At 50.1% G+C, this 126,000-nt stretch overlaps 1 long non-coding RNA gene and 1 pseudogene across 8 annotated transcripts; one reads left to right on the top strand and one right to left on the bottom strand.

Annotated features, from left to right (window-relative positions):
• Positions 1–5,824: 5,824 nt before the first annotated feature.
• LOC309797899 lies at positions 5,825–68,290 on the bottom strand. Of its 7 annotated transcripts, none has more exons than XR_014292853.1 (5): positions 66,764–66,855; positions 21,933–22,009; positions 15,465–15,541; positions 14,813–15,052; positions 5,825–5,955 (listed from the first exon to the last, which is right to left on the bottom strand). It is a non-coding gene; the product is annotated as an uncharacterized lncRNA (long non-coding RNA). The 7 variants fall into 7 exon arrangements; XR_014292854.1 differs by having other exon boundaries at positions 5,830–5,952; XR_014292855.1 differs by lacking the exons at positions 5,825–5,955; positions 66,764–66,855 and adding exons at positions 13,027–14,090; positions 68,009–68,290.
• Positions 24,007–30,712, top strand: LOC309797898 (putative ATP-dependent RNA helicase DDX28; annotated as a pseudogene). The gene is made up of 2 exons: positions 24,007–25,793; positions 29,752–30,712. The product of its transcript is annotated as a putative ATP-dependent RNA helicase DDX28 (transcript).
• Positions 68,291–126,000: the final 57,710 nt, after the last annotated feature.

Raw genomic sequence — 126,000 nt, forward strand, 5'->3', positions numbered from 1 at the left:
CCCAACCTGGCTCCACCCCCAGGGCCTGGATTCAGAGGCCCAGGAACCCCCAACCTGGCTCCACCCCCAGGGCCTGGATTCTGGGACAGCTTAAGGGTAAGCAAGACCCTCATGCTCCTTTATCTGCCTGGGGGTGAGAATGTCTTAAATGCTGCAATTGACTGATTAGGGAGGGCTGAGTGTTTCCAGCAGGTATGGGTGGAAAGATGGGGCGTGAAGTTCCTAGGTCTGCAGGGTCTTCCCAGCGTGAAGATGTGTTTCCCCCGGCCAGTCAGCATCCTCCCAGGAAGCCCAGATCCAGGATTATGAGGGCAGAGGCTCTCCCCTTGCTTATCTGTAACTTCCCACGCCCACAGCAAGGAGCCTGGCTGCCACCATCTCCCATTTATCTGTGCATTGCTCCTTTCCAGGTTACATGTGCAGAGGTTTCAGAATTGTTAGCTACTACACCCTGGAAGGAACTTCGTAAAATAAAGCCCACTGTTTATATATGGGCCATTTTGCCTTTAGTCTACAGGTTCCAATCATTTCCAAAGGTAACTTAGGTCAGCAGCTTTTACCCCATCCCCTACAGTGAGTTGTTTCCATATATTTCTAACACAGTTAGACTCTGTGACATTATGTATTCCATCCTGCAACACTCCTACATCCTAAATAACTAAATCTGAATAGATTATGATTGGCCCCTTGGGCTATGCACATCTTTGCGCTTAGACAAATGTATAGTGACAGGTATCCATCCTAGAGTATCACGTGGACTACTTCAAAACCCCCACCCCATGATCTGCTATCATCTATGTAGGTTTGTCTTTCCCAGAATGTCATCAATTGGGTCATACTGTGTGCAGCCTGCTCAGACTGGATTCTTTCACTTAGCAGTATATACTGAAGATTTATCCATGTCTTTCCATAGGTTGATGGTGCATTCCTTTCTGCTGAGTAGTATTCCACTGCATGTGTATGGGAGGAAAAACAATTTTCCCTCTACTTTTCTACGTTCTTGGTTGAGGGCCCCCCTGCCCCTGTAATAAAAGACAGATTACCAGGAGACAAGCAGAAGTTTAATAACATGTATACCTTCTGAATCCAGGGGGGATACCACGGAAACTGAGTCACTCCCTGAAATGACCAAAACCATCCCCTAAAATACTGTTTTCAGCTAAAAACAGAAGAAAGATACTAGGTAAGGGGGGAAGGCCCGTTATGGCAGGTTATCATGCAAAGCACAGTAAACAATAGTATGATTGTTTGCACATTAAAGTCAGGACCTCTCCATTGAAAAGAGTTACTTAAGATTTACTTATCCTTCTATTTTTGATGCAAAGAGGGGCATACACTTATAAATGGAGATTTCTCTATTGTAAATGTCCTTCATAAAACGGCAATCTCAGTTTTCTGAGATTTTTTTAAAAATAAATTTATTATTTTATTTTTGGCTGCATTGGGTCTTCGTTGCTGCGTGCAGGCTTTTCTCTGGTTGTGGTGAGCAGAGGCTACTCTTCATTGCAGTGTGTGGGCTTCTCATTGTGGTGGCTTTTCTTGTCGGGGAGCACAGGCTCTAGGTGTGCGGGCTTCAGTAGTTGTTGCTTGCGGGCTCTAGAGTGCAGGCTCAGTAGTTGTGGCACACCGGCTTAGTTGCTCTGTGGCATGTGGGATCTTCCCGGACCAGGGCTCAAACCCATGTTCCCTGCATTGGCAGGTGGACTCTTAACCACTGAGCCACCAGGGAAGCCTTTTTTTTTTTTTTTTTAAAGCAGACAAATAATCCTTATGCCAGGGAGACATATTTTGGGGTGGCATATTCTACTCGCCTTGACATGGATGTACCCCAATTTGCTTATGCATTCATCTTTTGAAGGATATCCTGATTTCTTCAAGTTTTTAGCCATTATGGAAGTGCTGCTGTGCATAATTGCATCCTTGTTTGCATTTGGACATAGATTTTCAAACCAGTTGCTTAAATACTGGAAGCATGATTGTTGGATCCCAACGTGAGACTTGTTTAGCTTTGGAAAAAACTGCCAACTTGTCTTACAAAGTGGCTGCACATGCATCCCCCCAGCTATGAGGGAGAGTTCCTCTTGTTCCTCACCCTCTAGCAATTGGTAGAGTCCTATTTTTGGAGCTTAGCAGTCCTAATAGGTGTGCTGTCTTATCTCATGATTTTAATTTGTAATTCCCTAATGGTATATGATGTTGAGCTTGTTTCTGTATGACTTTTACTATCTGTGTATCTTTTTCGGTGGGATGTCTGTTCAGATCATGCTGTCATGTTCATGCTGAGAGGAGCCCTGTCTCCTCAGGACCCGCTGGGGCTTTGGCTTCTGGGACATGCGGGGCTGAGTCCACGCTGATGGCCGGGCTTTGGGACAAGCCGGGGTCAAGTCCACACTCACAGAAGCTGGTTCTCCTCAGGATCCGCTGGGGCTTCAGCTTTGGGACACTGGGGGGTCCAGTTCATGCTGACAGGAGCCTGGTCTCCTCAGGACCTGCCGGGAGGTGATGTCACTGAGGGAAAAGGTGAGGAAAAGTGGGGAGAATGTTCCTGTGCGTTTTTGACCACTGAGGGTGTCTGTCTTCAGAGGACCCAGGAGAGGAGGGGCTTGGTGTGGAAAACTGGGGTTTTGGCCCCTTTTAGACAAAGTGCAGTAGACAGAGTGCAGTGTTGTTCTTTGGCGTGTGGTGTCTAGTTTTCCCAGCACCGCTTACTGAGGCGACTGTCCTTTCCCTGGTGTATGTTCTTGGCTCCTTTCTTGTGAATTAACTGACCACATACCTGTGGGTTTATTCCTGGGCTCCCTGCTCTGTTCCTCTGGTCTGTGGGCCTGTTTTTGTGCCAATTCCACACGTTTTGGGGACTGTAGTTTCGTAATGAAGTGTGAAGTCGGGGAGCGAGATGCCTCCAGCCCATTCTCCTGCCGCAGGGTCGCTTTGGCTCTTCTGGGTTCTTTGTGGCTCCACACACAACTTACGATTGTTTGTTCTGTTTCTATGGAAAATGTCATTGGACTTTTGGTAGGGATTGCGTTGAATGTGTACGTTAATTTGGCTAGGATGTATATATATTTTTTAATTAAAAATATTTGGGGCCACACCATGTGGCATGCAGGATGTGGGATCTTAATTTCCCAACCAGGAATGGAACCCGCGCCCCCTGCAGTGGGAGAGCAGAGTCCCAACCCCTGGACGGCCAGGGAAGTCCCACCTTAGAATTCATATTTTCACAGTATTCTTTTCACTCATGAGCACGGGGTATCTTCCCATTTATTTTTGTCTGTTCAGTTTCCTTTATCAGTGTCTCCCAGTTTTCAGTGTGCAGGTCCTTTATGTCCTTGGTGAAATTTACTCCTAGTTATCTTTTTGGATGCAATTGTAAGTGGGATTTTTAAAAAAAAATCTTTTTCTGATGGTTCATTATCAGTGTATAAAATCACAAATGATTTTTGTGCATTGATTTTTCTTTTTTTTGTATCCTGCAGCTTTACTGAATTCATTTTTTAGTTGTAACAGTTTTTTGGTGGTTGAACGTGGAAAACTAGAATTCAGAAATCCCACTGTTTCAGCTACATCCAGGTCATCCACAGCACCCAAGACATAGTGACTCCCAATATAATCTTCCCATGGTGCCTCTTGTAGTATGTGGACTCCTACAAGGGTGATTAGCATCACCACTGTGGGTGAACTGGATCTGGGTAGGGGTTGGCCTCTATAACAGAGTTTGATGTCTGCATTTCTGGCGTGGTATGACATGGTTGTTTTGATAAGTATTTTATTTTCTAATAAATTTCAAGTGTTTAAAAACTTTAAATAGCAGTATAAAGTTTTCCACATTCATAAAATACTCCAGTTTGTTTTTACTCAACTTTCACCAGCTGCCCCAGCTTTGTGGAAATGTATTTTTCCATTCGAATCCACTTTTCTTTTCTTGGAACCATCACTGGGGCTTTTCCTCACTTTAAAAACCTTGCTGGATTTAAAGTGTACAAGATGAGCATGATCTGGGTGGTTTTTCTCTATGGCTTCTTTCACTTAGGATGTTTTCAGTATTTATCCACATTGTAACATTGATCATTATTTCATTCACTTTTTCCATTGTGATTAAAAACACATAACATTTACCATTTAAGCCATTTTTTTTAAGTTTTTTTTTTTTTTTTTTTTTTGTGGTACGCGGGCCTCTCACTGTTGTGGCCTCTCCCGGTGCAGAGCACAGGCTCCGGACGCACAGGCTCAGCGGCCATGGCTCATGGGCCCAGCCGCCCCACGGCATGTGGGACCTTCCCGGACCGGGGCACGAACCCGTGTCCCCTGCATCGGCAGGTGGACTCTCAACCACTGCGCCTCCAGTGAAGCCCAGCCTGTGTCTTTTTGATTCTCATCCTCTCAGGCGATAGGCCCAGCAGTGGGTTTGCTTGATTGAATGGTATAGCTCAGTATTTACCTTTTCAAGGCACCTCCTTTGTGTTTTCCTTACTGGCTCTTACCATGTCTCACGTTGAACCAAGGGTAGGCATTTCTCGACAACCCCTTCAGCATTTATTGTTTGCAGAATTTTTGCTGATGGCCATTCTGACTGGTGTGAGCTGATAGGATTTTTGTAATTTGGATTTGCATGTCTTTAATTACTCCTAATGTTCGGCATTTGTCCCCACCTTTTTTTTTTAACATCTTTATTGCAGTATAATTGCTTTACAATGGTGTGTTAGTTTCTGCTTTATAACAAAGTGAATCAGCTGTACATATACATATATCCCCATATCTCCTCCCTCTTGCATCTCCCTCCCTCCCACCCTCCCTATCCCAACACTCTGGGTGGTCACAAAGCACCGAGCTGATCTCCCTGTGCTACGTGGATGCTTCCCACTAGCTATCTGTTTTACATATGGTTAAGGACACGGGTAGGGGGAAGGGCAAGCTGGGACAAAGTGAGAGAGTGGCATGGACTTATATATACTACCATATGTCCACACCTTTTACAATTTCTGTTAAAAAGTGAAAAAAAAACGGAGAGTACAATTAACCACCTGAAATTGTCTTCTTGAAAGGTTGCCATCAAAATTGAATTTTTTGGTCAATTTTCGACCCCAGGATTGTTTTTTAGGGCAGGTGTCATTCACAGGCCTGTAATGAGTGTGAATATTTAGTGACCGTTAGCACTGGGTTTAAAGCGGCTGTTGTGGGAAACGGCCACAAGGCGGCAGCATTTTTCCATTCCCAAATCTGGTTACTAGGGCAGCAGAGCCTTTCTGGAAGTCCTGTGCCTAGGTTGTAAATTAAAATGGAATGTGCCAGGAGAAACCCCCATAAGTTTATCTTACATTAATTCTTGTTCGTTGTTTTAGTTTTTTAATCAGGGTAATGATTAGAATATTGTTTGTCCTAGGTGTACACAATCTGGTTCATTTGTGCATTATATATATATATATATATATATATATATATATATATTCCTGTACAGAGCCAATTCCCATGTAAATTATTGCAGTGTTCCATAGACCTCCCTCTTTTTAATATATGTATTTAATAGGTATTTGTACACGTATGGTAACCCTAATCTTAATTTTTCCATTCACCCCACCATTCCTTTTAGATAAGCATAGTTTGTTTTCTAAGTCTGTGAGTGTCTTTCTCTGTGGAAATATGTTCATTTGTGTCAGTTGTTAGGTAACGCCTATAAGTGATATCATAGGATATATCTTTTGCTTTCCGACTTACCTCATGTTCTGTGATTATCTCCAGGATCAACTATGGTGCCTCAAAGAGCAGTGTTTCATTGTTTTCCATGGCGAATATTCCATTTTGTACATGGACCGCTCCTTTTTCCACTCATCTGGTGATGGACATTTTGGTTACTTCCATGTCTTGGTTATTGTGAAAATTCCTGTAGTGCAGCTGTTGAAACCTGTGCCTTCTCGACTCTGGACTTCTCAGGTGAGAGGCTCAGCAGTGGGCCTGCTGGATGGAATGGTGGCTCAATTTTTACGTTTAAACACAGCTCCTTTCTGTTCTCATTATTTGCTGTTACCACTTTACATCTCACCAGAAGCTAGAGGGTACAGAGTTCTCTAAAACCCCTTCAGCATTTATTGCTTGTACACTTTTTGCTGATGGTAGTTGACATGTGTGAGTTGAAAATTTTTGGAGGTTAGACTTGCATGAGTCTAATAATTCCTGATGTTGAGCTTTTATCCATTTTCCTCTTTTTTGAAAATGAGTGAGTAAAACTTACCCCTCCATACTATCTCCTTGAAAATTTGCCAGTTTTGAATTTTTTTGGCCATTCCCTACCTCCACACAATTGTTTAGGGCAGGTGTCCTTTACAGCCCTGAGTCCTTGGGAATGTTAAGTGACCATTAGCTGTGGGTTTAAAGTTGCTCTTGTGGGAAACAGCCACAAGGCGGCAGCATTTCTACATTTCCAACTCGGTTTTTGGGCAACAGAGCTTTCCTGGAAATCGTGTTAGTAAGCTGCAAATTAGAGTGGAATGTGCCAGCGAAAAGCCCTAAGAGTTTATATCTCCTAAATTATTGTTTGTTTTTTAAATTTAATTTTTATTAGCAGAGCAAATTTGATAAAAATATAGATTCTCCTAAGTGTACAGTCTCTGGTTCATCCTATCAATGTATCTGTCTATTCCTCTTTGGATCCTTTCCCGTGTATGTTATAGAGTGTTGAGTAGACCTCTCTTCGTATTCCATAGGTATTGTGTGATTATATATTTCATATGTATTAGTACATGTCTGTTAACCCCCATATCCTAATTCATACATTCCTTACACCTTTCCATTTGGTTAAACATAATTTGGTTTTCTGAATCTATGTGTGTTCTTCTCTTGGAAATTATTTCATGGGTATCAATTTTTAGGTAACACCTATAAGTGATGTCATAGGATGTCTGTCTTTCGGTTTCTTTCTTACTTCAAGTTGGGTGATTATCTGTAGATCCTTCTATGGTGGTGCCAACGGCACTGTTCCATGCTTTTTCATGGCTAATATTCCACTGTGTACATGGACGACTTCTTCTTGGTGCATTTTTCTGTTGATGGATATTTTGGTTTCTTCCAGGTCTTGGGATGGTACATGTTGCTGCAGTGCAGGATTGCCAGCCTGTGTCTTTTTGATTCTGGTCTAATCAGGTGATAACCCCATGAGTGGGCCTACCAGATCACATGGTAGCTCCATTTTTACCCTTAAACGCACCTCCAATCTGGTCTCACTACTGGCTGTTACCAGGTTTCATCCCACCGGCAGCTAAAGGGTACACAGTTCTCTAAAACCCCTTCAGCATTTATTCTTTTAGACTTTTTTTGCTGATAATCATTCTGACGGCTGTGAGGTGAACGTTTTCGTACACTGGACTTGCATGGCTTTATTAATTCCTGATGTTCAGCCTTTTTCCGTTCCCATTTTTTTAACAAAAAAAGAAAGGAAAAGAAATAGAAGCCAAATGTGCATAAATTATGCCTCTTGAAACTGTCGGTTTGAAATATGGACGTCTTTTTAATTTTTTGGTCGATATATGACCCCAGGATTTGTTTTCAGGGCAGGTGTCGTTTACAGGCCTGAAATTATTTTGAATATCAACTGACCATTAGCGCTGGGATTAAAGCTGCTGTTGTGTGAAACGGCCACAAGGTGGCAGCAGTTCTCCTTTACCAAATCTTGTTACTAGGGCAACAGAGCCTCAATGGAAGTCGTGTTCTAGGTTATAACTGAGAATGGAATGTGCCAGGAAAAAGCCCCTTAACTTTATGTCTCACTACTTCTTGTTCGTTGTTTTTATTTAATTTTTATTTTTTATCACAGCAAGTTTGATTACAGGGTTTGGCTTGTTCTAGGTGTGCAAGATGTGGTTCTTTTACACATAAACATATGTCTATTCTTCCTGGGATCCTTATCCCACGTACGTTATGACAGAATGTTGAATAGTCTTCTCTTGGTATTCTGTAGGTGTTTGGTGATTATATATTTCACCTGTGTTTGTATACGTCTGTTAACCCCAATATCCTAATGTATCCAATCCTCACACCTTTCCATTGGTGAACCATAAATTTGTTTAATGAATCTCTGATAGCCCTTCTCTGTGGGAATATCTTCACTGGTATCAATTTTTAGGTAACACCTATAAGTGATATCATGCGATATGTGTCTTTCTCTTTCTGACTTACTCCAGGTTGTGTGATTACATCTAGAATCATCTATGGTGCTGCACAGGGCAATGTGTCCTTTTTTTCCTTGGGTAATATTTTGTCTGTACTTGTACCAGTTCTTCTTTGTCCACTCATCTGTTGCTGGACACTTTGGTTACTTCCATATCTTGGCTATTGTAATACTGTGCAGTGCACATTTGCCTTCCTGTGCCTTTCCAATTCTATCTTCTTTGGTTATAGGTCCAGGAATGGGCCTGCTGAATGATATTGTAGCTCAATGTGTACCTTTTAAAGGCATCTCCATTCTGTTCTCATTAGTGGATCTTTCCAGGGTACGTCCAACTGAAAGTTGAGGTTATGCATTTCTCCACAAACACTTCAGCATTTATTGTTTATAGGTTTCTTGCTGATGGTTATTCTGAGGTGTACCAGCTGAAACCTCTTTGTAGCTGAATTTGCGTGTGTCTCATAATCCGTTGAAATTAAGCTTTAAGGCATGTCCATTTTATTTTTCAAACTGTGATTACAGCTTAGCTCTTCAAAGTGTTTTCTTAAAGTATGTGTCACATTTTGAAATTTATTGGCCATTACCTCCCTCAAGGCATTTTGTGGGCAGGTCTCATTTACAGCCATGCAGTACTTGTTCACATGAAGTGACCATTAGCACAGGTTTTAAGCTGCTTTTGCAGGTAACGGCCAGAGGGTGGCAGCCTTTCTACGTTCCCCATGCTGGTACTAGGGAAACAGACCTTCCTGCTACTGGTGTTCCTCGGTTATAAATTAGAGAGGAATGTGCCCGGATAAACCCCCAATTGCTTCTGTCTCCTTACTTATATTTCATTTTAAATTTAAATTATACTTTTTATTGGAGTAATATTCCGTTGTGTACATGGACCACTGCTTCTCGGTGCACTCCTCTGTTGATGGACATTTTCGTTGCTTCCAGGTGTTGGCTATGGTAAGTATTGCCGGAGTGCAGAATTGCCAGTCTGTGAGGTTTTGATTCTCATTTTCTCAGGTGACAGGTCCAGCAGTGGGTATGATTGATTGCCTGGTAGCGCAATGTTTCCCTTTTCAAAGCACCTCCATTGTGTTTTCATGAGTGGCTCTTACCACGTCCCCCTTAGAACGGAGGGTACGCACTTCTCCACAATCGCTTCAGCATTTATTGCTTGCAGCATTTTGTTAATGGCCATTCTGACTGCTGTGAGCTGATAGGTTTTTGTAATTTGGGTTTGCATGTCTTTATAAATTCCTAAAACTCATCATTTTTCCAAGCTTTTTTTGTTTGTGTTTTTTAAAAAAGGAGAAAAAAGTATGCATACAATAAACCTTTTCAAATTGTCCTCTTGGAAGGTTGCCCTCTTTCCAATTTCTTATTCAATTTTCGACCCCAGGGTTATTTTGGTGGACAGGTGTCATTACAGAACTGCAAGATTGGTGAATAGTTAGTGACCATTAGCAGTGGGTTTAAAGCTGCTGTTGTGTGAAACGGCCACTAGGAGGCAGCATTTCTCCATTCCCCAATCTGGGTAGTAGGGCAGCAGAGCCCTTCTGGAAGTCGTGTTCCTAGGTTGTAAATTAGAATGGAATGTGCCAAGAGAAACCCCCATAAGTTTATGTCTCATTACTTCTTGTTGGTTGTCTTAATTTTTGTAATCGGTGTAGTGATTAGAATATTGTTTGTCCTAGGTGTACACAATCTGGTTCATTTGTACATTTTATATGTCTGTTCATATACAGATCCTCTTTCCATGCAAAATATTACACAGCGTTCCGTAGACCTCCCTTGCTATATGGTTGGTCTTTTTGACACATGTATATAATACGTATTGGTATACATAACACTGATCTTCATTTATCCATTCCCCCCACCTTTCTTTTTAGATAAGTATATTTTTTTCTACATTTGTTATTGTCTTTCTCTGTGGAAATATGTAAATTTGGGTCAGCTATTAGATAACGCCTATAAGTAATATCATAGGATATAGGTCTTTTGCTTTGCAAATTACCTCATGTTCCATGATTATCTCTAAGCTCATTTGTGGTGCCTCAAAGAGCAGTGTTTCATTGTTTTAAATGGGGAACGTTCCACTGTGTACATGGACCACTACTTCATTATCCATTCACCTGTTGATGGACATTTTGGTTGCTTCACCATCTTGGCTATTGTGAATAAGGCTGCAGTGCAGCTGTTGCAGCCTCTGTCTTCCCGATTCGGCACTTCACAGGTGAGAGGCCTGCTGGTGGGTCTGCTGCATCGAATGGTAGTTCAATTTTTGTTTTTCTAACGCAGCTCCTTTCTGTTCTCATGATTCACTCTTACCATTTTACATCTCACCAGCAGCTAGAGGGTACACAGTCCTCTAAATGTCCTTCAGTATTTATTGTTTGTAGAATTTTTGCTGATCGTCAGTTGACAGATGTGAGTTGTAAACTTTCTGTAAATTAGAGTTGCATGAATCTAATAATTCCTAAGGTTAAGTTTTTATTCATTTTCCATTTTTTTAAAGAGAGTGAGTCAAACGTACCTCTTCATACTCTCTTCTTGAAACATTTGCGTGCTCTGAAATTTTTTGTCGGTTCCCTTCTGCAGCACAATTTTTTTAGGGCAGGTGTCCTTTACAGCGCTGAGTCCTTGTGAATGTTAAGTGACCATTAGCTGTGGGCTTAAAGCTGCACTTGTGGGAAACGTCCACAGGCCGGCAGCATTTGTACATTTCCCACTCCATTTTTGGGCAGTACAGCCTACCAGGAAATCGTGTTAGTAGGCTGCAAATTAGAGTAGAATGTGCCAGGGAAAACCCCCAAGAGCTTATATCTCCTTTCTTCTTGATTGTTTTTAAATTTAGTTTTTATTAATTATGAGAGCAAATTCGATAAAAAAAAATATTTTGTTTCTCCTAGGTTTACAGAATCTGGTTCATTATATCAATGTATCTGTCTACTCATCTTTGGAGCCCTTCCCGTGTAGGTTATTACAGAGTGTCGAGTAGACCTTTCTTGGTATTCCATAGATATTTTGTGATTAAATATTTCATATGTATTAGTACATGTCTCTTAACCCCCATATCCTAATTCATCCATTCCTTTCAACTTTCCATCAGGTTAAACGTACTTTTATTTTCTTAATCCATGCTTTTCCTTCTCTTGGAAATAAGTTCGTGGGTATCAATTTTTAGCTAACACCTAAAAGTGATGTCATAGGATGTCTGTCTTTCAATTTTTTTCATACTTCAAGTTGGGTGATGATCTTTAGGTCCTTCTATGGTGGTGCAAACGGCACACTTTTATTCTATTCCATGGCTAATATTCCATTGTGTACATGGACCACTTCTTCCTTGTACATTTTTCTGTTGATGGACCTTTTGGGTTCTTCCAAGTCTTGGCGATGGTAAACATTCCTGCAGTGCAGGATTGCCAGCCGGTATCATTTTCATTCTGGTCTGCTCAGGTGGTAGGCGCATGAAAGGACCTACCAGATCACAAGGCAGCTCAATTTTTACCTTTAAACGCACCGCCACTCTCTTCTCCCTACTGTCTCTTACCAGTTTATCTACCCGCAGCGGCTAGAGGGTACATAGTACTCTAAAACCTTTTCAGCATTTATACCTTTGTACACTATCCTCCTGGTGATCATTCTGATGGCTGTGTGGTAAAGGTTTCTGTAGATTGGATTTGCAATCTTTATTAATTGCTGACGTTGAGCATTCCCATTCCCTTTTTCTTAAAGAAAAAAAAAGCAAGAAAAGACAAAATGTGCGTAAAATATGGCTCTTGACTGTGTTTTTGAAACGTTGACGTCTTTTGAATTTTCTGATTGATTTACGACCCCAGGATTTTTTTCTTTGATGGTAGCTGTCCATTACAGGCCTGCAATTATTTTGAATATTAAATGACCACTAGCGCTGGGTTCAAAGCTGCTGTTGTGTGAAACGGCCAGAAGACAGAAGCATTTCTCCTTACCAAATCTGGTTACTAGGGCAAGACAGCCAAAATGGAAGTTGTGCTGTAGGTTGTAAATTGGAACGGAAAGTGCCAGGAAAATTCCCTTAAGATTATGTCTCATTCTGTCCTGTTCGTTTTTTAATTTAATTACTATTTTTGATCACAGCCAATTTGATTACAATGTTTTCTTTGTTCTAGGTGTGCAAGATGGGGATGTTTTACACATATACGTATATCTAGTCTTCTTCAGATCCTTTTCCCATGTAGGTTATGACACAATGTTGAGTAGTCTTCTCTTGGTATGTCGTAGGTCTTTGGTGATTATATATTTCACATGCGTTTGTATATCTCTGAAAACCCAATAATGTAATGTATCCAATCCTCACACCTTTCCTTATGGTGGACCCTACGTTGGTTTAATGGATCTGTAATTGCCTTTCTCTGTGGAAATATCTTCATTGGTATCAACTTTTAGCTCACACCTATAAGTGACATGATAGGATATGTGTCTTTCACTTTCTCACTTACAACAACTCGGGTGATTACTTCTAGACTCATCGATGGTGCTGCAAATGGCATTGTTTCATTTTTTCCCCAGCTAATATTCCATCTCTACGTGTAGCAGTTCTTCTTTGTCCACCCACCTGTTGCCGGACTTTTTGGTTACTTCCATATCTTGGCTATTGTAATACTGTGCAGTGCACATTTGCCTTCCTGTGCCTTTCCAATTCTGTCTTCTTTGGTTATAGGTCCAGGAATGGGCCTGCTGGTTTATATTGTAGCTCAATGTTTACCTTTTAAAGGCATCTCCATTCTGTTCTCATTAGTGGCTCTTTCCAGGGTACGTCCCACTGAAAGTTGAGGGTATGCATTTCTCCACAACACCTTCAGCATTTATTTATTTGTTTATTTATTTATGTTTCTTTGTTTTGCGGTACGCAGACCTCTCACTGTTGTGGCCTCTCCCGTTGCGGAGCACAGGCACCCGCGGCATGTGGGATCTTCCCAAAACGGAGTACGAACCCGCGTCCCCTGCATCGCAGGTGGACTCTCAACCACTGCGCCACCAGGGAAGCCCCAGCATTTATTGATTATGGGTTTCGTGCTGAAGGTTATTCTGAGGGGTGTGAACTGATACCTCTTTGTGGTTGAATTTTCGTGTGTCTCATAATCCCTTGACATTAAGATTTAAGGCATGTCCTTCTTATTTTTCAAACTGTGATTACAGCTTAGCTCTTCAAAGTGTTTTCTCAAAGTATGAGTCACATTTTGAAATTTTTTGGCCATTACCTCCCTCAAGACATTTTGAGGGCAGGTTTCATTTACAGCCCTGCAGTACTTGTTCACATGAAGTGACCATTAGCACAGGCTTTAAAGCTGCTTTTGCAGGTAACGGCCAGAGGGTGGCAGCCTTTCTACGTTCCCCACGCTGGTACTAGGGAAACAGACCTTCCTGCCACTGGTGTTCCTCGGTTATAAATTAGAGAAGAATGTGCCCAGATAAACCCCCAAATGCTTACGTCTCCTTACTTATGTTTGTTTTTAAATTTAATTTATACTTTTTATTGGAGTAATATTCCATTGTGTACATGGACCACTGCTTCTTGGTGCACTCCTCTGTTGATGGACATTTTCGTTGCTTCCAAGTGTTGGCTATGGTAAGTATTGCCGGAGTGCAGAATTGCCAGTCTGTGAGGTTTTGATTCTCATTTTCTCAGGTGACAGGTCCAGCAGTGGGTATGATTGATTGCCTGGTAGTGCAATGTTTCCCTTTTCAAAGCACCTCCATTGTGTTTTCATGAGTGGCTCTTACCACGTCCCCCTTAGAACGGAGGGTACGCACTTCTCCACAATCGCTTCAGCATTTATTGCTTGCAGCGTTTTTGCTAATGACCATTCTGACTGCTGTGAGCTGATAGGTTTTTGTAATTTGGGTTTGCATGTCTTTACAAATACCTAAAATTCATCATTTTTCCAAGCCGTTTTTGTTTCTGTTTAAAAAAAAGGAGAACAAAGTGTGCATAAAATATACCTCTTGAAATTGTCTTCTTGGAAGGTTGCCCTCTTTTGAATTTCTTATTCGGTTTTCGACCCCAGGAATTTTTTGGTGGACAAGTGCCATTACAGAACTGCACGTTTGGTGAATAGTTAGTGACCATTAGCAGTGGGTTTAAAGCTGCTGTTGTGTGAAACGGCCACTGGGAGGCAGCATTTCTCCATTCCCCAATCTGGGTAGTAGGGCAGTAGAGCCTTTCTGGAAGTCCTGTTCCTAAGTTGTAAATTAGAATGGAATGTGCCAGGAGAAACCCCCATACGTTTATGTTTCATTACTTCTTGTTGGTTGCCTTAATTTTTGTAATCGGGGTAATGATTAGAATATTGTTAGTCCTAGCTGTACACAATCTGGCTCATTTGTACATTATATATGTCTATTCATATACAGATCTTCTTCCCATGCAAAATATTACACAGTGTTCCGTAGACCTCCCTTGCTATATGGTCGCTCTTTGTGACACATGTATATAATATGTATTGGTATATGTAACACTGATCTTAATTTATCCATTCCTCCCACCTTTCCTTTTAGATAAGTATAGTTTTTTCCTACATCTGTGAGTGTCTTTCTCTGTGGAAATATTTTCCTGTGGGTCAGTTATTAGATAACGCCTATAAGTAATATCATAGGATATAGGTCTTTTGATTTCCAACTTACCTCATGTTCCATGATTATCTCTAGGCTCATCTGTGGTGCCTCAAAGAGCAGTAATTCATTGTTCTCCATGGTGAATATTCCATTGTGTACATGGACCTCTTCTTCTTTATCCATTCACCTGTTGATGGACATTTTGGTTGCTTCACCATCTTGGCTATTGTGAATAAGGCCGCAGTGCAACTGATACAGCCTGTGTCTTCCCGATTCTGGACTTCTCAGGTGAGAGGCCTAGCGGTGGGACTGTTGCGTCGAATGGAAAACGTAGGGAGTAACCAGGCAACGTCAGTTACCATGGCAGCCCTGGGAAAAACATTACCAAGTGACACGAACACTCCCAGGAGCCTACATTTGTTTCCACAATAAGTAAACCTTTCTCATTTCTAAAGTACTATACTGTGAAATATGCATCTCAGTCACAACTAGAGGTTACTCAGTGTCTGCTGTGAGCGGGAGGAAAAGAGAAGGGCCTTACACAGTACCTAAAGCAAAGACAAGAAGAAACTAGGGGCCACGGGCAGAGACAGGATCAGACAGGCTCCTATCCCTATGACATTCTGAGGAGATCACGTTGTAAGGGCTTGAGCAAGAGAAAGCAGCCACTAACCAGCTACCCTGTCTCAAATATTTGGAGAAAGTCAATGCAAATACATACCTATGTATTATTCTTTTCTGATCATTCTTTCAGTGTAGCCCTTCTGGCTTTGTGCAAAGCGATTCTTTGTTTTGTACCTGAAAAATGAGTGGCACATGTAAATGGATGAAACATGTCAGAGCAGACATCCAACGAGCACTTCAGGTAATGAACGAGGAGCTCCGAGTTCTGGGAAAGAATTGTAAAAGTAGTGTAGAATCACAATATCTTAGAGCATCCTTTATATCAACTCCCCTCTATCATATCACCAATCAGTGGTTATCAGCCTATACATGAACTTTGCAGTGACAGAAAACACAGCACTCTCTAGACAGATCTAGGCATTTCTAGTTGCTACAGCAGTCTATATCAAATTCAGAATCTGATTCCCTGTCACGCATCAGTCCCAGTCTGCCTTCTGCAATGGTACACCCCATGGCACACCTCATCTCTTTTCCATCTGGCACATTTCCCAAACACATGAGGACAATTTTGTTCTTCCTAAAGCTCTCTTCTCCCACGTCACCCTCCTAAATCACTCCTTCCTGTGTTTATGACTTTGAGGAGCCCCCAAGGTTTTCTCATCCCAAGGCCATGACAAGCAATGGCATCAGTGTGCCTGCTACAGATTCTAGGAAAGGGGCAGGGCCACACAAGGGTCTGGCAAATGTGACTGACTACCTGAAGTGAGAGTACATGTGAAAACCTCAGCCTCTCTTCAGTCCTCAGCCTCTATCCAAGGTTTCTCCATAGCATGCTATTGACATTTTGGGCCAGATAATTCTTTTGGGGTGGTGGGGAGGGCTGTCCTATGCCTTGTACGATAGGTAGTAGCATCCTGACCTCTACCCACTAGATGCCTGCAGCACCACCACCCCCACACCCTGGGTGTGACAAAGAAAATTGTCTCCAGCCATTGTCAAACGTTCTGGAGGAAGGGTGAGGGCAAAATCACCCTCACTCAGGAGCCACTGCTCTATCCAATGACTCTGTTCACCCATGAGTACTCAAAACTCTCTCCTTCGCTGGCTTAACAGGTAACTCTCCAGAAAGTTTATCGGGTATCAAAATGCTATTTGAAATTTAATAGTATTTATCTCTATAACAGTATCTGATGAAAGTAAAACTCTTTCGCCAGATGTTAAGAACCTCCCAGGTGGTTAATCCACGTTTACCTTATCTCCTACCCCAGGCCCTGGAAATTACAGAAATGATCGGACACCCATTTTCGGGTTCCGTTCAATAAGTACCAGTAGCGTAAGGCTTTCTGGCAACCTGAACACTGAATTCAAGTAAACTATTCTGCCTGACCGTGGCTTTGTGGGACAGGCCACAAACCTGTAGCAGGACCCTCCTCGCTGCTATTTACGGAATTGAGGTATCTGACTGGAAAGCCAGTGGAGGTGAACTACCCAAGAAAGCAGTGGGTTCAGGATTAGAAGATGTAAAGGGTGACGAGGGGAGAATGAACCTCAGCTGAAAAGAAAGGGGAAAAGTATCAAGAGATGAGTTCTCTTGACTGAAGAGAAGATACGCTGAAAGCCATCAGCTTGCCCTCGGGGCCCTCAGCTCTCTGGGGAGCTCTAAGGGAAGGGTGAGCCTGGACCTACGACTCCGGACTCCTGGTCTCGGCCCCCAGGCCTGACCATTCACTCAGACTCTCAATAAATACTTGTATTCAGAGACCTTACACGGGGACCACATCTGGGAAAACATCGCCGCACCCTCATCATAAGTCACAGGGGGAGACCCGAACTGGCCAAGCCATGACAGGAGCTGTGAGGGCGACAAAAGAGCACGGCAGGGATCGGACATCGGATCGCCAGAAGCCCTCCGCCCTCCTGGTTCGTAATGCCAGGGCCCCACCGCCGCGTATCGCTGGACCCCGGTCCTGCCTCCCTTGCGCACCCTTCCCCAAGGTTGGCGGGGGTCTGGAGTCACCATCCCCGGTTCGGACCTACAGACCTCGCCGCTGCTGAGCTCTACAGATCCCGCTCCTTCCACACAGTTCGCCGAGTCCGCGGGCCTTACTGAGCCGTGCCAGCCACCGTCCGCGAGGCCTTGGCGCGCCTGTGACGTCACTGTCGTGTGCCTCTCCCGCAACGAGGGGTGTATGGCTCTCGCACGGCGGCTGCGGCTGTTGTCGCTCGCGGCTCGGTTGCTTCTGGCGCCTCGCCGGGACCTGACGGTCCGCGGTCCCAACGAGCCGCTGCCCGTGGTGCGCATCCTGTGGGCTCTACAGCAGCGGCAGGAAGAGCGGCAGAGTGGGCAGCGGAGCCCCCCGCGGCCGGTGCTGGCGCCACCTGGGCCGCTGCCACAACGACTGAGCTCACGTGCCGCAACTACTGAAGCCCACGCGCCTAGAGCCAGTGGTCCCCAACAAGAGAAGCCACCACAATGAGAAGCCGGTGCACCGCAACAAAGAGGAGCCCCCACTCACCTCAACTAGAGAAAGCCCACGTGCAGCAACGAAGACCCAACACAGCCAAAAGTAAACAAATAAATAAAATGAAAAAAGATACAATACAGTATTGTTAACCATAGTTGCCATGCTGCACATTACATCCCAGAACGTATTTGTCTCGTAACTGGAAGTTTGTATCCTCTGACCACCCGCACCCATTCCCCCCCCGCCTCATCCCCATAGGTTAAACTTTTAAATACAGGAGCCCAGATAAACTTCAATGAGAAGGTGACATCTGAGCAGAGATTTGAGTTAGCCAAGTTCGTATCTAATGGAAGAGCGCACAGGAGAGGTAAGGGCCGGTGCAAAGACCCTGGGGCAGGAGCTTGTCTGGTGTGTTGGAAGAACAGGAAGGAGGCCACTGTGGTTGCAGCACAGAAAGGAGAAGAGGGTAACGGAAGTCAGATACACAATGGATGGAGAGCAGTGAGCAGGTAGGACACAGGGGTCGGACCCCGAATGGCCTTGTCGGATGCTCTGCCGGCTGTGTTAGCGCTTCACGATAGGAGCCAGTGAAGGCTTTTAAGGAGAGGAGTGGCATGACTGATCACATTCCCCATGATCACGCTGACTGCTGTATGAAAAACAGACTGTGGGGACCACGGTAGACACTGGCAGATCATCAGAAGGCTCTTCTGTCACCGATGTCAGAGATGATGGTGGCTCAGGACGGAGAGATAGTAGGGGAGGTGGTGAGACGTGGTCACAGTCTAAAAATATTTTGAAGGTAGAGCAACAGGAGTAAAACGAAGAAAATCCAAATCCCGTGGCCCAGAGATAACTGTTAATTTATTTATTCTAAGCAAACGCGGTCCCTCCTAAAAACCACAAAGCTTGCCAAGGATGCTCTTCTCAGAGGTACTACCTTTTTACTACTCAGCCCGCTCCGGCATGCCCTCCCCCTCTGCCACTCTCCCAAAACTGCTCTGATTAAAGTCACCAATTACCTCGAAGTGGCTCAATCTATGAGACACTGACCTGTCCTCAATCTTGTTCTGCTAGCAGCACATGGCATGGTGAAGCCTCCCCTCTTGCTTGATCTCTCTCCTCCCTGGGTTCGTCGACCGCACACACTCCCAGTTTTTCTCTCTACCCCTGCTTTGCAGTCTCTTTTCCTGGTTTCACCTCCTGCCCTCACATGTTGAGGTTGCTCCTCAGTCGTGGGCCCTCTTCCCTGCTAATTTCACACATCCTCCCCCACAAATGTATTCACTCCCATGGTATAAAATATTGGCCACGATCATCTCCAAAGGCATCCCAACCTCACACCAACTGCTCAAAACACATCCCCACTCGGATGTGTTAAGGGCATCTCCTACTCCACGTGTAGAAAACAAAGCCTTGATCAACCTTCCTAAGCCTCGTACTCTGTCTCCAATTATTTATTCAACGGACACTTACTGAGCCCCTAAGATATGCCAAGCACCGCTAGGCACTAGAGACAAAAAGATGAGGCAGGAGGGTAAGGTTCAATAGAACAGAGGGTTATAGAAAGGGAACTTACAAATATGTGTGAAAATAAAAGTGTGCATGGTGCTATGATGGAGCACTTACATAAGGCTGTAGGAGTCTAGCTCAGCAGCGAAGAGACTGATGGGGGTTGAGGAGGGCCTCCCTCAAAAAATAATCTCTGTGGGCTTCCCTGGTGGCGCAGCGGCTCAGAATCCACCAGCCAGCACTATTTACAATAGCCAGGACATGGAAGCAACCCAAGTGTCCATCGACAGACGAATAGATAAGAAGATGTGGCACATATATACAATGGAATATTACTCAGCCTTAAAAAGAAACGAAATTGAGTTACTTGTACTGAGGTGGATAGACCTAGAGTCTGTCATACAGAGTGAATGAAGTAAGTCAGAAAGAAAAACAAACACCGTACGCTAACACATATGTATGGAATCTAAAAAAATAAAATAGTTCTGATGAAGGTAGGGGCAGGACAGGAATAAAGACGCAGATGTAGGGAATGGACTTGAGGACACGGGGAGGGGGAAGGGTAAGCTGCGGTGAAGTAATAGAGTCGCACTGACATACATACAATACCAAATGTAAAATAGCTAGGTAGTGGGAAGCAGCGGCATCGCAAAGGGAGATCAGTTCAGTGCCTTGCCACCACCTAGAGGGGTGGGATCAGGAGGGTGGAGGCAGACTCGAGAGGGAGGGGATATGGGGATATACGTATGCATAGAGCTGATTCACTTTGTTATACAGCAAAAACTAACACACCATTGTAAAGCAATTATACTCCAATAAATATGTTTAAAACAAAACAAAACAAAAACAAAAACAAGAATCCGCCTGCCAACGCAGGGGACACGGGTTTGCTCCCTGCTCCAGGAAGATTCCGCATGCCTCGGAGCAACTAAGCCCACGAGCCACCGCTACTGAGCCCATGCGCCACAACTTCTGAAGCCCGCGCACATAGAGCCCGTGCTCCGCAACAAGAGAAGCCCCTGCAGTGAGAAGCCCGTGCCCCACGACGAAGGGTAGCCCCTCGCCGCAACGACAGAAAGCCCACGCGCGGCAACGAAGACCCAACGCGACCAAAAATTAATTAATTAAAGCTTATATTGAAAAAAAAAAATCTCTGCTGGGAATTCCCTGGTGGTCCTCTGGTTAGGACCCTGTGCCTCCAGTTCAGGGGGCCTGGGTTCAGTCCCTGGTTGGGGAACTAAGATCCTGAAAGCCGGCACCGCAGCCCAAATAAAAATGAAATAAAATAAAATATATTAAAATAAAAAAAGAAAGGATCTCTGATTCAAGGTCTAAAGGGTGAGAAGGTGTTTATCAGGCCAATATGTGGGGAGAAAATTTTTCCCATTTCAGTAAGTAGCACCTCCATTTACCCAATTACACACCATTAACCCACATTCCCCACATCCAATTCATCGCTTACTCCTATTCGCCTCCAAGCCATTACTAACCTTCCAAATATGACTCTAACCTGCCTGCTTTACTCCACCTCCAAGGCCACCACTGTGCACAAAGCCAGTCTCCTAATGAGTCTCCCCAAATCTTCTCCTGCCCCCTCCTATCCATTCTCTTACAATAGCCAGTATGGTGTCTGAAAAAGGCATCTCTGCTAACACCACTTCCCTGTTTATACCCTGCAATGGCTTCCCACCAAGTTTAGGATAAATCCCAAACAGATGATGGACTGGAGGTTGGAAGACCAGAAGGAGGTAGGGTGTTAGGTTAGAAAGAGGGATAAAGGGTCTAGGCAAACAGCGAAGAGGGCTGAAAAGAAAATGATCGGCACTTGTACAACAGTCCGGATGCAGGCAGGAGAATGCAGGAATAGCGAAGGAATACGAATAGCCAGCCACTTTTTATTTCTGCAATGCCCTTGCAATTCCCAAAGTGCTTCACTTATAACTGTGATTCTCAAACCTAGCTGTACATTAGAATCATCTGGAGAGATTTTTAAAACTACCAATGGCCAGGCCTCACCCCATTTTAATCAGAATATACACTTCACTAGGGCAGGAATTTTGTCTGTTTCATTCACTGTCCATATGAAAAGTACCTGGGACATACATGGTGCTCAGAAAATATACACTGAATGAATAAATGAAGGAAGGAATGTACCACTATCACCTGAGATCCAAGGAGACATTCTTTTCAAAACTTAGGGAGTAACCAGGCAACGTCAGTTACCACGGCAGCCCTGGGAAAAACATTACCATGTGACACTAACATTCCCAGGAGCCTACATTTGTTTCCACAATAGGTAAACCTCTCTCATTTCAAAGTACTATAATGTGAAATATGCATCTCAGTCAGAACTAGAGGTTACTCAATGTCTGCTGTGATCGGAGGAAAAGAGAAGGGCCTTACGCAGTATCTAAAGCAATGACACGAAGAAACTAGGGGCCACGGGCAGAGACACACAGGCTTAGATAGGCTCCAATCTCTATGACATTCTGAGGAGATTCACTTTGTAAGGGCTCGAGCACGAGAAAACAGCCACTAACCAGCTACCCTGTCTCAAATATGTGGCGAAAGTCAATGTAAATGCTTACCTATGTATTATTCTTTTCTGATCATTCTTTCAGTGTATCCCTTCTGGCTTTGTGCAAAGCGATTCTTTGTTTTGTACCTGAAAAATGAGTGGCACATGTAAATGGATGAAACCTGTCAGAGCAGACATCCAAGGAGCTCTTCAGCTAACGAACGAGGAGCTCCGAGTTCTGGGAAAGAATCATAAAAGTAGTGTAGAATCACAATATCTTAGAGCATCCTTTATATGAAATCCCCTCTTGCATATCACCAGTCACTGGTCATCAGGCTATACATGAACTTTGCAGTGACAGAAAACCCAGCACTCTCTAGACGGATCTAGGCATTTCTAGTTGCTACAGCAGTCTATATCAAGTTCAGAATCTGACTCCCTGTCGCGCATCAGTCCCAGTCTGCCTTCTGCAATGGTACACCCCATGGCACACCTCATCTCTTTTCCATCTGGCACATTTCCCAAACACATGAGGACAATTTTGTTCTTCCTAAAGCTCTCTTCTCCCACGTCACCCTCCTAAATCACTCCTTCCTTCCTGTGTTTAGGACTTTGAGGAGCCCCCAAGGTTTTCTCATCCCAAGGCCATGACAAGCAATGGCATCAGTGTGCCTGCTACAGATTCTGGGAAAGGGGCAGGGCCACACAAGGGTCTGGCAAATGTGACTGACTACCTGAAGTGAGAGTACATGGGACAACCTCAGGCTCTCTTCAGTCCTCAGCCTCTATCCAAGGTTTCTCCATAGCACACTATTGACATTTTGGGCCAGGTAATTCTTTTGGGGTGGTGGGGAGGGCTGTCCTATGCCTTGTACGGTATGTAGTAGCATCCTGGCCACTACCCACTAGATGTCTGCAGCACCGTCCCCCCACACCCCGGATGTGACAAAGAAAAATGTCTCCAGCCATTGTCAAACGTTCTGGAGGACGGGTGAGGGCAAAATCACCCTCACTCAAGAGCCACTGCTCTATCCAATGACTCTGTTCACCCATGAGGACTCAAAACCCTCTCCTCTGCTGGCTTAGCATTCAACTCTCCAGAACGTCTATCGTGTATCAAAATGCTATTTGAAATTTGATAGTATTTATCTCTATAACGGTATCTGATGAAAGTAAAACTCTTTCGCCAGATGTTAAGAACCTCCCAGGTGATTAATCCACGTTTACCTTATCTCCTACCCAAGACACTGGAAATTACAGAAATGATCGGACACCCATTTTCGGTATCCGTTCAGGAAGTACCTGTTGTCTAAGGCTTTTTGGCAACCTGAACAACTGAATTCAAGTAAACTATTCTGCCTGACCGTGGCTTTGTGGGACAGGCCACAAACCTGTAGCAGGACCCTCCTCGCTGCTATTTACGGAATTGAGGTATCTGACTGGAAAGCCAGTGGAGGTGAACTACCCAAGAAAGCAGTGGGTTCAGGATGAGAATTTGGAAAGGGTGACAAGGGACGGGAGAATGAACCTCAGCTGAAAAGAAAGGGAAAAAGTACCAAGAGATGAGTTCTCTTGACTGAAGAGAAGATACGCTGAAAGCCATCAGCTTGCCCTCGGGGCCCTCAGCTCTCTGGGGAGCTCTAAGGGAAGGGTGAGCCTGGACCTACGACTCCGGACTCCTGGTCTCGGCCCCCAGGCCTGACCATTCACTCAGACTCTCAATAAATACTTGTATTCAGAGACCTTACACGGGGACCACATCTGGGAAAACATCGCCGCACCCTCATCATAAGTCACAGGGGGAGACCCGAACTGGCCAAGCCATGACAGGAGCTGTGAGGGCGACAAAAGAGCACGGCAGGGATCGGACATCGGATCGCCAGAAGCCCTCCGCCCTCCTGGTTCGTAATGCCAGGGCCCCATCGCCGCGTATCGCCGGATCCCGGTCCTGCCTCCGTCGCGCACCTTTCCCCAAGGTTGGCCGGGGTCTGGAGTCACCATCCCCGGTTCGGACCTACAGACCTCGCCGCTGCTAAGCTCTACAGATCCCGCTCCTTCCACACAGTTCGCCGAGTCCGCGGGCCTTACTGAGCCGCGCCAGCCACCGTCCGCGAGGCCTTGGCGCGCCCGTGACGTCACTGTCGTGCGCCTCTCCCGCAGCAAGGGGTGTATGGCTCTCGCACGGCGGCTGCGGCTGTTGTCGCTCGCGGCTCGGTTGCTTCTGGCGCCTCGCCGGGACCTGACGGTCCGCGGTCCCAACGAGCCGCTGCCCGTGGTGCGCATCCCGCGGGCTCTACAGCGGCAGCAGGAAGAGCGGCATAGCGGCCAGCGTAGCCCCCCCGCGGCCGACGCTGGCGCGTCCTGGGCTGCCGCTGATGTCAGCGTGGCCACCCGAGTTGAACCAGCCGGCTCACCTCACGCTGGGCTCTTGGAACCCGCGCCACTCTCTTCGCGCGGCTGGAGGAATCGGCGCACCCACGCGGGCCATTTCTCCATCGAGTGCGCGCAACATGAGGCTCCAGCGCTGCGGAACCTTTCGCCCAAGGGCAGCTGCACTGAAGTGTGTCTGGAGCTCCCCGTTCTGAGCGCGCTACAGGAGGCTGCTCCCGAAGTTGTTCGGCCCACAAACGTGCAGTCGAGTACCGTTCCCCCACTTCTTCGCGGCCGCCACATTCTCTGCGCCGCAGAAACCGGCAGTGGCAAAACTCTCAGCTACATGCTACCTCTCCTTCAACGGCTGTTGGGCCAGCCAAGCCTGGACCCCTGTCGTATCCCTGCTCCTCGAGGCCTGGTTCTTGTGCCTTCTCGAGAATTAGCCGAACTGGTGCGTGCCGTGGCCCAGGCCTTGGGCAGCTCCTTGGACCTCCAGGTGCGGGAGTTAGGGGGAGGCCATGGCATGAGGAGGATCTGGCTGCAACTGTCCAAACAACCTCCAGCAGATGTTCTGGTGGCCACTCCGGGGGCTCTGTGGAAGGCCCTGAAAACTCAACTGATCAGCCTGGAGCCGCTCTCCTTCTTGGTGTTGGATGATGCAGACATGCTTTTGGATGAAATCTTCCTGGAACTGGTGGATTACATCTTGGAGGGGAGCCATACAGCAGAAGGCTCAGCTGACATAAAAGACCCCTTCAATCCCAAAGCTCAGTTAGTGCTGGTGGGGGCCACTTTTCCCGAAGGTGGAGGCCAGCTGCTGAGTAAAGTTGCCAGCTTAGACTCTCTAACCCCCGTTACCAGTGACAAGCTCCACTGCATCATGCCTCATGTCAGACAGACATTCATGAGGCCGAAGGGAACAGAGAAGGTGACTGGGTTGGTACAGATCCTTAGGCAGCATGACAGAGCATATAGGACTGGCCCCGCAGGAACTGTTCTGGTGTTCTGTAATTGCTACAGCGCTGTGAACTGGCTGGGGTATATATTCTGGATGACCACAAAATCCAACACTTAAGACTGCAGGGACAAATGCCAGCCTCAATGAGAGCAGGCATCTTCCAGTCCTTCCAGAAGGGCTCCCGAGACATTCTTCTCTGCACAGACATCGCCTCTCAGGGCCTGGACAGCACCCAGGTGGAGCTAGTCATCAATTATGATTTCCCTCCTACCCAGCAAGACTACATCCACAGAGCAGGGAGGGTGGGCCGGGTGGGGATCGAGGTGCCAGTCACTGTCATCAGCTTTGTGACCCATCCCTGGGACGTGAGCCTGGCTCAGAAGATTGAACTGGCAGCTCGCCGGAGGAGAAGCCTTCCAGGACTGGGGTCCTCAGTGAGAGAGCCTTTGCACCAGCAAACCTTATTGCAGCAGGCTTATATATGATGCCGTAACAGGGACCTTTCCCTCTGTGCTGGACGGGTGAGCACACTTGTCAGTGGGGTGCTCTGGGCTGCCTAGTCACCTTCTGAAGACCCGGGCTGCTGTCTGGCTTCAAAAGGTAAGTTGTTGCTGGCCAACACTGGAGGGTGATCTACTGAGCTCGGCTCTCTGTAGTCTTTCACGTGAAGAATAATGTCGATCTTGGCTCTGTATTATGTCATGGTTTCTAACAATAAGCGATGTTTCTATGGGTGCCCCTTAATAACAGTTTCCACTGCGGCAGAATTCAGTAGACCCTGAGAAGATTCACACTCCAAACTACCACACTTAGGACGAAGGCTCTTTCAATTGATGTTTTAGTTTAGATTTTGTTTCCGGCCCCCAAACATCCATTAAGCCTCCAGGAGAAGGAAAAGGGGATGTGACTAGCAATAAAGAGAAATTTTCTTCACAACAATGGCCATGGCAAGCTTAGGCACTTTTGGTGAAATCTCTCTGGGAAGTACTGGCAGAGGAATAAAAGGCAAACTGACACAGAAATATTGCTTGGTGTGCATTTCCAGGCTCTGCCTTCTTTCTCATCTCTTGGTGGCAGGTGGAGGAAGAGAAGAAAAGGTTAAACTTTTTTATAAACCAGCAGAATAAGCTTATAACATCCTCTCACTATCTCTGCATAGGTTCTAGTCTCTGCAGCATTATATAAGCTTTGCCCAAAGTAATGAACTGTTGAAAGTCAAATGTAATACTTCACCAAACAACTTAAAAATGCTTGCGCACTGGAAAGGGTTAAGTTGCAGAGAACACAAATGGACCCAGAGCAACCTTTGCCGAAAGAGAATATTGTGCTAAATGTACAGTCATAGCTCTTTTCCATATAAAGAAACAGTCAGAAGGATAAAAGAACTTGGTCAAAATCACACAAGTCAGTAGGAAAGAATCTGGTTTGTCTGTCCTCAGGGCTGTGTTCTTTAACCACCAGGCTAGCTTTTCTCAAATCTGATTCATGCATAGAATAACTATACACCTTTGCTTGCCTTGAATATTCCCTGTTTATACATATGCCTGCTGCAGTTTTTAATATTGCCCACTTTGACTCCCAAAAGCAACCGAGAATACACAATAATTTGGTCTCTCTATCCATGGACCACTGTGGTGGGACTGCCCAGGAAGCTTATGAAAAGTGCAGCTTCCTGAGCCCTACTCCAGATCTAGATAAGTTTTCTGAGGGTTGGCTCAAGAATCCAGGTACAAGGCCTTTTAGGTGGTTTGGTGGAACCCCCCAGGTGATTCTCTCACTCTCTTAAGTTAATAAACCGTTTATTCTGCCTCCCCCAGATGCCCAGCCAGGTCCTGTTAAGGTAGGAGTCCCCACACCATATTAGAGGGATGCTCCCAGCCAAGTAATCTCCGGAGCCTTGGATAGTCTGAATGGTCTCATGCTGGCCCACCTGCCATGACAAACCTCCGCCAGAGCATTCCCCTTCACATTTACCTTCTACCACTCCAAAAGGCAGTCTGCTCCAATGAGGCCTGACTTCGTCTGTCCTAACGGGCACCCACTGATTCAAGCAGTTTAGGGATAGAAGGTGCTGTGGTTCTCAACCAGGGTGGCCCAACCTCTAAAAGGGTAGCCCAAGCAGTCTCTACCTCCTGGCCACATCCCCTCTGCAACAGCCCCGGTAAACGAAGGTCCCATCTTTGCTTTTTCAAGGTCGGCAACAGGGAGTCCCCTCCTAAAGAAGGTTCTCTCTCATTGCCACACTATCAAAAGCTGCCCCAAATGTGGTTCCTTCCTGTGGGCCTGATCAGGCTAAGGGCAGAGTTGTCTCTTTCCTTCTCTGAGTCGGACCAAGTTGTCTTACTAAGCCCTCTTCACAGTGTTGACCATGATTTTCACGGGGGCTGCTGCTGAGCCTTTATCTCATCCTTTCATGGTGGAGAGAGAGAGGATTATAATGATTTTTACTTCTAGGGGAGAGGGGAGTGTAATGATTATGTTGTCATTTTGTATTATGTCCTTTTGTCATGAATTTGTTTTGAATTTCATATTAAAATGGGCCCACCATTCCCACTTTGTGAGGTCATTCAGCACCCTCATTTTGCACCTTTAACATCTCTCTCAGTATCACTTGGAAATGTTTGAAACGGCATGAGCTTGTCCTTACATTCCTATCAGCTGTAAATCCGGTGCTCCAACATGAACGTAACCATTGAGCAGAACCCCTCTCCACTACCTGTGTAACAATGGGTAGGCCCCTTAACATCTTGGTTTTTCTAAGCCCTCAGGTGTAAAAATGTGAGGGTTCTATGAATTTATATTTGGGGCAGGACAAGGTCGAGAAGAGTGTGTCTTTGCTTGTATTCTTCCAAACTGGAATGTCTTCCCTCTCCTCCCCATGGGTCCAAATCTCACTTGTCCTTCAGGCCCACTGCCAAGGAGCCTTCCCTGATCCCCCAGTCCACACAATTCTCTGCCTCTTAGGGTCAGTGCCATAAAACCTAGCTGTCTCTTAACGTTAATCTTGCCTCTCAAGCCAATTTCAGAATGTGGGTCTCTCTTGCCCTCCTGGGGCCCCTGGGGCTGTACCAGCCCACCTGCACGCCCCACGTGGGGTGTCTACTAGACTAGGGCATGGGTGGGGAGGCCCAGGTGTGAGGGACCAGGCAGAGTACCTCTGCCTCTACCCTGCTCTCCTCCACAAAACTGCCCCTCCTCCTGAAGCCTGACCGCAAGTCACAGGTTCCTTCTTATGACCTCACTGGGTAGTGATGACCTCACAGGCCTTCTCACAGTTTCCATGGCAGCGTAACTATGGAAACGTGCTGCCCTCAGAGAAACTTCCCTACCAGTTCTCCACCAGATACCAATCTCTTTGGTTGTCTGAGAGAGAATGTCTGACCGGATCGTCTATATTTACTCAAACCTGTGCTCTGTTCCCTGGCTGGGCAGTGCAGCAGGTACACCGAGACCGGGCACCTGTAGAAGAGGCATGGTGTACACACAACCTCACCTGGCTGCCACATGTTCCTATGGGGCTTGCCCACTACGTAAACCTCAGCACTTTCCCAGCTGTAAGTAATACCAGTGACCTGGGACACCTTCAGGGTCCCACAGTGCTCACTGCTGAGGACAAGTGAATCCCTGAACTAGTGTTCAGGAAGCTTCTGATCTTTATAAATGTTGCCTTCCGCTTTGGGCTACAGGATGCTTCCATTCAGACCCTTTCCTGATTGGCCTCTTAGCAAAAGGCAAGTGCATTTTTGTTGGCAGATGGTAAATGGAGCAGTTTGAGGAAGAGGGCCACTCTTGAACCGCACCTTCTAACCCAGGCACCTCTGTGCTGTCATGTACACATCAATATCGGTCCCCTCAGACACATCCCATACTGAGCTGCTGAGTACTAGGGGAGAGGGTGGTGCCATATTCATGGGAAGACCGGAAGAACCAAGGGGGGTGATGAAGCGCTAGTGAGGCTGGAGGGCTGAGCAGATGGTGTCCCAGGAGGCTGGGTGGATGTGAGCCTACACTTGGTACCCAGAACCCAGTTCTGAGTCTCCTGATCACTCTGCCTCAGTATTTGGCCTTGTTCTAATCTAGATAAAAGTATCAGAGGGCTAGAGTTCAGTGTGGTTGTAACAGGCAGTATAAATGGGGCCCAAGAGGGGTTGCCAAGGTGGGAGGGGTCCTTAACCAATTTATATTAGATTATCTTTTTCCAAAACTTGAAAGACGTTTCCATTAAAGCCTCAGAAGTGACACACTGCAAGAAATGTTTTCCCTGTTGTGGAAGGGAGAGATGGAGAGGATGATTGCAATTTCTTTCGGGTTCTACTGTTTTCCCTGGCAACGGTGAAGAGACTACCTCACCTGATGCAGCCGTAGGCTCTAGGAATTGCTTTTGCAGCCAGTGTCCCTTCTCTAGGGACTCATAGAGGTGATGGGCCAAGTCTGTGTTTTGGATGTCAAGTAGATTAAAGGTCTTCAGCCAGAAACTGGGAGAGACATGAGAGAGGGAAATTCTGGCAGGAGACTGTGTACAGCAGAAGTGACTGATCAGTTCTGATTTTCTTTGCAGCAGCTGTGGCTCCCATTTCTCCTCCTAAACCTGGTCACTACCATGTCCTCAACCGAGGGTGTGGAGAAACGCAGTTGGGCCGGCATGGGGAGACATACTGCCTAGTTGGTGGCTACCGGGCCTACGGGGATGCTCCTTTGGCCATGCCAGCAAAGGCGGAAGCCGAGAAGCCAGTCCCCAGATGGGCTCCCGAGAGAAAGCACGCTCCGGAAGAGTCGGACGAAGATCTCGGTTGCTCCAGACCCCAAATCCGGCGATTGTAGCATGGTGCCAGGAGGCGGACTCCACAGAATCTTGCTGGCTGAACCATTCTGAAGACAGGGCAATGGTTTAACTGCCTAAGACAGCGAATGCCTCTTCCTGCAGTGACCCCTCCCCCCCCACTGCCCACTACCACAGATTAGAACCTGCGTCGTTCTGTCTGAGCCTTCCTCAGCCAGGAACCTCCCTGCACACTAAATGGCCATAAGCCAGGAGCCTCAGAAAGTGAGGTTTGAAATGAGAGTCTGCCCTGAACATCCCAGGGCGGAAGCTGGCCTGGAAGAAAACCTGGCATTCCTCTGCTCAATCCTCACGGGCCCCTTTGTGAGCTGGAGAAAGTGAAGTCTGCACTCTGCGAGCCGAGGAGGATGCAGGAGCAGAGACAGGGTGCAGAGAAGCCTTAGCAGTCTACCACATGGGCTCCTGCCCTGAGCCATTGTCAGCGGCCACCACCACAAACCAGTGGGGAGCTGGGCTTTTTGAAACTGAAAGCAGCAATCTGTGGCTTCCCAAAGAGCCTCCTGCCTGGGGTCTCAGGAGGCAGAATAGAGAGGCCCAGGAAGTCCTGCTCCCTGAAGCAAGAACAGGATGGAGAGTCAAGCAGCACGCACCCTGTCCCGAGGTTCACAAGCTCCTTTATTGCCAGGCCTTTCCGTCCCCAGTGGCGTCCCTTACTGCTCAATAAAATGTTTTTCTGTAACAGATTTGTAGGGTCGCCAGTGCTCAGACTTAGGTCACTACCCCTGTGCTAGGCACTCCTGCCACCTGGGAAAGATTCCAAAGGTGGAACAGCTCTGGGGGTGCCAGGGATCAGAGCAAAAACTTGAGAGGCTGGCGATGCAGGAGTTTGGGCACAGTCCCTAAATCATCTCAGTGGTTGAGCTGCTGTGAGAAGGCACACCCCCAGTGTGCGTGTGTGTGTTTGTGTGTGTATGTGTGTTGGGGGGAGGGGGACCCTAGAGGAGGCAGCTAGCGGGAGGGCCTGAGGCTGGAAATGGGGAATGGCGTGCGGCCTCTGAGCAAGCACAGGCACTTAGCCCTTGAGGTTTCTGGGAAAGCTAGAGCCACAAGGGCCACGAGATAAGGCAAGTGTAGCAGCAGAGCCCAGGTGCCAGGTCTTTCTTCAGAACCTACACTTCTCCACGAGGCCAGGTCTTCCACGCTGAGGTAGGAGGGATCCTGGCCAGAAGGTCAGCCAGCAGCTCTGGGACGAAGGTTGCTGTGGCGGGGGCTCGTCTGCCATGGAAGCGACTTCATTTCCTTCCACACAAATAGCCTACTGACTGAGTTCCTGCTCTGTTGAGTAAAAGGGTCGTTGACTCTCCCCAGAAGGTTGTTCAGTTCACGTCCCAAAAGTCCCTCTATTCAGGCCCTGGGGAGGTGTAGCAGCTCCTGAGGGCGCTCTCCTGAGGCTGGCTGACAGAAGTGGGGGAGGTTCCTGATAGTTCCCAGGTGCTGGTTCAAGTCCCCAGAGAATGGTCATGCAGGTTGGGGAGTCAAGTAGGAGGAGAGAGAAGGTTGGCGGCAGAGGGCCCCCTCCTGAATCCAGAGCTCACAAGGTTACCTCCTCCATTTCCAGAAACTCTCTCTTCCCCCACACCAGCCCCCATGGCCCAGTACCGGGAAACCGGGAGCCCAGAGCACTTGTGGCCACAGAGACCCTCGCACGCAGCCCTCGGGGTGGGCGGGGCCGGCTGCAGGCAGATGGGGACGAGGTGTGCTCCCGGGAGGCCACGGGCTGCAGGTGGCCCTCTGAGAGAAGCACCCCATTTTGGACAGGAAGGTTAGAGGCGGGGGAGAGCAACCTAGGGCGCCCCCTCGGAGCAGTGGGTGTGGGAAGAGGGGCGGGGGCGGAGGGAACCTGCGATGGGAGGCGAGTGGGCTCTCAGCAGAGGCCAGCTTAGCCCGCGGGAGCTGCCTCTGAGCAGGGGGCGGGAGGGCAGTGCCGCCCTGTGGCTGCCGGGCTTCCCGGATCACGGCTCTCGGCACACGGCTCGCAGGGTCCTGTGACTCTGTATCCCCTCCCTCACCCCGCCCCCCTCGCGAGGCCGCGCCGCTGGGTGGCCTGTGTCGACGGGCAGAACCCCATCGCCCGCCCCTCTCAGACCCCCCTCTGCCCGCCTGCCTTGCCCTGCGCAGCTTGCGGCCCGGGGGCCTCGAAGGTCCCCGTGCACGCAGCCAGCGGCCTCTGCTGTGCCTGCTGCTCCTGCTGGGTCTGCTGCTGTGATTGGTAACCCTCGTGCAGACCACGCTGGGCACCTCCAGCACCCCAAGTCTGCGGGAGCGCACGCGGGCCCTGATGCGGGACTTCCCGCTTGTGGAAGGGTGGCTGCAGTGTGTGCGGGCTGCTGGGGGCCGGTGGGGGCCTAGCCTGGCCCTGGGCAGGGGAGGAGGTCCGGAGCATGTCGCGCTAGTGGGGAGGCTCCCTCACACCACCCCTGGATGTCCTCTCCATCATCTATGGATGCCCTTCCCCTTCTCTGTCATCCCCTCCCTGGTGGGAAACCCTCAGCCCAGGCCTCAGCTGCTCCTAGTATAGTCTGTGTGACAGTGTGAGGTGGGGGACCCCCAGGCTGGCCCAGGCCAGGCAATGTGTCCTGCCCGATCCCAAGACCTAAGGAGCCCACTCATTTGCCTTGACCTCCCTCCGGCCACAACAACATGCCCCTGGTCCTGAGGCAGTTTTACCACAATGGGCTATAGCATGTTAATCTGCGCAATTTCAGCCATGGCTAGACCAGCTTGGACAGGCTGAAAGATGGTCTCGTGGGTGGCCAGGTACCAAAGGGACACACAAGGTGCCACCATGGCTGCTGGGGAATGTGGGGCAGTTTGGGGGCCACAGAGACCACAGGTTAGTCACATTGGAACGAAGTTACCATAGTGACCTAGAAAGTGCCATGCCATGGATGCTGGGGGCTACAGGGGTCACAGTGAGCCCACCTGACAGGCTTCCAAGTACCACAGAAAAAGCAACGCATTACATGTGACTTCTGGGCACAGTAAGTGCTGTGCCAGCTGAGGAGGCTATGAGAAGCCCAAGGAGTTCCAAAGCCCAAACTAAGCCCTGGCCTTCCCTCAGTTCTGGTCAGCCTACCTCCCATGCCAGACCCACGAACGGGATGCTGTGCGCCTCACCCTGGAACAAATTGACCTCATCCGCCTCATGTGTGCCTCCTATTCTGAGCTGGAGCTTGTGACCTCAGTTAAAGGTAGACGGGGGACTTCCCTGGTAGTCTAGAGGTTAAGACTCCACGCTTCCACTGCAGGGGGGTCGGGTTTGATCCCCGGTGGGGGAACTAAGAGCCCTCATGCTGCGTGGCACGGCCAAAAAAAAAGGTAAACAGACGGGTGGTAGTGGGTGTTAGGGACTTCAGTAAGCTACCCCTGCCTCTGAAAATGATCATCTGACCTATGTGCCCCCAGCTCTCAACAATACCCGGAAGTTTGCTTGCCTTACTGGTGTGGAGGGCGGGCACTCACTGGACAGTAGCCTCTCCATCCTGCGTACCTTCTATGCGCTGGGTGTGCGCTACGTGACACTCACCCACACCTGCTACATGCCCTGGTGAGCACCTGAATATATTCAGGAAAAAACGCATTCGCCCTTTTTGGCCAACCAAACAAGCGGGCAATGCAAATCAACACTGCAAAGAAGTCTCACTAGGCATTGGTCAAAAGGGCCATGCTGAAAAAGTGTAAAAACCAGAAATGCAGGGCAACTCAAGGAGAAAAGGGAGCTTTTTTACGCTGATGGGCGTGATATAAATTGCCAACGGCCACTCTCGAAAATTGTATGGTGTTTCCTAAAACATCTAAAAAACAGAGCTACAGAGCACAGGGCACTTCCACTCATGGGCTTATATCTTGAGAAAACCAAAAATCGACAGGACACAGGAACCCCAAATTTTAGGGCTGCTGTGTTCACAAAATCCTCGACTCGGGTACACCTTAAGTATCTCATTAAAGAGAAAAATGGATAAACAAGTTGTAGTACTTATGTACAATGGAATATCACTCAGCCATGAAATCAATGTCCTAAGGCTAGTAGCAGCATAATGAGTGGATTTAGGTACGATGATTCTAAGAGAAATACGTCACACAGATAAAGAAACTTATCATAGATATCAGTTATAGACGGAATGTAAAAATTACTACATGAACTAAATTACAAAACAGAACAGAGTCACACATTTAGAAAACACACTTATGGCTGCTTAAGGGGAAAGGTGAGGTGGGGTGATGCATAAAACAATAGTTTGAAAGTAGCACAGATACCGTTCCATCAACCAAATATGTAATAGAGAAGACCTACTCATTGCTCAGTGAACTGGACTCAACACACCTTATTCACCACAGAAGAATATATCCGCATAGTAAGAATCTTAAAAAGTATTTATTGATATTTCTCGGTAAGTGAATATAGTGGGTGTAAAGGGGCACAAACACAGCATTGAAAATCAGCTAAATCCCATCATAAATACAAATTACAAAAAAAAGCAAAGATAGTGAAAGAGAGAGAAATTCTTACAAAATTCATTCAGTGGCTGTGATGCAACCTGGATTGACCACATCTAGACCCACAGCTGGAAGAGACATAAGGTTGGACACTCTTGGGGGCGACCGGATTGGTGAGGTTGCGTGAGCAAATGCAGACCCTTTAAAGTAATACTGCGTGCTACCCATTCTATGGGTCAGAAATCTCCAGGTTCAAGGGAATCTTCCTACAGCTAAAACATGCATGGGAAACCCAGAGGATGGTACACCATATGATCGGGAAACGTTTCTAAAACGCACCTCATTTTTCATCTCGTGGTGCTCGGGTTCGCCATTCCAGCTGCTTTACCAACAATCTCCCCACTTGGAGAATCAGCACCTTTAACCTCCTGTTTCATACAGTTTGCAATTTGTCCAGAGGTTGAACGGGTAGAGGGGGAACCAATGAGAGATCAGCTCTAGGTGTTTGGACAGACACATGTCACTCTAATTTCCAATCAGGAAGAAGAATTAACCAAAGGCTCTGCCTGCCCCCTGGAACCAGAATAGGACCTGAAGCAATCCTGCGGTTTGGAGGCCAGCTCCCAAAAAGGCGAGTTGAAAAATGGATCTCAGAGGCACTAAAATTCACAAACCTGCAGGATAATAAATGATAACTTTCGTACCTTATTGAGGTAAGGCAACGAAGAGGATTTGAAAACAAGGCAGAATTGCAGGAAACCGTTTTCAAGAGGTAGATCGGAATCGCCTTTAAAGCACATGAAAAGCGGCAGAACTTCGACAATGATGCAGTTGGCCAAAAAGGGCGTACGTTTTTTTTCCCTGAATATATTCAGGAAAAAACGCGTAGGCCCTTTTTGGCCAACCAAGCAAGTGGGCAATGCAAATCAGCACTACAAAGAAGTCTCACTTCGCATCATTCAAAAGGGGTTTTACCATGTTTGAAATTCCAATATTTTAGCCTGACATGTTTTTGGATTTTAGAAAAAAAAAATATTTTAAATGAGACAAAAAATCTTTTTTATGACCCAAAAAGACAGCAATAGTTTTATATTTTTATCTATTTCACTTGCACACAAAAGTCTCATGGGGTTATGTAAAGCAGTCCTGTAGGATGCTGTGCATGGTGCAAATATGGATTAAAGCTTTGGAATCTTAAGCTTCACTCACCTGAAACTTTTAAATTAGGATGCAAGCAATCCTTTCCAACATGTGAACAGAGAAAGACACTGTCTTTATTTTATTTGTCAGGTAATTAATCTGTCTTTTGCCCCAAGGAGAGAAACACCTGGCACTTCTATCAATGTGTTGTACAAACATCTTTGAACACAGAGTGCAAGCAGAGGCTGATACAAGATGTGAAAGAAAAAAAAAAAGAGAGAGAGACCCCTGTGGCATTTTCTCCTAACTTATTGCAATCTCCCATTTAAAATGTGGGAATAATCAATCTTCTGAGGAAAAAGGCCCAAGGAAGCTTTTTGCTTTTGTGGAATAATGCAATGCCTAAAGATTTCATGAGGCAAGAAGAATTAATGAGAATGACCATGAGAAATCAAGAAAAGTCAGATCCATGGATGAAGTGATGTTTACCTCTGTGAATCAATGAGAAGTAGGAGCAAATGAAAAGAAAGCTGACTACAACATTTTCTGAATAAATGTAACCTTTCAGCTGTCATAGACAAATTAATGCTCACTATGATACAACATATTTAGTTCAGAAAGTTAACTTAAATTTAAAGCTTATCAATTAGATTTATTGAAGAAACGAAAACATATTTGTGGTTTAGAATATATAATGTGTTCTGCAACAGATAAGAAGATTACATAAATAAATAGAAATAAGACTAAATAGAGGAAAATAACAAATTAGATGTTATTAACATTAAAAACTGACACTCATCTAAACAAAGAGGAGAGACAGAAAGAGAGAAGAACTTATATCAAGTATATATTTAAAACTCCTAAATAAGAAGTCTTCAGATGTTAAAAAAAAAAAGTCTTCAATAAGAAGATAATGTAAGGGCCTCCCTGGTGGCGCAGTGGTTGAGAGTCCGCCTGCCGATGCAGGGGATACGGGTTCGTGCCCCGGTCTGGGAGGATCCCATATGCCGCGGAGCGGCTGGGCCCGTGAGCCATGGCCGCTGAGCCTGTGCGTCCGGAGCCTGTGCTCCGCAACGGGAGAGGCCACAACAGTGAGAGGCCCGCGTACTGAAAAAAAAAAAAAAAAAAAAAAAAAGAAGATAATGTAAGAGCAAAGATGGGAAAAATATACCAAAAGATATTTCAAGAAAGAGAGTACAGAACGTTAAGTAAACATATCAAAAGATGCTTGGCTTCTTAGTAGTCAATTAAATGCAAAAAAGTCATACCTGGAATTATCACTCACCAACCAGAAAGTTCAAATGAAAATGACAGGTATTATCAAGGTTGACAAGAATGTGTGTAATCCTTGAATCTCATTCACTGCTGCTGAGGATGAAAAATCATACAAATGTTTTGAAAATATTTAGAAATATCTAAAAAGATAAACAGATGAAAGCTATGAGTCAAAAATTTTACTACTACATGTATATTGAACAATAATTTATACACATACCACCAAAGCTCAAGTTCTAGTATGTATATACCAGTGCAATTCTCAATAGACCCAAACTGAAAATCACTCATAATACATTTTGGAAAAAATTAATTAATAGTTAAGTATTTACACTATGGAATCCTATGCAACAGTGTCAGTGCATGACAACAACAACAGGCAACCATATAGGCGTATTCATAAACAACATAAAATAAAAAAGCCCAATCCAAAAGTGATTTTACTGTGCCATTACATTTATATAAAATACAAAATACAGGTAAAGTGATCTTTTTGTTAGATACCAGAACAATATTAAACCTTAAGGGGAGTCACTAGAATTGGACAAGGGGGGCTCTGAGTATCTGGCAATTTTCTGTGTCTGTATCTAGAAGCTATGTATAGAGTGTATGCAGATTCTGAATTTTCTGAAATTTGTCATTTCCTTACAAACCATGCATATTTTTAGTTGTTTTTTATACATAACAAAAAGTAAAAATGATAGACTAGGGAAGGTAATTATATTAGCACTTTAATATCCATGCTTTTCAAGGTGGAAGTGAAAGGTATTATATACTTGACACTGTGATTACTTCTTAAAAGTAAGGTGAAAATTTCAGATTAATAAATAAGACATATTTCTTCATATATCATCCTCAAAGAGGAGGGGTAGAAAGGAGTATTATTATTTTTTATTTAATATAGAACAGTTAAGATAGAAAATAATGAAAACAGACTAGGTTTAAAAAAGAGCACACTGGACTTCCCTGGTAGCTCAGTGGGTAAGAATTTGCCTGCCAATGCAGGGGACAGGGGTTCAATCCCTGGTCTGGGAAGATCCCACAGGCTGTAGAGCAACTAAGCCCGTGTGCCACGACTACTTGGCCTGCGTTCTAGAGCCTGCAAGCAACAACTACTGAGCCTGCGTGACACAACTACTGAAGTCCATGCACCTAGAGCCCATACTCCACAAGAAGAGAAACCACAGCAAGGAGAAACCCATGCACCACAATGATGAGTAGCCCCTGCTCGACACAACTAGAGAAACCCTGTGCAGCATCGAAGACCCAACACAACCATAAATAAATAAAATTAAGTATTGTGACTTGTGAGATGACTCACTCATGTGGCTGTAAGTAAGAGGCCTCAGCTCCTTGCCACATGAATCTCTCCTTAGGGCTGCTTGAGTGTCCTCATGACATGGCAGCTGGCTTACCACAGGAAGAGTGATCTAGCAGAAACCAAAGCAGAAGTTCCAATATCTTTTATACCTTTGGAAGCTGCACTTTGTCATTTCTGCAATGTCTTATTAGTTAAAACATCAGCCCTTTTCAACTGTGAGGAGGCACACAGGTGCATGATGACTGGGAGATAATTAGGGTATGATTAGGGCCTTCTTGGAGGCTGGCTACCAAGGTGGCTGACTCACCGAACACTGAATTTTGTTTTCTTCACTGATGGAGAGAAAATGGTGAGTGAATCTCATTGGTGTTCTTTGAGATGTACCAAAGCTAGCTCTTGCTCTCACCCCCAGCTGTGTGGCTGAGAGGGTCTTGGTGCTCCAGCCGGGTGTCAGGCCTGTGCCTCTGAGTTGGGAGAGCAGAGTTCAGAATATTGGTCTACCAGAGACCTTGGGCACCTTGTAATATCAAAACGGCAAAAGCCTCCCAGAGATATCCGTCTCAATGCTAAGACCCAGCTCCACTCAAAGACCAGTAAGATCCCGTGCTGGACATCCAATGCCAAACAACTAGCAAGACAGGAATGCAGGCCCACCAATTATCAGAGAGGCTGCCTAAAATCATAATAGGTCACAGACACCCCAAAACACAACACCGGATGTGGACCTGCCCAACAGAAAGACAAGATCCAGACAAACCCACCAGAACACAGGCACCAGTCCTCTCCACCAGAAAGCATACACAACCCACTGAACCAACCTTAGCCACTGGGGGCAGACACCAAAAACAACGGGAACTACGAATCTTCAGCCTGCGTAAAGGAGACCCCAAACACCGTCCACAAAGCCAAATGAGAAGACAGAGAAACACAGAGCAGATGAAGGAACAAGGTAAAAACCCACCAGACCAAACAAATGTAGAGGAAATAGGCAGTCTACCTGAAAGAGAATTCAGAGTAATGATACTAAATATGATCCCAAATCTTGGAACTGGAATGGAGAATATACAAGACATGTTTAACAAGGACCTAGAAGAACTAAAGAGCAAACAAACAATGATGAACAACACAGTAAATGGAATTAAAAATTTTCTAGAAGGAAACAATAGCAGAATAACTGAGGCAGAAGAATGGATAAATGACCTGGAAGATAAAATAGTGGAAATAACTACCACAGAGCAGAATAAAGAAAAAAGAATGAAAAGAATTGAGGACAATCTGAGACACCTCTGGGACAATGTTAAACACACCAACATTCGAATATAGGGGTCACAGAAGTAGAAGAGAAAAAGAAAGAGACAGAGAAAATATTTGAAGAGATTATAGTTGAAAACTTCCCTAATATGTGAAAGGAAATCGTTAATCAAGTCCAGGAAGTGCAGAGAGTCCCATACAAGATACACCCAAGGAGAAACATGCCAAAACATATATTAATCAAACTATCAAAAATTAAATGCAAAGAAATAGTATTAAAAGCAGCAAGGGAAAAACAACAAAAAACATACAAGGGAATCCCCATAAGGTTAACAGCTGATCTTTCAGCAGAAACTCTGCAAGCCAGAAGGGACAGGCAGTACATATTTAAAGTGAAGAAAGGGGAGAAGCTACAACCAAGATTACTCTACCCAGCAAGGATCTCATTCAGATTCGACAGAGAAATTAAAACCTTTACAGACAAGCAAAATCTAAGAGAATGCAGCACCACCAAACCAGCTTTACAACAAATGCTAAAGGAACTTCTCTAGGCAGGAAACACAAGAGAAGAAAAAGACGTACAATAACAAACCCACAACAATTAAGAAAATGGTAATAAGAACATACATATCAATAATTACCTTAAATGTAAATGGATTAAATGCTCCAACCAAAAGACATACACTGGCTGAATGGATCTGAAAACACGACCGGTATATATGCGGTCTACAAGAGACCCACTTCAGACCTAGGGACACATACAGACTGAAAGTGAGGGGATGGAATAAAATATTCCATGCAAATGGAAATCAGAAGAAAGCTAGAGTAGCAATTTTCATATCAGAAAAAAGAGACTTTAAAATAAAGACTATTACAGGAGACAAAGAAGGACACTACATAATCATCAAGGGATCAACCTAAGAAGAAGACATAACAATTGTACATATTTATGCACCCAATATAGGAGCACCTCCATACATAAGGAAAAGGCTAACAGCCATAAAAGGGGAAATCGAAGGTAACACAATCATAGTAGGGGACTTTAACACCCCTCTTTCACCAATGAACAGATCATCCAAAATGAAAATAAATAAGGAAACACAAACTTTAAATGATACATTAAACAAGATGGACTTAATTGATATTTATAGGACATTCCATCCAAACACAACAGAATACACTCTTTCTCAAGTGTTTGAGGAACATTCTTCAGGATAGATCATATCTTGGGTCACAAATCAAGCATTGGTAAATTTAAGAAAATTGAAATTGTATCATGTATCTTTTCTGACAACACTATCAGAATAGATATCAATTACAGGAAAAAATCTGTAAAAGAATACAACCACATGGACGCTAAACAATACACTACTTTATAACCAAGAGATCACTGAAGAAATCAAAGAGGAAATTAAAAAATACCTAGAAACAAATGGCAATGAAAACATGATGACCCCAAACCTATGGGATGCAGCAAAAGCAGTTCTAAGAGGGAAGGTAATAGCAATACAATCCTGCCTCAAGAAACAAGAAACATCTCAAATAAACAAGCTAAACTTACACCTAAAGCAATTAGAGAAAGAAAGAAAAAAAAAAAAACCCAAAGTCAGCAGAGGAAAGAAATCATAACAGTCAGATCAGAAATAAATGAAAAAGAAATGAAGGAAACAATAGCAAAGATCAAAAAAACTGAAAGCTGATTCTTTGAGAAGATAAACAAAAGTGATAAAACCATTAGCCAGAGTCATCAAGAAAAAAAGGGAGAAGACTCAAATCAATAAAATTACAAATGAAAAAGGAGAAGTAACAACTGACACTGCAGAAATACAAAGGATTATGAGAGGTTACTGCAAGCAACTATATGCCAGTAAAATGGACAACCTGGAAGAAATGGACAAATTCTTAGAAAAGCACAAACTTCCAAGACTGAACCAGGAAGAAATAGAAACTATAAACAAACCAATCCAAAGCACTGAAATTGAGACTGTCATTAAAATCTTCCAACAAACAAAAGCCCAGGACCAGATGGCTTCAAAGGCAAATTCTATCAAATAGTTAGAGAAGAGTTAACACCTAGCCTTCTCAAACTCTTCCAAAATATAGCAGAGGGAGGAACACTCCCAAACTTATTCTATGAGACCACCATCTCCCTGATACCAAAACCAGACAAAGATGTCACAAATAATGAAAACTACAGGCCAATATTACTGATGAACATACATGCAAAAATTCTCAGCAAAATACTAGCAAAAAGAATCCAACAGCACATTAAAAGGATCATACATCATAATCAAGCTGGGTTTATCCCAGTGATGCAAGGATTCTTCAATACATGCAAATCAATGTGATACACCATATTAAAAAACCTGAAGGATAAAAACCATATGATTATCTCAATACATGCAGAAAATGCTTTCGACAATATTAAACAGCCATTTATGATAAACCTCTAGAAACTAGGCATAGAGGGAACTTTCCTCAACATAGTAAAGGCCATATATGACAAACCCACAGTCATCATTGTTCTCAATGGTGAAAAAGTGAAACCATTTCCACTAAGATCAGGAACAAGACAACGTTGCCTACTCTCACCACTATTATTCAACACACTTTTGGAATTTTTACCTACAACAATCAGATAAGAAAAAGAAATAAAAGGAATCCAACTCGGAAAAGAAGAAGTTAAGCTGTCACTGTTTGCCACTAGATGACATGATACTATATATAGAGAATCCTAAAGGTGCTACCAGAAACCTACTAGAGTTAATCAATGAAGTTTGTAAGGCTGCAGGATACAAAATTAATGTACAGATATCCCTTTCATTCCCATACACTAAAGATGAAAAGTCTGAAAGAGAAATTAAGGAAACACTCCCATTTACCCATGCAACAAAAGGAATAAAATACCTAGGAATAAACCTACCTAAGGAGACAAAAGACTTTTACTCAGAAAACTATAAGACACTGATGAAATAAATCAAAGATGACACAAACAGGTGGAGAGATATACCATGTTCTTGGATTGGAAGAATCAACACTGTGAAATGACTATACTACACAAAGCAATCTACAGATTCAATGCAATCCCTATCAAAATACCAATGGCATTTTTCAGAAAACTACAACAAAATATTTCCCAATTTGTATGGAAACACAAAAGACCCCGAACAGACAAAGCAATCTTGAGAAGAAAAACAGAGCTGGAGTAATCAGAATCCCTGACTTCAGACTATACTACAAAGCTACAGTAATCAACACAGTATGGTACTGGCACAAAGACAGAAATATATATCAATGGAACAGGAGAGGAAGCCCAGAGATAAACCCAGACACATATGGTCACCTTATTTTTGATAAAGGAGGCAAGAATATAGAATGGAGAAATCACGGCCTCTTCAATAAGTGGTGCTGGGAAAACTGGACAGCTACAGGTAAAAGAATTAAATTAAAAGACTCCCTAACACCATACACAAAAATAAACTCAAAATGGATAAAAGACTTAATGTAAAGCCAGACACTATAAAATTCTTAAGGAAAACATAGGCAGAACACTCTATGACATCAATCACAGCAAGATCCTTTTTGACCCACCTCCTAGAGAAATGGAAATAAAAATAAAAATAAAAACATGGGACCTAATGAGACTTAAAAGCTTTTGCACAGCAAAGGAAAACGTAAACAAGATGAAAAGACAACCTCCAAAATGGGAGAAAATCTTTGCCAATGAAGCAACTGACAAAGGATTAATCTCCAAACTTTACAAGCACCCCCTGCAGCTCAATATCGAAGAAACAAACAAGCCAGTCCATAAATGGGCAGAAGACCTATTAGACATTTCTCCAAAGAAGATATACAGATTGCCAGGAAACACATGAAAGAACGCTCAACATCACTGATCATTAGAGAATTGCAAATCAAAATTACAATGAGGTATCATCCTACACAGGTAAGAATGGCCATCAATCAAAAAATCTACAAACAATAAATGCTGCAGAGGTGTGGAGAAAAGGTAACCCTCTTGCACCGTTGGTGGGAATGTAAATTGATACACAGACACTATGGAGAACAGTATGGAGGTTCCTTAAAAAACTAAAAATAGAGCTACCATATGACACAGCAATCCCACTACTGGGCATATACCTGGAGAAAACCATAATTCAAAAAGAATCATGTTCCACAATGTTCATTGCAACTCTATTTGCAATAGCCAGGACATGGAAGCAACCTAAGTGTCCATCAACTGATGAATGGATAAAAAAGATTTTGCACATCTTCAATATAAAATGGAATATTATCAGCCATAAAAATAAATGAAATTGAGTTATTTATAGTGAGGCGGATGGACCTAGAGTCTGTCATACAGAGTGAAGTAAGTCAGAAAGACAAAAACAAATACTGTATGCTAACACATATATATGGAATCTAAAAAAAGAAAAAAATGGTTGGGAAGAAACTACGGGCAGGACAGGAATACAGACGCAGACGTAGAGAATGGACTTGAGGACATGGGGAGGGGGAAGGGTAAGCCGGGACGAAGTGAGAGAGTGGCATTAACTTATATATACTACCAAATGTAAAATAGATAGCTAGTAGGAAACAGCTGCATAGCATGGGGAGATCAGCTCAGTGCTTTGTGACCACTTAGAGGGGTGGGAAACGGAGGGTGGGAGGGAGATGCAAGAGGGAGGAGAAATCGGGATATATTTATATGTATAGCTGATTCACTTTGTTATACAGCAGAAACTAACACACCATTGTAAAGCAATTATAGTCCAATAAAGATGCTAAAAATAAATAAATAAATAAATAATTTGTACCTCCCCCAAATTAAGTCTTTTTAAAAATAAATAAATAGGGCTTCCCTGGTGGCGCAGTGGTTGAGAGTCCGCCTGCCGATGCAGGGGATGCGGGTTCGTGCCCCGGTCTGGAGCCTGTGCTCCGCAACGGGAGAGGCCACAACAGTGAGAAGCCCGCGTACCGCAATAAATAAATAAATAAATAAATAAATAAATAAATAAATAAATAAATAAATAAGGGTACTCAATAACATGGTAACTCTATACCTAAGTATTTTCAATACTACAGCAAAGGTAAATGGATTAATGTCTCCTATTAAACTGTAATTTTTTATATTATGTGCAACTAAAATTTTTTCCCAATATACAGGTAAAATAAAATAATTACTTTAGAAAGGTGAAAACATTCCATGTATTTAAAAACAGTAAAACGATAAGCATATGATATGCATCTTAGATAAAGTAGTGTTTAATTTCAGAACAATTTGTCATTATTGTAACTAGTACTATTATCCCAATTTCTTAAAAATATTTCAATACTTTTTCTATTTGAAAAAATACTTTAATATTTTTTTCTTTGCTCTTTTGTGGTCTAATACATGGTAAGTATTTAGCTGCTAACATAACTTAAAAATATATGTTGTTTTTTACAGCCAAACAAAACGGAATCAAGAAGAAATAGATAACTTGAACAGACTGATCACTACAAGCAAAATAGGAACTGTAATTTACAAAAACTCCCTACCAACAAAAATCCAGGATCAGGTGGTTTCACAGGCAAATTCTACCAAATATACAAAGCAAAACTTACACTGATTCTTCTCAAGCTCTTCGAAAAGATTGAAGATTAAGGAATACATCCAATGACATTCTATGAAGCCACCATCACCCTGATATCAAAACCAGATGGGGGGGGACTTCCCTGCTGGCACAGTGGTTAAGAATCCATCTGCCAATGCAGGGGACATAGTTTCAAGCCCTGGTCCGGGAAGATCTCACATGCCGTGGAGCAACTAAGCCTGTGTGCCACAACTACTGAGCCTGTGATCTACAGCCCACGAGCCATAACTACTGAGCCTGATAGCCACAACTACTGAAGCCCACGCACCTAGAGCCCATGCTCTGCAAAAAAGCCAGTGCAGTGAATAGCCCGCACACCACAACGAAGAGTAACCCATACTTGCCACAACTAGAGAGAGCCCGTTCACAGCAACAAACACCCAATGCATCCAAAAATAAATAAAGAAAGAAATTTACTGAAAAATAAAAAAACACAGATGGGGACTTTTCTGGTGGTCCTGCAGTTAAGATTTTGCCTTCCAGTGCAGGGGGTGTGGGTTCAATGCCTAGTGGTGGAGCTAAGATCCCACATGCCTCACAAATAAGAAACCAAAACATAAAACAGAAGCAATACTGTAACAAATTCAATAAAGACTTAAAAAAAAAAAAAAAAACACAGAGAAAGACACTAGCAAAAAAGAAAATTGCAGGGCCTCCCTGGTGGCGCAGTGGTTGAGAGTCCGCCTGCCGATGCAGGGGATACGGGTTCGTGCCCCGGTCTGGGAGGATCCCATATGCCGCGGAGCGGCTGGGCCCGTGAGCCATGGCCGCTGGGCCTGCGCGTCCGGAGCCTGTGCTCCGCAACGGGGGAGGCCACAACAGTGAGAGGCCCGCATACCGCAAAAAAAAAAAAAAAAAAAAAAAAGAAAATTGCAGGCCAATATCTCTGATAAATATGGATGCAAAAATTCTCAACTGAATATTAGAAAACCGAATCTGACAGCACATAAGAGGATCATACACCATGATCGTATTTGATTCACCCCTGTGTCACAAAGTTGTTTCAACATATGCCAATCAATCAACATGATACACTCCATCAACAAAGGAAAAACACAAAAAAATGATCATCTCAATAGATGCCGAAAAAGCATTTGAGAAACTTCAACATCCATTCATGATAAAAACGCTTACCAAAATGGGTATAAAGGAAACATATCTCAACATAATAAAAGCTATTTATGACAAACCCACAGCCAATATAATATTCAATGCTCATGACAAAATATCAAAGGAGCACGGAAAAGTGATGGAGGAGATGGAGAAACTTCTCAGTGTGCAGGTGCAGGCTCAACATCAGCGCTAAATCCTGCTCACCTTATGGTGATTCAAGAAAAAGCTAAAAGCCTTTATGAAGACTTGAAGAAGAAACACAGGAAAGAATCAGAGGGCATATTTTTTAATGCCAGCCATGGCTGGTTTCATCGGTTCAAGAGTAGAGCCAACCTCAACAAGGTAAAAGTAAGTGGAGAGGCAGCAGGTGCAGATAGGGTAGCTGTCCAGGAACTTCCTGAAACACTTTGAGAAATTATTGATAATGGTGTGCATTTACCCAACCAGGTGTTTAATGTGGATGAGACACAACTGTACTGGAAGAGGATGCCAGACCGAAGTTACATCAGTAAGAAGGAAAAGTTGATGCCGGGCTGTAAAGCAGCAACAGATAGGCTAACCGTTGTTTGGTGGCAATTCTTCCAGTGATATGAAGCTGAAGCCTCTCTTAGTTTATCATTCAGAGAACCCAAGAACCCTTAAAAACATAGCCAATGACTCTCTTCCTATTGTGTGGAAGTGTAACCCCAAATCCTGGATTACACAGGCCACGTTCCAGGACTGGTTTTGCCAACACTTTATCCCAGATGTAGAGAAATATTGCTCGGAGAAGGACGTCCCAGAAAAACATTCTTTTGCTGCTTGACAATGCTCTGGGCCACGCCCCTTTCATGGATGACTTTTCCCAACGTCAAAGTAGTGCATCTGTCACCGAATACTGCATTGCTCATCCATCCTATGGACCAGGAAGTTATAGCGACTTTCAAGAAATATTATTTATGTCACACTTTTTGTCAGGCAGTAAAGGTAAGTGAGAAATCAGGAAGAACCTAGGGACAATTTTGGAAGGACTATAACATCTACAAGGCCATAAAAAACATTGACTTTGCATGGTGTGAGTGTATGTTGGTCACCATGAATGGGGTTTGGAAGAAACTTTGCCCACAGTTTGTTCATGATGTTTGTGGATTTGAGAAGGCAGATCAGAAGTCTGAAGAGGTCTTCAGCAACGTAGTGACCCTCAGCGAGAAGCTGGAGCTAGATCTGCAAGAGGACAATTTCACTGAACTCCTTGTTGTGCAACATGAGGAGCTTACTGATGGAATTGGAGGCGCAGAGAAAGGATGAAGAGGGACAGGAGGAAGAAGTAACTGAAGAACTGAAGAGATTCACGACACAGAAAATGCCAAGGGCATCTTCTAAATTTGAGGAGGCACTGTTAGTTTTTGAGGCACAGGGCTCGAACCTACAATGGTACCCAAAGGTGGCAGCAGCCATTCAGAATGCAAACCAGTGCTACCATGTCATCATCTATGATGAGAAGAAACGAGCTACAACCCAGACATCAATGGATCATTTTTTCAAGAGGGTAGATAGAATTAAGTCCAGCAAGGAACCAGAACCTGTGTCATCAATGTCAGGTATGAGTGAAATTGGAGCTTGCCCCGTCTCCCACTGCTGATAATCCTTCACCTCTATCATCTCCCACCTCCTCTCCCTCCTCCAATCAGTAACTCTTCTCGCCTGTTCCCTCGATGCCAGCCCCAGTATCCCAGCTGTTGTACTGTATTACTGTACTTTTCAAGTTACTGTACTGTAAGACTAAAAATGTCTTTGTTTTTGTGTTTGTTTCTTATATACTATTTGTGTGAAAAGTATTATAAACCTATTATGGTACAATACCATATAGCCGACTGTGTAACCTGGGTACCTCGGCTAACTTTGTTGGACTTACAAACAAATTGGACTTACAAACGCACTCTTGGAACAGAACTTGTTCATACGTAGCGGACTTACAGTAAAAGCAAAAAAGAAACAGGGACTAATCAAACTTATAAGCTTTTGCACAGCAAAGGAAACCATAATCAAAATGAAAATACAACCTATGGGCTGGGAGAAAATATTAGCAAATGATGAGACTGACAACGGCTTAATTTACAAACTATACAAACAGCTCCTACAACTCAATAACAATATAACAAATAACTCAATGGAAAAATGGGTAAAGACCTAAATAAACATTTCTCTAAAGAAGACATACAGATAGCCAATAGGCACATGAAAAGATGCTAATCATCACTAATTATTAGAGAAATGCAAATCCAAATTACAATGAGGTATCACTTCACACAGATCAGAATGGCCATCATTAAAAAAAATCTACAATTAACAAATGCTGGATGGGGTATGGAGAAAAGGGAACCCTTCAGCACTGTTGGTGGCCATGTAAGTTGGTGCAGCCACTATGGAAAACAGTATGGAGGTTCCGCAAAAAAACTATAAAGAGAGTTGCCATATGATCTAGCAATCCCACTTCTGGACATATATCTAGACAAAATTATAATTCAAAAAAATATATAAAACCCTATGTTCATAGACGCACTATTTATAATAGCCAAGACATGGAAACAACCTAAATGTTCATTAAAAAATGAATGTATAAAGAAAGTGTGGTATACGTATACAATAGATATTACTCAGACATAAAAAAGAATGAAATAATGCCATTTGCAGCAACATGGATGGACATAGAGATAATGATACTAACTGAGGTAAGTCATAAAGGGAAAGACAAATACCATATAATATCACTTACATGTGGAATCGAAAACAGGACACAAATGAACATGTCAGCAAAACAGAAACAAACACACAGACATAGAAAACAGAGTTGTGGTTGCCAAGGAGAGAGTGATGGAAAGATTGGGAGTTTTGGAATAGCAGAAGCAAACTATTCTACATAGGATGGACAAGCCACAAAGACCTACTGTACAGCAGGGGAAACTATATTCAGTATCCTGTGATAAATCATAATGGAAAAGAATATATACATATATATATATATATATATATATATATATATATATATATATATGACTGAATCACTTTGCTGCACAGCAGAAATTAATACAATAATGTATAAAGGCTGCAGAGGGTGTGGAGAAAAGGGAACCCTCCTGCACTGTTGGTGGGAATGTAAACTGATACAGCCACTATGGAGAACAATATGGAGGTTCCTTAAAAGCTAAAAATAGAACTACCATATGACCCAGCAATCCCACTACTGAGCATATACCCGGAGAAAACCATAATTCAAAAAGATACATGTATCACAATATTCACTGTAGCACTATTTACAAGAGCCAGGACATAGAACCAACCTAAATGTCCATCAACAGATGAATATAGAAAGAAGATATGGCCTATATATATAATGGAGTATTACTCAGCCATAAAAAGGAATAAAATTGAGTTATTTGTAGTGAGGTGGTTGGACCTAGAGTCTGTCATACAGAGTGAAGTACGTCAGAAAGAGAAAAACAAATACTGTATGTGAACACATATATATGGAATTCAGAAAAATGGTACTGACGAACCTAGTGACAGGGCAGGAATAAAGACACAGATGTAGAGAACAGACTTCAGGACACAGGGCTGAAGGGGACACAGGGACTTAGTGAGAGAGTAGCACTGACATATATACACGACCAAATGTAAAAGAGCTAGTGGTAAGCTGCCGCATAGCACAGGGAGATCAGCTCGGTGCTTTATGTCCCCCACAGGGGTGGGATAGGGAGTCTGGGAGGGAGCCTCAAGACGGAGGGATATGGGGATATATGTATACATATAGGTGATTCACTTTGTTGTAAAGCAGAAACTAATACAGTGTTATAAAGCAATTATACTCTAATAAACATGTATTTTAAAATACCACAACGTTGTAAATCAACTACACTAGAAAATATTTATTAAGTGAAAAAGATTTTTTTTTTTTTTTGGTACGCGGGCCACTCACTGTTGTGGCCTCTCCCGTTGCGGAGCACAGGCTCCGGCCGCGCAGGCTCAGTGGCCATGGCTCACGGGCCCAGCTGCTCCGCGGCATGTGGGATCTTCCCGGACCGGGGCACGAACCCACGTCCCCTGCATCGGCAGGCGGACTCTCAACCACTGCGCCACCAGGGAAGCCCGAAAAAGATTTTTTGAATGTATGTTTTATTGTGTGTGTGTACCACAGGTTCAATATATATGAATTATGTCAAATTGATTACATTGTTTTTCAAAATAAAGAATTTTTGATATTCTACATCAGCTGCATAATATAAATGCAGAAAAACTATATTTTTTTTCTAAAGTTCAGAAATACCCATTTTGCTCATTCAGTATACTATAAACCACTAACTGTTAAAAAGGGATTCATGACCTCTTTCTTCCAAAGAAATATTTCTGCACTCACACAAGTTTAATAGAATGTTCCACCATGAACTGGCTTCCCACCTTAGAGACACGAGATTTACATCCTGAAATCTCTTTCTTGCAAAAATGTCCAATTAGCATCCTAGCATTACAGAAAAGAAATGCTTTTTGCCAGATCTCAAATTACATACAACTTTATCACGACATCATGTATGTTTTTTTTCCACACACACAGACTGCATTTTATTTTTACAAGAGAAAAATCAACTGACACCAAACATTGTAAATGGACGACCACAGCAAAAGCAACAATGATTGTAATTACCAAACATGAAACACACTAGTACTATTGTCATAATATTGACATTCATTCCAGGAATCCTCCACAGCTCCTTTATTTTGCAGTGAAAGACACCATGTTTTGTTTTTTTTTTGCGGTACGCGGGCCTCTCACTGTTGTGGCCTCTCCCATTGTGGAGCATAGGCTCCGGACGTGCAGGCTCAGCGGCCATGGCTCACGGGCCTAGCCGCTTCGTGGCATGTGGGATCCTCCCGGACCGGGGCACGAACCCGTGTCCCCTGCATCGGCAGGCGGACTCTCAACCACTGCACCACCAGGGAAGCCTGACATCATATATATTTAAATTATCAGCACTCACCTGAGATCTTCAAAAATCAACAAAAACATAATTTTGTGCTCTCTTTCATTTATTCTGGTTCTAAGTGGTCATTTCTAAACGAAAGTATTTAAGTATGTTAACGTCATCTTATAACATCATATTTCAAATGACTACCGTCTCTCCAAAGATGCAATATGAGGAACTCATAATTAGGCTCTCCAAAGTTTTACTCTTTGAATCTGTATTACACTTCTGCTGAACTTCACACTGTTCATTATTCTCTGAGAATATTCTTTTTCTTGTATGCCCATCTCACATGCTCTTTCATTTCATGAAGTTTTTTCCTACAATTTTATGCCTAGTTTATTTCTGAGAAAATGCATTATTCCAGATTGATAATTATAGACACAAAGACTTCTATATAATTCCCTGAGTTTCAAAAACTCCTTCTTCTTTTTTTTTTAAATACCTAGATTCTGAAGCTCTCCACAAAGCATTACTAAAATTGCACTTACATAGTATCTACATATTAATCACACATTAATGCATTTACAATTGTATTATGCTTTATTGCTAATTTTGGAGCATAAACGTAGCTGTCTTATTTACCACCCTCTTGGAAATCACTTTAATATTTGCACTTAGGACTTGAAAGAGAATGGATAAATAAAAACCTGAAGAATATGCAAATACAATTTATATATTTCTCATAAAATTAGGTGATTATCTAACCTTTATCCAGAAAAAAGAAGAGCCCACATACTCTGCAGTCATGATACTCGAGAATGTGTGGTCTTCCAGCAGGAAAACATGCAGTAATCCACGTGGCAGAGTTTACCTGTGACCAGCTGGGGTTAGTGTCCTATGCATTCCTTACATGCAACATATCAGGAGTGGCCAAAGTGAATTTGTCAGTTGTGGCAATAAGTATAATGAAGATTTGTAGCAGGTCATGCTCATATATGCAGCACAGGTACAATCAACATTTTGCTCAATTCTGGTAGATCTAAATCTATATCTGTTACCTTGTCTTTAACGAGGAAATGTCAGAACTGACTTACCAAAAAAAAGTGTTTTGTTTGTTTGTTTGTTTTAATTACAGTCACAGTGAGTAAGACATAGCTCAGAACAACTAATGTGACTTAGTGATTCTCTCATCAGGAAATGCAGTTTCTACCTCCCTGTTTATTCTCCACATCTTGTAGTAAGTTAAGTTTCAGTGAAAGATAAATCTACAGGGTGAAAAGAAAAGAAAACTTACATGTGTTGATAAGATCATTCTGACAGGTTTTACCACGTATGTCAGTGCTTCTGGTGATGGACACAAGCTAGAGCTCCCTACTCTGACATTTTCACTGATGTCATTCCCCTTGACCCTCAATTTGAAAGTGGATAAAAATGTTTTCTATGTTTTCTTCTTTAAGAAATTAAATAAAGAATGCTGTCTAGACATGATCCTCTAAATGACTTTCAGTCAGTGGTCATCAAGAGAAGAAAAGCACAGAATCTCATCCCCACAGAAGGGTGACATTCAGTCAGGTAAGAAAATTCTCCCCAAAATCAGAGCTTCATCTTTAACATTCAATCAAAGGCTTTCACAGGTTCTTCATACTCTGCACTCAGCTTTACCATACGGGATTGGCTCTGAGAATCTCACACCAGATGACTGACAAACATGTCATAGTACACTGATCTGGGACCAGATCCTGCCTCTCTTAATGATCTCCCGCAGGGACATTGTAATATTCTAGGATATTTCCTGGAGCCCTCTACTCTATACAGGTACACTTCCAAGTAGAAACAGAAGCTTTGATTCTCACTGGGACCCCTGCTCTGTCCCACCAACCTCTCTAGAAATATGATGTTTCTAATCTCTCCTGATTAGAACATTGCACGGTCTCTCACTGTGCTAATGTAGTAAAGGTAAAAGAGAAACAAGAAAGAGCAAACTATGCAGGGAGCAATATATAAGATTCCTTTACTTAATGTATTTATCTGATATACACAAATATTGAGAAATATAGATTCATTTCATAACGGTCAAGAAAAGAGGAGGAGGAACCTCCATGCCAACAGTATATATAAATTGGAATCAATCCTGCATAAGCTCCAGCTAAAGCTTAGCTACGAGGTACTAACTCTTCTCATAAAGCAGCAATAGTTCTCCATCATTTGAAGCACACTGAGGACTCAGACAGCTGGACACTGAGGGTGTAGTCTCCTCACTTGAATTCTGTACCTGCATCACAGAGCAATGAAATATTCCCAAAGAATTATTAAGGATGAGGTGGGGAGCCGAAATAAAAAAGGTGAATCCATAGTCTGCCCTACCATTCGTTCTGCTGGATGTTACCACCATCTTGGCCCAGTATGACCTTCCCACTTTTCTCTGGGCCTCCCTACTTCCCACCTCCATCCTCTCATTATATCTTACCTACACTTGGAAACGACTCTAGTTTTTCCACTGATCTTCATCAACAAGCAATCCAAATAGCAACTGTGTATATAACTCCTTAGAAACCTCAGGTATGACTCAGTAATACGTGACCTTCGAAGTCAAAAGTTTTCCTAATTCCCTTTATTATTATTTTTTCCAATTTCCATGTACTTACACTCTCAGGACCTCCACTGTCCTCAGGTTCGTCTTCCCTGCAAAATCTGTCAACTTAGACATAGACTTAAGTACCACCTTCTAATTATCTCCTAGGGAATCCAGTTTTTAAAAAAGCCTCAGCAAGCCTTATGGACTTTATTAAAGACTCTTAAAGATAACCCATGGGAGATAGCAGTACACCCACAGATATCTATTTAATACACCCTCAGAGTAATTTTTTTTCTTTTTTATAAAGTCTCTTCTGTCCAATGAAGACTCTCAGCTCTTCTTCTTCAACATATGCAGTGTCTCACCCTTCTGATTACTCTCTGCTGTATCCCAGGGCCACTCCCTTTCCTGATATTACATTCTTTCCCAATTTTGTATGTTAGTAACATCAAATAACATAAAGTATAACATGTTAATTATTATAAAGTGCACCGTTCAGTGATATTAAATACATTCATCTTATTGGGCGATCAACATCGCCATTTATCTAATTCTTTTCTACATTTTAAAACTGTAACTCTATATCCTTTAAACATAACTTTCCTTTTTGTTCCATAACCACCTGAAAAGCATCATTACCCTCCCAATTTCTATGGTTTTGACTACACTAAATACCCCATATAATTGAAATAAGTAGTTGCATTGTTATGACTCACTAAAAGTCACAAAAATGGCATATTTGGTAGCTAAATTTCCTCAGGATTCATCCATGTTGTAGCATATTCCTAGATCTTTTCCTTCTTAACACTGAATAATATTGTATTATATGGGTATACCACACTTTGCTTATCCAGGAACTAGTGGATGAACATTTAGGTTGCTTTCATATTTTAGCTACTGTGATTATTACTGCTCTATACACTGCAGTACAAATATTACTTTAAGACCCCGATTTCAATTCCTTTGGGTATACCTCATAGTAAAAATTTCCTGGATCATGTAGTAATTCTATTTTTCAATATCTGAAAAATTGCCATACTCTTTTGCAAAGCAGCTATATCATTCTACACTCGCACTGACAGAGCACAATGCTTCCAACTCCCTCACATCCTCACCAATACTTGTTTTCTGCTTGTGTATGTGTGTGTGTGCTTGTGTGTGTATGCATGCACACAAATATATAAACATGCATTTAATGATATGGAGCATCTATTCAAGTGCTTAGTCATTTGTACATCTTTTTGAAGAACCATCTATTCAAGTCTTTTATCCATTTTTGAATCAGGGTGTTTGCTTCTTGTTGAGTTGTAGGAGTTCTCTGTATATTCTGAATAGAAATCTCTTGTCAGATAGATGGCTTTCAAATATTTTCTCCCATCTTGTGGGTTGCCATTTTATTCTGCTTACATTCCTTTGATACACATTTTTTTAAATATGTACTGCAAATTGTTTATTTTTTTGTTAGCTGTACCTTTGTTGTTCCTTCGTTTCATATTGAGGAAATCACTGCCAAATACAATGTCATGAAGCTCTTCTGCTGTGTCTTCTTCTAAGACTTTTTATTTTATTAGGTCTTATATTTAGTTTTTTGATATGTTTTCATTAATTTTTGCATATGATGTTAGGTAAGAGTCCGTCTTCCTTCTTTTGCATGTTGACAACAAGACTTCTCAGCATCATTTGTTGAAAATACTATCCTTTCTACTTTGAAAAGACTTGGCAACTTGTCAAAACCCATTTGGCCATATATCAGGGTTTATTTCTGGGTGTTCTATTCTATTCTATTGGTCTTGAATAAGGGAAAAAATAGTATAACCTATCCAGGTTGATGAAGAACATAAAGAAAGACCAGGACTGAGAATTAGGAGGGCAATATAAAAAAGCAGGGAGTAAAAGACAGTGTGAGAGAAGATCTTGTACTTGCAAGTTCATGGAAATATGATCATGTTAAATCACTAAACGCCTGACTTTGAACAATACCGTAAATGTGCTAGCAAGAAACGTAACACTTACCCATCTCTGGGAAATACAGTATGGGCAAAAAGATAAACTACACACAAATATATTAAAAAGGGAAGGGTTTTCATGGTGTGAGAATATTGTGGGATTTGAAATACAATTTACTTCTGTTCTACCATTGTCTCTAAAATTTATCAAAGTGTATATACAAGCAATTCCAATTCTGGTAATGTGCTTGACAGGTTTAATATGAACTTCAGCAGACCAGTAAATGTACATTGATAGTAGGACTGTTCCCTAATCCAAAAAACAAAACACAAAAACTGGAAAGACTAGAGTTCACTTTGTCAACACACATACAGATGCAGCGATGGTTAACGGTCCAAAAAAAGAAGGTGAGCATGGGTGCAAGAGGTTAATCCCCAGTCTGGTGTGGGGTGCAGAGTTTGAGGGTAAAACCGGTAGAAAATGCTTTTGTTCTACCCTTGATTTTTGAGGTATGGAAATTCACAGGTCACTACCTTCATTTCAAAATGAATGAATGCACTATTCAATTTTTTTTAAAACAGGAGAAGTAAACATGAGTGATAATAAATTTTAAACTGTCGCTAGTCAAATAAGATACTAAGAAAAATTAAATCATATGATTTAAGAATGAAGTGGAGAGATTGTCTAAGATGGTAGCATTCAAAGACCCAGAGCTTGATGCCTCTCATGGGCACACCAAAGTCACAACTGTTTACAGAACAGCAATTGATGAAAAAGGCCGGGACCTACCATAAAAGATGTTTTAGAGCTAAAGATATAAGGAAGGCACCTCGGCAAGACAGGAAGGAAGGGCAAAATCTCAACAGAGTCAAGACCCATCCCCCCAGGTGGGTGGCCCACAGATGGGAGAATAATTACAATTTCTGAGGTGCACCCAGGTGGCAAGGGGTATGAACCCAACATCAGGCTCCCAAGCCCAGGGACCCTGTGCTGGAAAGAAGGGTTCCTAGAAAGTTGGGCTTTGAAGACCAGTGGTGCTTATTTTCCAGAGAGCCAGAGGGTTGTGGGAAATAGAGATTCCACACTTAAAAGATGCTCACAGGGCTTCCCTGGTGGCTCAGTGGTTGAGAGTCCACCTGCTGATGCAGGGGACACGGGTTCGTGCCTCGTTCCGGGAGGATCCCACATGCCGTGGGGCGGCTGGGCCCGTGAGCCATGGCCGCTGAGCCTGCACGTCCGGAGCCTGTGCTCCGCAACGGGAGAGGCCACAGCAGTGAGAGGCCCGCATACTGCAAAAAAAAAAAAAAAAAAAAAAAAATGCTCACAAAATCCCACATGACCCGAGAATCAGAACAGAAGCAGTCATTTGAACGGATCCTGGGTCACACCTACCTCCTGATCTTGGAGAGTCTCCCAGAGAGTCCAGAGGCAACTACAGCACAGCCTCAGGGACATAGACACTGGCAGCAGCCACTTGGGGGAGCTCCTTCTACCTCGTGGCCACTGGTACCAGCAAGCATAATTTCAGAGTCCTCCCTCTATCTTTTTAGCCTCAGGGTCTAGCCCTACCCATTTCCACCAGACTATAGACACAAGTACTAGGATGCTGCAGGCCAAGCAACTGATTGAGCAGGGGCATAGCCCCATCCACCAGCAAACAGGCTGCTTTCAGACCCTCTCAATGCACAGCTGCCGCTGGACATGGGCCCAGCAACCAAAAGCCCCAGGACCAGCCTCCACACCTAAGTGGAGAGGCACCAGCCCCAGAGTCCTTGGCTCCTCTGACAAGTGAGCCTGCTCTGGCCTTGGAATCAGTCTCACCGTCGGCAGGTGATTACTGCACAGGGACTGGATGGAGCTTGGACCTACCCAACAGCAAATCTGCTCTAGCAGTGGGATCAGCCTCATACACCAGCTCCAGGAATACCACAGCCCAGCAGCCTGTGTGACCAGAACACTCACTTGCAGGCCAGAAGCAGCCATGGACTCACTTGGGTCTTGACCCTGCCCATCAGAATGACAGCACAAGATTAGGGATACCCCAGACCCTGCAGATAGCTGTGTCAGGAACAGTGATCCAACACCAACTCTGAGACTCCTGGGCCCTGCAGCCAGAACTCAGGACCTGTGTCTTCCTCCCAGTAGCCAGCATCACCCCAGTGACTGGGCACTAGCCCTGATATCACCTGGACTGCAATTCTACCCATAAGTGAACCAGCACTAGATTTGGTGTCCCACAGAGTCGTGCAGCCAACTGCCTTATGATTTAGCCTCACCAAGCAGCACAGACAGCCTCCATACAAGGCAGAGTCTGTCAAACAAGCAGTCTGGGGGCAGCCAAGCCTACCAGACCACCCACAGTAGTCAGCCCACCACAATAGAAGAGCCCAAGTAGCCAACATAGGGGGTACACCTAGAACATATAGTTCTAGTGACCAGGGGACAGTGGGCTTCTGGGACACATAGGACCTCTCCTACAAAAGGCCACTTCTAGAAGGTCAGGAAATGTAACGAACCTACTACATACATAGCAATAAAAACAGCAAGTTAAGAAAAATGAGGTGACACTGAAACACGATCCAAATGAAGGAACAAGATAAGAACTCAGAAGAAGATCTAAGTGAAGTGGAGGTAGCCAATCTCCTCAAAAAATAGTTCAAGGTAATGACTATAAAGATGATCAAAGAACTCAGGATAAGAATGGACGACCAGAGCAAGAAGGTAGAATTTTTTTAAAAAGAGTTAGAGCACTAAAGAACAACAAAACAGAGATGAGGAATACAATAACTGAAATGAAAAATACACTAAAAGGAAACTACTGTAGACTAAATGACACAGAGGAATGAATCAGAAAACTGAAGGACAGAGTACTGGCAATCACTGAAGATGAACTGTAAAACAATAGATTAAAATGAAATGAAGAAAGTTGAACAGACATGTGAAACATCAAGTGTACTAATATTTGCATTATACTGGTCCCAGAAGCAAAAAGGAAAGAGAAAGCAGTGTAGAGCATACCTGAAGACATAAGAGCTGAAAACTTCCATAACCTGGGAAAGAAAACAGACATCCAAGTCCAGTAAACACAGTAAGGCCAAAACAGGGTCAACCCAAAGAGGACCACACCAAGACTCATTGTAATTAAAATGGCAAAAAAATAAAGATAAAAAGACACTATTAAAAGGAGCAAAGGAAAAGCAACAAGTTACAAACGTGCGAACTTGCATTAAGTTATCAGCTGACTTTTCAGGATAACCTCTGCATGCCAGAAGGGAGTGGCATGGTATATTTAAAGTCATGAAAGGGAAAAGCTTATAACCAAAAATACTCTACCCAGCAAGGCTCTCCTTCAGATTTGATGGTGAGATCTAAAGTTTTACAGAGAAGCAAAACTAAAAGAGCACAGTATCGCCAAACCAGCTTTATGAGAAATCTTAAAGGGGCTTTTCTCAGTGAAAAAGAAAAGGCCATGACTGAAACATAAAAATTAGAAAAGGAAACTTACTAACGGAAAAACCTCATTGGATAAGGCAAATATTCAACAAAGGCAGTAAATCAACCATGTACACAGCTAATAGGAAGGATGAAAGAAAACAGTAATAAAATCATCTATATTCACAATAAGAAGTTAAGGGACACACAAAACAAGTAGATGTAAAATATAAGGTCAAATTCAGTAACTGTTGGGGAGCAGGGTAACAATGCAGAGTTGTTAGTGTCCATGTAAAATTAAGAGCTCAGCAACTTAAATAATCACACACACACACACACACACACACACAACTGAAAGAAATCCAAACATAATATTAAAGATAGTCCTCACATCACAGATGAATAAAAGGGGAAGAAAGGAACAGTGAAGAAATTAAAGAGGGATTCTAAAAATACCAAAGAGAAATGAAAATGAACACACAGTGATCCAAAATCTATGGGACACAGCCAACGCAGTTCACAGGGGGAAGTTATAGTGATACAAGCTTATTCTTAGGAAACAAGAAAAATATCAAATAAACAACCTAACATTACACCTGAAGGAATTAGAAAAAGAAGAAAAAAACAAAACTCAAAGCTGTCAGAAAGAAAAAAATTAAGAAAACAATACCATATGCAATCACACTAAAAATAATAAGATACCTAAGAACAAACACACCTAAGCAGGTAAAAGACATGTACTCAGAAATGTATCAGCCATTGGTGAAAGAAGTTGAAGGCAACAGAAAAAGATGAGAAAATATAGCAGGTGCATGGACTGGAAGAATTAATACTGTTAAAATAACCATACTGCCAAAGACAATCTACAGATTTAATGCAATCCCTATCAGAATACCAAAGCATTTTCATAGAACTTGAAAAAGTAATTTTAAAATTTGTATAGAAACACAAAGACCCCAAATAGCCAAACAATCTTGAGAAAGAACAGAGCTGGAGGCATCAGGCACCTTTACTTCAGATTATACTGCAAAGCGACAGTAATCAAAGAGCATCGGACCGGAGCAAAAACAGACACAAAGATCACTGGAATAGAATAGAGATCCCAGAAATAAGCCCACACGCGTATATTTAATTGATTTATGACAAAGCAGGCAATATGGAGAAAGAACTGTCTCTTCAATAAGTGGTACTAGGAAAACTGGTCAGCTACATGGAAAAGAATAAAATTAGAGTATTTTAGCACACCGTATATAAAATTAACGCAAAACTGAATAAAGACCTAAATGTAGGACCGCAAAACCCCGAGAGGAAAATACAGAACATTCTTCAACATAAATGATAGCAACAGTTTTGCGTTCAGTCTACTAAGGCAAATGAAACAAAAGCAAAAATAAACAAATGGGACTTCACTAAACTTAAAAGATTTTGCACAGCAAAGGAAACCAAAGACAAAATGAAAAGACAACCTGCTGAAGGAGAGACAATATTTGCACATGATAAGAGGTTAACACCAAAAAGATGACCAAGCAAGGGTTCATATCTAAACTACAGAAACAGCACATACAACTCAATATCAGAACTGCACCCAAAATATTTGTTTAAAAAATGAGAAGACCTAAATAGACATTTTTCCAAGGAAAAAATACAGATAGACAGCCAGAATGCACAAAGATGCTAAACATAGCTAATCGGCAATAAAATGCAAATCAAAACTATGAGATATATCACCTCAGTCTTGTCAGAATGGCTGTCATCAAAAAGGTCACAAGTAACAAAGGTTAGTGAGGATGTGGAGAAAGGGAAACTCTTGTAAACTCTTGATGTGAATGTGAAGTAGTGCAGCTACAGTGGAAAGAAGAATGGAGGTTCCACAAAAAACTAAAAATAGAACTACCATAATATCCAGCAATTTCCCTCTTGGGTATATCAGAAGAAAACAAAAACACTATTTAAAAAAAAAAATAACTGCACACCAATGTTCATAACAGCGTTATTTGCCATAGCCAAGATATAGAGTCAAACTGAGTGTTCATCAGTAGGTTAGGGGATAAAAAATGATATTTATGATGACTTCAGCGAAAAATGAAATGTTGCTATTTGCAAGAACATGGATGGACTTGGAGGGTATTGTGCTTAGTAAAATAAGCCGCAGAGGAAACAAGCCTGGTAGGTTATCACTTACACGTGCATCTAAAACATTGAATACAACAACAACAATGAAACAGACTCACAGATTAAAGAACAGACTAGTGGTTACCAGCAGGGAGAGACAGGGCGGAGCAGCAAAATAGTGGTAGGAGGTTCTGAGGAAGAACCCACTTCGTATAAAATCAATAACCTACAGTGACGTTCTGCATAGCCTGGGGAATAGAGCCACTCTTTTATAATAAGTATAAATGGAGAAGAACCTAAACATTCATGAGTCACCATGTTGTACCTCTGAAACTAATATAATAATGTAAATTAACTATAGATCAATAAAATATAAAGTAAGAAACAATAAAGGAGAGACAGATTATTAGATAGAAATCAATTAAATAAACACAAGTTTCGGAAATCAAGGAATTAAAAAACAACATGTAAGACAACATTGGCCTTTAAAGTGTACGATCTATTCATTTAAAAGAAATCATTTAAGTGGTGAAAAATGGCACCCATTCTCACAATTTTGTATATCTAGGATAAATTATTATCTACAAAAATATGTTACAAATATTCACTCAAAAAGAAAGAGAAAATTTGGATTAACCCATTTTAGTATACAAATTTAATATCAAAGTCTCTATGTAACATTGATGTGAATAAGTTCTGTTAGCCACTTCTAGTTTCTTTGTGATGTAAAATGTTTTAAAGCATAAAAATCAGCCTTTCTACATCATTCCATTAGACATACATAGAAATTAAAAGAAATGAGAAGACAGAAAAATCAACCAGGAAGGTGAATTTACTGAGAAACAGCCATTCGTTCTCCCTCCTCCTTTGCTTTTCCTCCTTTCCCAGGTCTCTTTCGGTTCCAATCAAGAGAAGTCTTGAGAATTCTGAGAATATTTCTTTGAGGGCTTCAAACCACCATACCTATGTCCTCTGCCACAACTACACACACGGGAACAAAAATAAACCTCTGCTATCTACTCATGCAGGAGAGATTCATGCAAAATAAACTCCTACATGGAGACCAACAGGTGAGTTTTCTACCTGTTCTTTATAATGTCCTTCCATTATAGTAAATCCCACACATTATGAGGCAGAAGGGGTTATGTGAGCTCTTCCTTGAAGTCAAAAACCTTGCATTCATTTCAAGTACCTGGTGATCATAGGGTACAGCCAGGGAAGGTGCCATCACCCTCGGGGGGGACGGTGAATGGGCTTCCGCAACCATGCACCTCCTGATGAACAGATTCTGAAGAAACAAAGGGCAGTCACACCGCAGCCAGCCTGTCAGACTGTCGGGCCACTGGGCAACCCCACCAGTCTGGAAGTGCCCCATAAGTTGCTCAAAGCAAAACTCTGCCCCCCCCCACCATGAAGCCAGGCAATTTGGGCCAGAGAGTCAGAGGAGACCGGTAATCAACTCCTCCTCTCTGCTCACCTCCTTGGGGTTACAGCAACCCCATCTCCAAACCCAACTCTGATCCTGGAGTGCCAAGGTGGGAGCGCAGGTGGGCTCTGCCGGTGCTTCAGCGCCTTCTGGGAAGCCCCCTAGTTTGAATATGATTTGAGTTTGATCCTGAGAAACCATCAGAACTTCCCACCAGAGATAAATGAGGAGATTCTGGCCTTTATTAGTGCGCACGGTGAGCCCGGTCGTCCTGGCTGTACTTGCCAACCCTCCTATTTTACGCACCTATGTTTATCCACCTTCCTCCCTGTGAGTACCTTTGATTAACCCTGAGCTCAGACTCCTGACCTATTACAGTGACTTTTTCAGTCTTTCTTTAAAAATGTACAGGTAGGGTTTCTCTGGTGGTGCAGTGGTTGAGAGTCCGCCTGCAATGCAGGGGACACAGGTTCATGCCCCAGTACGGGAGGATCCCACATGCCGTGGAGCGGCTAGGCCCATGAGCCATGGCTGCTGAGCCTGTGCGTCTAGAGCCTGTGCTCCACGACGGGAGAAACCACAACAGTGAGCGGCCCGCGTACCGCAAAAAAAAAAAAAAAAAAAAAAAAAAAAGGACAGGTAATAAAATGAATTTAACCTAGAAGCAGCAGCTCAGTAAGGGAAATAAAATCATCAGAAGTTATCTAATCACAGCCACAGCCATCCAGGGCCCTGTCTTATCTGCTGGGGCATAAGAATGGGACCTTCCTAAACTTGAAGGGCATCCAATCAGATAAGTTGATTACGCTCACCTCTGGCTCTTGGAGGGACTGCTAGGCAGTCTACCCAGTGTATACTGACTGCAAAACACGGTCATGGTTTTGAAACACCTATGCTCCAGGAAAGATTTTTGCGGTGCATGGGGAAGGTTTCTTTTTGACATCAAGCAAAAAATAAGTCACCAAGCCCTTTGAGCACAGGGCTTCTTAAGAGGGAAGTAGAAGGAAGGAATGGGCAGAAAACATGATCTCCTCGGAAGTGCAGGGCGTTTTTCCAAAAGAGTAGGATTTAGTCCCAGTTTAAGGAGAACACCTTTAAATAGCTGGGACAGCTCCAAACTGCAGTTTAGGGAATGAGTGCTCCAAAAGAACAGTGCTTTACAAGTCCTGGCCAGGCAGCAAGAGGATGAAGAGTTGGTTTTGCATAGTTTTGAACGCAGGAGTAAAGAAACCGAGGCATCCCTGACTAAAAGGGCCTGAGATCCTATGGCATCAGTGGGTCAGTCAGTTGCAGGGGGCAGGGGGTGTGGGGGGCGATATTTCTCTCTCAACGTCTCCCAGGGCAGCCACCCCTCCCAACCCCACCCCCCTACTCCCTTCACCCTTCCTCCCTCCACTGTTGGGTCCCCAGGGACAGCACTTCTTAAGCTGGAGCGCTCAAGCACCATCTCTGCAGTCTGGATTCTTCCTGGAGCCTGGCAAGTTCTGGGACAGGAAGCCAGGTCTGCAAGGCCGCTGGGGTGCAGTCAGCCCTGGAGGTCTGGAGGGGAAATGGAGCCCTGAAGCCCACCCACGTCCTTGAAGCCGAGGGAGGAACACATCCTTCTAACAGTACTTCTCAGGGGTCAGCATGCTCCCCACCCGACGGTGATCCATACTCACTTGAGGCAACACGGACTGCCTCTAACTGGCCCCCTCGATTGCGCCTTAAGGGTCCTCGCACATGTGTGATAGCGCAGGCCCTGGATCTCTTTAGTCAGCCTAGGCCAGTGCTGCCGGGGTCCCTCCAGTCCCATCCCCCAGCCCCTCCCTCTGGGACTGTATCTAATAGAAGAAAGAGCACAGAGGAATTGGCTAAATCAAGGGACCTGGGAGCCTGGGTATGAGTTTGAAGACCGAGAACCTAAGGCACAATTACATATTATTGGAGACTCTTGTGGGGTGTGTGGGGTGAGGTTAGGAGGCTGAGAGGCTGAGTCGACCTGGTGAGTCCAGCCCCAGGACACCACACAGCCCCGTCCCCCCTTCCCTGCCATCAGACAAGGGGTGCCGCAACTCCAGCCGGGACTCTGCACTTCCCCCTCCCTGATTCTCCTCCAGAAGAGCAGGTGGTCCCGCTCTGAGGGCAGCGGCAAGACAACGGACCAAGTCCCCCCGCACTAAGGCACTCCTGGAAGCTCTTCCTGCACAGCAGTGCCGGCTTGGAGCAAACCCGAGCAGCGCCAAGTTGGTCTCGTCCTGCAGCGGAGGGACGCAGGGTTTAAGCCAGCTGCCCTGGCTTTAAAGCAATCAGCCCCCCCTTTAGGTCAGGTGACCCGACTTTAAATCACTGTGTGCCCCTCGAGCCTGCAACTTCAAAAGTTGGGAACTTCACTTTGATCCCAGCACCTCACATAGCTGAAGGCACACTAGTCACCCCCAAGCCTGGCTTAGAGGCAGGATATAAGGTAAGGGGGTGGGCGTGCACTCACGGTGATGAGGGTGCACTTCATGTACCAGAGGGTCCAGGCACCCTGGGGTACAGCTACCAGTGCACGGTACAGCAGCTCCCTGGCAAAGCTGGTGAGGCCCAGGGAGAGCAGGCACACCCATGCGTGCAGAGGTTCCAGGACGGGAGCTGGGGCACAGCCAGCCGGGGGTGTGTGAAAGTGGAGGATCTGAGCCTTCTTGAGAAAGGCAGACACAGAGGATGGATGAGAAACAAAGACCAGATGAAATATGGATTTGAAAAACACACCCTGCTCTTGAAATTGGGGTGGGGGGCACCCCAGACTTGAGACTTCTTACTCCCCAGTACCTAGTGCTTTGGCCTTTGCCCAATTACTTATAAAATTTACTGATAATATCTAACCCATAGAATACCGCATTTGTAGTGGTATTGCATGTTAATGTTTCTATAGTGGAAAAATCTTTTCTACAAGAAACATGTACACTATCTGAAATCAATTAAAACCCCTCTTTATAAAGTACTATATTGGACTTCCCTGGTGGCGCAGTGGTTAAGAATATGCCTGCCAACGCAGGGGACATGGGTTCGAGCCCTGGTCAGGGAAGATCTAACATGATGCGGAGCAGTTATGCCCATGCACCACAACTAGTGAACCTGCAGGCCACAACTACTGAAGCCCGTGGGCCTACAGCCGGTGTTCCACAACAAGCGCAGCAAGAGAAGCCACTGCAATGAGAAGCCCGCGCACCACAACAAAGAGTAGCCCCCGCTCGCCGCAACTGGAGAAAGCCCGCGCACAGCAACGAAGACCCAACACAGCCAAAAATTAATTAATTAATTAATTAATTTTAAAAAGTACTATATCCTTCTGTACAACTTCTCTGGGAAGCACAGAGATGGCGTGGGAGAGTGAGAAAGACCAATATTTAGTGCACATCTCTCATGCAGGTGCTCTGCTGGCTCAGATACATTTATCCCCACTTTACAAAGGAGGAAAAAAGCTCAGAGAGGTTTAGTAATTTTCCCAAAGCCAAACAGCTATTGAGTGGCAGAACCAAGATCTGAACCAAGTCTGTTACCTCCAAAGCCTAAGTCCTCATCACAACAAAACTCAATTAATATATTTACATTTATCGAATTACATTGCAGCCTGGGGAGTTCTTGGCACAATCCTGAATAAGAGTGAGAAAGAAAGAAATAGCATTGTTCCTACAGTCAACCAAAATTTTTGGAGCAGCGGCTAGATGCCTGGTCCTTTTTGGGGTTCAGCAGTGATCACGACAGGAAAAGTCGTGCTTTCATGAACCATGTAGTGGGGAGGAGAGACGGGTGCAACTTGGGTGAGGGATTTCACCTTGCTGGGCCTCTGTTTTCTCATCTGGAAAATGGGATGGGTGTTCCTCATTTTCTGGGATTGTCCGGCTGGACATTCTCTGATTCCATAAGAAGCATTTGTTTTCCTGTTTCTTTAAAATTCATTCAAGCCATGAGCCGTGATGCATGTTGTTAGCTGCTCCCCAAATCACTCTTCCCCACCCTTTTCCCGTGATCAGGTCTTTCCCGAAACATGACTCACAATCAGTCAAGTCACAGAACCTAAGGGGCACCCAGCAGAAAAATTCCAACCCTTGCTTCTCAGGAGCTCTGGGGTCTACCTGCCAGGTAAACTTAACTCACCTGGGACAAGGTGGCCATCCCTGGTTTCACATCAACATGATCTCAGGCACAAACCTCCTTTTTTTCCATTTGGTCTTTAAGTTACTTGTTGAAACAACTGTACAAATATGACAAAGGTATAAAATCAGGCATCTTCTGCCCCCAGTGCCTACTAATACATGATGTTCTGCCACTTTAATGATAAAGATAGAACATTTCAACATTCTGCTGCCCTCATTATTTGTCATTTTTGTTGATATTTCTATTGAAGACATCTTTCAATATTTTAACAATGGAACATTTATTTAGGTTGCTCCAGACCCAGCCTTTAGTGGTAAGGGATTTGTTGTTATATTTCTATTATGTTTCCTTTAAAGACCATTATCCTATTTAAATGGATTAAGTCAATTCTACAGGCATTTATCTTATGATATTCATGAAGTTAATACATAGAGGGCAGTGGTACAAGTTGATCGCACTTGAGAACCTCCAGTAGCACAGTTAAGTGTACATATTATCTACGTGTAAACCGAAGTACATGCCGAGTGAGATTCTCCTACCCTTTTCACCCTGTGCCCCTCAAGCCTGTGAGAAATGGAATATTTCTTGCCATCTCAGTAAACAAAGGATATCACAGTCATCAGCCCTTGCAGCCCTCCAGCGTGAGCCGCGAGCCCTGAGGATCTCAGGATATGCAAATACAGAATGCAGGCCCAGAGCGCTGAGGTGCATATGAAAGGAAGGAATTCAGGGAGCCCAGCCTCTGGCATCTCCGCAAACAAAGAAAAGCGCTGCATTCCTCACGTTGGGAGAGCCGGTTTTCCTTAGTTAACAATCACCTGCTGATGGTCCCCATTACCTGCGCCAGTGCCCTGCCCTGTCCCCTCCCCCCGGTCCTTTAGCTCAGGGAGGAATGAGGGCAGAGGGACTCCGCTGAATAAGGGGCCTGCGAGCCTCGGGAGGAGTTTTTAGCCGCCTTCCCCGCAGTCGGGGGGAGGCGCGCTGACGCTGCAGCCGGGCCCTGCGCCTCCCTTGCCCCGTTTCCCCTCAGGACACTCAGGCCGACCCCCTCCCCACGCCCCCCAGGCCCCGCGAGCCAGGCCGAGGGCAGGGGCGAGAGGAGGGACCGAAGTTCCCGGGACCAGACGCTGGGGGCCGCCCTTTCTGCACAGCAGCGGCGGGTGGCAGCGAACCCCTGCCCCTCAGAAGCTGGTCTTGCCCTGCCGCCAGGGCACCGTACCAGGCGGAGGGTCGGCGCCCACTTACCCGGCCCGCCGTCCGCATGACTGTCGCGGCTTCGGCCTTCGGGGCCCCTCCAGAGCCGGCAGCGTCAGTGAGGCCGCCCTCGCCGCGGGCTCCGGGGCAGTTCCGTGAAGGCGGAGGGAAGAGACCCCGAGCCGGGAGCTCCAGCTCTGCGGAAACGCGGGCTCCGTTCTGGGCGCAGTGGGTGGGACCGCTCTGCCCCGAGGCCTTCTGGGAGGGACGGAGGCGCCGGGGGAGGGAGCCGCCAGGAGCGCAGGGCCCCGTCGGGGGTCCTGGAGGGGCGGCCCGGCCTGAGGGCCCCGCCCACTGTGACCGCAGCCCAGGCATTTTTCCTGGAGTCCTACACTACAAAGTTAGAAAGATACACGGTCTATAGTAAATACTCACAAATGATTGTTGCTGCTGTGCTTACTATCCTATTAAAGGTGTAAAATCCATAAGACACTTTAAGTTCAAAATTAAATATGAATTTTTACCTTTCTAATTATGTCTCTGCTATTCACAATTGTCGTTAATGAATCAGAGACTGTGGCATCACTAGTTAAAAGTGAGCTTGTTAAAAAAATAGAACTCAGGCCCACCGGACCTACTGAATCACAATCTGAACTTTTACAATCTCCCCAGTGTCCTTGTGTACCCATGAATAGTTGAAAGGTACATTTCTACCTCGACACGTCTTTTCTGTCTGAGAAATACACACATTTTATCCAATTTGATATAAATAAAACACTCAAAAATGCATATGCCTGTGTTGAAACCATCATTTTATCATTTCTTTTCCAGATAAGTATAGTCTCTATACTGGTTTTGTGGATCACATGCCACACTCTTTTCTTGTAGTTAGAAATAAGATAGAGAAACTTACTTTGTAAAAAAAAAAAAAAAAAAAAAAAATATATATATATATATATATATACATTAGTGGGTAATTGAAGACATTCTTCTAAATTAAAACCAGTTCTCTTAACTTGCTCTTTTCTTCTTGGGTCACATTATGAACTCTTCCCGTGGCCACACGGTATGTGTACTTTTAATTTCAGGGACTGCTGACATTCCAGGATATGGCCATAGTTTTCTCTCAAGAGGACAGGCAATGCCTGGACCAAGATCAGTGGGAACTGTCCAGGTATGTGATGTTAGACAAGTATAGGAACCTGCTCTCCTCGGGTGAGGATACCTTCCTTCCAGAATTCCTTATCCAACCACAGGGTTTAGAGTCCTTCATTTGTAGAATGTCTCCTGGAATCTTCTGCTTCCTACAATAGGGTTCCAGATTGCAACGTTTCAGGAAAGATTGGGAGTTTGTGGGTATAATTTATCTTATTCTTTTAACATTGCAGCCTCCCTCAGCCGCATAGCACAGGGAGACCAGCTCGGTGCTTTGTGACCACCTAGAGGGGTGGGATAGGGAGGGTGGGAGGGAGGGAGATGCAAGAGGGAAGAAATATGGGAACATATGCTTATGTATAACTGACTCACTTTGTTATAAAGCAGAAAATAACACATCATTGTAAAGGAATTATACTCCAATAAAGATGTTAAAAAATAATAAAAATAATAAAATAAAATTGCAGCCTCCCTTTTAATATACTTTGTAACTGCTTGGGCTGTGTCTATATGAACTGTGTACTATATGCTTCTGTTACAGTCCTTACAATATTTTGTCTTATTTTCTGTAACAATTCTCCATGGATTCTTTGGGCTTAAGGTATACTAAAAGGGAGACTGCGATTCTGGGACTTCCCTGGTGATGAAGTGGTTAAAAATTCGCCTGCCAATGCAGGGGACACGGGTTCGATCCCTGGTCTGGGAAGATCCCACTTGCCACAAAGCAACTAAGCCAGTGGGCTACAACTACTGAGCCTGTGTGCCACAACTGCTGAAGCTGGTGCGCCTTGGGCTCGTGTGCCATTTATTTTTTGGAGAAGCAACCACCTCTGAGTGATCAAAATTTAGACCAACTGGGCCTCCCTGGTGGCGCAGTGGTTGAGAGTCCGCCTGCCGATGCAGGGGATACGGGTTCGTGCCCCGGTCTGGGAGGATCCCATATGCCGCGGAGCGGCTGGGCCCGTGAGCCATGGCCGCTGAGCCTGCGCATCCGGAGCCTGTGCTCCGCAACGGGAGAGGCCACAACAGTGAGAGGCCCGCGTACGAGAAAAAAAAAAAAAAAAAAAAAATTTAGACCAACTAGTCAAAATGCTTTATCACCTGTTCTAAAACACTGATCAACAGAACAAGTTTTACTAGGGATAACAGTGTAATTGTGTTCTGGAGTTCATAGAGGCAATATGGTTTATGACCTTGATGCTGGATCACGACATTTCAATGGTATAACTGCTTTTAATTGTTCAACGATCAAAGTCTCACGTGATCTGAGTTCAGACTGGAGTCATCCTGGTTGCTTTCTGTCTATTGCAGATTTCTGCCAGTAGGAAAGGACAAGAGCATTACGGCTTACTTTACAAAATGTCTGGAAACTAAATGATGATATAATCTACATTCAATTAATTTATACATACCCTACTGTAGAACCATGTTTGTTAAGGTGGCAGAGCCCGGTAATTATGTAAAAGTGAAACCTTTATCTGCACTGGTTCAAGTCCTCGTCCTAAGAATATGTTTATAATCAACATTCTTTCACAAATGACCCAATTTAATTCACCATAGCATTCCTCATATTAATTAAATGGAAAATCCTAGGCTATATAAAAATCCAGAAAGGGCCAACCATCCTCAGCCCCCATGGATGATTACAAACCATTGCTGAGGCATACAAATTACTTATTAAAGAACCACTATGTCCATCAACATCATCAATTTATATATTATTGCCCCAATGCTAACCTTAACCCTGGCTCTCAAAACATGAATTCCTCTTCCCATATCTTACCCACTAATTAATATAAATGTTGGCCTATTATTTATATTAGCCATATCACACCTAGCCATTTATTCTATCCTCAGATCTGGATGAGCTTCACATTCAAAATACTCACTCACTGGAGCCCTAGGGACAGTAGCACACACAATCCCATATGAAGTAATGTAGCAGTTATTCTATTCTCAGTCTTACTGATAAATGGATCATTTACACTTTCAACAGTAATTATTACACGAGAACGCCTATGACTAGTTTTCTCCTGACCCCTACCCAGAATTTGATTATCTCCGCGGTAGCAGAAATCCAATGAAGCCCCACTTGAGTTAACAGAAGTAGAATCAAAACCTGTATATGTCTTCAATGTAGAAAATGTAGCAGGCCCATTCACCCCGTCCTTCCTAGAGAATATGTTAATTTCCTTATAATAAACGTTTCCCCAACAATCTATTTTTAGGAGCATTCGACAATCCTTAGGTGCCAGAATTATAGATTCTTTCATCTTGTGAATATAGTTTTTTTTAAAAAATATTTTTTTATAGTTTTACTGCCTTTAAACAAAATGTACTCCATTGCTGTGGAATATTCCTTCATAGGAGCGTGCATGGTTCATTTCTGCATCTGCTTGTGATGGTCTTCAGGTTCTTTCAGGTTTGGCTCCTGTGGCTGCAGAGTCCATGTCCGTGTGTCCTGGTGCAGGGCTGGGGGGGTTGTGTTCAGCTGGGAGGAACACTGTGGGTCTGTGTGCACGGACTTCGCTCTCTGAGGCCCGATTGTTTCAGAAGTGGTTGCACCCCCCGCTGCGCACCAGGCTTTCCATTGCTCCACATCCTGCTGATATTTGATACTGTGTCTTCATGTCTGCCATTCTGGTAGGTGTGTGCACAGTAGTTTTCTTATGGTTTTAATCCCTCAGTTGTTAGTGAAGTTGTGCATCTTGTGTTATTCACGGACTACTTCCTGTTGTTTTTTTTTTAAAGTTTTAAAAATTGTGGTCCAATATACAAAACATAAACTTTACTATCTTAACCGTTTTTAAGTGCCCATTTCAGGGTCCAGAAGTAATTCGCACTGTTGTGCAAACCTGACCGCCATCGCCCTCCAGAATTTTTTCATCCTGCAAAATTGAAACAGTCCCCATTAAACACTCAGTCACCATTGTCCCTCCCTCAGCCCCTGGCACTCACCATCCTACTTTCTGTCTCTATGTTTCCGACTGCTCTAGGGGCCTTGTATGAATGGATCAAGCACTGTTTGTTTGTTTGTGTCTAGCTTACATCACTGAGCATTAATGCCCTCAAGGTTCATCCCTGCTGCAGCCTGTGTCAGAATTGCCTTCCCTTTTAGGCTGAATAACATTCCCTTGTATTGATGGACCATGTTTTTCTTCTCCATTCATCCATTAGTGGACACAGGTACTATCTACATTCATTTCTCCTGTCATAATATTTGTGGAATAACGTCAGAAAGTCCTATGAATCAAAAGTCATTTGCCATTAACTTTTTCCTTAAACTTTTTATTGTGAAAAACATCAAAGCTAAGAAAAGGGAAAAATACATGTCAGCTTCACTTGTGTTCAGGACTTAATGCTTTACGGACTCACTTTATGGATTCACTTTATTCCCTGTGTGTGTGCTATGTACATGCGTGTGCATGTGCCTGTTTGCATACCTATGCTGTGCATGTGCATAGGTATGTGCACTTGCACACGTTCGTTAGTGTGCACTTGCTCACGTTAGTGTGTGCACGGGCATATGCGTGCATGTGTGTTCATATGCTAGTGTGTGAATATATTTGTGCTGTGCACCTACATACGTTTGTGTGTGTGCTATGCCCGCCTGTGTGCACAACTGTGTGTTTGCTGGAACCACTTGCAGATATATCCACACGCAGCTGCTCTAACAATCCTGCGTAGCCACGTAAAGGTCACAGATCTCAGGGATTTAAATGGATGGAGCAGGATGTCCTGACACAGAGTCTGTCTTCCAATGACTGTCACGGTCTCAGTAACATCCTTCACACCTTCCTTAAGCCCCATTCAGGGTCCAGTTTAGACACCCATTACATTCAGTCACCTGCCCCAGGTCCCCTAAAGCTACAATGTCACAGTTGGAGAGGCCGGCCAAGGCTGGGGATGCCCCTCCTGTTGGCCTGGCCTCCAGGCCCTGCACTTGGCTCCTGTGTTCCCATCTCTCAGCCAGGCCCCGACTTGGATGGGGCCGTCGCCTCTTTCCTCACAGTGTCCCATCACCCAGTCAAGGGGGTTCATTCTCCCAAAGTCAGCATCAGGAGTGGGGGCGTGACAGTCCCCACTGGGTCTCCTTCATGTGAGACCTTGTCCTTTTGAAAGAGCAGGTGCCCTGCCCTCGGGGGTGGGGGCTGGGGGGTGACATGCGGCCCACGATGGGCAGGCGGGTCACCAGGTGGGGCGAGCCAGTGTGCAAGGAGCTCCGCGGTGGGTTCTCCTCTCCAACAGCTTCTGTGCCCCTACCTCTCCCCGTGACTCTCCTCGAAGACAGCGCGGTGCCCGGGACGGGAGCCATGGGAGCCGTCAGCCACCGCCCCCTCTACACACACCCACACGCACACGCACACACACGCACATGCACATGCACACGCTGCAGGGAAGCAGGACCTGAGTGCAGGGCTCTCAGCGGCCCTGAGCGCCCCGCCCGGAATTGGCCAGTGGAATGGACAGACCGGATCTCCCGGCCCGGACCATGCAGGACTGTCCTGCCTGGGTTCCAGTGCGGCCGCCTCCTTCTGGAAGCTTGGGAGGCTGGAATCAGGCCACTTCTTGTCTGTCCTGGCAGCAGACGGGGCTGCACTCTCAGAAGTTCATGGCTCACCCATGGATCCTGACCATCAGGTGGCCAGAGAAACTGGTAACATTTCTGTTTTGCCTGTTGAAATGTTTAATGACAAAGATTTTGTTCAGTTTCCTGATGTGGGTGTCCAAAGATGAGAGACCCATGTGTGTGATCTGTACCTCCTATGAGATCAGCCCTAAGCTAGTTTAAACATGGTCAAGTTCTGTCTACACGGTAGATTTAGACCTCTGCATGTCCTTTCTACTGATTATGTTCAGAGCTGACCATGTGTTGTCTATAAGAAGAAGATTTAGGCCTGACCATGTTCTGTGTACGCTAGGACTATGGGAACCTGGGTAGAAACCCGGCCTGGCCTCAGGACTGGGAAGCTCCGTGCCTGCATCTGAAGGTGAGTGCTTAAATGTCTGGGGTCTGGAACTGAGGTGGGCTTCTCTAAGTAACAGCCTCTCTTCTGAGTGTGGTTACTTGGTCCTCCCAAGGGTCAGTGCTGTGGTCGGGGCCTTAGTCTTAATCCCTGTAAGGTTCACCTTCCCTGGGGTTCGTGGAGAATCCACAGGAGGGCTACCTGGCAATAATTCCAATTCACCAGCACGTGCATGGTGCGTAGGGAGGCAGGTTTAGCTGGTGAATTGATTGCAGGGCACGCAGATCGGGCAAAAGCCCGATGGGTAACAGCTGAGGCTGCTGCTGAGCTCTCCTTCCATTCTACCGTCCCTACTCAGAAGCGTCCAGAGCTGCCCCTCTGCTTTCAGCCCTGCTGTCCTGTGAGTTATCTCAACAAGCATGTGAGACAAGAAAGGACTGAGCCTGCCAGAACCAAGTAGTGTGTTCAACTTTAGCATGAAAACTTTAAAAACAGGTAAAATCAACAGAATCAAACTGAAAAGAGGAGGACTTCTCTGGGACAAGTGTGGGGAGAGGAGACCCACCTGCCACATTCTCCTATCCCAGGAGGCCCCAGGAACACAGTTTGTTTCCACATGAGGGGATCCACCAGCAGAGCCATGGTGTCCTGACCAAGGGGACATGTCACCCCAGGTGCAGGGTCTGGGGAGGTGAGGTCACCCTGGAGACTGTGCACGTGTGACCTCAGTTGGGGGAGTCTGGGGAGGGCGGTTCACCCTGGGACTGTGGACATGTGACTCAGGTGGAGAGGTCTGGGTAGGAGGGGTCACCTGTTGAGAGAGAACGTGTGACTTTAGGTGCAGGGTCTAGGGAGGTGGGGTCACCGTGGTGAGTGTGGACGTGCGACCCCAGGTAAAGGGTGTGGGGACTGTGTGGCTCTCACCACATCTGCATGGGTCAGGATCACATGTACGGGGAGAGCCCATATGTGCTCTTTGCCTGCAGTGTGTCTTTTCCCCTTTGAGATTTCCAACCTCTGCATTAAGGGTGTTGACCTGATTAACCTGTGGTACCTTTTCTTCTCTTAGTCTTCTCACATTCATGTGAGGTCAGGCATGTTTGAGTGGGTTGCTGCTCTGTGTTCTGGTGAGTGACAATGCTTGGTGGTATCGTATTAATAACATATCATATCATATGTCTAATCTATGGGGGTCACCACTGCCTGGGTCCCCCTGGACAGAGGTCAGGTGAGCACAGACTAGCCCCCCCTAAGAATGGTCTCCCATGTGCCATGTGAGGGTACCGTGATGGCCCCTAAGGTAGTGGACTGTGTCTGGGCCTCCGACATCTGTGATGAAGGGGAGTCGAAATGGAATCACAGTGAACAAGACATTATTTTAAGAATTTATTTTAAGTGAAATAAAACACACGTCACATACCCTTTACCATCTTCACCATTTTAAGTGCACGTTTCTGAGGCATCAGATCTATTCACTTTCTCGTGGAGCCATCACCACCATTCCTAGGACTTTTCATCTTGCAAAACCAAAGTTCCACAACCACGAACGTCTCACTCCCCATTCTCTCCCACTGCCCCTGGCACCGATATCCACTTCAGTCCCTGAGTTGTGGACTCCAGGGCACCCACTGGAGTGGAATCCTGCCGTGTTTGCTGAGGGGTCACTTTGGAAGAGCTGACTTTCAGCCTGAAGCTCTGCCTGTTTGCATCTGAAGAATCTGCATTTAAGGAGAGGGTGTATGAGGAAGGGGCTGTATGAGGGACAAAGGTGTCTGGGGTGCAGATGAGCCAGGACCTGACCAGCTGCCTGTTGGGTCCTCTGGATCCATCTCTTAGTCTGTGCCTCATCTGCATCATCACTGTTCCCGCTGGCACCCTTGGGGTGCTGTCTGAGTGAGATTCCCCTGGTGCCCCTGCTCTCCTCCCCTCCTCCTGCTGGTTGGGGAGGAAACTGCTTGCTGTGGGGTCTTTACTCCTGAGGCAGGAAGGACCCTGCAGCGTGGACCTGCAGAGTGTGGGTGTGGTCCCAACAGCATGGGACCCACATAGGGACACAGCATTGGGGCATGACAAGTGCTAGGGCTGCCTCATCACTGACAGGGAATGTTGCCAAGATGCTGCTTGGGAGGGCGTGGTGGGTGGCCTGGGACCCCAGAGGCCCCATTCCTATCCTGGAGCTTGGAGGGTGCATCCCCATGGGCTCCAGATTCACCCCATATCTCAGCCATATCCCTCTGTCCTGTCTTTGACCTCAGGAAAACGAGCTCTCTTGTCCACAACATAGGCCTGGTCCTGTCTGTATTAGGATTCTTTAATTTAGGCGTCCTGGGATAGCAGCTCTTTTTAGGCCTGAGAAGGAACAGCTCAGGAGTGTACAACAATTTCAGATAAAACTAATATTCAATGACTATCTCTATAGTGCTAGGTTGTTGACTTCTATTAATCACTATTCTCTTGGTTTTAGCTCTGATGTGGGGATTACAGAGCAGTCAACATTTAAATCTTCATAATCTGTGTATTTGTAGCATCAGTATCATTACTGACCCATAGTTTTTATGCTTTGGGAAGAGTTATTGATTTCATGTATCATGTAAAGGATTCACAATGATGATAGAGCAGCTAAGATTACAATAATGGCTGGTAAAATGTTCAAATTTTCTCTACCTGTGCACCTATTGTACATATATGAGTTAGTTTAATTGTCAATATTAGTGAAATAATATAGAGGACTAGAGAACTTCTTTTAAAAATCACTATTAATATGTGTGATGAAAATGTAAAAGTTCTTCCATAATCAGTGATGTTGTATCTTGAGAGCTTAGATGAAATTGATATGCCTTCGTGATGTACACTATTTTAGCCTATGATTTCACTTTGAAAATTTTACATCACTTTTTACTTTTATCTCATTTATTGAGAAAGACATAATTGTTATGCTGTTGGCTTCAAACTGCTTGAAAAGGACTTGAGTCCTACCTTATTTTACATTTACATAGGTAGGACTTCAAATATAGGATATGGTGGAGGGCATCCGTGCAACCATTCTAGGTTAGGAGCAGCAGTTTCCACTGCTGAGACTTCTCGTTTGGACACAAATGGTTTTCACAGTATGAAGATTATTAGCATTACTGCTGCTACTGAGACGAATGAGCCTAAAGACAAAATATTTCATGTTGTGTGTGCCTCAGAGGAATGTAGTAACCTCCCTGAGAGGCCAAGAAAGTGCTGCAGGAAGTCATATTTACTACTACAAATATACCTGTGAAGTGAGTTTTGCTACTGCTGAGTTAACTGTGTAACCTGAGAATAGTGGGAATCAGTGTAGGAAGTCTCCTATAATAGTGAAGACTGCTCCCATGGACACTACGTCATGGAAGTGTGCTACTACATAGTATGTATCCTGGAGGACAATGTCTGGGGATGAGTTGGCTAAGATGATTCCTGTCAAACCACCTACTGTAAAAAGGAAAATAAAGCCTAAAACTCATAATAGAGTGGGATCTCATATAATATTACCTCCGTGAAGAGTTGCTAATCAGGGACTTCCCTGGTGATGCAGTGGTAAAGAATTGGCCTGCCAATATAGGTGAAACGGGTTTGATCCCCGGTCCAGGAAGATTCCACATGCCGCGGAGCAAAAAGCCCGTGCGCCACAACTACTGAGCCTGCCCTCTAGAGCCCGTGAGCCACAACTACTGAAGGCCACATGCCTAGAGCCTGTGCTCTGCAACAAGAGAAGCCACCGCCATGAGAAGCCTGCGCATGGCGACGAAGAGTAGCTCCCGCTCACCGCAACGAGAGAAAGCCGGTGCGCAGCAATGAAGACCCAACGCAGCCAAAGATAAAAAAATAAAAAAATTAAATAAAGAGTTTCTAATCGGCTAGATACTTTTACTCCTGTAGGGATAGAAGTAATTATGGTAGCTGATGCAAAGTATGCTACTGAGTCGACAGTTATCCTTATGGTAAATATAAGATGGGCCCACAAGAGAAATCATAAAAGGCCAGTGGACATGACTCATAATATTCCCAAATAGCTGAAAGGCAGTTTTTGTCCTAAATCGTATGTAATGATATGTGAAATTATAACAAACCCTGGTAGGCCATGAATACACACACTTCAGGGTGACCAAAGAATCAAACTAGGTGTTGCTATAGGATTCGGTTTCCTCCTGCAGGGTCAAAGAATGTAGTGTTGAGATTTCTATCTCTTAACAGTCTGGCAATTCTGGCTGCTTGGACTGAGAGTGGTAATTATAGTAATATGGCTATAGTTAGGGAAGACTAAACAAATAATGGCGTTTGGTATTGGGATTTGACTGCTGGTTTTGGATTAAAGACTGTAGTAATACAAGAAATAGCACGAAGAATTGAAGAGACACCTGCTAAAGGTAAGGAGGAAATGGTTAGGTCGACAGAGGCTCCTGCATGGGCCAGATTGCAGGCTAGAGCTGAATATACAGTTCCACTTTTACCTGAACCAGCTTCTACTATTGGTAATATGAGTAGGAGTAAGAATGATGGGGGAAGTAGTCAAAAGTTGACATGATTTATTTGGGGAAATGCTACCTCAGGTGTCCCAGTTATTAGTGGCCCAAGTCAGTTTCTGCACCCTGCAGTGTAATGGGCACAACTACAAAGAGAATTATTACAAGTGCAGGGACTGTTACGACTACGTTAAAGACTTGGGCATCTCCAAGCAGCGCTCCAGGTTAGCATAGCTCAGCCAGGATTAATATCCTCAAGGCGCTGCCTGCTACTCCAGCTCAAGCACCAAATAGTAAATATAAAACACCGATATCTTCGTGATTTGTTGAAAATAATCAGCAGTGTATGAACAGAGGTAAAATGACTTGAGCTCGCATTAGACTGTAAACGTAAAGACAGAGATGGAGCCCTCTGCTCTTGTCCCGTTTCACTGTAGATCTAGATGGGGTCAAGGCAGGTTTCATCACAGCCCCTGAACGAATTTTGTAACAGTTTCTCCTTGGTTTTTTTTTTTTTTGTAATTTATTTTTATAATGGGGTATAGCTGATTTTCAATGCTGCTGCACATCCACTTGATTAACTTACAGAGAGACATCCATAAATTCTTTTTCAGATTCTTACCAGTCGTATATATTCTTTTATGGTGACTAGAGTGTGCCCAGTTTAGTTTTTTGAGCTATAGAGTAGGTCTTGTCAATTACCTATTTGGTCTTTGGAACCCTATCTGTGCTCATTTCAACCCTCTGGTTTATGCCTCGCCCCACCCCACCTTTCCCCTTTAGCAGCCTTAAGTTTGTTTTCTAAATGTGTGACTCTCTTTTGTAATTTAGTTCATGTGTAGCCATTTTTAGATTCCACCTATAAGTGATATCTTATGCTAAGTGTCTTTTTGTGTCTGACTTATGTCACTTAGAATGATTGTACCTAAGTTCACCTGAGTTGCTGCAACTGGCCTTATTTCATAGATCTCATGGCTGAGTAATATTCCATTGTACATAAGTACCATATCTTCTTTATCCATTTTTTCCTTCCAAGGACATTTATATTGTTTCTAAGTCGAGGCTCCTGCAAAGGGCTGCACTAACAGTTGAAGTGCCTGTGTCCTATGGATCCATGGTTCTCCCGAGATGTACACCCCGGAGTGGAAGTGCTGTGTGCTCTGTAGCTCTATTGTTTTTAATTAATTAAGTTTTTTGGCCTGTGTTGGGTCTTTGTTATTGCACGTGGGCTTTCTGTAGTTGCAGCAAGTTGGGGCTACTCTTCGTTGAAGTGCATGGGCTTCTCATTTCAGTGGCTTCTCTTCTTGCAGAGCATGGGCTCTAGGCTTCGGGCTTCAGTAGTTGTGGCTCACGGGCTCTAGAGCACAGGCTCAGTAGTTGTGGTGCACGGGCTTAGTTGCTCCGCAGCATGTGTTATCTTTCTGGACCCGGGCTCGAACCCATGTCCTCTGCATTGGCAGTTGGATTCTTAACCACCGCGCCCCCAGGCAAGTCCCTATAGCTCTGTCTGTATTTCTGGCATGGTATGACATGGCTGTTTTGATAAGTACTTTATTTTCTAGTAAATTTCAAGTGTATAAAAAACTTTAAATAGCAGTATAAAGTTTTCCACATTCACAAAATACTCCAGTTTGTTTTACCCTGTGAGAGTAGGAGGGCCACTCTCCCAGGGAACGAGCACATAACCCCCAAATGAGGAATAATTATGGTTTCCACATTATAATCCTATCTACAGACCTGCTTCAACTTTCACCAGCTGCCCCAGCTTTGTGGAAATGTATTTTTCTATTCGAATCCAGTTTTCTTTTCTTGGAACCATCACTGGGGCTTTTCCTCACTTAAAAAACCTTGCTGGGTTTAAAGTGTACAAGATGAGCATGATCTGGGTGGTTTTTCTGTATGGCTTCTTTCACTTAGGATGTTTTCAGTGTTTATCCACATTGTAACATTGATCATTATTTCATTCATTTTTTCCATTGTGATTAAAAACACATAACATTTACCATTTAAATCATTCTTTAAAAACTTTTTAAAAATTATTTTATTTTATTTTCTATTTTTTGGCTGTGTCGGGTCTTTGTTGCTGCACGCAGGCTTTCTCTAGTTGCGGCGAGCGGGACTACTCTTCGTTGCTGTGTGCAGGCTTCTCATTGCGGTGGCTTCTCTTGTTACGGAGCACGGGCTCTAGGCGCACAGGTTTCAGTAGTTGTGGCACGAGGGCTCAGTAGCTGTGGCTCGCGGGCTTAGTTGCTCTGCAGCATGTGGGATCTTCCAGGACCAGCGCTTGAACTCGTGTGCCCTGCATTGGCAGGCAGATTCTTAACCACTGTGCCATGGGGAAAGCCCCATTTAAACCATTTGTAAGTACACAGTTCTGTGGCATTAACTACATTCACATTGTTGTAAAAATATCCTCACCATCCATCTCCAGAGCTTTATTTTCCCCATGTGAAACCGTAACCATTAAACACGAACTCATCTCAACCCCTGGCAACCTTATTCTACTTTGTCTTTGAGTTTGACTTATCTGGATACCTCATACTAGTGGAATCATAGAACGTTTGTCCTTTTTGTGTCTGGCTGGTTTCACTTAGCATAATGACTTCAAGGTTCATCCACATTGTAGCATGTGTGAGAATTACCTTAGTTTTAAAGGTTGAATCATATTCCATTGTGTATATACTACACTGTACTTATCCATTCATCTGTTGAAGGATGTGTTGTGTTGCTTCCACCTTTTGGCTATTGTGAATAACGTTGCTATGAATATGGGGTACAAATGTCTGTTCCAGCCCTTGCTTTCTAATATTCTGGGTGTACACCCTGGAGTGGAATCAAGGGATCACATCCATGTTTTTTAGGAGCCACCATACAGTTTTCCACAGCGGCTGTATAATTTTACTTTATTCCTTTATATGACAGAATAATGTAGCTTATGAATCTACCTTATTTTGCTTATCCGTTTACCTGCTGATGGACATTTAAATCTTTTCTACCCTGCACTATTGTGAACAGTGCTGCTATGAATAATTGGTGTACAAGTTTTTGTTTGAATGCCTGTTTTCCATTTTTTTGGTATATATCTAGGAGTGGAGTTGTTGAACCACATGGTAATTATATTTTATATTTTTAAGTAAATGGTAAAGGTTTGTACGCATAGACTGCACCATTGTGCATCTCCACAAGTAACTTTTAAGGGTTCCAATTTCTCTGCATTGCTGCCATTTGTTATTTTTATTTATATATTTTAAAATTGATTTTAAAGTTTATTTTTATTCTAGTGTGTGTGAAGGGGCATCACACTGTGGCTTTCATTTGCATTTTCATCATGACTACTGACGTTTGACATCTTTCCATGTCCTTGTTGACCATTTGTATGTCTTGCCTGGAGAGCAGTCCATGCAGCCATTTGTCTGTTTCAAAAATGCTGTTGTCTTTGTGTTGATGAGTTGGAAAAGTCCTGGGTATATTCTAGGTAAAGAGTCTTATCAGATATAGAATGTGGCAATATTGTCTTCCATTCTGTGGGCTGTCTTCTTCCTTTCTGGATAGCCTCTTTTGATGCACAAAGGTTTGTAATTTTGAGGAAATCCAATTTATCTATTTTTTTCTTTCATTTCTTATGCTTTACTGTCAAATCTAAGAAACCATTGCTAAATTCATGGTCAGGAAGATTTAATTCCTTGGTTTATTTGAGAGTTCATACAGTCATCCCTCGGTACCCACTAGGCCAGGCTTTAGGCCTAGGTTTGAGTCAGTGTGAGGGTTCAGGGGTCACAGTTTAGGGTTAGGGGTCATTGTTGGAGCATCCTGGTAGAGGGCTGTGGCTAAAGGGTCGGGGGTTAGAGTTTAGGGGTCGGGGCAAGGGTCTAGGGGTCTGGGGCTAGGGTTGTTAGGGGGTTACGGTTAGAGGTTAGGGTTCTTAGGGTAAAGGTTAGAGTTAGGTTTAAGCACAATTGGCCCTCATTGCCCTCCCCTCTCTTTCTCTCTGAAGCCTCCAGAATGGATAGGACTTGCCCAGGGTCAAACGGGAGTCAGGGAGCTGAGGTCAATAACTGGTTTTCTGGCATCCCTTCCCCCAGTCCTGGGCTCTGAGAGAAGAATGAAATGTCTGTTCTTGTCTTGGACTGTTTCTTATCCAACTCAACCTCTGTCAAGGATTGGGGAGGGTGTCAGAAGTCATGCATGGTTTCCTTCTGCCCTCCTACCTGGGAAAGGTGATGCTGGCCCTACTCTGCCTGGGCAGCCCCAGGTTCCAGCACAGCCAGGACAGGAGGGCACTCAGCGGACACGTGTGGATTTATACAGGACTGGGGGCAGTGACCTGCCAGCCCCCAGATGCCGCCTTCTTAAGGGCTGGTGGGGCCCTCCTGGCCCTGGAGGCATCCTTTGTTCCATCTGAGTGGGCATGAATAGATGATCAAGTCTCAGGCAGGACAGCCTTTGACCTCTGACTATCCAGGCAGGCATCTGTGGTCCTCTAGCTCAGTCCAGCCTGGGCATTGTCAGGCCCTCATGTACAGTTACGGAGCTGACCATGATGCTGGGCAATTCAAGAGCTACCTGGGCAGTGTAGACATTTCTTTGAGAAGTTTCAACTACTAACATGCATGTGGCTGAGAAAAAGGCCTCCCGCTCACAGCCTCATAGGCTGCCAAGAGAAGTAATAATCCTCTAAACATTGGAGTGTGTCCCTGACACAACACCCATACAGTAGACCATGGCCCTGCAATCCTTTGTCCTTTCAGTCGTTAGAAACTTTTGACATGCATATTCATAAAGAATCAAAGATATGGGAGCACCTGGACCGCCCAGTGGGAGGTTTACACTGACACTGCCATTGTCTTGGAGAGCCATATGCATCCATGTGGCCTCTGGAAGCCTGCCAATTATGGGTTCCATGGCATGGAATAATTCTTGAGCCTCCCGTTACTTCATTGCACAAGAGTTTCCTTACCGCCCTAGCATTTGGTTTCTTCCCTTAGAAAAGGAGAGAGAAGAAACTGGAAAAGGAGCAGTATTGTTTTTCAGGGATGGGTAGTTAATATGGCCAGGGAGATGGCATAACTCACGGGATCCCACATCTCAGGGGCAGGAATGAGGTCTGTGGGTCTTCTGAGGGCACATGGGCTGTTCTGGGCCAGCCTCTGAGATGTGAGGACATGATGCCCAAGGAAAGAGACTTGAGTTTACCACCACCAATGATCCTGACTTTTCAGCAAGTGAAAGAACTTCTTGCAGTCTTGGGAGGGACAGTAAGAGCACTGGATACATAGCTGCAGCCCCTGACCCTAAGTGAACCCCTTTCTTCCTTTTGTGTCAGATTCTGTGCTGTGCAGTGAGCTGTCATTGACTTAGAATCTGTTGCTTTCTCCCAGCGAACATCTGTTCTCAGGCCCAAGTGCCTCAGTTTTCCTTTGGGAATTACATCTCACCTGCTTCCAGTCCAAACAGTTGCAGAAGGATGACCCCATGTTCCACCCAGCTCGAAGAAGGGTTTACAACCCACATCTAGCCAGTCCCATTTTCCATCTTCTGGTGTTGGGTCAAGGATGAGAATGCAACCCAAGCCAGATCAAAGGCATTTAAAACCATGACTTTTTGGAATCCAAGAATAGGAGAAACTCTTTCTCGGAAAATGGATGGTGAGTGGTTGTCAGCCTAGAACTGTTGTTGGCCCAAGGGCAGTGAGAGAGCCTGTGCCTGTGAATGGGGTCCCCCAAAGGCACTGAGCGGGACAAAGGTTTGGAGAGAAGCAAGATCACACTGAGACAGTGTGAGCCGCTGGACCTGCCAGGTCCAAACCCATTCTTCAACTTTTCACTTGCAAGTATTAATGTATTTCTACCCTTACAATAAATACTAATTTATTTTACTTCCGTAAGTGTGTCCAGTCGTTGGGAAAAGAAAAAGTCCTGGTTGATACATCTGAGTCAATAATCCCTGATCCTTCCTCAGGTGTCCTCACTGGGTAGGCGTGGCTGGAGGAGGTGAAGACACTGGGTGGGGTCATATACTAGGGGAGCTGCCAGACATCTCTGTCCCTGCTCCTTCCCTGTCCCAGGAGAGGGAAACCCTGGAAGAGTGATAGGATAACCAGTAGAGGAAGAGGTTCCTCAGTGATTAATTGGCCTTTTTGTGTTTCCCTTAATTTAGGGACCATTTTGGTAATGTGTTTTTACAAAGAAATCCCCCTTTTCCTCTAGGTTTCCAGTTTGTTACAGTAGGTTTCTCTTATTTGACGTTTACTTTTTCCTGTCTAATTTTCTACAGAATCATGACAAATAATGAACAAATACTGATACTTTACTATTAACTGAAGTCCCTATTCACGTTCCCTTTGTTATATCTTTCCTTGTTCCAGGGTCTCAAAGGACATGGGGTCATCATGTCTGTTTAGTCTCTTCTGGGCTTTGACAGTTGCTCAGACTCTCCTTGTTTCCATGACCTTGACAGTGTGGAGGAGGACTGGTCAGGTATTTTATAGACTGCTGGGCACTGGGATTTGCTTGGTGTTTTTGTCGTGGTTAGACTTGGCTTTGTAAAAGCAGATCACAGAGGTGAAGTGCTTCCTCTTCACTATATATCAAGAGGACAGGCTCTTAAGGAAACTTCTCACTTATATTCTTAACTTTGGTCACCTAGCTGATGTAGTGTTTGTCAAGTTTTCCCACAGGTTAATTTTTTTCCCATGTCCATCCTGTGTGTCTTATTTAGGAGGAAGTCATAATGCAGAAGCCACACTTGAGGAGAGAGGGGTTACAGCTGAGTGTCTATATGAATTGTTTAGAAGCTTTGTGCATAGGAGATTTCTATTTAACACCATTCATCGAAAACTATGTAATTTATTTTTACCAGTTTGGACACGTGAATGATTACTGTAAACTTTTGTTTATAATCCAGCACTACATTATTAGACTGCTTAGTTCATTCTTGCTTTGGCTGTTGAGAGCTTTTTCCATTTGCTCCTGTTTTCATTTTACATAATTTTTCTTTTGTGGGTTTTTAAAATTTTGGGTACTTCTTTACTTTCTGATATTTTAAGATTACGCTGCTTCATATATTTACTGTCTCAGTCCTAGCATCAGCCCTTTCTTCAAAGAGCCCTTGTTCCTTTTATTAGAGAATGGTATTAAAAACTTACATGTGGGAGCTAAATATGCTCAGCTGACAGTACATAGAAATACATGCATGTATCCCAGCCTATGCATATACACATAATTATAAAGATATCCATGTGGAACTATGTGTAGGCTAAAGATAGTTTATACCGATGTCTCCAACCGGATCTGTTATGACATGGATATCATAACCTTTTCCCTTTGTTTGACTGTAACATCCCACTCCAGTGGTAAGAAACCTGGCTTCCACCATTTGTCATTTATTAAATTCAGTGCTTGTTCCATTCGATTACTGATATAGTAGTTTCAGTACTGTTAGCTACTACCCCTCATGGGAAAGAACTTAGAGTCCACTGTGTATGTATGGCACATTTTGTCTTTGGCCTACAGATTCTGTACATTTCCAAAGTTAACTTAGGTCAGCCCATTTGTCCCACTACCAACAGTGAGTTTTTCCATACATTTCTGAAACAGTTAGATTCTTTGTTACATTCTGTATTCCAGGCTTTGACACTCCCATATCCTAAGTAGCTAAGTTTGAATAGATTGTAAATTACTTGTTGTGTTGTAAAAATCTGTGGGTGTAGACAAATGCATAGTGACAGGTATTCACCACTAAAGTATCATATGGACTATTTCTACCACATATTCCTTAAACTGTTTACCAGTGTCAGTTTTACCTTTTCTAGAATGTCATATAAATGAGGTCATACAGTGTGTAGCACTTCAGACTGGATTCTTTCACTTAGCAATGTACGTGTTAGTTGCATCTATATCTATCTATATATATTTGCATGGGTTGATGATCCATTCCTTTATATCTCTGAATACTATTGCACTGCATGTATATGAGAGGAAAAATAATTTTCCCTCTACACTTCTATGTTCTTTATTGAGATCTCCCTTGTAATGAAAAAGAGACGAACTGGAGAAAACAATCAGAAGTTTAATATATACCATGCGTACCTCCTGTATACTTGAAAGATACCCAGGAAAACTGAGTCACTCCCTGAAATGGCCCAAGCCATTACCTTAAATGCTATCTTCTGCTGAGAACAAAAGAAAGATGTTAGGGAATGGAGGAAGCCATTTAAGGGATGTTATTAGTCAAAGCCCAGTAAACAAGGGTATGGTTGTTACACAGATTTACATCCAGGCCTATTTCATTGACAAGCTTTTTTTTTTTTTTTAAACATTTATTTATTTGGCTGCACTGGGTCTTAGTTGCAGCCTGTGTAATCTTTAGTGGCGGCATGCAGGCCCTTAATTGCAGCATGTGGGATCTAGTTCCCTGACCAGGGATTGAACCCTGGTCCCCTGCATTGGGAGTGTGGAGTCTTAACCACTGGACCAGCAGGGAAGTCCCAACAAACTTTTCTTGATATTTAGTCATCTTTCAATTCCTGGTCCAAAGAGGGACATACCCTTACAAATGGAGATATCCTTAATAAATGGAAATTTACCTCCTAAAAGGGCATTTTCTACTTTATTTATTTATTTATTTATGTTTTTGCGGTACATGGGCCTCTCACTGTTGTGGCCTCTCCCGTTGCGGAGCACAGGCTCTGGACGTGCAGGCTCAGCGGCCATGGCTCATGGGCCCAACCACTCCGCGGCATGTGGGATCTTCCCACACTAGGGCACGAACCCGTGTCCCCTGCATCGGCAGGCAGACTCTCAACCACTGTGCCACCAGGGAAGCCATCTACTTGGTTTTGAAAGATTCTCCTGGGTCTGCTGTTTCTTAAATTAACCAGTCCAAAATAATCCCTTTGTCAAATGGGCATATTTTGGGGTGGTGTATTCTGCTCCCCTTGACATGTATGTGCCCTAATTTGCTTATGAATTCATCTACAGAAGGACATCCTGATATCTTAAGTTTTTAGCCATTATGAATAGAGCTGCTGTGCATTACTTGATGCTAGTTTTGGTTTGAACACAGTTTTTCAAAGCAGTTGTCTAAATACAAGAGGTACACTTCTTGGATCCTAAGGTGAGACTTTTTAGATTTGGAAAAAACTGCCAAACTGTCTTCCAAAGTTGGTTGTACATGCATTCCACCAGCATCTTGAGTATATTCTTGTATGCTTATTTACTGCCTGTTTATCTTCCTGGGCTAGGTGTGTGTTTCAATCTTTACTAAATTTTAATGGCGCTGTTGGCATAATTTGAGTACAAATCCTTTAACAGATATGTGTTTTGGAAATAGTTTCTTGCAGTTTGTGGTTTGTCTTCCTGTTTTCTGAATAAGGTCACCAGACCCAAAGTCATGTAGATTATCTTTTTTTGTCTAGGATTTTTATAGTTTGGTAATTTAAATTTGTCTATGGGCAATTTTGAGTGAATTTTGGTTTAAGTTGTAAAGTTTGTGTCTACATTCATTTCATTACATATGGTTTGTAATTAATTGCTCCTTAACCAATTTTAGAGAAGATACAGTGAGACACTTGGCTCCATTTCAGTTTGGATTTCCAAACTTAGTATATACAGCAGAACTGCCTTCCGGATGAGGCCTCTGGGTTTGTGAGTGCGGCACTCCCGGCACTTTTCTCACGTCCCACAGGGGGCGCCAAACCAACCTGTCTGACCCTGGGGGCACAGGTGCACCCTGCCCACAGACTTTGCTCTGTGACAAGCAGACGGGAGCTTTGTCTCCTGTCAGGGCTTAGGTTTCTGGAACATGAGGCATTGTCCACACTGACAGGAGCTGGGTTTTCTCAGGAGCCACTGGTGAGGAGACTCCGCAAGAGGAAAAAATGAGCAAGTGTGGAGAATCTTCCTGTGCAACTGACTGCTGGCTGGGTGGGGTGCATCTTCAGGGGACTCAGGAGAGAAAGAGTTTAATGTAGAATACTGTGTGCTTTTAGTTAGCTTTATATGCAGTGTAGATGGTGACCACTGTCGTTCTTTGGAGTCCGTTGTCTAGTTTTCCAGGCACTGGTTGTTGATGGCTTTAGGTAGAATAAACATTTTTTTACAACTTTATTGGAGTATAATTGCTTTACAATGGTGTGTTAGTTTCTGCTTTATAACAAAGTGAATCGGTAAAACATATACATATGTTCCCATATCTCTTCCCTCTTGCGTCTCCCTCCCTCCCACCCTCCCTATCCCACCCGTCTAGGTGGTCACAAAGCACCAAGCTGATCTCCCTGTGCTATGCGGCTGCTTCCCACTAGCTATCTATTTTACGTTTGGTAGTGTATATATGTCCAAGCCAATCTCTCACTTTGTCACAGCTTACCATTCCCCCTCCCCATATCCTCAAGTCCATTCTCTAGTAGGTCTGTGTCTTTATTCCTGTCTTAACCCTAGGTTCTTCATGACATTTTTTCCCTTAAATTCCATATATATGTGTCAGCATACGGTATTTGTCTTTCTCTTTCTGACTGACTTCACTCTGTATGACAGACTCTAGCTCCATCCACCTCATTACAAATAGCTCAATTTCGTTTCTTTTTGTGGCTGAGTAATATTCCATTGTATATATGAGCCCCATCTTCTTTATCCATTCATCTGATGATGGACACTTAGGTTGATTCCATCTCCGGGCTATTGTAAATAGAGCTGCAGTGAACATTTTGGTACATGACTCTTTTTGAGTTATGGTTTTCTCAGGGTATATGCCCAGTAGTTGGATTGCTGGGTCATATGGTAGTTTTATTTGTAGTTATTTAAGGAACCTCCATACTGCTCGCCATAGTGGCTGTGCCAATTCACATTCCCACCAGCAGTGCAAGAGTGTTCATTTTTCTCCACATCCTCTCCAACATTTATTGTTTCTAGATTTTTTGATGATGGCCATTCTGACTGGTGTGAGGTGATATCTCATTCTAGTTTTGATTTGCATTTCTCTAATCATTAATGATGTTGAGCATTCTTTCGTGTGTTTGTTGGCAGTCTGTATATCTTCTTTGGAGAAATGTCTATTTAGGTCTTCTGCCCATTTTTGGATTGGGTTGTTTGTTTTTTTGTTATTGAGCTGCATGAGCTGCTTGTAAATTTTGGAGATTAATCCTTTGTCAGTTGCTTCATTTGCAAATATTTTCTCCCATTCTGAGGGTTGTCTTTTCATCTTGTTTATGGTTTCCTTTGCTGTGCAAAAGCTTTGAAGTTTCATTAGGTCCCATTTGTTTGTTTTTGTTTTTATTTCCATTTCTCTAGGCGGTGGGTCAGAAAGGATCTTGATGTGATTTATGTCATAGAGTGTTCTGCCTATGTTTTTCCCCTAAGAGTTTGATAGTGTCTGGCCTTACATTTAGGTCTTTAGTCCATTTTGAGCTTATTTTTGTGTATGGTGTTAGGGAGTGATCTAATCTCCTACTTTTACACGTACCTGTCCAGTTTTCCCAGCACCACTTATTGAAGAGGCTGTCCTTTCTCCACTGTACATTCCTGCCACTTTATCAAAGATAAGGTGACCATATGTGCGTGGGTCTGTTATTATAGGTCTTTTCCTTCTCTTGTGTTTCTTGCCTAGAGAAGATCCTTTAGCATTTGTTGTAAAGCTGGTTTGGTGGTGCTGAACTCTCTCAGCTTTTGCTTGTCTGTGAAGGTTTTAATTTCTCCGTCCAATCTGAATGAGATCCTTGCTGGGTAGAGTAATCTTGGCTGTAGGTTGTTCTCCTTCATCACTTTAAATATGTCCTGCCAGTCCCTTCTGGCTTGCAGAGTTTCTGCTGAAAGATCAGCTGTTAACCTTATGGGGATTCCCTTGTGTGTTATTTGTTGTTTTTCCCTTGCTGCTTTTAATATGTTTTCTTTGCATTTAATTTTTGACAGTTTGATTAATATGTGTCTTGGCATGTTTCTCCTTGGATTTATCCTGTATGGTACTCTCTGTGCTTCCTGGACTTGATTAACGATTTCCTTTCCCACATTAGGGAAGTTTTCAACTATAATCTCTTCAAATATTTTCTCAGTCCCTTTCCTTTTCTCTTCTTCTTCTGGAACCCCTATAATTCAAATGTTGGTGCGTTTAATGTTGTCCCAGAGGTCTCTGAGACTGTCCTCAGTTCTTTTCATTCTTTTTTCTCTATTCTGCTCTGCAGTAGTTATTTCCACTATTTTATCTTCCAGGTCACTTATCCGTTCTTCTGCCTCGGTTATTCTGCTATTGATCCCTTCTAGAGTATTTTTAATTTCTTTTATTGTGTTGTTCATCGTTGCTTGTTTCATCTTTAGTTCTTCTAGGTCCTTGTTAAATGTTTCTTGCATTTTCTCTATTCCATTTCCAAGATTTTGGATCATCTTTACTATCATTATTCTGAATTCTTTTTTCAGGGAGACTGCCTATTTCCTCTTCATTTGTTAGGTCTGGTGGGTTTTCATCTTGCTCCTTCATCTGCTGTGTGTTTTTCTGTCTTCTCATTTTGCTTCTCTTACTGTGCTTGGGGGTCTCCTTTTTGCAGGCTGCAGGTTCGTAGTTCCCGTCGTTTTTGGTGTCTGTCCCCAGTGGCTAAAGTTGGTTCAGTGGGTTGTGTAGGCTTCCTGGTGGAGGGTGCCTGTGTTCTGGTGGATGAGGCTGGATCTTGTCTTTCTGGTGGGCAGGTCCACGTCTGGTGGTGTGTTTTGGGGTGTCTTGGACTTATTATGATTTTAGGCAGCCTCTCTGCTAATGGGTGGGGTTGTGTTCCTGTCTTGCTAGTTGTTTGGCATAGGGAGTCCAGCACTGTAGCTTGCTGGTCATTGAGATAAGCTGGGTGTTGGTGTTGAGATGGAGATCTCTGGGAGATTTTCGCCGTTGGATATTACGTGGAGCTCAGAGGTCTCTTTTGGAACAGTGTCCTGAAGTTGGCTCTCCCACCTCAGAGGCACAGCACTGACTCCTGGCTGCAGCACCAAGAGCCTTTCATCCACACGGCTCAGAATAAAAGGGAGAAAAAGCAGAAAGAAAGAAAGAAAGAAAGAAAGAGGATAAAAGAAAATAAAGTAAGGTCAAATAAAATAAAGTTATTAAAATAAAGAATTATTAAGAAAAAATTTTTTAAGTAAGAAAAACAAAACCCCCCAAAAACGGGCGGATAGAACCCTAGGACAAATGGTGAAAGCAAAGGTCTACAGACAAAATCTCACACAGAAGCATACACGTACACACTCACAAAAAGAGGGAAAGGGGAAAAAAAATCATAAATCTTGCTCTCAAAGTCCACCTCCTCAATTTGGGATGATTCGTTGTCTCTTCAGGTATTCCACAGACGCAGGGTACATCAAGTTGATTGCGGAGCTTTAATCCGCTGCTTCTGAGGCTGCTGGGAGAGATTCCCCTTTCTCTTCTCTGTTCGCACAGCTCCCGGGGCTCAGCTTTGGATTCGGCCCCGCCTCTGCGTGTAGGTCGCCGGAGGACGTCTGTTCTTCGCTCAGACAGGACGGGGTTAAAGGAGCCGCTGATTCGGGCGCTCTGGCTCCCTCAGGCCGCGGGGGAGGGAGGGGCACGGAGGCGGGGCGAGCGTGCGTCGGCGGAGGCCGGCGTGACGTTGCGTCAGCACGAGGCGCGCCCGTGCGTTCTCCCGGGGATGTTGTCTGTGGAGCCCGGGCCCGTGGCGGTGGCGGGCAGCACAGGCTCCCGGGAGGGGAGGTGTGGAGAGTGACCTGCGCTCGCACACGGGCTTCTTGGTGGCGGCGGCAGCAGCCCCAGCGTCCCACGCCCGTCTCTGGGGTCCGCGCTTTGAGCCGCGCCTCGCGGCCGTCTCTGGAGCTCCTCCTTTCAGCGGCGCTCTGAATCCCCGCTCCTCACGCACCAGGAAACAAAGAGGGAAGGAAAAGTCTCCTGCCTCTTCGGCAGCTCCAGACTGTTCCCCGGACTCCCTCCCGGCCAGCCGTGGCGCACTAACCCCCTTCAGGCTGTGTTCACGCCGCCAGTGCGCTCTGACTGAAGCCCGAGCCTCAGCTCCCAGCCCCGCCCGCCCCGGTCGGTGAGGAGAACAAGCCTCTCGGGCTGGTGGGTGGCGGTCGGCACCGGTCCTCTGTGCGGGAATCTCTCTGCTTTGCCCTCCGTACCCCTGTGGCTGCGGTCTCCTCCGCGGCTCCGAAGCTTTCCCCCTCCGCCACCCGCAGTCTCCGCCCGCGAAGGGGCTCCTAGTGTGTGGAAACCGTTTCTCCTTCACGGCTCCCTCCCACTGGTGCAGGTCCCGGCCCTATCCTTTTGTCTCTGTTTATTCTGTTTTCTTTTGCCCTACCCAGGTACGTGGGGAGTTTCTTTCTTTCTTTCTTTTTTTTTTTTTCGGTACACGGGCCTCTCACTGTTGTGGCCTCTCCCATTGCGGAGCACAGGCTCCGGACGCGCAGGCTCAGCGGCCATGGCTCACGGGCCTAGCCGCTCCGCGGCATGTGGGATCTTCCCGGCCCGGGGCACGAACCCGTGTCCCCTGCATCGGCAGGCGGACTCTGAACCACTGCGCCACCAGGGAAGCCCCGTGGGGAGTTTCTTGCCTTTTGGGAGGTCTGAGGTCTTCGGCCAGCGTTCAGTAGGTGTTCTGTAGGGGTGGTTCCCCGTGTAGCTGTATTTCGGATGTATCTGTGGAGAGGAAGGTGATCTGCGTGTCGTACTCTTCCGCCATCTTCCCCCTCTCCCAAACATTTTAATAATAGTAATTTTTCTGACGCATGAGCATGGAATATTGTTTCCTATTGTGCCTTCAGTTTCTTTACGAGTGCTTTATAGTTTTCTGAGTATAGGTCTTTCGTGTCCTTGGTTAAATTTATTGCTAAATAGTTCGTTCTTTTGGATGGAATTGTAAATGGGATTGTTTTCTTAATGTTTCTTGCTGGTGGTTCATTATTAGTGCATAGAAACGAAACTGATTTGTGTATATTGAGTGCATATTTTGCAACTTTACTGAATTTATTTTTAAACATATTTTTTGAAGTCATGTGAAAAATTGCAAGACTAAAATCTCACCGTTTCTACTGCCCCCCAGGTGATCCACAGGACCCACGACATGGTAGCTACTAATACACTCTTCCCACGGTGCCTCTTAATACCGTGCGGACTCCTACAAGGGAAATAAGTATCACAACTTTGGTTGAACGTGGTCTGGGTAAGTCTTGGCCTCTATAAGAAAAATTTGATGTCTGTCTTCTCTGATTTTCTGGCATGATCCTGACATGGTTGTCTAGAAAAGTAATTTACTTTCCAGTCATTTAAAATGTACAGAAGAGTTGCAATAATGTCAAAAAGTACTCACATTTGCCACTTGACACAAAATGCTCAGTGTGTTTTGCCCAAGGCACCAGCACATAACCCCTAAATGAAGAAATCCTGATGTCCACATTATAATTTAATACTCAGCCCCACTTCAACCTTCACCTACTGTCCGAACGGTATGAAAATGTCTTTTTCCATCCTGATCCCGTTTTCTTTTTCTGGAACAATGACTGAGTTTCCCAGCTACAGCCCCAGGCCTAGCCTGAGTCCAAGCCCCAGAACCAGCTCCAGCCCCAGATGCTTATCCTACAGAGGCCATTATGAAGCTCCTAGGCCTTGCCCTGACAATGTCCTTAACTAAGGACTTGACGCTATTTCTCACTAAGGCCCCAGCCCCAGCGCCAGCCCCTGATCCTGATCCTACAGAGGCCCTTATGCTCCTCCTAGGCCTTGCCCTGACACTGTCCTTAACTCAGGCCTTGACACTACTAAGAACTCAGGCTGTGATACTGTCCCTAACTAAGGCCCTGACAGTGTCCCTAAGGGACTGGATGTCCTCCTAACTCTGGCCCTGCCATTATACATAAAAAAACCTCTGACGCTCGTCCTAACCGAGGCCCCGATACGGTCCCTCACTAAGGCCCTGACACTACTTCTAACTCATGCCCTGACATTATACCTAACGTAGGCTCTGACGCTAACCCTAAGTAAGGCCCTGACTGTGACCCTAACTAAGGCCTTCACACTATTCCTAACTAAGGGCGTAGCCCTAGCCCTAGCCGCAGCCCCAGCCCAAGCCCCAGCCCCAGCCCCAGGCCCAGGCCCAGCCCTAGCCCCAGCCCCAGCCCCAGCCCCAGCCCCAGGCCGAACCCCATCCCCTGATGCTGATCATACAGAGGCCCTTATGCGCCTCCTAGGCCTTGCCCTGACACTGTCCTTAACTCAGGCCTTGACACTACTACTAACTCAGGCCCTGTCATTATACCTAACGAAAGCTCTGATGCTAAACCTAATTAAGGCCCTGACAGTGACACTAACTAAGGCCCCAGCCCTAGCCCGACCCCTAGCCCCAGCTCCAGCCCCAACCCCAACCCCAGCCCTAGCCCCAGCCCTAGCCCCTGATGCTGATCCTATAGAGGCCCTTATGCTCCTCCTAGGCCTTCCCCTGACAATGTGGTAACTAAGGCCTTGACACTATTTCTAACTAAGGCCCCTGGTCCAGCCCCAGGTCCAGCCCCAGCCGCAGCCCCAGCCCCTGATGCTGATCCTATAGAGGTCTTTATGCTCCTCCTAGGCCTTGCCCTGACAGTCCTTAAGTAAGGCCTTGAACCTATTCCTAACTAAGGCCTTAGCCCTAAACCTAGCCCCAGCCCCAGTCCCAGTCCCAGTCCCAGCCCCAGCCCCAGCCCCAGCCCCAGCCCCAGCCTTAGCCGCAGTCCCAGCCCCAGCTCAAGCCACAGCCCCAGCCCCAGCCACAGCCACAGCACTAGCCACAGCCCCAGCCCCAGCCCGAGCCCAAGCCCCAGCACGAGCACAAGCCCAGGCCCCAGCCCTAGCCCTAGCCGCAGTCCCAGCCCTGGCCCCAACCCCCGCCCCAGCCCCAGCCCCATTCTTAGCCCCTTATGCTGATCCTATAGAGGCCCTTGTGATCCTCCTAGGCCTTCTCCTGACAAGGTGGTAACTAAGGCCTTGACAGTATTTCTAAATAAGGCCCCAGGTCCAGCCCCAGCCGCAGCCCCAGCCCCTGATGCTGATCCTATAGAGGTCTTCATGCTCCTCCTAGGCCTTGCCCTGACACTGTCCTTAAGTAAGACCTTGACCCTATTCCTAACTAAGGGCCTAGCCCTAAACCTAGCCTCAGCCCCAGCCCCAGCCCCAGCCCCAGCCCTAGCCCCAGCCCTAGCCCTAGGCCCAGCTCCAGCCGCAGCCCTAGCCCCAGCCCCAGCCACAGCCCCAGCCACAGCCCTAGCCCCACACCCAGCCCTAGCCCCAGCCCCAGCCCCAGCCCTAGCCCTAGCCCCAGCCCTAGCCCTAGCCCTAGCCCCAGCCCCAGCCCTAGGCCCAGCCCCAGCCCTAGCCTCAGCCCCAGCTCCAGCCCCAGCCCTAGCCGCAGCCCTAGCCCTAGCCCCAGTCACAGCCCCAGCCCCAGCCCTAGCCCAAGCCCTATCCCCAGCCCCAGCCCCAGCCCCAGCCCTAGCCCTAGTCCCAGACCCAGTCCCAACACCAGCCCCAGCCCGAGCCCAAGCCCCAGCCCTAGCCGCAACTGCAGTCCCAGCCCCAGCCCCAGCCCCAGCACTAGCCCCAGCCCCAGCCGAAGCCACAGCCCTAGCCCTAGCCCCAGTCCCAGACCCAGACCCAGCCCTAGCCCCAGCCCTAGCCACAGCCCTAGACGGAGCCCCAGCCCCAGCCCCAGCCCCAGCCCCAGCCCCAGCCCCAGCCCCAGCCCTAGCCTCAGCCCCAGCCCCAGCCCTAGCCGCAGCCCTAGCCCTAGCCCCAGTCAGAGCCCAAGCCCCAGCCACAGCCCCAGCCCCAGCCCCAGCCCCAGTCCCAGCCCCAGCCCCAGCACTAGCCCCAGCCCCAGCCCTAGCCCCAAACCCAGCCCTAGCCCCAGCCCTAGCCCCAGCCCTAGACCGAGCCCAAGCCCCAGCCCCAGCCCCAGTCCCAGCCCCAGCACTAGCCCCTGCCCCAGCCCTAGCCCCAGGCCCAGCCCTAGCGTCAGCCCAAGCCCCAGCCCCAGCCCTAGCTGCAGCCCTAGCCCTAGCCCCAGTCACAGCCCAAGCCCCAGCCCCAGCACTAGGCCCAGCCCCAGCCCCAGCCCCAGCCCCAGCCCTAGCCTCAGCCCTAGCCCCAGCCCCAGCCCCAGCCCCAACACCAGCCGAAGCCGCAGCCCTAGCCCTAGCCCCAGTCCCAGCCCCAGCCCCAGCCGCAGCCCTAGCCCTAGTCCCAGTCCCAGCCCCAGCCCCAGCCCCAGCCCTAGCCCCAGCCCTAGCCCCAGCTCGAGCCCAAGCCCCATCCACAGCCCTAGCCCTAGCCCCAGCCCCAGCCCCAGCCCCAGCCCCAGCACCAGCCCCAGCCCTAGCCCTAGCCCTAGCCCCAGTCCCAGCCCCAGCCCCAGCCCCAGCACTAGCCCCAGCCCCAGCCCTAGCCCCAGCCACAGCCATAGCCCCAGCCCTAGCCCCAGCCCTAGACCGAGCCCAAGCCCCAGCCCCAGCCCCAGTCCCAGCCCCAGCACTAGCCCCTGCCCCAACACTAGCCCCAGCCCCAGCCCTAGTCTGAGCCCCAGCCCCAGCCCCAGCCCCAGCCCCAGCCCTAGCCTCAGCCCCAGCTCCAGCCCTAGCCGCAGCCCTAGCCCTAGCCCCAGTCACAGCCCCAGCCCCAGCCCCAGCACTAGCCCCAGCCCCAGCCCCAGCCCCAGCCCTAGCCTCAGCGCTAGCCCCAGCCCCAGGCCCAGCCCCAGCCCCAGCCGCAACACCAGCCGAAGCCGCAGCCCTAGCCCTAGCCCCAGTCCCAGCCCCAGCCCCAGCCGCAGCCCTAGCCCTAGCCCCAGCCCCAGCCCCAGCCCCAGCCCTAGCCCCAGCCCCAGCCCCAGCCCCAGCGCTAGCCCCAGCCCTAGCCCCAGCTCGAGCCCAAGCCTCATCCACAGCCCTAGCCCTAGCCCCAGCCCCAGCCCCAGCACTAGCCCCAGCCCCAGCCCTAGCCCCAGCCCCAGCCCTAGCCCCAGCCCTAGCCCCAGCCCTAGACCGAGCCCAAGCCCCAGCCCCAGCCCCAGCCCCAGCCCCAATCCCAGCCCAAGCACTAGCCCCTGCCCCAGCCCTAGCCCCATCCACAGCCCTAGCCCTAGCCCCAGCCCCAGCCCCAGCACCAGCCCAAGCCCCAGCACCAGCCCCAGCCCCAGCCCTAGCCCCAGTCCCAGCCCCAGCCCCAGCCACAGCACTAGCCCCAGCCCCAGCCCTAGCCCCAGCCCCAGCCCTAGCCCCAGCCCTAGACCGAGCCCAAGCCCCAGCCCCAGCCCCAGTCCCAGCCCCAGCACTAGCCCCTGCCCCAGCCCTAGCCCCAGCCCCAGCCCCAGTCCCAGCCCTAGCCGCAGCCCCAGCCCTAGCCGCAGTCCCAGCCCCAGCCCCAGCCACAGCCACAGCACTAGCCCCAGCCCCAGCCCTAGCCCCAGCCCCAGCCCTAGCCCCAGCCCTAGACCGAGCCCAAGCCCCAGCCCCAGCCCCAGTCCCAGCCCCAGCACTAGCCCCTGCCCCAGCCCTAGCCCCAGCCCCAGCCCCAGTCCCAGCCCTAGCCGCAGCCCCAGCCCTAGCCGCAGTCCCAGCCCCAGCCACAGCCACAGCCACAGCACTAGCCCCAGACCCAGCCCTAGCCCCAGCCCCAGCCCTAGCCCCAGCCCCAGCCCGAGCCCAAGCCCCAGCCCCAGCCGCAGCCCTAGCCGCAGCTGCATTCCAACCGTAGCCCCAACCCCAGCCCCATCCCCAGCCCCATTCCTAGCCCCTTATGCTGATCCTATAGAGGCCCTTGTGATCCTCCTAGGCCTTCTCCTGACAATGTGGTAACTAAGGCCTTGACACTATTTCTAACTAAGGCCCCAGGTGCAGCCCGAGCCGCAGCCCCAGCCCCTGAAGCTGATCCTACAGAGGCCTTTATGCTCCTCCTAGGCCTTGCCCTGACACAGTCCTCAAGTAAGGCCTTGACCCTATTCCTAACTAAGGCCCTAACCCTAAACCTAGCCGCAGCCCCAGCCCCAGCCCTAGCCCTAGCCGCAGCCTCAGTCCCAGCACTAGCCCTAGACCGAGCCCAAGCCCCAGCCCCAGCCCCAGTCCCAGCCCCAGCACTAGCCCCTGCCCCAGCCCTAGCCCCAGCCCCAGCCCCAGTCCCAGCCCTAGCCGCAGCCCCAGCCCTAGCCGCAGTCCCAGCCCCAGCCCCAGCCCCAGCCACAGCCACAGCACTAGCCCCAGACCCAGCCCTAGCCCCAGCCCCAGCCCTAGCCCCAGCCCCAGCCGGAGCCCAAGCCCCAGCCCCAGCCGCAGCCCTAGCCGCAGCTGCATTCCAACCGTAGCCCCAACCCCAGCCCCATCCCCAGCCCCATTCCTAGCCCCTTATGCTGATCCTATAGAGGCCCTTGTGATCCTCCTAGGCCTTCTCCTGACAATGTGGTAACTAAGGCCTTGACACTATTTCTAACTAAGGCCCCAGGTGCAGCCCGAGCCGCAGCCCCAGCCCCTGAAGCTGATCCTACAGAGGCCTTTATGCTCCTCCTAGGCCTTGCCCTGACACAGTCCTCAAGTAAGGCCTTGACCCTATTCCTAACTAAGGCCCTAACCCTAAACCTAGCCGCAGCCCCAGCCCCAGCCCTAGCCCTAGCCGCAGCCTCAGTCCCAGCACTAGCCCCAGCCCCAGCCCTAGCCCCAGCCCCAGCCCCAGCCCCAGCCCTAGCCCCAGCCCCAGCCCCAGCACTAGCTCCAGACCCAGCCCTAGCCTTAGCCTCAGCCCAGCTCCAGCTGTAGCCCCAGCCCCAGCCCCAGCCCCAGCCCCAGCCCCAGCCCCAGTCCCAGCCCCAGCCCCTGCCACAGCCACTAGCCCCAGATCCAGCCCTAGCCACAGCCCCAGCGCTAGCCCCAGTCCTAGCCCCAGCCCCAGTCCCAGTCCCAGCACTAGCCCCAGTCCCAGCACTAGCCCCAGCCCCAGCCGTAGCCTCAGTCCCAGTCCCAGCCCTAGCCGCAGCCCTAGCCCTAGCCCCAGTCACAGCCCCAGCACCAGCACTAGCCCCAGCCCCAGCCCCAGCCTCAGCCCCAGCCCCAGCCCTAGCCTCAGCCCTAGCACCAGCCCCAGCCCCAACACCAGCCGAAGCCCCACCCTAGCCCTAGCCCCAGCCCCTGCCACAGCCACTAGCCCCAGATCCAGCCCTAGCCACAGCCCCAGACCTAGCCCCAGCCCTAGCCCCAGCCCCAGCCCTAGCCCCAGCCCTAGCCCCAGCCCCAGCACTAGCTCCAGACCCAGCCCTAGCCTTAGCCTCAGCCCAGCTACAGCTGTAGCCCCAGCCCCAGCCCCAGCCCCAGCCCTAGCCCCAGTCCCAGCCCCAGTCCCAGCCCCAGCCCCAGCCCCAGCCCCAGCCCCTGCCACAGCCACTAGCCCCAGATCCAGCCCTAGCCACAGCCCCAGCGCTAGCCCCAGTCCTAGCCCCAGCCCCAGTCCCAGCACTAGCCCCAGTCCCAGCACTAGCCCCAGCCCCAGCCGTAGCCTCAGTCCCAGTCCCAGCCCCAGCCCTAGCCGCAGCCCTAGCCCTAGCCCCAGTCACAGCCCCAGCACCAGCACTAGCCTCAGCCCTAGCACCAGCCCCAGCCCCAACACCAGCCGAAGCCCCACCCTAGCCCTAGCCCCAGTCACAGCCCCAGCCCCAGCCCCAGCATTAGCCCCAGCTCCAGCCCTAGCCCCGACCTCAGCCCTAGACCCAGCCCCAGCCCCAGCCTGAGCCCAAGCCCCAACCCCCGCCCCAGCCAGAGCCCTAGCCCCTTATGCTGATGCTATAGAGGCCCTAGCGATCCTCCTAGGCCTTCCTCTGACAATGTGGTAACTAAGGCCTTGACACTATTTGTAACTAAGGCCCCAGGTCCAGCCTCAGCCGCAGCCCCATCCCCTGATGCTGATCGTATAGAGGCCTTTGTGCTCCTACTAGGCCTTGCCCTGACACTGTCCTTAAGTAAGGCCTTGACCCTATTCCTAACTAACGGCCTAGCCCTAAACCTAGCCCCAGCCCCAGCCCCAGCCCCAGCCCCAGTCGAAGCCGCAGCCCTAGCCCTAGCCCTAGTCCCAGCCCCAAACCCAGCCGCAGCCCTAGCCCTAGCCCCAGCCCCAGCCCTAGCCCCAGCCCTAGCCCCAGCCCTAGCCCCAGCCCTAGACCGTGCGCAAGCCCCAGCCCCAGCCCCAGCCCCAGCCCCAGCACTAGCCCCTGCCCCAGCCCTAGCCCCAGCACCAGCCCTAGCCTCAGCCCCAGCCCCAGCCCTAAAGGCAGCCCTAGCCCTAGCCCCAGTCACAGCCCCAGCCCCAGCCCGAGCCTAGCCCCTGCCCCAGCCCTAGCCCCAGGCCCAGCCCTAGCCTCAGCCCCAGCCCCTGCCCCAGCCTCAGCCCTAGCCGCAGCCCTAGCCCTAGCCCCAGTCACAGCCCCAGCCCCAGCACTAGCCCCAGCCCCAGCCCCAGCCCCAGCCCCAGCCCTAGCCTCAGCCCTAGCACCAGCCCCAGCCCCAACACCAGCCGAAGCCCCACCCTAGCCCTAGGCCCAGTCCCAGCCCCAGCCCCAGCCGCAGCACTAGCCCTAGCCCCAGTCCCAGCCCCAGCCCCAGCCCCAGTCCCAGCCCTAGCCCCAGCCCTAGCCCCAGCTCGAGCCCAAGCCCCAACCACAGCCCTAGCCCCAGCCCAAGCCCCAGCTCAAGCCCAAGCGCCAGCCACAGCCCCAGCCCCAGCCCTAGCTCCAGCCCCAGCCCCAGCCCCAGCCCCAGCCGCAGCCCCAGCCCCAGCCCCAACACCAGCCGAAGCCGCAGCCCTAGCCCTAGCCCCAGTCCCAACCCCAGCCCCAGCCGCAGCCCTAGCCCCAGCCCCAGCCCTAGCCCCAGCCCCAGCCCTAGCCCCAGCACTAGCCCCATCCCTAGCCCCAGCTCGAGCCCAAGCCCCATCCACAGCCCTAGCCCTAGCCCTAGCCCCAGCCCCAGCCCCAGCCCCAGCACTAGCCCCAGCCCCAGCCCTAGCCCTAGCCCCAGCCCCAGCCCTAGCCGCAGCCCTAGCCCCAGCCCAAGCCCCAGCCCCAGCCCCAGTCCCAGCCCCAGCACTAGCCCCTGCCCCAGCCCTAGGCCCAGCCCCAGCCCTAGCCTGAGCCCCAGCCCCAGCCCTAGCCGCAGCCCTAGCCCTAGCCCCAGTCACAGCCCCAGCCCCAGCCCCAGCCCTAGCCACAGTCCCAGCCCCAGCCCCAGCCACAGCACTAGCCCCAGACCCAGCCCTAGCCCCAGCCCCAGCCCGAGCCCCAGCCCCAGCCCCAGCCCTAGCCCTAGCCGCAGCTGCATTCCAACCCTAGCCCCAACCCCAGCCCCAGCCCCAGCCCCATTCCTAGCCCCTTATGCTGATCCTATAGAGGCCCTTGTGATCCTCCTAGGCCTTCCCCTGACAATGTGGTAACTAAGGCCTTGACACTATTTCTAAATAAGGCCCCAGGTGCAGCCCGAGCCGCAGCCCCAGCCCCTGATGCTGATCCTACAGAGGCCTTTATGCTCCTCCTAGGCCTTGCCCTGACACAGTTCTCAAGTAATGCCTTGACCCTATTCCTAACTAAGGCCCTAGCCCTAAACCTAGCTGCAGCCCCAGCCCCAGCCCTAGCCCCAGCCCTAGCCCTAGCCGCAGCCTCAGTCCCAGCACTAGCCCCAGTCCCAGCCCTAGCCCTAGCCCCAGCCCCAGCACTAGCCCCAGCCCCAGCCCTAGCCTCAGCCCTAACTCTAGCCCCAGTCCCAGCCACAGCACTAGCTCCAGCCCCAGTCCTAGCCCCAGTCCCAGACCCAGACCCAGCCCCAGCCCCAGCCCCAGCCCCAGCACTAGACCCAAACCCAGCCCTAGCCCCAGCCCCAGCCCTAGCCCCAGCCCCAGCCCGAGCCCAAGCCCCAGCCCAAGCCCTAGCCCTAGCCGCAGCTGCAGTCCCAGCCCTAGCCCCAACCCCCGCCCCAGCTGCAGCCACAGCCCTAGCCCCAGTCCCAGCCCAAGCCCCAGCCCCAGCCCCAGCCCCAGCCACAGCACTAGCCCCAGCCCCAGCCCCAGCCCCAACCCGAGCCGCAACCCTAGCCCCGGCCCCAGGCCGAGGCCAAGCCCTAGCCCCAGCCCTAGCCACAGCCTCAGTCCCAGCACTAGCCCCAGTCCCAGCCCTAGCCCCAGCCCCAGCCCCAGCCCCAGCCCTAGCCCCACTCCCATCCCCAGCCCCAGCACTAGCCCCAGCCCCAGCCCCAGTCCTAGCCTCAGCCCCAGCCCTAGCCCCAGTCCCAGCCCCAGTCCCAGCCACAGCCACAGCACTATCCCCAGACCCAGCCCTAGCCCCAGCCCCAGCCCTAGCCCCAGCCCTAGCCCCAGCCCTAGCCCCAGCCCCAGCCCTAGCCGCAGCCGCAGTCCCAGCACTAGCCCCAGTCCCAGCCCTAGCCCCAGCCCCAGCCCCAGCCCTAGCCCTAGCCCCAGCCCTAGCCGCAGCCGCAGTCCCAGCACTAGCCCCAGTCCCAGCCCTAGCCCCAGCCCTAGCCCCAGCCCTAGCCCCAGCCCCAGCCCTAGCCACAGCCTCAGTCCCAGCACTAGCCCCAGTCCCAGCCCTAGCCCCAGCCCCAGCCCCAGCCCTAGCCCTAGCCCCACTCCCATCCCCAGCCCCAGCACTAGCCCCAGCCCCAGCCCCAGTCCTAGCCTCAGCCCCAGCCCTAGCCCCAGTCCCAGCCCCAGTCCCAGCCACAGCCCCAGCACTATCCCCAGACCCAGCCCTAGCCGCATCCGCAGTCCCAGCCTAGCCCCAACCCCAGCCCCAGCCCCAGCCCCAGCCCTAGCCCCTGATGCTGATCCTATAGAGGCCCTTATGATCCTCCTAGGCCTTCTCCTGACAACGTGGTAACTAAGGACTTGACACTATTTCTAACTAAGGCCCCAGGTCCAGCCCCAGCCGCAGCCCCAGCCCCTGATGCTGATCCTATAGAGGCCTTTTTGCTCCTCCTAGGCCTTGCCCTGACACTGTCCTTAAGTAAGGCCTTGACCCTATTCCTAACTAAGGGCCTAGCCCTAAACCTAGCCCCAGCCCCAGCCCCAGCCCTAGACCCAGCCCTAGCCGCAGTCCCAGCCCCAGCCCCAGCCACATCCCCAGGCCCAGCCCCAGCCCCAGCCCCAGCCCTAGCCTCAGCCCTAGCCCCAGCCCCAGCCCCAGCCCCAACACCAGCCGAAGCCGCAGCCCTAGCCCTAGCCCCAGTCCCAGCCCCAGCCCCAGCCGCAGCCCTAGCCCTAGCCCCAGTCCCAGCCCCAGCCCCAGCCCCAGCCCTAGCCCCAGCCCTAGCCCCAGCTCGAGCCCAAGCCCCATCCACAGCCCTAGCCCTAGCCCCAGCCCCAGCCCCAGCCCCAGCCCCAGCCCCAGCCCCAGCCCTAGCCCTAGCCCCAGTCCCAGTCCCAGCCCCAGCCGCAGCCCTAGCCCTAGCCCCAGTCACAGCCCCAGCCCCAGCCCCAGCACTAGCCCCAGCCCCAGCCCCAGCCCCCCCAGCCCCAGCCGAAGCCGCAGCCCTAGCCCTAGCCCCAGTCCCAGCCCCAGCCCCAGCCGCAGCCCTAGCCGCAGCTCAAGCCCAAGCCCCAGCTCAAGCCCAAGCCCCAGCCCCAGCCCCAGCCCCAGCCCTAGCTCCAGACCCAGCCCTAGCCTTAGCCTCAGCCCAGCTCCAGCCCTAGCACCAGCCCCAGCCCCAGCCCCAGCCACAGCACTAGCCCCAGCCCCAGCCCTAGCCCCAGCCCCAGCCCTAGCCCCAGCCCTAGACCGAGGCCAAGCCCCAGCCCCAGCCCCAGCCCCAGCCCTAGCCGCAGCTCAAGCCCAAGCCCCAGCTCAAGCCCAAGCGCCAGCCACAGCCCCAGCCCCAGCCCTAGCTCCAGACCCAGCCCTAGCCTTAGCCTCAGCCCAGCCCTAGCCCTAGCCCCAGTCCCAGCCCCAGCCACAGCCACAGCACTAGCCCCAGCCCCAGCCCTAGCCCCAGCCCTAGCCCCAGCCCTAGACCGAGCCCAAGCCCCAGCCCCAGCCCCAGCCCCAGTCCCAGCCCCAGCACTAGCCCCTGCCCCAGCCCTAGCCCCAGCCCCAGCCCTAGTCTGAGCCCCAGCCCCAGCCCCAGCCCCAGCCCTAGCCGCAGCCCTAGCCCTAGCCCCAGTCACAGCCCCAGCCCCAGCCCCAGCCCTAGCCGCAGACCCAGCCCCAGCCCCAGCCCCAGCCACAGCCACAGCACTAGCCCCAGACCCAGCCCTAGCCCCAGCCCCAGCCCTAGCCCTGGCCCCAGCCCGAGCCCAAGCCCCAGCCCCAGCCCTAGCCCCAGCCCTAGCCCCAGCCCTAGAGCGTGCGCAAGCCCCAGCCCCAGCCCCAGCCCCAGCCCCAGCCCCAGCCTCAGCCCCAGCCCTAGCCTCATGCCTAGCCCCAGCCCCAGCCCCAGGCTAAGCCGCAGCCCTAGCCCTAGCCCCAGTCCCAGCCCCAGCCCCAGCCGCAGCCCCAGCCCCAGCCCCAGTCCCAGCCCCAGCCCCAGCCCCAGCCCTAGCCGCAGCTCAAGCCCAAGCCCCAGCTCAAGCCCAAGCCCCAGCCACAGCCCCAGCCCCAGCCCTAGCTCCAGACCCAGCCCTAGCCTTAGCCTCAGCCCAGCTCCAGCCCTAGCCCCAGCCCCAGCCCCAGCCCCAGCCCCAGCCCCAACCCCAACCCTAGCCCTAGCCCCAGTCCCAGCCCCAGCCACAGCACTAGCCCCAGCCCCAGCCCTAGCCCCAGCCCCAGCCCTAGCCCCAGCCCTAGCCCCAGCCCTAGCCACAGCCCTAGACCGAGCCCAAGCCCCAGCCCCAGCCCCAGTCCCAGCACTAGCCCCAGCCCCAGCCCCAGCCTCAGCCCAAGCCCTAGCCTCAGCCCTAGCACCAGCCCCAGTCCCAACCCCAGCCCCAGCCGCAGCCCTAGCCCTAGCCCCAGTCCCAGCCCCAGCCCCAGCCCCAGCCCTAGCCCCAGCCCTAGCCCCAGCTCGAGCCCAAGCCCCAGCCACAGCCCTAGCCCAAGCCCCAGCCCCAGTCCCAGCCCCAGCCCCAGCCCCAGCACTAGCCCCTGCCCCAGCCCTAGCCCCTGCCCCAGCCCTAGCCCCAGGCCCAGCCCTAGCCTCAGCCCCAGCCCCAGCCCTAGCCGCAGCCCTAGACCTAGCCCCAGTCACAGCCCCAGCCGCAGCCCCAGCACTAGCCCCAGCCGCAGCCCCAGCCCCAGCCCCAGCCTCAGCCCTAGCCCCAGCCCCAGCCCCAGCCCCAGCCCCAGCCCCAGCCCCAACACCAGCCGAGGCCGCAGCCCTAGCCCTAGCCCCAGCCCCAGCCCCAGCCCCAGCCGCAGCCCTAGCCCTAGCCCCAGCCCCAACCCTAGCCCCATCACCAGCCCCAGCCCTAGCCCCAGCCCTAGCCCCAGCTCGTGCCCAAGCCCCATCCACAGCCCTAGCCCTAGCCCCAGCCCTAGCCTCAGCCCCAGCCCCAGCCCTAGCCGCAGCCCTAGCCCTAGCCCCAGTCCCAGCCCCAGCCCCAGCCGCAGCCCTAGCCCTAGCCCCAGCCCCAACCCTAGCCCCATCACCAGCCCCAGCCCCAGCCCCAGCCCTAGCCCCAGTCCCAGCCCCAGCCCCAGCCCCAGCCCTAGCCCCAGCCCTAGCCCCAGCCCTAGACCGAGCCCAAGCCCCAGCCCCAGCCCCAGCCCCATTCCCAGCCCCAGCACTAGCCCCTGCCCCAGCCCTAGCCCCAGCCCCAGCCCTAGCCCGAGCCCCAGCCCCAGCCCCAGCCCCAGCCCTAGCCGCAGCCCTAGCCCTAGCCCCAGTCACAGCCCAAGCCCCAGCCCCAGCCCTAGCCACAGTCCCAGCCCCAGCCCCAGCCCCAGCCCCAGCCACAGCACTAGCCCCAGCCCCAGCCCTAGCCCCAGCCCCAGCCCTAGCCCCAGCCCCAGCCCGAGCCCAAGCCCCAGCCCTAGCCCTAGCCGCAGCTGCATTCCAACCCTAGCCCCAACCCCAGCCCCAGCCCCATTCCTAGCCCCTTATGCTGATCCTATAGAGGCCCTTGTGTTCCTCCTAGGCCTTCCCCTGACAATGTGGTAACTAAGGCCTTGACACTATTTCTAACTAAGGCCCCAGGTGCAGCCCGAGCCGCAGCCCCAGCCCCTGATGCTGATCCTACAGAGGCCTTTATGCTCCTCCTAGGCCTTGCCCTGACACAGTTCTCAAGTAATGCCTTGACCCTATTCCTAACTAAGGCCCTAGCCCTAAACCTAGCCGCAGCCCCAGCCCCAGCCCTAGCCCCAGCCCTAGCCCTAGCCGCAGCCTCAGTCCCAGCACTAGCCCCAGTCCCAGCCCTAGCCCTAGCCCCAGCCCCAGCCCCAGCACTAGCCCCAGCCCCAGCCCTAGCCTCAGCCCTAACTCTAGCCCCAGTCCCAGCCACAGCACTAGCTCCAGCCCCAGTCCTAGCCCCAGTCCCAGCCCCAGCCCCAGCCCCAGCCCCAGCCCCAGCCACAGCACTAGACCCAAACCCAGCCCTAGCCCCAGCCCCAGCCCTAGCCCCAGCCCCAGCCCGAGCCCAAGCCCCAGCCCAAGCCCTAGCCCTAGCCGCAGCTGCAGTCCCAGCCCTAGCCCCAACCCCCGCCCCAGCTGCAGCCACAGCCCTAGCCCCAGTCCCAGCCCCAGCACCAGCCCCAGCCCCAGCCACAGCCTCAGCACTAGCCCCAGCCCCAGCCCCAGCCCCAGCCCGAGCCCCAACCCTAGCCCCGGCCCCAGGCCGAGGCCAAGCCCTAGCCCCAGCCCTAGCCACAGCCTCAGTCCCAGCACTAGCCCCAGTCCCAGCCCTAGCCCCAGCCCCAGCCCCAGCCCTAGCCCTAGCCCCACTCCCATCCCCAGCCCCAGCACTAGCCCCAGCCCCAGCCCCAGTCCTAGCCTCAGCCCCAGCCCTAGCCCCAGTCCCAGCCCCAGTCCCAGCCACAGCCCCAGCACTATCCCCAGACCCAGCCCTAGCCGCATCCGCAGTCCCAGCCCTAGCCCCAACCCCAGCCCCAGCCCCAGCCCCAGCCCTAGCCCCTGATGCTGATCCTATAGAGGCCCTTATGATCCTCCTAGGCCTTCTCCTGACAACGTGGTAACTAAGGACTTGACACTATTTCTAACTAAGGCCCCAGGTCCAGCCCCAGCCGCAGCCCCAGCCCCTGATGCTGATCCTATAGAGGCCTTTTTGCTCCTCCTAGGCCTTGCCCTGACACTGTCCTTAAGTAAGGCCTTGACCCTATTCCTAACTAAGGGCCTAGCCCTAAACCTAGCCCCAGCCCCAGCCCCAGCCCTAGACCCAGCCCTAGCCGCAGTCCCAGCCCCAGCCCCAGCCACATCCCCAGGCCCAGCCCCAGCCCCAGCCCCAGCCCTAGCCTCAGCCCTAGCCCCAGCCCCAGCCCCAGCCCCAACACCAGCCGAAGCCGCAGCCCTAGCCCTAGCCCCAGTCCCAGCCCCAGCCCCAGCCGCAGCCCTAGCCCTAGCCCCAGTCCCAGCCCCAGCCCCAGCCCCAGCCCAAGCCCCATCCACAGCCCTAGCCCTAGCCCCAGCCCCAGCCCCAGCACCAGCCCCAGCCCCAGCACCAGCCCCAGCCCTAGCCCTAGCCCCAGTCCCAGCCCCAGCCCCAGCCGCAGCCCTAGCCCTAGCCACAGTCACAGCCCCAGCCCCAGCCCCAGCACTAGCCTCAGCCCCAGCCCCAGCCCCCCCAGCCCCAGCCGAAGCCGCAGCCCTAGCCCTAGCCCCAGTCCCAGCCCCAGCCCCAGCCGCAGCCCTAGCCGCAGCTCAAGCCCAAGCCCCAGCTCAAGCCCAAGCCCCAGCCCCAGCCCCAGCCCCAGCCCTAGCTCCAGACCCAGCCCTAGCCTTAGCCTCAGCCCAGCTCCAGCCCTAGCACCAGCCCCAGCCCCAGCCACAGCCACAGCACTAGCCCCAGCCCCAGCCCTAGCCCCAGCCCCAGCCCTAGACCGAGCCCAAGCCCCAGCCCCAGCCCCAGCCCCAGCCCTAGCCGCAGCTCAAGCCCAAGCCCCAGCTCAAGCCCAAGCGCCAGCCACAGCCCCAGCCCCAGCCCTAGCTCCAGACCCAGCCCTAGCCTTAGCCTCAGCCCAGCCCTAGCCCTAGCCCCAGTCCCAGCCCCAGCCACAGCCACAGCACTAGCCCCAGCCCCAGCCCTAGCCCCAGCCCTAGCCCCAGCCCTAGCCCCAGCCCTAGCCCCAGCCCTAGACCGAGCCCAAGCCCCAGCCCCAGCCCCAGCCCCAGTCCCAGCCCCAGCACTAGCCCCTGCCCCAGCCCTAGCCCCAGCCCCAGCCCTAGTCTGAGCCCCAGCCCCAGCCCTAGCCGCAGCCCTAGCCCTAGCCCCAGTCACAGCCCCAGCCCCAGCCCCAGCCCTAGCCCCAGCCCTAGCCGCAGACCCAGCCCCAGCCCCAGCCCCAGCCCCAGCCACAGCACTAGCCCCAGACCCAGCCCTAGCCCCAGCCCCAGCCCTAGCCCTGGCCCCAGCCCGAGCCCAAGCCCCAGCCCCAGCCCTAGCCCCAGCCCTAGCCCCAGCCCTAGAGCGTGCGCAAGCCCCAGCCCCAGCCCCAGCCCCAGCCCCAGCACTAGCCCCTGCCCCAGCCCTAGCCCCAGCCCCAGCCTCAGCCCCAGCCCTAGCCTCATGCCTAGCCCCAGCCCCAGCCCCAGCCTAAGCCGCAGCCCTAGCCCTAGCCCCAGTCCCAGCCCCAGCCCCAGCCGCAGCCCCAGCCCTAGCCCCAGTCCCAGCCCCAGCCCCAGCCCTAGCCGCAGCTCAAGCCCAAGCCCCAGCTCAAGCCCAAGCCCCAGCCACAGCCCCAGCCCCAGCCCTAGCTCCAGACCCAGCCCTAGCCTTAGCCTCAGCCTAGCTCCAGCCCTAGCCCCAGCCCCAGCCCCAGCCCCAGCCCCAACCCTAGCCCTAGCCCCAGTCCCAGCCCCAGCCCCAGCCACAGCACTAGCCCCGGCCCCAGCCCTAGCCCCAGGCCCAGCCTTAGCCTCAGCACCAGCCCCTGCCCCAGCCCCAGCCCTAGCCGCAGCCCTAGCCCTAGCCCCAGTCATAGCCCCAGCCCCAGCCCCAGCACTAGCCCCAGCCCCAGCCCCAGCCCCAGCCTCAGCCCCAGCCCTAGCCTCAGCCCTAGCACCATCCCCAGCCCCAGCCCCAACACCAGCCGAAGCCCCACCCTAGACCTAGCCCCAGTCCCAGCCCCGGCCCCAGCCGCAGCCCTAGCCCTAGCCCCAGTCCCAGCCCCAGCCCCAGCCCCAGCCCTAGCCCCAGCCCCAGCACTAGCCCCTGCCCCAGCCCTAGCCCCAGCCCCAGCCCCAGCCCCAGCCCCAGCCCCAGCCCTAGCCCCATTCCCATTCCCAGCCCCAGCCCCAGCCCCAGCACTAGCCCCAGCCCCAGCCCTAGCCCCAGCCCCAGCCCTAGCCCTAGCCCCAGCCCCAGCCCTAGCCGCAGCCCTAGCCCCAGCCCAAGCCCCAGCCCCAGCCCCAGTCCCAGCCCCAGCACTAGCCCCTGCCCCAGCCCTAGCCCCAGCCCCAGCCCTAGCCTGAGCCCCAGCCCCAGCCCTAGCTGCAGCCCTAGCCCTAGCCCCAGTCACAGCCCCAGCCCCAGCCCCAGCCCTAGCCACAGTCCCAGCCCCAGCCCCAGCCACAGCACTAGCCCCAGACCCAGCCCTAGCCCCAGCCCCAGCCCTAGCCCTAGCCGCAGCTGCATTCCAACCCTAGCCCCAACCCCAGCCCCAGCCCCAGCCCCATTCCTAGCCCCTTATGCTGATCCTATAGAGGCCCTTGTGATCCTCCTAGGCCTTCCCCTGACAATGTGGTAACTAAGGCCTTGACACTATTTCTAAATAAGGCCCCAGGTGCAGCCCGAGCCGCAGCCCCAGCCCCTGATGCTGATCCTACAGAGGCCTTTATGCTCCTCCTAGGCCTTGCCCTGACACAGTTCTCAAGTAATGCCTTGACCCTATTCCTAACTAAGGCCCTAGCCCTAAACCTAGCTGCAGCCCCAGCCCCAGCCCCAGCCCCAGCCCTAGCCCTAGCCGCAGCCTCAGTCCCAGCACTAGCCCCAGTCCCAGCCCTAGCCCTAGCCCCAGCCCCAGCCCCAGCACTAGCCCCAGCCCCAGCCCCAGCACTAGCCCCAGCCCCAGCCCTAGCCTCAGCCCTAACTCTAGCCCCAGTCCCAGCCACAGCACTAGCTCCAGCCCCAGTCCTAGCCCCAGTCCCAGCCCCAGCCCCAGCCCCAGCCCCAGCCCCAGCCCCAGCCCCAGCCACAGCACTAGACCCAAACCCAGCCCTAGCCCCAGCCCCAGCCCTAGCCCCAGCCCCAGCCCGAGCCCAAGCCCCAGCCCAAGCCCTAGCCCTAGCCGCAGCTGCAGTCCCAGCCCTAGCCCCAAACCCCGCCCCAGCTGCAGCCACAGCCCTAGCCCCAGTCCCAGCCCCAGCCCCAGCCCCAGCCCCAGCCACAGCCACAGCACTAGCCCCAGCCCCAGCCCCAGCCCGAGCACCAACCCTAGCCCCGGCCCCAGGCCGAGGCCAAGCCCTAGCCACAGCCCTAGCCACAGCCTCAGTCCCAGCACTAGCCCCAGTCCCAGCCCTAGCCCCAGCCCCAGCCCCAGCCCCAGCCCCACTCCCATCCCCAGCCCCAGCACTAGCCCCAGCCCCAGCCCCAGTCCTAGCCTCAGCCCTAGCCCTAGCCCCAGTCCCAGCCCCAGTCCCAGCCACAGCCACAGCACTATCCCCAGACCCAGCCCTAGCCCCAGCCCCAGCCCTAGCCCCAGCCCTAGCCCCAGCCCCAGCCCTAGCCGCAGCCGCAGTCCCAGCCCTAGCCCCAACCCCGGCCCTAGCCCCAGCCCCAGCCCTAGCCCCTGATGCTGATCCTATAGAGGCCCTTATGATCCTCCTAGGCCTTCTCCTGACAACGTGGTAACTAAGGACTTGACACTATTTCTAAGGCCCCAGGTCCAGCCCCAGCCGCAGCCCCAGCCCCTGATGCTGATCCTATAGAGGCCTTTTTGCTCCTCCTAGGCCTTGCCCTGACACTGTCCTTAAGTAAGGCCTTGACCCTATTCCTAACTAAGGGCCTAGCCCTAAACCTAGCCCCAGCCCCAGCCCCAGCCCTAGACCCAGCCCTAGCCGCAGTCCCAGCCCCAGCCCCAGCCACATCCCCAGGCCCAGCCCCAGCCCCAGCCCCAGCCCTAGCCTCAGCCCTAGCCCCAGCCCCAGCCCCAGCCCCAACACCAGCCGAAGCCGCAGCCCTAGCCCTAGCCCCAGTCCCAGCCCCAGCCCCAGCCGCAGCCCTAGCCCTAGCCCCAGTCCCAGCCCCAGCCCCAGCCCCAGCCCCAGCCCCAGCCCTAGCCCCAGCTCGAGCCCAAGCCCCATCCACAGCCCTAGCCCTAGCCCCAGCCCCAGCCCCAGCACCAGCCCCAGCACCAGTCCCAGCCCCAGCCCCAGCCCTAGCCCCAGCCCCAGCCCTAGCCTGAGCCCCAGCCCCAGCCCCAGCCCTAGCCGCAGCCCTAGCCCTAGCCCCAGTCACAGCCCAAGCCCCAGCCCCAGCCCTAGCCACAGTCCCAGCCCCAGCCCCAGCCCCAGCCCCAGCCCCAGCCCCAGCCCCAGCCACAGCACTAGCCCCAGACCCAGCCCTAGCCCCAGCCCCAGCCCTAGCCCTAGCCGCAGCTGCATTCCAACCCTAGCCCCAACCCCAGCCCCAGCCCCAGCCCCATTCCTAGCCCCTTATGCTGATCCTATAGAGGCCCTTGTGTTCCTCCTAGGCCTTCCCCTGACAATGTGGTAACTAAGGCCTTGACACTATTTCTAACTAAGGCCCCAGGTGCAGCCCGAGCCGCAGGCCCAGCCCCTGATGCTGATCCTACAGAGGCCTTTATGCTCCTCCTAGGCCTTGCCCTGACACAGTTCTCAAGTAATGCCTTGACCCTATTCCTAACTAAGGCCCTAACCCTAAACCTAGCCGCAGCCCCAGCCCCAGCCCTAGCCCCAGCCCTAGCCCTAGCCGCAGCCTCAGTCCCAGCACTAGCCCCAGTCCCAGCCCTAGCCCTAGCCCCAGCCCCAGCCCCAGCACTAGCCCCAGCCCCAGCCCCAGCACTAGCCCCAGCCCCAGCCCTAGCCTCAGCCCTAACTCTAGCCCCAGTCCCAGCCACAGCACTAGCTCCAGCCCCAGTCCTAGCCCCAGTCCCAGCCCCAGCCCCAGCCCCAGCCCCAGCCCCAGCCACAGCACTAGACCCAAACCCAGCCCTAGCCCCAGCCCCAGCCCTAGCCCCAGCCCCAGCCCGAGCCCAAGCCCCAGCCCAAGCCCTAGCCCTAGCCGCAGCTGCAGTCCCAGCCCTAGCCCCAACCCCCGCCCCAGCTGCAGCCACAGCCCTAGCCCCAGTCCCAGCCCCAGCACCAGCCCCAGCCCCAGCCACAGCCTCAGCACTAGCCCCAGCCCCAGCCCCAGCCCCAGCCCGAGCCCCAACCCTAGCCCCGGCCCCAGGCCGAGGCCAAGCCCTAGCCCCAGCCCTAGCCAAAGCCTCAGTCCCAGCACTAGCCCCAGTCCCAGCCCTAGCCCCAGCCCCAGCCCCAGCCCCAGCCCTAGCCCCACTCCCATCCCCAGCCCCAGCACTAGCCCCAGCCCCAGCCCCAGTCCTAGCCTCAGCCCCAGCCCTAGCCCCAGTCCCAGCCCCAGTCCCAGCCACAGCCACAGCACTATCCCCAGAACCAGCCCTAGCCCCAGCCCCAGCCCTAGCCCCAGCCCTAGCCCCAGCCCTAGCCCCAGCCCCAGCCCTAGCCGCAGCCGCAGTCCCAGCCCTAGCCCCAACCCCAGCCCTAGCCCCAGCCCTAGCCCCTGATGCTGATCCTATAGAGGCCCTTATGATCCTCCTAGGCCTTCTCCTGACAACGTGGTAACTAAGGACTTGACACTATTTCTAACTAAGGCCCCAGGTCCAGCCCCAGCCGCAGCCCCAGCCCCTGATGCTGATCCTATAGAGGCCTTTTTGCTCCTCCTAGGCCTTGCCCTGACACTGTCCTTAAGTAAGGCCTTGACCCTATTCCTAACTAAGGGCCTAGCCCTAAACCTAGCCCCAGCCCCAGCCCCAGCCCTAGACCCAGCCCTAGCCGCAGTCCCAGCCCCAGCCCCAGCCACATCCCCAGGCCCAGCCCCAGCCCCAGCCCCAGCCCTAGCCTCAGCCCTAGCCCCAGCCCCAGCCCCAGCCCCAACACCAGCCGAAGCCGCAGCCCTAGCCCTAGCCCCAGTCCCAGCCCCAGCCCCAGCCGCAGCCCTAGCCCTAGCCCCAGTCCCAGCCCCAGCCCCAGCCCCAGCCCTAGCCCCAGCCCTAGCCCCAGCTCGAGCCCAAGCCCCATCCACAGCCCTAGCCCTAGCCCCAGCCCCAGCACCAGCACCAGCCCCAGCCCCAGCCCCAGCCCTAGCCCTAGCCCCAGTCCCAGTCCCAGCCCCAGCCGCAGCCCTAGCCCTAGCCCCAGTCACAGCCCCAGCCCCAGCCCCAGCACTAGCCTCAGCCCCAGCCCCCCCAGCCCCAGCCGAAGCCGCAGCCCTAGCCCTAGCCCCAGTCCCAGCCCCAGCCCCAGCCGCAGCCCTAGCCGCAGCTCAAGCCCAAGCCCCAGCTCAAGCCCAAGCCCCAGCCCCAGCCCCAGCCCCAGCCCTAGCTCCAGACCCAGCCCTAGCCTTAGCCTCAGCCCAGCTCCAGCCCTAGCACCAGCCCCAGCCCCAGCCCCAGCCCTAGCCCCAGCCCCAGCCCTAGACCGAGCCCAAGCCCCAGCCCCAGCCCCAGCCCCAGCCCTAGCCGCAGCTCAAGCCCAAGCGCCAGCTCAAGCCCAAGCGCCAGCCACAGCCCCAGCCCCAGCCCTAGCTCCAGACCCAGCCCTAGCCTTAGCCTCAGCCCAGCCCTAGCCCTAGCCCCAGTCCCAGCCCCAGCCACAGCCACAGCACTAGCCCCAGCCCCAGCCCTAGCCCCAGCCCTAGCCCCAGCCCTAGACCGAGCCCAAGCCCCAGCCCCAGCCCCAGCCCCAATCCCAGCCCCAGCACTAGCCCCTGCCCCAGCCCTAGCCCCAGCCCCAGCCCTAGTCTGAGCCCCAGCCCCAGCCCCAGCCCTAGCCGCAGCCCTAGCCCTAGCCCCAGTCACAGCCCCAGCCCCAGCCCCAGCCCTAGCCCCAGCCCTAGCCGCAGACCCAGCCCCAGCCCCAGCCACAGCCACAGCACTAGCCCCAGACCCAGCCCTAGCCCTAGCCCCAGCCCTAGCCCTGGCCCCAGCCCGAGCCCAAGCCCCAGCCCCAGCCCTAGCCCCAGCCCTAGCCCCAGCCCTAGAGCGTGCGCAAGCCCCAGCCCCAGCCCCAGCCCCAGCCCCAGCACTAGCCCCTGCCCCAGCCCTAGCCCCAGCCCCAGCCTCAGCCCCAGCCCTAGCCTCATGCCTAGCCCCAGCCCCAGCCCCAGCCCCAGCCTAAGCCGCAGCCCTAGCCCTAGCCCCAGTCCCAGCCCCAGCCCCAGCCGCAGCCCCAGCCCCAGCCCCAGCCCCAGCCCCAGCCTAAGCCGCAGCCCAAGCCCCAACCCCAGTCCCAGCCCCAGCCCCAGCCCCAGCCCTAGCCCCAGCCCCAGCCTCAGCCCCAGCCCTAGCCTCATGCCTAGCCCCAGCCCCAGCCCCAGCCTAAGCCGCAGCCCTAGCCCTAGCCCCAGTCCCAGCCCCAGCCCCAGCCGCAGCCCCAGCCCTAGCCCCAGTCCCAGCCACAGCCACAGCCCTAGCCGCAGCTCAAGCCCAGGCCCCAGCTCAAGCCCAAGCCCCAGCCACAGCCCCAGCCCCAGCCCTAGCTCCAGACCCAGCCCTAGCCTTAGCCTCAGCCCAGCTCCAGCCCTAGCCCCAGCCCCAGCCCCAGCCCCAGCCCCAACCCTAGCCCTAGCCCCAGTCCCAGCCCCAGCCCCAGCCACAGCACTAGCCCCAGCCCCAGCCCTAGCCCCAGCCCCAGCCCTAGCCCCAGCCCTAGCCACAGCCCTAGACCGAGCCCAAGCCCCAGCCCCAGCCCCAGTCCCAGCCCCAGCACTAGCCCCTGCCCCAGCCCTAGCCCCAGGCCCAGCCCTAGCCTCAGCCCCAGCCCCTGCCCCAGCCCCAGCCCCAGCCCTAGCCCCAGCCCCAGCCTCAGCCCCAGCCCTAGCCTCATGCCTAGCCCCAGCCCCAGCCCCAGCCTAAGCCGCAGCCCCAGCCCCAGCCCCAGCCCCAGCCTAAGCCGCAGCCCAAGCCCCAACCCCAGTCCCAGCCCCAGCCCCAGCCCCAGCCCTAGCCCCAGCCCCAGCCTCAGCCCCAGCCCTAGCCTCATGCCTAGCCCCAGCCCCAGCCCCAGCCTAAGCCGCAGCCCTAGCCCTAGCCCCAGTCCCAGCCCCAACCCCAGCCGCAGCCCTAGCCCTAGCCCCAGCCCCAACCCTAGCCCCATCACCAGCCCCAGCCCTAGCCCCAGCCCTAGCCCCAGCTCGTGCCCAAGCCCCATCCACAGCCCCAGCCCCAGCCCCAGCCCCAGCCCCAGCCCCAGCCCTAGCCCCAGCCCCAGCCCCAGCCCCAGCCCTAGCCCCAACCCCAGCCCTAGCCTCAGCCCTAGCCCCAGACCTAGACCGAGCCCAAGCCCCAGCCCCAGTCCCAGCCCCAGTCCCATCCCCAGCACTAGCCCCTGCCCCAGCCCTGGCCCCAGGCCCAGCCCTAGCCTCAGCCCCAGCCCCAGCCCTAGCCGCAGCCCTAGCCCTAGCCCCAGTCACAGCCCCAGCGCCAGCCCCAGCACTAGCCCCAGCCCCAGCCCCAGCCCCAGCCCCAGCCCCAGCCCCAGCCCCAGCCCTAGCCTCAGCCCTAGCCCCAGCCCTAGCCCCAGCCATAGCCCCAACCCTAGCCCCAGCCCCAGCCCCAGCCCTAGCCGCAGCCGCAGTCCCAGCCCTAGCCCCAACCCCAGCCCTAGCCCCAGCCCCAGCCCTAGCCCCTGATGCTGATCCTATAGAGGCCCTTATCATCCTCCTAGGCCTTCTCCTGACAACGTGGTAACTAAGGACTTGACACTATTTCTAACTAAGGCCCCAGGTCCAGCCCCAGCCGCAGCCCCAGCCCCTGATGCTGATCCTATAGAGGCCTTTTTGCTCCTCCTAGGCCTTGCCCTGACACTGTCCTTAAGTAAGGCCTTGACCCTATTCCTAACTAAGGGCCTAGCCCTAAACCGAGCCCCAGCCCCAGCCCCAGCCCCAGCCCTAGACCCAGCCCTAGCCCTAGCCGCAGTCCCAGCCCCAGCCCCAGCCACATCCCCAGGCACAGCCACAGCACTAGCCCCAAACCCAGCCCCAGCCCCAGCCCCAGCCCCATCCCTAGCCCCAGCCCCATGCCGAGGCCAAGCTCCGGCCCCAGCCCTAGCCGTAGCCGCAGTTCCAGCACTAGCCCCAGCCCCAGCCCCAGCCCTAGCCCCAGTCCCAGCCCCAGTCCTAGCCCCAGTCCCAGCCCCAGCCCCAGCCCCAGTCTCAGCCCTAGCCCTAGCCCCAGTCCCAGCCCCCGCCCCAGGCCCAGCCCTAGCCCTAGCCCCAGCCCCAGTCCTAGCCCCAGCCCCAGGCTGAACCCCATCCCCTGATGCTGATCCTACAGAGGCCCTTATGCTCCTCCTAGGCCTTGCCCTGACACGGTCCTTAACTCAGGCCTTGACACTACTACTAACTCAGGCCCTGTCATTGTACCTAACGAAAGCTCAGATGCTAAACCTAACTAAGGCCCTGACAGTGACACTAACTAAGGCCCCAGCCCTAGCCTGACCCCTAACCCCAGCTCCAGCCATAGCCCCAACCTCAGCCCTAGCCACAGCCCCAGCCCTAGCCCCTGATGCTGATCCTATATAGGCCCTTATGATCCTCCTAGGCCTTCTCCTGACAATATGGTAACTAAGGCCTTGACACTATTTCTAAATAAGGCCCCAGGTCCACCCCCAGCCGCAGCCCCAGCCCCTGATGCTGATCCTATAGAGGCCTTTATGCTCCTCCTAGGCCTTGCCCTGACACAGTCCTTAAGTAAGGCCTTGACCCCATTCCTAAATAAGGCCCTAGCCCTAAAGCTAGCCCCAGCCCCAGCCCCAGCCCCAGCCCTAGCCGCAGCTCTAGCCCTGGCCCCAGTCCCAGCCCCAGCCACAGCCCCAGCACTCGCCCCAGTCCCAGCCCCCGCCCCCGCCCCAGCCCCCGCCCCCGCCCCCGCCCCAGCACTAGACCCAGCCCCAGCCCTAGCCGCAGCCCTAGGCCTAGCCCCAGTCCCAGCCCCAGCCCCAGCCCCAGCCCCAGCCCCAGCCCCAGCACTGGCCCCAGACCCAGCCCTAGCCCCAGCCCCAGCCCCAGCCCCAGCCTGAGCCCAAGCCCCAGACCCAGCCCTAGCCCTAGCCGCAGCTTCAGTCCCAGCCCTAGCCCCAACCCCAGCCCTAGCCCCAGCCCCAGCCCTAGCCCCTGATGCTGATCCTATAGAGGCCCTTATGATCCTCCTAGGCCTTCTCCTGACAATGTGGTAACTAAGGCCTTGACACTATTTCTAACTAAGGCCCCAGGTCCAGCCCCAGCCGCAGCCCCAGCCCCTGATGCTGATCCTGTAGAGGCCTTTATGCTCCTCTAGGCCTTGCCCTGACACAATCCTTAAGTAAGGCCTTGAACCTATTCCTAACTAAGGCCCTAGCCCTAAACCTAGCCCCAGCCCCAGCCGCAGCCCCAGCCCCAGCACCAGCCGCAGCCCTAGCCCCAGCCCCAGCCCCAGCCCCAGCCCCAGCCACAGCACTAGCCCCAGACCCAGCCCTAGCCCCAGCCCCAGCCCGAGCCCCAGCCCCAGCCCGAGACCAAGCCCCAGCCCCAGCCCTAGCCGCAGCCGCAGTCCCAGCCCTAGCCCCAAACATTGCCCCAGCCCCAGCCCCATTCCTAGCCCATTATGCTGATCCTATAGAGGCCCTTGCGATCCTCCTAGGCCTTCCCCTGACAATGTGGTAACTAAGGCCTTGACACTATTTCTAACTAAGGCCCCAAGTCCAGCCCCTGCCGCAGCCCCATTCCCTGATGCTGATCCTATAGAGGCCTTTGTGCTCCTCCTAGGCCTTGCCCTGACACTGTCCTTAAGTAAGGTCTTGACCCTATACCTAACTAAGGCCCTAGCCCTAAAGCTAGCCCCAGCCCCAGCCCCAGCCCTAGCCCCAGCCCTAGCCCTAGCCCCAGTCCCAGCCCCAGCCCCAGCCACAGCCCCAGCACTAGCCCCAGCCCCAGCCCTAGCCTTAGCCTCAGCCCCAGCTCCAGCCGCACTCACAGCCCAGCCCAAGCCCCAGCCACAGACCTAGCCCTAGCCCTAGCCCTAGCCCTAGCCCCAGCCCCAGGCCGAAACCCATCCCCTGATGCTGATCCTACAGAGGCCCTTATGCTCCTCCTAGGCCTTTCCCTGTCACTGTCCTTAACTCAGGCCTTGACACTACTAATAACTCAGGCTGTGATACTGTCCCTAACTAAGGCCCTGACAGTGTCCCTGTCTAAGGGACTGGATATCCTCCTAACTCTGGTCCTGCAATTATACATAAAAAAAGCTCTGACGATCATCCTAACCGAGGCCCCGATACTGTCCCTCACTAAGGCCCTGACACTACTTCTAACTCATGCCCTGACATTATACCTAACGTAGGCTCTGACGCTAACCCTAAGTAAGGCCGTGAATGTGACCCTAAGTCCTTCACACTATTCCTAACTAAGGGCGTAGCCCTAGCCATAGCCGCAGCCCCAGTCCAAGCCCCAGCACCAGCACTAGCCCCAGCCCCAGCCCTAGGCCAAGCCCTAGCCCTAGCCCCAGCCCCAGCCCCAGTCCTAGCCCCAGCCTCAGGCCGAACACCATCCCCTGATGCTGATCCTACAGAGGCTCTTATGCTCCTCCTAGGCCTTGCCCTGACACTGTCCTTAACTCAGGCCTTGACACTACTACTAACTCAGGCCATGTCATTATACCTAACGAAAGCTCTGATGCTAAACCTAACTAGGGCCCTGACAGTGACAGTAACTAAGGCCCCAGCCCTAGCCTGACCCCTAGCCCCAGCTCCAGCCCTAGCACCAACCCCAGCCCTAGCCCCAGCCCCAGCCCTAGCCCCTGATGCTGATCCTATAGAGGCCCTAATGATCCTCCTAGGCCTTCCCCTGACAATGAGGTAACTAAGGCCTTGACACTATTTCTAACTAAGGCCCCAGGTCCAGCCCCAGCCGCAGCCCCAGCCCCTGATGCTGATCATATAGAGGCCTTTGTGCTCCTCCTAGGCCTTGCCCTGACACTGTCCTTAAGTAAGGGCTTGACCCTATTCCTAACTAAGGGCCTAGCCCTAAACCTAGCCCCAGGCCCAGCCCCAGCCCTAGCCCCAGCCCTAGCCCTAGGCCTGGCCCCAGCCCCAGCCCCAGCCCCAGCCCCAGTCCCAGCCCCAGCCCCAGCCACAGTCCCAGCCCCAGCCGCAGCCCCAGCCCCAGCCGCAGCCCCAGCCCCAGCACCAGCCGCAGCCCTAGCCCCAGCCCCAGCCCCAGCCACAGCACTAGACCCAGACCCAGCCCTAGCCCCAGCCCCAGCCCTAGCCCCAGCCGCAGCCCGAGCCCAAGCCCCAGCCCCAGCCCTAGCCCTAGCCGCAGCCACAGTCCCAGCCCTAGCCGCAACCCCCGCCCCAGCCCCATTCCTAGCCCCTTATGTTGATCCTATAGAGGCCCTTGCGATCCTCCTAGGCCTTCCCCTGACAATATGGTAACTAAGGCCTTGACACTGTTTCTAACTAAGGCCCCAAGTCCAGCCCCATCTGCAGCCCCAGCCCCTGATGCTGATCCTATAGAGGCCTTTATGCTCCTCCTAGGCCTTGCCCTGACACTGTCCTTAAGTAAGGCCTTGACCCTATACCTAACTAAGGGCCTAGCCCTAAACCTAGCCCCAGCCCCAGCCCCAGCCCTAGCCCTAGCCCCAGTCCCAGGCCCAGCCCCAGCCCCAGTCCCAGCCGCAGCCCCAGCCCTAGCCCCAGCACTAGCCCGAGACCCAGCCCTAGTCTTAGCCTTAGCCCCAGCTCCAGCCCCAGCCCAAGCCCCAGCCCCAGCCACAGCCCCAGGCCCAACCCCATCCCCTGATGCTGATCCTACAGAGGCCCTTATGCTCCTCCTAGGCCTTGCCCTGACACTGTCCTTAACTCAGGCCTTGACACTACTACTAACTCAGGCCCTGTCATTATACCTAATGAAAGCTCAGATGCTAAACCTAACTAAGGCCCTGACAGTGACACTAACTAAGGCCCCAGCCCTAGCCTGACCCCTAACCCCAGCTCCAGCCATAGCCCCAACCTCAGCCCTAGCCCCAGCCCCAGCCCTAGCCCCTGATGCTGATCCTATAGAGGCCTTTATGATCCTCCTAGGCCTTCTCCTGACAATGTGGTAACTAAGGCCTTGACACTATTTCTAAGTAAGGCCCCAGGTCCAGTCCCAGCCGCAGCCCCAGCCCCTGATGCTGATCCTATAGAGGCCCTTATGCTCCTCCTAGGCCTTGCCCTGACACTGTCCTTAACTCAGGCCTTTACACTACTAATAACTCAGGCTGAGATACTGTCCCTAACTAAGGCCCTGACAGTGTTCCTGTCTAAGGGACTGGATGTCCTCCTAACTCTGGCCCTGCCATTATACATAAAAAAACCTCTGACGCTCCTCCTAACTGAGGCCCCGATACTGTCCCTCACTAAGGCCCTGACACTACTTCTAACTCATGCCCTGACATTATACCTATCGTAGGCTCTGACGCTAACCCTAAGTAAGGCCCTGACTGTGACCCTAACTAAGGCCTTCACACTATTCCTAACCAAGGGCGTAGCCCTAGCCCTAGCCCCAGCGCCAGCCCAAGCCGCAGCCCCAGCCCCAGCCCCAGCCCCAGCCCCAGACCCAGCCCTAGCCCCAGCCCCAGCCCCAGCCCCAGTCCTAGCCCCAGCCCCAGGCCGAACCCCATCCCCTGATGCTGATCCTACAGAGGCCCTTATGCTCCTCCTAGGCCTTGCCCTGACACGGTCCTTAACTCAGGCCTTGACACTACTACTAACTCAGGCCCTGTCATTATACCTAACGAAAGCTCTGATGCTAACCCTAACTAAGGCCTTGACAGTGACACTAACTAAGGCCTTGACACTATTCCTAACTAAGGGCCTAGCCCTAGCCCTAACCCTAGCCCTAGCCCCAGCCCCAGGCCCAGGCCCAGCCCCAGCCCCAGCCCAGCCCCAGTCCCAGCCCCAACCCAAACCCGAGCCCCAACCTCTGAGGCTTATCCTACAAAGGCCCTTATGCTTCTCCTAGCCCTTGCCCTGACACTGTCCTTAACACATGCCTTGACACTACTACTAACTCAGGCCCTGTCATTATACCTAATGAAAGCTCTGATGCTAAACCTAAGGCCGTGACACTATTCCTAACTAAGGGCCTAACCCTAGCCCTAGCCACAGCCCATACCCCAGTCGTAGACAAAGAACCAGGCCGAGCCCTAGACCTAGCCCCAGCCCCAGCCTCAGTCCTAGCCCGAGCCCCAGTACGGGTCAGTGCCAGGTTCGGGCCAGGAGTAGGCTACAGCACAGGGTAAGGTGTAGAGCTGGTGGTGGGTTTCCGTTCCAGGCTAGGGTTAGGGTTAGGGAACGGCAAGGCTTAGGGCACAGGTGAGGGTACGGAAACGTGGGAGGGTCAGGCTACGTGCTGACGCACGGGTCAGTGCCAGCGTACGGACCAGGAGTAGGCTACGGCGTAGGGTAAGGTGTAGGGCTGGTGGTGGGTTTCCGTTGTGGGCTAGGGTTAGGATTAGGGAACGGCAAGGCTTAGGGCACAGGTGAGGGTACGGAAACGTGGGAGGGTCAGGCTACGTGCTGACGCACGGGTCAGTGCCAGCGTACGGGCCAGGAGTAGGCTACGGCGTAGGGAAAGGTATAGGGCTGGTGGTGGGTTTCCGTTCCGGGCTAGGGTTAGGGTTAGGGAACGGTAAGGCTTAGGGCACAGGTGAGGGTACGGAAACGTGGGAGGGTCAGGCTACGTGCTGACACACGGGTCAGTGCCAGCGTACGGGCCAGGAGTAGGCTACGGTGTAGGGTAATGTGTAGGGCTGGTGGTGGGTTTCCGTTCCGGGCTAGGGTTAGGGTTAGGGAAAGGCAAGGATTAGGGCCCAGGTGAGGGTACGGAAACGGGGGAGGATCATGCTACATGCTGACGCACGGGTCAGTGCCAGCGTACGGGCCAGGAGTAGGCTACGGCGTAGGGTAAGGTGTAGGGCTGGTGGTGGGTTTCCGTTCCAGGCTAGCGTTAGGGTTAGGGAACGGCAAGGCTTAGGGCACAGGTGAGGGTACGGAAACGTGGGAGTGTCAGGCTACGTGCTGACGCACGGGTCAGTGCCAGCGTACGGGCCAGGAGTAGGCTACGGCTTGGGGGTAAGGTGTAGGGCTGGTGGTGGGTTTCCATTCCGGGCTAGGGTTAGGTTTAGGGAATGGTAAGGCTTAGGGCACAGGTGAGGGTACGGAAACGTGGGAGGGTCTGGCTACGTGCTGACGCACGGGTCAGTGCCAGCGTATGGGGCAGGAGTAGGCTACGGCTTGAGGGTCAGGTGTAGGATTGCTGGTGGGTTTCCGTGCCGGCCTAGGGTTAGTGTTAGGGAACGGCAAGGCTGAGGGCCCAGGTGAGGCTATGGAAACGTGGGAGGTTCAAGCTACGTGCTGACGCACGGGTCAGTGCCAGCGTACGGGCCAGTAGTAGGCTACGGCGTAGGGTAAGGTGTAGGGCTGGTGGTGGGTTTCCGTTCCGGGCTAGGGTTAGGGTTAGGGAACGGCAAGGCTTAGGGCACAGGTGAGGGTACGGAAACGTGGGAGTGTCAGGCTACATGGTGACGCACAGGTCAGTGCCAGCGTACGGGCCAGGAGTAGGCTATGGCGTAGGGTAAGGTGTAGGGCTGGTGGTGGGTTTCCGTTCCGGGCTAGGGTTAGGGTTAGGGAACGGCAAGGCTTAGGGCGCAGGTGAGGGTACGGAAACATGGGAGGGTCAGGCTACGTGCTGACACACGGGTCAGTGCCAGCGTACGGGCCAGGAGTAGGCTACGGCTTGGGGGTAAGGTGTAGGGCTGGTGGTGGGTTTCCGTTCCGGGCTAGGGTTAGGGTTAGGGAACGGCAAGGCTTAGGGCACAGGTGAGGGTACGGAAATGTGGGAGGGTCAGGCTACGTGCTGACGCACTGGTCAGTGCCAGGGTACGGGCTAGGAGTAGGCTATGGCGTAGGGTAAGGTGTAGGGCTGGTGGTGGGTTTCCGTTCCGGGTTAGGGTTAGGGTTAGGGAACGGTAAGGCTTAGGGCACAGGTGAGGGTACAGAAACGTGGGAGGGTCAGGCTACGTGCTGACGCACGGGTCAGTGCCAGCGTACGGGCCAGGAGTAGGCTACGGCTTGGGGGTAAGGTGTAGGGCTGGTGGTGGGTTTCCATTCCGGGCTAGGGTTAGGTTTAGGGAATGGTAAGGCTTAGGGCACAGGTGAGGGTACGGAAACGTGTGAGGGTCAGGCTACGTCCTGACGCACGGGTCAGTGCCAGCGTACGGGGCAGGAGTAGGCTACGGCTTGAGGGTAAGGTGTAGGATTGCTGGTGGGTTTCCGTGCCGGCCTAGGGTTAGTGTTAGGGAATGGCAAGGCTTAGGGCCCAGGTGAGGCTACGGAAACGTGGGAGGTTCAGGCTGCGTGCTGACGCACGGGTCAGTGCCAGCGTACGGGACAGGAGTAGGCTACGGCGTAGGGTAAGGTGTAGGGCTGGTGGTGGGTTTCCGTTCCGGGCTAGGGTTAGGGTTAGGGAACGGCTAGGCTTAGGGCACAGGTGAGGGTACGGAAACGTGGGAGTGTCAGGCTACGTGCTGACGCACAGGTCAGTGCCAGCGTACGGGCCAGGAGTAGGCTACGGCGTAGGGTAAGGTGTAGGGCTGGTGGTGGGTTTCCGTTCCGGGCTAGGGTTAGGGTTAGGGAACGGCAAGGCTGAGGGCACAGGTGAGGGTACGGAAACGTGGGAGGGTCAGGCTACGTGCTGACGCACGGGTCAGTGCCAGCGAACGGACCAGGAGTAGGCTACGGCGCAGGGAAAGGTTTAGGGCTGGTGGTGGGTTTCCGTTCGGGGCTAGGGTTAGGGTTAGGGAACGGCAAGGCTTAGGGCACAGGTGAGGGTACGGAAACGTGGGAGGGTCAGGCTACGTGCTGACACACGGGTCAGTGCCAGCGTACGGGCCAGGAGTAGGCTACGGCATAGGGTAAGGTGTAGGGCTGGTGGTGGGTTTCCGTTCCGGGCTAGGGTTAGGGTTAGGGAATGGCAATGCTTAGGGAACAGGTGAGGGTACGGAAACGTTGGAGGGTCAGGCTACGTGCTGACGCACGGGTCAGTGCCAGCGTACGGGCCAGGTGTAGGCTACGTCTTGGGGGTATGGTGTAGGGCTGGTGGTGTGTTTCCTTTCCGGGCTAGGGTTAGGGTTAGGGAACGGCAAGGCTTAGGGCACAGGAAAGGGTACAGAAACGTGGGAGGGTCAGGCTACGTGCTGACACACGGGTCAGTGCCAGCGTACGGGCCAGGAGTAGGCTACGTTGTAGGGTAAGGTGTAGGGTTGGTGGTGGGTTTCCGTTCCGGGCTAGGGTAAGGGTTAGGGAACGGCAAGGCTTAGGGCACAGGTGTGGGTACGGAAACGTGGGAGGGTCAGGCTACGTGCTGACGCACGGGTTAGTGCCAGCGAACGGGCCAGGAGTAGGCTACGGCTTGGGGGTAAGTTGTAGGGCTGGTGGTGGGTTTCCGTTCCGGGCTAGGGTTAGGGTTAGGGAACGGCAAGGCTTAGGGCACAGGTGAGGGTACGGAAACGTGGGAGGTTCATGCTACGTGCTGACGCACGGGTCACTGCCAGCGTATCGGCCAGGTGTAGGCTACGGCTTGGGTGTAAGGTGTAGGGCTAGTGGTGGGTTTCCGTTCCGGGCTAGGGTTAGGGTTAGGGAACGGCAAGGCTTAGGGCACAGGTGAGGGTACGGAAACGTGGGAGGGTCAGGCTACGTGCTGACGCACGGGTCAGTGCCAGCGTACGGGCCAGGAGTAGGCTACGGCGTAGGGTAAGGTGTAGGGCTGGTGGTGGGTTTCCGTTCCGGGCTAGGGTTAGGGTTAGGGAACGGCAAGGCTTAGGGCACTGGTGAGGGTACAGAAACGTGGGAGGGTCAGGCTACGTGCTGACGCACGGGTCAGTGCCAGCGTACGGGACAGGAGTAGGCTACGGCATAGGGTAAGGTGTAGGGCTGGTGGTGGGTTTCCGTTCCGGGCTAGGGTTAGGGTTAGGGAACGGCAAGGCTTAGGGCACAGGTGAGGGTACGGAAACGTGGGAGGGACAGGCTACATGCTGACGCACAGG

The sequence above is a fragment of the Mesoplodon mirus genome (assembly GCF_964341445.2).
Source record: "Mesoplodon mirus genome assembly, contig: HAP1_SCAFFOLD_1183, whole genome shotgun sequence".
In the NCBI taxonomy this organism is placed as follows: Eukaryota; Metazoa; Chordata; class Mammalia; order Artiodactyla; family Ziphiidae; genus Mesoplodon; species Mesoplodon mirus.